The 144,179-nt window shown below is 37.2% G+C and overlaps 7 protein-coding genes, 1 long non-coding RNA gene and 2 pseudogenes across 11 annotated transcripts; 6 read left to right on the top strand and 4 right to left on the bottom strand.

The window, feature by feature from the left end:
- Positions 1–8,087: 8,087 nt before the first annotated feature.
- Positions 8,088–8,897, bottom strand: LOC131520642 (olfactory receptor 56B4-like). Its single transcript, XM_058745042.1, has one exon. It carries the CDS (start codon positions 8,895–8,897, stop codon positions 8,088–8,090), a length of 810 nt encoding a protein of 269 aa, XP_058601025.1.
- A 7,297-nt stretch (positions 8,898–16,194) lies between these two features.
- LOC131520870 (olfactory receptor 52K1-like) lies at positions 16,195–21,426 on the top strand (annotated as a pseudogene).
- An 11,948-nt stretch (positions 21,427–33,374) lies between these two features.
- or55c1 (odorant receptor family 55, subfamily C, member 1) lies at positions 33,375–34,319 on the bottom strand. The gene has a single exon (XM_058745487.1). The coding sequence runs from the start codon at positions 34,317–34,319 to the stop codon at positions 33,375–33,377; it is 945 nt and encodes a 314-aa protein (XP_058601470.1).
- A 1,875-nt stretch (positions 34,320–36,194) lies between these two features.
- Positions 36,195–44,461, bottom strand: or55e1 (odorant receptor, family 55, subfamily E, member 1). The gene is made up of 4 exons (XM_058744792.1): positions 44,334–44,461; positions 38,268–38,390; positions 38,032–38,072; positions 36,195–37,467 (listed from the first exon to the last, which is right to left on the bottom strand). Exons 3-4 carry the CDS (start codon positions 38,066–38,068, stop codon positions 36,488–36,490), a joined length of 1,017 nt encoding a protein of 338 aa, XP_058600775.1. The 5' UTR covers positions 38,069–38,072; positions 38,268–38,390; positions 44,334–44,461; the 3' UTR covers positions 36,195–36,487.
- A 12,629-nt stretch (positions 44,462–57,090) lies between these two features.
- Positions 57,091–58,035, bottom strand: or55d1 (odorant receptor, family 55, subfamily D, member 1). Its single transcript, XM_058745266.1, has one exon. It carries the CDS (start codon positions 58,033–58,035, stop codon positions 57,091–57,093), a length of 945 nt encoding a protein of 314 aa, XP_058601249.1.
- Positions 58,036–61,379: 3,344 nt separating this feature from the next.
- LOC131520795 (uncharacterized) lies at positions 61,380–62,226 on the top strand. The gene is made up of 3 exons (XR_009266138.1): positions 61,380–61,444; positions 61,582–61,673; positions 62,109–62,226. It is a non-coding gene; the product is annotated as an uncharacterized LOC131520795 (long non-coding RNA).
- A 281-nt stretch (positions 62,227–62,507) lies between these two features.
- LOC131520522 (uncharacterized) lies at positions 62,508–76,218 on the top strand. Of its 4 annotated transcripts, none has more exons than XM_058744812.1 (6): positions 62,508–62,549; positions 63,311–63,484; positions 70,636–70,801; positions 71,417–71,710; positions 72,732–72,779; positions 75,303–76,218. In XM_058744812.1, the coding sequence occupies exons 2-6, from the start codon at positions 63,449–63,451 to the stop codon at positions 75,404–75,406; spliced, it is 648 nt and encodes a 215-aa protein (XP_058600795.1). In that variant the 5' UTR covers positions 62,508–62,549; positions 63,311–63,448; the 3' UTR covers positions 75,407–76,218. The 4 variants fall into 4 exon arrangements, with proteins under 4 accessions (XP_058600795.1, XP_058600794.1, XP_058600793.1 ...); XM_058744811.1 differs by lacking the exon at positions 62,508–62,549 and adding an exon at positions 62,606–62,751; XM_058744810.1 differs by lacking the exon at positions 62,508–62,549 and adding an exon at positions 62,606–63,021.
- Positions 76,219–88,921: 12,703 nt separating this feature from the next.
- Positions 88,922–89,872, top strand: LOC131520630 (olfactory receptor 52K2-like). The gene has a single exon (XM_058745011.1). The coding sequence runs from the start codon at positions 88,928–88,930 to the stop codon at positions 89,870–89,872; it is 945 nt and encodes a 314-aa protein (XP_058600994.1). The 5' UTR covers positions 88,922–88,927.
- Positions 89,873–123,335: 33,463 nt separating this feature from the next.
- LOC131520796 (uncharacterized) lies at positions 123,336–125,356 on the top strand. The gene has a single exon (XM_058745267.1). It carries the CDS (start codon positions 123,476–123,478, stop codon positions 125,096–125,098), a length of 1,623 nt encoding a protein of 540 aa, XP_058601250.1. The 5' UTR covers positions 123,336–123,475; the 3' UTR covers positions 125,099–125,356.
- A 725-nt stretch (positions 125,357–126,081) lies between these two features.
- Positions 126,082–128,328, top strand: LOC131520607 (olfactory receptor 52A1-like; annotated as a pseudogene).
- Positions 128,329–144,179: the final 15,851 nt, after the last annotated feature.

Raw genomic sequence — 144,179 nt, 5'->3', positions numbered from 1 at the left:
AGTAATAGGCAGCATGCACAATACAAGGTAGTGGTCAGTAACATCATCACTTTGAGGTACAATATCTATATCAGTCAGATCAATTCCATGCGATATACACTGAACAAAATTATAAATGCAAGACTTTTGTTTTTGCCCCCATTTTTCATGAGCTGAACTCAAAGATCTAAGACTTTTCTATGCACACAAAAGGCCTATTTATCTCAAATATTGTTCACAAATATGTCTAAATCTGTGTTAGTGATCACTTCTCCTTTGCCGAGATAATCCATCCACTTCACAGGTGTGGCATATCAAGATGCTGATTAGACAGCATGATTATTGCACAGGTGTGCCTTAGGCTGGCCACAATAAAAGGCCACTCTAAAATGTGCAGTTTTACTCTATTGGGGGGGTCCGGAAAACCAGACAGTATCTGGTGTGACCACCATTTGCCTCACGCAGTGCAACACATCTCCTTCGCATAGAGTTGATCAGGTTGTTGATTGTGGCCTGTAGAATGTTGGTTCACTCCTCTTCAATGGCTGTGCGAAGTTGCTGGATATTGGCAGGAACTGGAACGCACTGTCGTATACGCCGATCCAGAGCATCACAAACATGCTCAATGGGTGACATGTCCGGTGAGTATGCTGGCCATGCAAGAACTGGGATGTTTTCAGCTTCCAGAAATTGTGTACAGATCCTTGCAACATGGGGCCGTGCATTATCATGTTGCAAAATGAGGTGATGGTCGTGGATGAATGGCACAATAATGGGCCTCAGGATCTCGTCATAATATCTCTGTGCATTCAAAATGCCATCAATAAAATGCACCTGTGTTAGTTGTCCATAACATAAGCCTGCCCATACCATAACCCCACCGCCACCAGGGGCCACTCGATCCACAACATTGACATCAGCAAACCACTCACCCACACGACACCGTCTGCCATCTGCCCTGTACAGTGAAAACCGGGATTCATTCGTGAAGAGAACACCTCTCCAAAATGCCAGACGCCATCGAATGTGAGCATTTGCCCACTCAAGTCGGTTACGATGACGAACTGCAGTCAGGTCGAGACTCTGATGAGGACGACGAGCATGCAGATGAGCTTCCCTGAGACGGTTTCTGACAGTTTGTGCTGAAATTCTTTGGTTATGCAAACCAATTGTTCCGGCAGGTGTCCGGGTGGTTGGTTTCAGACGATCTTGGAGGTGAAGAAGCTGGATGTGGAGGTCCTGGGCTGGTGTGGTTACATGTGGTCTGCGGTTGTGAGGCCGGTTGGATGTACTGCCAAATTCTCTGAAACGCCTTTGGAGACGGCTTATGGTAGAGAAATGAACATTCAATTCACGGGCAACAGCTCTGGTGGACATTCCAGCAGTCAGCATGCCACTTGCATGCTCCCTCAAAACTTGCGACATCTGTGGCATTGTGCTGTGTGATAAAACTGCACATTTTAGAGTGCAGTTTCTATTTGAGAGAAATAGGCCTTTTGTGTACATAGAAAAAGTCTTAGATCTTTGAGTTCAGCTCATGAAAAATGGGAGCAAAAACAAAAGTGTTGCGTTTATAATTTTGTTCAGTATAATTCAATCTAGCGTATGATTAAAATGATGAGTGGGCCCGGTAACGTTTTGCTTGACTCCAAAAGAGTTTATTAGGTCAGTAAACGCAAGTCCTAACGCATAATTTGTATTATTAACATGAATGTTAAAATCTCCGACAATTAGAGCTTTATCAACATCAACCAATAGGTCTGAGAGGAAATCAGCAAATTCTTTTAGGAAGTCTGTATTTGCCCCTGGTGGTCTATACACAGTAGCCAGAGCAAGAGATAGGAGAGATTTCTTTTGCATATCTGACAGTGTAACAAGCAGAAGTATTTCGAATGAGTTAAACCTGTATCCTGTTTTCTGAGTAACATTGAGAATATCACTATATATTGTTGCAACACCGCCACCACAACCAATCTGATGGGGCTCATGCTTATAACAGTAGCTTGGTGGAGTAGACTAATTTAGACAAATATAATCATTTGGTTTGAGCCAGGTTTCAGTCAAGCAGAGTACATCAAAACTATTACCTGTGATCATTTCATTTACAATAACTGCTTTCGGTGCTAGTGATCTAATGTTTAGGAGCTCAAGCTTTAAAAATAGTTTTTGTTAATTTATTTAGCATTTTTCTGGTTTAATCACGATCAGATTTTTTCTAGATCCTGCATTAAATTTATATTTTGACCTCAATATTCGGGGAACAGACACAGTTTTTATAGATTGGAAGTACTTCTATCATTTAAGTGGGTAGGACAAATGCCATCATAGCAGTTATTTGAGAATTGGCTTACAAGTCATATTGGAGCGTAGCGTCCTGGACATGTTGTCTGTTCGGTTCCGACTCTGCTGGGGTGCAGGCCATCAGCATGGAAAAGCGTAGGATGCTCCCAGAAAAGATTCCAATTATTAACAAAGAGCAGTTTCTGTTCTTTACACTGTAACGTCTGTGTAGGATCAGTGATGGCTGATTACACTTTGTTTTAAAAAAACCTTTTAGCCTTTTGACATTTGCATATAAATTACCGACCTGGCCTCACCGTTTACATTTATATGGGTGCTAAATTGCAGATGGTCTTTTTCACTATCAAAAGGATGCTAAACAGGTCGACTCTGGGTGTCCCTATCAAGCTTCAAACACATTCCACAGAGGGGGGAATGACCCCCGTGCCAGGCACCAGACCAGTTGTCTGTCTCCACAATTTCCAATACACGTCACACACACACCTAAAGACATTTCCTTTATTTAGGCCATAATTAAGCAGTTATAAATGTATCTGCTATATGCATGTGCTGTATGTATATTCCCCTATTATATTAACTTAGTTAAAACCCTTTACTTGTATTAGTTAGACGTTAAATGCCTATATTCAAGTGTATGAGTGTATCTCTGCTTTAATATCGTCTGGAGGTTACTTTCTTGGTATCAAAATGATCTTCTCTTTATTTCTCACACAATGATGTACACTATGTGATCGTGAAATGCATCAAACAATTCTTACTATGTTTTGAATTAAAAGCTGCACCAGGGTTCCAGATCAGCAATAAAATGCAAATGGACTATAAACAGAGACAAAGGAAGTTTCTCCCGCTCAAAATGCATGCCTCTGATTGGCCACTCCACCCACAAAATGGGTGCGGCAATGAACTATTAAAAGTCCGAACTCAGACTAATCGATGCTCAAAACTCTTCTTCTTGAGACAAACACACTCCAAAAACTCTCCTTGAGTTTGTTAACTTTCTGGCAGTGTTTACCTTCAAGTAACTTTGTGGACTTGCTGTGGACTTCTTCAATTCACTCCTAAAGAACTCATCAAGAACCTCGTCTACCGCATCAAGACTCTTATTCAGCAACAAACCAATGCAAGTAACCATTTACGACTAATTAGATGCGTGTTTAAGTTTGAACCCCTTTTAAGGTGAATTGTGACTGATGATTCTCATTGGGTTGTGGTTAATTGATGTGAAATACTGCCATTCTTTGCTCTTCTCTCTCTTTGCCTTACTTTCCTTCATTCTGTATATATATGTTTTGCTTAGTTTAGGTGTATGTTAGTTATAGTTTCATTTATTAAATCCCTTATTTTCACAATTGATTGTCTCTGTGTTCCGCTCACAATTCAAAGTCACTGAATGTTGCTCCTCGCTACATGCTAAACTACTGCTAGCACTATAAATAGTAACCCCATCAACTTCGGTCAGAAATCTTGGTGTAATCTTTGATGATCAGCTGACCTTCAAAGACCACATTGCAAAGACTGCTCGATCTTGCAGGTTTGCACTATATAACATCAGAAAGATCAGGCCCTTTCTGACAGAGCATGCTGCACAACTTCTTGTCCAGGCCCTTGTCATTTCTAGGCTGGACTATTGCAATGCTCTTCTGGCTGGACTTCCGTCTAACACAGTCAAACCTCTACAAATGATTCAGAATGCAGCGGCACGACTGATCTTCAACGAGCCCAAAAGAGCCCATGTTACACCTCTCTTTATCTCCCTGCACTGGCTACCAGTCGCGGCTCGCATCAAGTTCAAGACACTGATGCTTGCATATAGAACAACCACTGGCTCAGCACCCGTTTACTTGCACTCTCTATTAACAAACTACATCCCCTCCAGAAATCTGAGATCTGCTAGTGAGCGACGCCTCGTGGTACCATCACAGAGAGGCTCAAAATCACTCTCCAGAACATTCTCGTTCACCATTCCTGGCTGGTGGAATGATCTTCCCACCCATATTCGGAGTGCTGGATCCCTGTCAATCTTCAAGCAACAACTGAAAACTCATCTCTTTCGACAGCACTTGACTTCATCCTAAACTTAAAAAAAAAAAAATTCTCTTTACTTATTCCTTCCTTTGGTAGTTTGTATTTATTTGAACAATGCCTGAGACTTGGTGTTGCAAGCACTTCGTCTGTCTGATTGCCTCTTCAAGATGAATCGCTTTATGTATTCCCCAATTGTAAGTCGCTTTGGATAAAAGCCTCTGCAAAATGACTAAATCTAAATCTAAGTAGGAAGGCTATTGTTCCTTTGCCAGGAAAATAATCTTCCTAGAATTGATAAATAATTATATTGTCTGCTCGGTGGACGGACAGATCAAATAATTGTAATGTCGATTCTGCTACAGTTAATTCTAAGATCTAATCTAAATATTTATTATTAATTATAACCAGTTATAATTAATTATAAATAATTCCCTTTTTAAGCTAATTTGCTACAACACCATGACAACAACCATTCCTTTAAAGCAAAAAGCCTACTGAACCTTTCCTGTCCTCGTCGATACGTGGGAAGCGGTACTGACATGATGATCATCGTCGCGGGCGATGTGCTGTGTACCGTCTCGATCAGGCTCCTGAAGTCCCTCTTCAGTATCTCTGTCTGCCGCAGCTTGGTGTCGTTAACCCCCGCATGCAGCACACCAGCGCCGATGCTCTCGTTGCCCTTCAGGATCGCATGTATCTGCGCAGAAACATCTAGAACATGAGCACCAGGGAAACAGTGAGAAACACCAGGGAAACACTTTACCTTTAGCTAACGTAGCACGGACGTACCGGACCATGGAGTCTCCGATGATCACAGCGTCACGTTCCGTCTCGCGGAGGGGAGTGAAGCGGTTACGGGTGGAGATCTCAAAGACCTGGGGCAGTGGAGGGGGAGAGGTCGTCGCCCAGGGTCTGGCTCACATCTGCTGCTAGTGCACCGAATGCAGCTCGAACGTGTCCTCACCTGCACTCAATGGTAGACACACATCCGCCATTAAAGCAAGTAACAGTGAGTAAAATAATGGATGTGTGTGTGAATAGAGTATTAGCAATGTAAGCGAGATTAGCGGCAACCACGCTGGCGATGCTAACAGGCTATAAGCTAATAGCGGACTCGGAAAATAAAAATAAAACTAGTGATAACAAGGCACTCTGATTGTTTTTGTTGTAGAATACGACAGGAGATATATTCACACATTATAGAAACGAAAATGGTGGTGTATAAAATTGAATTTAAGATAAAAAATAGACGATAAAGAATTAACTTGACGGAGCTCAAATTCAAAACACCAAGAGGAGGCCACAAAACGGTATTTATTGTTTGAATTTCTTAAAAAATGACAACATTTTGTTTCATACCAGAAGTAACCTGTTCTGTTTGTCTATCGGCGCGTTGTCACTTTCCCCTTTGCTCCACAATGCATTTTTTACTGCATGAGAACATGGTATGCAGTGGGAGAGTGACACTGTTTGTTGGACATAGCAACAGTAACTAAGGGGGGCAGGTTTTTGCGAAGAGTCAATTCTGCTTGTCCTTTTTTCAAAGTGTCAGAAGTGTGCCCAGGTGAAAAAAAAGTACACTTCCATATTATATTTAAAGTGCTCTATTTTCCCACACTAGTTTTGTACTTAATATACTAAAAATGAGTCTTTAGTACTTCTTAAGATAAACTTAAATTCAACTAAATGTACTCAGCTGTGATATTTTGATACACCATGAATATGAACTAAAATCCACTTTGAACATACTATCTCTGTATTTAAAAAAAAATTATTTAGTTACCACTTGTAGTACACTTGAGTGTACTAGTGTATGAAAGATGGGTTCAAGTGTACTACAAGTAGTAACTAAATACATTTTTTAAATACAGAGATAGTATGTTAAAAGTGCATTTTAGTTCATATTTATGGTATATCAAAATAGCACAGTTGAGTACACTTAGTTGATCTTAAGTTTATCTTAAGAAGTACTAAATACTTTTTTTTTAGTATATTAAGTGCAAAATTAGAGCAGTTTTCTTTCACCTGGGTGTCAGTACATCAACATATCTTGTTCCCTATATAAGGGAACGGAGTTTACAATAGTAAACAAAATAATTTAACCAAGTAAATTTACAACTATTTTGTAATTTTTAAATGTTAAAGGAACACGCCACTATTTTTGAAAATAGGCTCATTTTCCAACTCCCCAAGAGTTAAACAGTTGAGTTTTACCGTTTTCGAATCAATTCAGCCGATCTCCGGGCCTGGCGGTAGCACTTTTAACGCAGCTTAGCATAGATCATAGCTTAAAAATGACCAAAGAGTTTCAATATTTTTCCTATTTAAAACTTGACTCTTCTGTAGTTACATCATGTACTAAGACTGACGGAAAATGAAAAGTTGCGATTTTCTAGGCTGATATGGCTAGGAACTATACTCTCATTCCGGCATAATAATCAAGGAACTTTGCTGCCGTACCATGGGTGCAGCAGGCACAATGATATTACGCAGCGCCTGAAAATAGTCCCCAGCTAGTCCCCATTTTCCGTCAGTCTTAGTACATGATGTAACTGTCTAAAAAGTCTAAAAAGTTTTTTTAAAGAATAAAATTAGAATAGAGATTTCTAGAGTTAGAGGGTCAACTAAAGATGGAAGAGATGTGTTTTTAGCCAATTCTTGAAGATAAGATTCAGGCTAAGGATTCAGCTGCTCGGATTGAGTTGGACAGGTCATTCCACCAGGAGGGAACAGTTCATTTAAAAGTCTGTGAAAGTTTTTTTTTGTGAGCAATTTTGTGCCTCTTTGGGATGGCACGATAAAGCAGAACGCAAGCTTATAGAGGGCACATAAGTCTAAAGTAATGAATTCAGGTAAAGGGGTGCAGAGCCAGTGGTGGTTTTGTAGGCAAACGTCAATGCCTTGAATATTATTTTTATGTCACCCACTGTAATTCTGATCTCTTTGGTACACACTATGGTAACCACATACTATATAAAAATGATGTGGTTGAATATATGGTTGAATGCCTGATTTAAGAATACTCTTGGTAGAGGGTCAACAAAGTTTGTTTTGCATATGCCATAGAAATTGGTATATTATCAGCTGGCATCTAAATTATGTTGTGTATGTAGGTGAGCACAAATAGTACATTTTCAGGCAACTGGAGGTATTTCTCTGATATAAGTAAAACATGAAACAAATCCATTTACACTGATGCAGCATTAAGGTCTTCCATCTTTTAATAGTGAAAAAATAATAATACTGAAATAATAGTACTTCTAATAGTAATTTAATATTTATAGTGAAATAAATGGTACACACTATTGCATAACTTAAAAAAAATGCAATTAATTTTAAACCCAGTTAATAATTCAATTAATAATTAATAGTTCTGCATACAAAATTATATAATTCTAATGATATAATAATAAATGTGCACAATTATATAATTATTGCAAATTACCATTAATTTTTATATCACACGATTAATATGTCCACATATTTTCAGTCTTATTGACCCGATGACTTTTATTACTCATTTGTTTATCACATACACAACAGCTTACAGTTTAAACTATAATGTTAATAAAACAAAACATCCTTAAATGTTACTGTTTCAGCATATTATATAGTTGATCTTATTTAAACTGGATTTCTTTACAAAGGAAAGACCTTCACTTCACTCTGAGCCTTCAAACTGAGGAAACTGTTGTCTTATTTCCTTTGTTCTCACTCCATAAACAATTGGGTTAAAACAACTTGGGAAAAGTAAGTACATTGTGCTCACAAACACACGACTGTTAGTAGAAAAAAATATTTCTTATTCTGTATGACATGAATGCAATCAGGGCAAAAATCAAATTACTTGTCATGACAATGATGTGAGTAATGCAAGTATTTATGGCCTTCATTTGGGCCTTACCAGATTTAAACACAGAGGCAAAAATCACAACATGGGAACCAGTAATAAGAATACAATCAGCAGTTGGTATCAGGAAAGCAGTCAAAAGTCCTAAGTTATTAACAGTTATATCTCCACATGCTAACTGAACTAATGCCATGTGTTCACAAAAACAGTGATCAATGACATTTGTTACACAGAATGTCAGTTTTCCAGCCAGAGAGACCATGCTGATGTTCAGGAGTGCATTTCTGATTAGTGGGATAACAACAAACTTTAGAAAGTTAGGGATTTCCATGCATTTGTGATAGTAAAGAGGTTTACATATTGCAAAGTAACGATCCAGTGCCATCCACAAAAGTAAAGTAGACTGAAATGCGCCAACATAATGAATGCAAAACATTTGTATCAAACAACCAACTAGGGATATCCCACCCCAGTTGAATAAAAAGCTAACAAGCATGTTAGGTACAAAAAATATAGGTAAGATTAAGTCTACAACAGCCATTAAACCTATTAGTACATACATGGGAGAATGCAGAGACTTTTGACATATGATTAAATATATGAGAATAGAATTTGCAGTGATAGACAATAAAAACATTAGAAAGAAGGGGATAAATAAAAAAGGCCTCCATTCTCCGAGACTGTAGAAACCATTCAGTTTGAAGTCTGTGAATAAAATATTTTGAGCAGTAAGATTCTTCATGCTGATCAATCCAATACAGTAAGCTATACTACAGTACAATGCATTTGACAGTATTAGATAAATAATCCCTTTTTAAATGGCCTCTTTTTTAAACGGTGATTTGAAGCTGCTGTGAAGAGACATACAATAATCTGTGCTCTCCCAATATGTTGATGGATAGAAATCTATACAACTTATTTTACTGTACTTTGTTTTCCTATCATAATGCTTTGTCGTTAGAGTGGAATGAAAACTTTACATGAATCGTGATCTCTAAATACTCCATGTGTTCCCATGAGCGTGTGCACTATTCACAGAGGAACAGAGATCTTCTTCCTGCTGGAGGTCACAATACAGGCCCAAAAAGGATCTTTCTGAATTGATGGTAATGCAAAATTTGCACTCTGATATATTTTTTAGTGCTGTCAAATGATTAATCGTGATTAATTGCATCCAAAATAAACGTTTTTGTTTACATATTGGTGGCTCTTGATGCCTTGACCCCAGCCTCAGTCCATTCCTTGTGAAGTTCACCCAAATTCTTGAATCGATTTTGCTTGACAATCCTCATACGGCTGCGGTTCTCTCGGTTGGTTGTGCATCTTTTTCTTCCACACTTTTTCCTTCCATTCAACTTTCCGTTAACATGCTTGGATACAACACTCTGTGAACAGCCAGCTTCTTTGGCAATGAATGTTTGTGGCTTACCCTCCTTGTGAAGGGTGTTAATGATTGTCTTCTGGACAATGTCAGATCAGCAGTCTTCCCCATGATTGTGTAGCCTAGTGAACCAAACTGAGAGACCATTTTGAAGGCTCAGAGAACCTTTGCAGGTGTTTTGAGTTGATTAGCTGATTGGCATGTCACCATATTCTAATTTGTTGAGATAGTGAATTGGTGGGTTTTTGTTAAATGTGAGCCAAAATCATCACAATTAAAAGAACCAAAGACTTAAACTACTTCAGTCTGTGTGCATTGAATTTATTTCAATAAAAGGAAGTATGACCCTATTAGCCTGGTTCTGTCAACACTGCACTGGCTCCCTATCAAACATCAGATAGATTTTAAAATCTTGTTAACTACTTATAAAGCCCTGAATGGCTTAGCTCCTCAGTATTTGAGCGAGCTCTTATCACACTATAGTCCTCCACGTCCACTGTGTTCTCAAAACTCTGGCCGTTTGATAATACCTAGAATATCAAAATCGACTGTGGGCGGCAGATCCTTTTCCTATTTAGTGCCCAAACTCTGGAACAATCTACCTAACACTGTTCGGGAGGCAGACACACTCTGTCAGTTTAAATCTAGATTAAAGACCCATCTCTTTAGCCTGGCTTACACATAACACACTAATACGCTTCTATTATTCAAATCCGTTAAAGGATTGTTAGGCTGCATTAATTAGATCAACCGGAACCAGGAACACTCCCCATAACACACGATGTATTCGTTACATCGTAAGTAGAATGGCATCTACGCTAATATTTGTCTGTTTCTTTCCTATTCTGCTTCTCAGTCCGTATCTGATCAGATGGTGGATCAGCACCAAGAGATGATGTCTACAGCCCTGATCGTCAGCGGAGACCAGGACACCTAGATGAGCCCCAGAGACATATCCCCAGTGAAGACCTTGATTAAAATACAATAAAACTAAAAATATAACAAAATAACTAAAAAATATAATAAAATACCTAACTACATAATACTATTATTAGAAATTGCAACAAAATAAAAATAGAAATATAAACTTTTGAACTGCGGGTTTCGTCTGGTCAGAGGAGAACTGCCCCCCGACTGAGCCTGGTTTCTCCTAAGGTTTTTTTCTCCATTCTGTCACAGAGGGAGTTTTGGTTCCTTGCCGTTGTCGCCTCTGGCTTGCTCAGTTGGGGACACTTAATTTCTAGCGATTATCACCGATTTGATTGCACAGATACTATTTAAACTAATCTGAGCTAGACAGTGACATCTCTGAATTCAATAATGAAATGCCTTTAATTGAAAATTGAGTGTTTAATCTTATCATTATACATTACTGACACTCTATCCTCCAATTTGATACTGTTAAGTGCTTTGACACAATCTGTATTGTTAAAAGCGCTATATAAATAAAGGTGACTTGACTTGACTTTAATACACGAGTTTCACAATTTGAGTTGAATTACTGAAATAAATTAACTTTTCCACGACATTCTAATTTATTGAGATGCACCTGTATGTGTGTAAATAAAGCTGGCTGAACAAATTCTGGGTTACAGGATTGGTTTCATTGGTTGCCATTTGATATTTATGAAAATTATGAAGAATTTAAACATTTACACAGCAAGAAGAGAAGTGTTCATCTCAACAGGGGATGAGTAAAAGTAGCTAAATCAGTGCCAGAGAAAAAAAAAAGTCTATAATACTGTATAGTATACAGGTCCATAGTGACATTTTTAAAGCTTTATATTGAGTCTTATTTATTAATGCTTACTTATATTACACATTATCTGTATATTTTCTAGGGGTGTCCCCGACTAAGGATTTTCATAGTCGAATCGGAATTTTCGAATCTTGCTGATAGTCGACTGATAGTCGAATCATATGTTTGGGGGCGGGGCAAAATGCATTACCAAGAGTCAAGTCAGACATTCGACAGTCATAAACTGACGTTAATACACAGGGAAAATGTGTAGCCTGGACGCCTCGCAGATACAAACGGAGTGAATAATGTTTTATGCTTTGATTAAAAGATAGTTTAATATTAAACGTCAGCGAAACCCCAAGAATTCACAACATTTTTTACAATAGTGCTCTCATTATAACGTTATGTATACGACAGTTATTAATGTTCTGCATTTCTGTTTTGAGCTGCGGGCGCTGAATAACAAGTAGAATGAAGCATTCAGGTTTTTAATCAATGGGATTTAACTCATTTATCTCATATAGAATATGCTTCATTATTTATACAACATAACGTTAATATAACAACTTATAGGCTATCTGCACAAAACGTCCCGATTCATGAACGTGTCTGCGTGGCTCTGAACTCCTTTTGCAACATGATCTCACAGAATTCCGTGTAATGTTCACGGACTTAATTAACCTCCGAATCTGTGGTGGCATCACGGAATCGCCGAAAATTCCGTGATGGGCTCACAGAAAAAATTCCGTGATGGGCTCACAGAAAAAATTCCGTGATGGGCTCACAGAAGTGATATCAATGTAAGTCAGTGACAGGCATCAGCCGTGCTCCACGCACAGAAACCCTTAGCATCAATATGCCGACGCGATACTGGGGAATTTATCGTCATCATTATTGTTCAGAACCGGGTAGGTTTAGGGTAGGGGTGGGGTCAGGTACTCCAGTGAAAGTATAACTGCATTGGAATCACTCTTTTTACGTGGTCCGATGCAGCGCTGGTGTTGAACCAGTGAATCCTTGCATGGACCACGGATGCCTTCTCTGAACCCATCACGGAATTTTCGGCGATTCCATGATGCCACCACAGATTCGGGGTTAATTAAGTCCGTGAACATTACACGGAATTCTGTGAGATCAGGTTGCCTTTTGTGGACGCGTTCTTCACGCAACAACGTGCAGAAACACAGGAACTGTGTATATGACCGTCATAGTCATTAATATTCTGCATAGTTGTTTGTCCTGCTCGCGCTGAAGAGATAATCAACGTACAATGAAGCACTTTACTGCAGGTAACTCTTATACGAGATAAATAATATACACGATATATATAAACCGGCTGAAATGTTTTGAAATCACTTGTATCCTACCTGATCGAAAAAAATCCAGTCTTTCACTCTGCCTGTGTCAGTTGTTAAAATTTTAAATCCTTTGCCCCAAGATGCTTCTCTGTCGGTCACGGATTATGGAAAGTGAAATCTATAATAGGGGTGGTTGGATTTATTTAAAATATTTATCAAAAGCTGTTTTTCTTTTCAGATTCTTATTTACAGCATTATCATAATAGGCAATATATTAACTTATTGGGAGAAAACCGGTAGTTCGATGTGAAATCAGACATTGAGCACCCCCATATAGCCAAAATGGCATGATCATAACACCCCGCGAATATTCGACTGTGAGATTGGGAGTCGAATCAGGCTCCTCGAATCGAAGCATCGAATCGTCGACTATTCGGGGTCACCCCTAATATTTTCATATAATATATGAGCAATATCACACTAGTAGCCATGTGATATCGCTCTATATCAGCATAGCTGAGAATTCAACCATAGGGAATGCTGACACAGAGCGACATCACTCAGCTAAGAGTGTGATATTGCATTTTTACCACAGCTGAACAGCACAAGTGTGTAAACAAATAAGAAACAACCATGGAGTATCTTTAAATACCATTTAGAATCCAGAACTACTTCCTTCCGCCGTGGATTCATATCTCAGTTTGACAGTTTAACAGCTGAGCCCAAGCCCGTTTCTAAATTGAAAACGTCACTTTAGAACTAACGAAGGAATGTTGAGTTGCTTCGTTAAAAACTTATTGTATTACTGTAATAAAAGCTCACTGTATTATGTAGAATCGAGTATTATGAGAGAGAGATGGACTGAGTAAGTGTGATTACTTGCATCTGATACAGCATTCAGCCTTCAGCTCAATCTCATATTCACAATAAAACATTTGTTTGAATGTCCACTGAGGAAAACGATATCTTTGTCGTACTATCCTTTCATTTGTTAAGGGTGATTTCCGATGACAGCACGGCTTAGTGCATTTGTTGGCTGCATCTTACAAGGTGTCGTTGAAAGTGAACTTACTTGTTTACAACCCTGTTGCAGTCTATCTCAATATAAAAATCTCACTCATAAAAACAGTCTCTTGTCGCCATCTAATGGCGGAATAATGTAACTAATAACCAACACGAACACACACACCATTTCCCATACTAAATTAAATACTACTGTATGCATCATTAAAGTTGCTAGGCAATTTAGTCAAAAGCACAAAGGCAGTGCTCCGATACAGTATTTAAGTATACAGTATATGCCCCCATGCCGCTTTGCTCAAATTATGATCTCAACTTAAGTTTACACTAAACAATCAACAAAAGGTTCGCTCTATGATTGCTATAATAAGCATTTTCAAAAACTGGGTACAATGAGGTGACATTATTTTACTCACCCTTCAACCATCAATCATTAAAAGTAAATTTAAAAGTGTAAAAGCATTAACAAATTACTTTCAACATACCATGAATAACTCCTAAAGATCCTCCTTCTATCCACAGCAATATTACGGACGTGTTACATATCATTATAGTTGTCACAAATCTGGTCTGCACTCCCGTTCATTCACCACTAGAGGTCACCCGCTCACCACATGGACTTTCACACCACACATCACATGGACTGCATTTCCCATCAGCCATCTCACCAATCACACGCACACAGCTGTCACCAATCACTCATTGCACTAATCACACGCACACCTGATCACACAGCATCACACACACTATTTCAACCCTGGACATTCTCTCCCTCGTTGCCGAGTATTGCATGCATTATCGCTGCCCTACAGAGCTCCGTTAGTTTCCCTAGTCTTGTCTTGCCTCGCCTAGCCCTGCCTGGACTATCGCTGACGTTTTGACTACCTCTCCTGTCTCGCCCCTTTGGATACTGTTCGCCGATCATCGACCCACGCTTGTCTTTGTCTACTCTTTGTCTTGTCCATGTTATACCTGTTTGCCATTGTTTGACCCTGCCTGTACGACCACGTCTCTGCCTAATAAAAGCCTGCGAATGGATCCGCACGCCTCTCGTCTCGTCAGCCCCGTAACAGAATACTCGGCCACACAAGGATCCAGCGGCTTTTCAGATGGATACTGGCCAGGTATGGACACTGCGAGACTGTTATTAACCCTCGAGCAGGGAGTGCGATCGCTCGAGGATTATATACAGGAGTACTTGGATTTAGCCTATTTTTCTGATCTGCCGGACTGTGTACTCATAGACTTCTTTTGCGAGGGCATTAACCAGCCGCTCAAATCGCGACTAATTCGCGAGGGTCCCCGTTTGTCTTTGAGTGATTTTATGGACTATGCTTTACTGACTGTGGGTTCATCGTTCACTGTGGGTGTCGCGGAGGAACGCGACACCGCACTCAATTGCATGATCACAACCGCGCAGGAGCACGCTCACAAAATGGCGGTGCCAGCGGAACCCGTTCACAAAATGGCGGCCACAACAACACCCCGTCATGTTCTTGCTGCCAGTAAAGAGCCAAGTCAAGTCACCATTTATCTTCATGAACCCAGTCAAGCTACTGTTGATCGTTATAAGCCAAGTCAAGTCACAGCTGATCTTCACAAGTCAAGCCAAGTCACAGCTGATCTTCACAAGCTATGTCAAGTCACCGTTGATCGTCACGAGTCAAACCAAGTCAAAGCTGATCTTCACAAGCTAAGTCAAGTCACTGTTGATCTTCACAAATCAAGCCAAGTCAAAGCTAATCTTCATGAGTCAAGCCAAGTCAGAGCTGATCTCCAAGAGCCCAGTCAAGTCACACTTGCTGTTAAAGAGCCCAGTCAAGTCACAGTTGCTGTTAAAGAGCCCAGTCAAGTCACAGTTGCTGTTAAAGAGCCCAGTCAAGTCACAGTTGCTGTTAAAGAGCCCAGTCAAGTCACAGTTGGTCGTCATCAACCGAGTCACGTCTCAACTGATCTCCCAGAATCTTTCCCCGTCACAGCTGTCCATCCCGAGTCACAGCACGTCACAGCTGTCCGTCCCGAGTCACAGCAGCACGTCACAGCTGTCCATCCCGAGTCACAGCACGTCACAGCTGTCCGTCCCGAGTCACAGCAGCACGTCACGGCTGCTCATCCCGAGTCACAGCAGCACGTCACGGCTGCTCATCCCGAGTCACAGCAGCACGTCACGGCTGCTCATCCCGAGTCACAGCAGCACGTCACGGCTGCTCATCCTGAGTCACAGCAGCACGTCACGGCTGCTCATCCTGAGTCACAGCAGCACGTCACGGCTGCTCGTCCAGAGTCACAGCACGTCACAGCTGCTCGTCCAGAGTCACAGCGTCACGTCTCCGCTGACCTTCCAGAGTCGGGTCACGTCCGGGCTGACACACTCAGATCACCAAGGTCAGTCTTTCATTATCCCAGTCTGATATCCGGTGTGAGGGATTCACCGCTGGTGTCTGCACGCACAGCTGGTATCCCCAAACCCACTCACTCTAGCCCTCCTGTTCCTGAACTGATTCCCCTGTCTGAAACGCTTCCCCTGATGGGGATCGCATTTTGGTGTGTTTGGGCTGCATACACCACCACAGAACTCCCAGAGGTGGTGGCGTCCACTATGGTGTCTCTAGAGGTGGCGGCTGATGCTGCAGAACCTCCTGAGGTAGTGGCGCTCACTGCTGTGTTCCCTGAAGTGATGGTGCCTGCTGCAGTGTCTCCAGAGGTGGCGGTACATGCTGCAGAACCTCTCGAAGCGGCGGTGCTCACTTCAGCTCCTCGTATGGTGGTGGCGCCCAGCAATGAACTCTCATTCTGTTGTGTTGCGGTCAAAGAGACCATTACTGAACTCTCCCTGTGTCCTGTGTTTACCACTGTAGAACCTCCAGAGGTGGCGGCAACCGCTGCAGAACCTCCAGAGGTGTCAGCGGTATCCGTTAATGAACTCTCGTTCTGTCCTGTCACGGCTATGGAGGCCGTCAATGAACTCTCGTTCTGTCCTGTCACGGCTATGAAGGCCGTCAATGAACTTTCTGTGTTCCCTGCCTCAGTCCTTGTGTCTGTGCATGTTCTGTCTCCTCCTTGTGTCTCCGTTCTCCCCAGGTCCCAGGCTCTGCTGTGTGTTCCTGATCCGTCATGGCGGGCTCCTGCTCTATCTGCTCCTCCGTGGTGGTCTTCGGGTCCGTCTGCTCCGCCCTGGTGGGCTCCTGTCCCGTCGGCTCCGCCCTGGTGGGCTCCTGTCCCGTCGGCTCCGCCCTGGTGGGCTCCTGTCCCGTCGGCTCCGCCCTGGTGGGCTCCTGTCCCGTCCTCTCCGCCCTGGTGGGCTCAAGTCCCGTCCTCTCCGCCCTGGTGGGCTCAAGTCCCGTCCTCTCCGCCCTGGTGGGCTCAAGTCCCGTCCTCTCTGCCCTGGTTTCCTGCTCTGCCAGCTCTACCTCGGTCCCAGATCACTCCGCTGCCACAAGGACCTGGCCCTCCATCCCTCCCCCTGTTCCGCCTCCGCTCCACCTCCCTCCTTATTATAGACTGTGTGGAGCGTCTGGAAGCCGCTCTTTGGGGGGACGTGTTACATATCATTATAGTTGTCACGAATCTGGTCTGCACTCCCGTTCATTCACCACTAGAGGTCACCCGCTCACCACATGGACTTTCACACCACACATCACATGGACTGCATTTCCCATCAGCCATCTCACCAATCACACGCACACAGCTGTCACCAATCACTCATTGCACTAATCACACGCACACCTGATCACACAGCATCACACACACTATTTCAACCCTGGACATTCTCTCCCTCGTTGCCGAGTATTGCATGCATTATCGCTGCCCTACAGAGCTCCGTTAGTTTCCCTAGTCTTGTCTTGCCTCGCCTCGCCTAGCCCTGCCTTTGTTGGATTGTGTTTTCCCCTGCCTGGACTATCGCTGACGTTTTGACTACCTCTCCTGTCTCGCCCCTTTGGATACTGTTCGCCGATCATCGACCCACGCTTGTCTTTGTCTACTCTTTGTCTTGTCCATGTTATACCTGTTTGCCATTGTTTGACCCTGCCTGTACGACCACGTCTCTGCCTAATAAAAGCCTGCGAATGGATCCGCACGCCTCTCGTCTCGTCAGCCCCGTAACAATAGTGATATATGTCTATATTTCGTAATAATTACATTTTACAGCATTCATGTGAGAACAAACCTGGAAAGAGACATGAGGATTTGGGAAGAAAAATGAAACATTCTTAGTGCATTCCAAGGAATTATTAATGGTTTATATTGTAAATTAAATTGGGCAAGCAGACCACAAATGCACAGTATATTTTGTCTTTTTTTTTTTTTTTCATTTACTTATAGTGGAATACAAAGGAAACATGAAAATAATTAGGAGGAAAATATCACATCACATTAATATACCAAACCTAACGTTATTCTCCTGACTTGTGAAATTAGAAAATGAATCAAATTTACAGCCCATTCAGTGAAAATGAAATTTGTTGCTGTCTTTTTGAGTGGAACTTCAAACTTTTTTGAGTGTTGATTGACAGGCAGAGTCTACTGTAAGCCTTTGCAGGTCTTCTGGGGAATAAGCCACAAGCAGTCATCAGCACACTGCATACTCAAGGACTCACAATGTTGAGGCCTGATGCCTTCAGATATTAAAAAGCGTTCTGTCTGAAGTCCAGCTACTGCTTTCAAGCTTGTCATGAAGAATCTATGTGCCACACTGGATAAAGATATTAAAGTACCAGTGCCAACACATCGTTGTCATGTATTGAATTTGTCATATTACTTTTCAAAAGTAATGCCTTGTACACAATCAAAACTCCCTTTTATTAATTCTGTTGTTTATTTTTGGTGAACTATAGACAGATTTTCAATGTTGTTATCTAGATATTGTTTTTAAACCTGTTGTGTTTTTTAAATTTTATGGAATAAATGAAAAGTAAACAAAATCAGCAGCTGAGCAGTCATGCAATGTAAATCTTTGTTTGTTTTGTTTTTGTTTTTTTCAGTATACAGGTATGACATCACTTGTGATAAGTGGTCAGAGTCTAATTAACACAAAAATAAGATAATTGGACCCTTGGTGATGTCAACTCTGCCTCATGGTCCAATCTAATCTTAAGCCTGTTCCCCTTGAGTGATACTTAATGTGTTTACTGGCTACTTAATGTGACTCTTGAGATGGGTCTAGCCAAACAAAGTCCAGTAATGAGTGATGAAGTTACCTAACTACTGTCACAAGGGGGCAAAGCTACACAATGTTTATCACCTTTTTAATTCACACTCCTAATTGTCAGTCAAAACGTATAATTCCAGAAAAGTGATAATTGTACAAATAATTAAAGTAATTATGATTTATGAAAGGAAAAATGAAAGAAGAAAAACTCAAATTTACTGACCATCCATCCAGCATTTCTCCTGCCAGAGATACTGTGATAGGCTCCAGAACCCCTAGAACAAACAGAATAGATGGATGAACAGCTGGAATATCACCATATACACATTTAAACAGTCAAATATTTTTCTGAATTTTGGTCTTTAAAAAGTTGCCTTTCATAACTTTTTCAAGTGTTTAACATTGATAACACCAAAGACAATCAAAGGAACAACTGTGTTTTTTCTTTTTTTTTTCTTTTGGTACACCTGTCGCAAATGCGTAACCTAGGAAAACAAAATAAGCAAATGCATAAATTACCTAAAAGTGTCATGAAGATGATTTTCAGTAACTTCACAAGTTTTTATTTATTTATTTATTTTTGTACAAAATGTGCAAAACAATATATGTAGTCAGTCTAACTACATATTTGCTATCAACATAGAAAAGGCCCACATTGACCTACAACAAACTCTGACCCCTTAGTGACGCTTTTTTCATGCTATTGCTACACAAATACACAATTAAATTAATCTCTTTTTCAAAGTATATGTTGCATATTTGACAAGTAATATGTGCAATCTTGTTATACAATTAAAGGAAAATAGCTCTATTCCTCTATGGGAATAGTTAACCGACTTATGGGAACACAGCATGGTGTATTTAGAGACTTCATAAACTTTCATTTCATTCAAACGTAAGAAAAAAATAATGATTAAACAAATGAAATGAGGAAAGGATACAGATTTCTGTTCAACAATGTAATAGGGAAAGCAGAGGATAATGCATGAACAGTCTAAAAAAGTTAAACATCACATATCTTGTTTACTAGTTATATCTGAAGTTTCTGCTGTTTATATGACAATATATTTATTGAACATCTGACTTGTAAATGTCAGCTTGACTTTTTTTTTTTTCTCTTCACAGCAACACATAACAAAGAGGCCTCACAACTAAGGTAAAGCCTAAGTGTATGCTAATCCTTTAATATTGATAATACATGAAAATTTCATTCACGGGTGAAACCAAATCACATGCACTTGAGTAATTAATAATCAAATGTATCATACTGTAGCATAGCGTACTGTACTATTGGGAATATGTTTTAGCTCTTATCTTAAGGCGTTAAACCTTTTTTTATCAGAACATTGTAAAGGGGTTGATCAGCAGAATATTTCTGCGCAAACTATTTCATTCACAGATGTAAAATTAAATGGTTTCTACAGCCTAGGAGAATGGAGGCCTTTTTTCCTTTATCCTTTTCTTTCTAATGTTTTTATTGTCTCGGTAACACTTTACAATAAGGTTCATTAGTTAACATTAGTTAACAACATTAATAAACATGAACTAAGAATGAACAATACTTCTACAGCATTTATTAATCTTAGTTAATGTTCATTTCAGCATTTACTAATGCATTATTAAAATCACAAGTTCTGTTTGTTAACATTAGTTAATGCACATGAATAAACAATGAACAACTGTATTTTCATTAACTAACATTAACAAAGATTAATAAATAGTGTAATAAATGCATTGTTCATTGTTTGTTCATGTTAGTTAATACATTTACTAATGTTAACAAATGACACCTTATTATAAAGTGTTACCATTGTCTCTTACAGCAAATTCTATTCTTATATTCTTAATTATATCTCAAAAGTCTCTGCATTCTCCTATGTATGTACTAATAGGGTTGATGGCTGTTGTAGACTTGCTCTTGCCTATACTTTTTGTACCTAATATGCTTTTTAACTTTTTATTCAACTGGGTTTAGGATATCCCTAGTTGGTTGTTTGATACAAATGTTTTGCCTTCACTTTGTTGGAGCATTTCAAACTACTTTGCTTTTGTGGATGGCACTGGATCATTACTTTGCCATATGCAGACATCTTTACTATCATAAATACATGGAAATCCCTAACTTTGTAAAGTTTGTTTGTTGTTGTGCCAGTAATAAGAAATGGACATTTTGTGTAACAAAAGTCATTGATCACTGTTTTTGTGAGTACATGGCATTGGTTCAGTTAGCATGTGGAGATATAACTATTAATAACATTGTAGGACTTTCAACTGCTTTCCTGATACCAACTGCTGATTGTATTCTTATTGCTGCTTCATATGTTGTGATTTTTGCCTCTGTGTTTAGATTTGGTATGGCCCAAATGAAGGCTATAAACACGTACATTACTCACTTAATTGTGATGAGGTAGTTCGATTTTTGCTCTGATTGCATTCAAGTCATACAGAATAAGAATCAATTTTTCTACTAACAGTCGTGTGTTTGTGAGCACAATGTACTTATTTTTTTCAAGTTGTTTCAACCCAGTTGTTTATGGAGTGAGAACAAAAGAAAATATAGCTGCAAGCAGCGATGGCGGGCCCAAGCTGTCAGTGCAAATACCACCCCAGTGGCATCAGGAAAACTGTGCCCAGCGGGCACATGCATTTACAGTAACCCTCTGGCAGTCTGGTGTTAAGTGATACAGCAATTAAAAGGTTAATCCAAACCATCAAGACTGTCAAACACACACACACACACACACACACACACACACACACACACACAGAGAACAATATATAAAACTTATGTAACACTTTACAATAAGGTTTCAGTTATTAACATTAAGTATATTAATTAGCATGAACAATAATTATATAGCATTTATTAATGTTAGTTAATATTAAGTTCAAAACTAAAACATTAAAATTTAAAGTTTTATCTGTTAACATAAGTTAATGCACTGTGAATTAACATGAACATTTTTATTAACTAACATCAACAAACATTAATAAATGCTGTAAAATATATTGTCCATTGTTAGTTCATGTTAGTTAATGGATTTACTAATGTTAACAATTATTGTAAAGTTTTATCAAAATCTTTAATGATTTATAAGCATTTTTTTACGATTTACTTTTCCATGAACTAACATGAACAATTTTTACTAACACAAATAAAGTAAAAATATATTGTTCATACTTTGTTAGTTGTGAATTAACCAATGTTAAAAAACTATATTATTTAACTATTAGTTAACATGAACAATAATTATATACCATTTATTAATGATAATTAATATTAAGTCCAAAATGTATTAATATATTATTAAAATTTTAATTTGTATCTTTATCTTTTAAGTGCCAGGGTTTTTTTTGGAAAAATGCTGGATTTTGACATCAAGATTCCAAAAGCTTGTGGCTTGAAAGGGCTTAAAGATAGAGATCTACTGTAAATTAGAAAAATGTTGGGCGTGACCTAAAGTTTACGTGGGGTGTAAATATACTCATCTAATGTGCATATTATGATGTCATCAGGGCCTTCTTGAATTTCATAATATTCAGGAAATTGATGAATGGATATTTGAACTTATTTGCATGTTTGTTTGTTTTTTGTCCATTTATCCTGATTCCAAATGATCAGAAAAGAGGAAACCAACAATAAAACAGGAGAGAGTACTAAATTATTACTATATTACTATATAGTAGTAAAACACATGTGAACAGTAGCCTACTTTTTGATCAGTTCATCAGTAATATTCAGGAAATAATAGATATTTAATGGATGTTTGAACTTATTAGCAGGTTTTTTTTTTTTGTCTTTGTATCCTCATTCCAAATGATCAGGAAAAGAGAAAATCAACAGTAAAACAGGAGAAAGTAGTAAATTATTATTATATTACTGTGCCATAGTAAAATACATGTGCCTATTTTTTGATCAGTTGACCAGCTATCTGCCCAATCATGTATCTAGATGACAGTTTATAGTTCTTGAGAGTATGTACCTCTCATTGCATGGCACAGCGCACAGACCTACCCCACACTGACTACACTTGTACTGCCTGCCGGCGGCCCTTTGAGCGCGCGCGATCAGAACAAACGACACAATCTGGCCGATCATCAGCAACACGGAGCCTCTCCTATGGACACTAATACCACGTCCACCCCTGCCACCCCCATCCCCGTTGGGCAAAGGCTTGAAATGATCACTTGATGGTGCTTCGTGAACACTTTCGCCTTTTTACGGCGGCGCCATCGCGCATGCAAAGATGTACCGAGAGAAGCGCGACCATTAGACGAGCGGTCATCATTTCCAAAAGGCAAATATTCCCCTTCAGAGTCAGAATAGGCGAATAACATTTGCAACACATCCTCACGGTACAACTTTTTATTAGCCATTTGCCGATTTTCTCTCACAAATCTCACAATTTACTCAGACGCTATGAACTAAACTGCTTCCGCATCAAAGACAGGATAGCTCACTTGCTCTGCTATTTCCTCAAACAATTTTGGTCTAGAATCGAAGTACTACATGTCTGCCATCTAGTGGTAGGGAATACAAATGAGATATTACACTATATTAGGGAGAGGTTATTATGTGAGTATAGGAGAGCATAAGTCTAAGTGGACGTCCATGACATGCGGAGTCCCACAAGGCTCAATCCTTGCACCGCTCTGGTTTAGCCTGTATATGCTCCCACTAAGTCAAATAATGAGAAAGAACCAAATTGCCTATCACAGCTATGCTGATGATACGCAGATTTACCTAGCCTTATCTCCAAATGACTACAGCCCCATTGACTCCCTCTGCTAATGCATTGATGAAATAAACTGTTGGATGTCCCAGAACTTTATTCAGTTAAATAAGGAGAAAACTGAAGTCATTGCATTTGGAAACAAAGATGATGTTATCAAGGTGAATGCATACCTTGCCTCTAGGGGTAAATCAACTAAAAACCAAGTCAAAAATCTTGGGGTGTTTCTGGAGACAGACCTTAGTTTTAGTAGTCATGTCAAAGCAGTAACTAAATCAGCATACTATCATCTCAAAAACATTGCAAGAATTAGATGTTTTGTTTCCAGTCAAGACTTGGAGAAACTGGTTCATGCCTTTATCACCAGCAGGGTGGATTATTGTAATGGTCTCCTCACTGGCCTTCCAAAGAAGACCATTAGACAGCTGCAGCTCATCCAGAACGCTGCTGCCAGGATTCTGACTAGAACCAGAAAATTTGAGCATATTACACCAGTCCTCAGGTCCTTACACTGGCTTCCAGTTACATTTAGGATTGATTTTAAAGTACTTTTACTCGTTTATAAGTGGCCTAGGACCTAAATACATTGGAGATATGCTCACTGAATATAAACCTAACAGACCACTCAGATCATTAGGATCGAGTCAGTTAGAAATACCAAGGGTTCACACAAAACAAGGGGAGTCTGCTTTTAGCTATTATGCCGCCCGCAGTTGGAACCAGCTTCCAGAAGATATCAGATGTGCTAAAACATTAGCCACTTTTAAATCCAGACTCAAAACTCATCTGTTTAGCTGTGCATTTGTTGAATGAGCACTGTGCTACGTCCGAACTGATTGCACTATGTATAATCACTTTCTATTCTTAAATGTTTTACATTCTTTTAAAATCAATTTTTAAATCACTTTGTTTTTATTGTTGATTTTTATTATTTTTAATTTCTTATTATTTTTAATGACTATTTCACTTCCTTTTATGTAAAGCACTTTGAATTACCATTGTGTATGAAATGTGCTATATAAATAAACTTGCCTTGCCTTGCCTTGCCTATATTAGGAACTACAGTCTATTTAATGAAGTATGACGTCTTGTTGCAATTTTGCGACTTTGGCGCTTAGAGGGTTAACATTAGTTTATGTACTGTGAATTAATATTAACATGACTATTTTTACTAACTAACATTAAAAAGATTAATAAATGCTGTAAAAATATATTGTTTGTTGTTAGTTCATTGTTAGTTCTGTCACGTTTCTTGTTCCACATGTGTTTCCATGTCCTTATTTGGTTTTTCCTGTTCGCTCCCCATTCAGTTTATTTAGTCCCAGCAGTGTCTGATCTGTTTCCAGGTGTGTCTCGTTTTCCCCTCATTAGGTCTGTCTAGTTATAGAGTGTTCCGCCCCATGTTTCCTGTCTGCTGTTAAATGTCATTTTGGTTTTTGTAATTATTAAAGACTGTTTCGTTGAAGATTATCCTTGTCTCCTCGCTCCTTCATCCCCAGCACACCGTGACAGAACAGCAGTCCATAAAAATAACGAGCGGCTCTCCTTTTCCCCAGTTTTGTTTTCCCGCTTTTTTTTTTCCCTGTTTCTCCCACGGCATGGAAACCGCCGCACGATTCGCCGACCTAGCCTATCGATCTCCTTTTCTACGAGTACGCTGGGGAGTTCTGCAAGCTCGCGGCAGCGGCTACGGTGGATGACGCCGCCCTCAATCGTCTGTTCTGGCTCGGGGCCAATTACCATTGTCCCATGGACCTCCCAGACACTACAAGACTGAGTTGGAGAGAAGAGATCTTCTGGTGTCTGGGAAGCCCATCAGCCGCTCCCCACTCTAGCCTGCCGTCAGTCGCCGCACACTCAAGCCCGCTGCCGCCGTTCGCGGCTCAGTCAAGCCTGCCGTACGCGGGGAAATCAAGCCCATCGCCGTTCGCAGCCAACGCAATTCCGCCACTGCCCGGGGCTCCCTCAAGCTCACCGCCGTCCACGGCTCCCTCAAGCCAGCCCCCGTCCGCGGCTCCCTCAAGCCCGCAATCCACCGCCAACACAAGCCCGCTGCCATCCGCGGCCAACTCAAGCCCGCCGGCGGCAGTCCATGTGCCCCTGGGATTACTGGTGGCATATGAGGGTATGTGTTGGAGCCCAGCTCCAGAGCCCGCTCCTTGACAGCGCCCTCCAGTACCTGCTCCTCCAGGGCCCGTTCCTCCAGTACCCGTTCCTCGCAAGCGCCCTCCAGAGCGCCCACCAGAGCCCGTACTGTTACGGCGCTGGACGTGCCGTCTGGGAGGGGGGGCGATCTATCATGTGTCTTGTTCCCCAGGTGTTTCCATGTTCTTATTTGTTTTTTCCTGTTCTCGTTTGGTCCCCATTCAGTTCATTTAGTCCCAGCTGTGTCTGATCTGTTTCCAGGTGTGTCTCGTTTACCCCTCATTAGGTCTGTCTATTTATAGTGTGTTCCGCCCCATGTTTCCTGTCTGCTGTTAAATGTCATTTTGGTTTTTGTAATTATTAAAGACTGTTTCGTTGAAGATTATCCTTGTCTTCTTGCTCCTTCGTCCCCAGCACACCGTGACCAGTTTATACTATCAATGAAGAATCAACATGCTGTAAAAAAATATATTGTTCATTGTTAGTTTGTGTTAGTTAATACATTAACTAATCTTAACCTAAGAGACTTTATTGTAAATTGTTACCAAAGCCTAAGAGATTTCTTAAGCTGCAACGCAAAAAATAAAAAATAAACAGCTAAATACTGATTGATTTTTTCTAGTGATTAAAGAGATGTTTAAAAGTCTCTCTCTCTCTCTATCCCCCACCTCCTCACCCCCACACACACAGAGGCAGAGTGACATCAGATGTCTGATAGTTTTTTAAATTTTCTGCTATCCATTGTGTGTTGTATATTCATGAAATTAATCATATTTCCTCAGATTTACTTGTTCTCTGTATGTAATTTTTTTTTTTTTTAAAGTGTTTGGAAGCTGCACTTTAAAGATGCAAAAAAATTACTGCTACTGTAATTTTAATAAATCACCATCGCCACACCGTTTAAGATATCCTAAATCCGTTCGCAATTTAACATCTTCAGTATATTGGCATCATGTTGACAAAGTTTGGTGTGAACTACTTGTTTCTTCTTGGAGTATGAATTAATTTACAGCCTGATTTTTCCAAAAATTGACATTCAAACAAAAATAGCCAACTTCCTGTTGGTCGTAGCTAATGAGTGTAAATTAGAAAGTTGTCCGGCTTGATGAGAACAATGTATGTTCCAAGTTTGGTGACTGTAGCTAAAACTAACGCCCCACGTTTTGTCAAAAGGTGGCGCTATAGAGTGCCTAACTATCATTAGCCAGTGTCTAACTATCATTAATACTGATATTTAATTCTAATGATGTTATCTGCCTCAAAATTACCAGAAAAGAATACTGAAGTTGGACATGTTGCCATGGCAACAGTATTTTAGATATCAATATTCCCTTCACAGTTTTACATCGGCCGTGTTTTGACATTATTCTGATGAAGTTTGAAGCAAATCGTGTAAAAATAAGATGCTGAATTCAAAGCATTTTGAAAATGACACTTTCTGCTGCCAGTTGGTGGCGCTATAACAAAATCAGACAATGTATGTGGATGTTATTAGGCATTTCCTGTTTCTCATTTCTCGCCATAACTTCATTGCTTCGCCATGGGCAAACCACGGGAAATCCTGGGAGGAGTATATCAAATTCTAGAGCATGTGCTTTTTACACAGGCCTGAATAGCCAACTTCTTGCTGGGCGGAGCCTATGACATGCAGCGCGAAAATCGTTCGGCTCAATGAGATCTATGTGTGTACTGAGTTCCTGTGCCACGCCTGGGTCCCAGATTCCAACGTGTGTGCCAATTTTCAAGAGTTTTTGAGCACGTTAAGGCCCCCAAAAACCCCCGGATAGTCAAAAAAAAAAAAAAAAATAATAATAATAATCCTTAGGGGATCAATAGGGCCCTAATAAGACAAAAGTTTCTTCAGTTTATAAGTGATGTAAAGGTCTTTCAATTGTACAATATCTAGTAAAAAACAACATGATACAAATTACAATTTTTTTTTTTGCTAAACTAGTAGTTGGATGGAACAATGAGGGTACTTTCATTAAAGGAATAGTTAAAAAAAAATAAATAAAAATACAATTTGCTGAAAATGTACTCCCTAGGCTATCCAAGATCTAGATGAGTTTGATTCTTTATTAGAACAGATTTAGCATTACATTACATGCTCACCAATGGATCCTCTGCAATATATATGTATATATATATATATATATATATATATATATATATATATATATATATATATACATACAGTGGTACGGAAAGTATTCAGACCCCTTAAATTTTTCACTCTTTGTTATATTGCAGCCATTTGCTAAAATCATTTAAGTTCATGGCTGTATTAGATCAAAAGGGTGCTTCTACTAAATACTAAGAAAAGGGTCTGAATACTTAGGACCATGTGATATTTCAGTTTTTCTTTTTTAATACATCTGCAAAAATGTCAACAATTCTGTGTTTTTCTGTCAATATGGGGTGCTAAAAAAAGAAAAGAAAAAAAAAAGTTGTTCAATAAATATAGGCCTACTGTCATTAAAATATGTTAATATAAAAAAATATATTTTAAAATACAGAAATAAAGTCATTTTAATAAGTAAAGATTCTGAAAGTATTGAAGGAGATTCAATAATAATTGAAAATATATTTACAGTAGTAGGCTAACAACAAATTATATTTTATTATATGATAAATATCATGTTTTTAAATATGATGGTTTAATTTTAAACATTGTGATTATCTTTAATATGGACACATACATAACATATATGATATTTATAACAACATAATATATTATATTTACCATCTGAATCTAACCATGTCATGTGAACAAATGGAAAAGTCAGCCATCTATTAATTATCATGTTAATTACTGTGTGCCTTTAGCCCCAACAGCAGGGGCGCTTTTTACCCCAAATACATACTTTTACATATTCTTTCTTTATTTAAAAACTGTTGCTTTAATTATCTTAAGCAAAACTGAAAATCATAAAGAAGGCCTTTGTCTCAAAATATATGCATTATTTTTAGCGATTCTCATTTGCTACTTAAATCTACAACATTTTAAAAAATATAAGATCAAGTAAGCAAAGAATCAACTTTGCACTGCTGCGCACGATCGCGTCAAAGATCAGACAAATAAAATCGTGCATGTTGAAAAGTGAATGTTTTGCTACGCCACGTTTTTGTGCCATCTAGTGGTTTAGATGAAAATAATATCAAAGGTGCCTTTAGGCCCGTTGTACCCTACTGTGCAAAAGTTTTAGGCCACTAGTATTTTCAACAGTTAAAAATGGTTTTAAGTCAGTTATTTCTATCTTTTGCTGTAGTGTGTCAGTAGGAAATATCAGTTTACATTTCCAAACATTCATTTTGTCATTAATTGTAATAATCCAGTGAATGTCTGACAACAGCCAGAGCTCCACACAGATCGGATCTGATCATCATCCAGTCTGTCTGGAATGACATGAAGAAACTGAGACAAACTAAATCCAAAAGAACTGTGGAAACATCTCCAAGACGCTTCAAGAAACCTACCTGCAAACCTACAGTACTGTTAAAAGTTTTAGACACTTGTGAAAAAATGCTGTAAAATGAGGATGCTGTCAAAAATAATGTCATAAATAGATTTTCTTTATCAATTAACTTCTATTAACTAAATTAAATCAACATTTGGTGTGATCATCCTTTAAATTTAAAGCAGCTTTTGCCCTCGGTGCACCTGAGCAGAGTTTCTCATGAGCTTTGCAGGAGGTTTCTTGAAGCATTTTGGAGATGTTGCCACAGTTCTTCTGGATTTAGTCTGTCTCAGTTTATTCTGTTTCTTCATGTCATTCCAATCCAGACAGATTGGATGATGACCAGATCAGATCAAACAAAAATGTCACTGGATTATTACAATTAATTGCAAAATGAATGTTTGGAAATTTAAACTGATATTTCCTACAGACACATTACAGCAAAAGATAGAAATAACTGACTTAAAACCATTTTTTTATTTAGCTGGCTAAAATACTAGTGGCCTACTGGGGGTTTTAAATACCCCATAATTTATGCCATGTTGGTTGGATGAAATTTAGGTAGACAACCAAGAAGTGCCAGTAAGCAGAAAGAAACCTAAATCAGTAACACAATAAATATTTAGTTTGAGCAACCTTTACCAGACCCAGTTCACAGGAAAACTAAGATGGTTTGGCTGATTTCCATAAAATACACTTAAACGTTATTTATTTAAGTCAACTTAAATGTAAAAAATGTAAGTTATGTTGCAAGACTAAGTGTCGTGTAATTAACAGGTGGGGACCAACATGGTGATGCATTCCTGTACATTTTGTGCCTTGGTGATGAGACAGCGACATCCCACATCTTCGCCATTGTTTCGGGCCATGCCATTGAAACGGACTTGTTGCTTGAGGCTGTTTATCTTTTTCAAGTCCTTTTTTTGTGCTTGATGTTAGCTACACTAACATCTTCCTTCCTGGGAATTTGGAAGGCATTCTTCTCCCTCCTAGGTGTGACCGTCAGCCTCTCCTCTGGTTACCACCCGCAGCCGAACGGGCAGACTGAACGCAAGATCCAGGAAGTGGGACGCTTCCTGAGAACCTTCTGCCATGGTCGCCAGAACTCTTGGAACCAGTTCCTAGGCTGGGCCGAGTACGCCCAGAATACCCTACGTCAGAGCTCGACTGGACTCACTCTCTTCCAGTGCGTACTCTGTTTCCAGCCTTCCCTGTTTCCTTGGTCAGGAGAGCCATCCGACGTCCCCGCGATCGACTACTGGTTCCGAGAGAGTCTGGGACGCAGCACACCATCAGCTCCAGCAGGCAGTGCGCAGACAATGGATGGCAGCAGACGTCCGAAGATCCGCCAACCCGGAATATCAACCAGGACAAAAGGTCTGGCTGTCCACAAGGGACATTAAGCTGTGCCTGCCTAGCCGGAAACTCAGTCCCAGATTCGTTGGCCCCTTTACCATTCTGGAACGGATCAAGCCGGTCACATACAAACTACAGTTACCTCCACTCTACAAGATTCACTCCACCTTCCATGTATCATTACTCAAACCCTTCTCTCCTTCTGTTTCCCCAGGGCCTGACCAGACAGAAGAACCCCGTCTCCCTCACATCCTGGACGATGGAGCCATATACCGAGTTAAGGAGATACTGGAATCCTGGCGCCGTGGTGGTAAACTAGAATACCTTGTGGACTGGGAAGGGTACAGTCCTGAGGAACGCTCATGGGTGGCTAGAGATGATATTCTGGATCCAACACTCCTTGAAGAATTCCACTCGACGCACCCCGAGGCCGGGGTAGACCACCACGACGCCGAGGGCGGCCCTCAGGAGCGGGCCGTGGAGAGGGGGGTACTGTCATGGATCAGCCAGGCCCTTCTCTCCACCAATCACAACGATTCACATCACCCGAGTTCTAATCACGCTCACCTGCACCTCATCACCACAGTCATCAACTCCTGCATACAAGCTCTCACTTCAGTCACTCTCATCGTCCGATCTCGTAAACACGACGTGGACTCGACTCCCTAAGACCAGCTCGCTGAGTATATACATTTCTATACGATACTTACCCTTTGTGCCTTACCTCCTGTCTCTGCTCCTTGTGTCCTCCTCTCCTCCTAGATCGTCTGTCTCAGTGATCAGTGTGTTTCAGAAGATTTCCTCGTCTTGTCTTCCCCGCAACTCTGTGGAAGAGAGATTCGTCACTATCTTTCTCACCCCTCATCAGAGCTCACCCTAGAAGTCTAGTACTCACCTCCAGTCATCATATCATTGCTCCATTTCCCTCGTCCTGTTCAATAAACGCCAACGTGCTATCACTCACCTCTGTGTCCGGCCATATGTTACACCGAGAGGTGAGAAATATTTGTTTATTTCATGAATTTACTTTGTACCTGCACTCACAACTAGAAATAAACCAGAGATAATTCTATCAGTGTCAGAAATGAACTTTCCCATTAGGGGCAACTGATTTTTTTTTTTAACCATTTATACAGAATTTCATATTAGGCCTCAATATGCAGAGGTGGGTAGAGTACTCAAAAACTGTACTAAAGTAAAAGTACTTGAAGAAATATTTACTAATAATAGTAAATTATTCAGACTATTACTTTTACTTGAGTAAGAGTAAAAAAGTAATAAAAGAATAAAAAAAACTCAAGTAGTTAGTTAGTTATTTTGGATCATATACTGAATATAGTCTATTTTTATTTAGATGTGTATATAATTTATATATATATATATATATATATATATATACACGTATATAATTTGCATCACTGAATTAAATTATATTAAAAGAGATGACCAAGTGTTAAAATTGTTATAATTGTAATTCTGCATGTAATGTTATATCCTACATATAATATTAACCCAGTTTAAGTCATGCACAGGGTATTACAGTTCGGTGAAAGGACGTATGCATAGCTTGAAGTGCCTGGTGTTTTTATAAGAGCAAAATAAAAAAAAAAATATATATAAAAAATGGGGGAAATAAAATGACTGGTGTGTGTGTACCTATATGTTGGTGATAAATGTGTATCCAGCAGAGATAAATCTAACAAAAACTCCTTTAAGGACACTGAGGGACATCCTCGTTTGTGAGTTGTAAGAGTTGTTGTCACACTGTGTTTCACCCCTAAGTTTTCTGAAACAGAGGCTAAGGAAAGTGATGAGTGGTTAATTTTGCTTTTACTGTCAAGACAGTTTCTATTTTCTCTTCTGTGATGAAGCAGTTATACCACAGTGTCTGAAGTGCACGGCCTCATTCACAGAAAATGATCAACCTTAACATAGGCCTATCATAAGGCATCATGTAGGCATTATAATGTATATAGAGAACTTGTTCAGTTGCTGATACTCATAATACATATCGATAGTAGGCCTATATTCATTTTGTGAGAATAAAGAGATTATGGTAATGTATACAATGAGGGTACTTTCATTGTAAAATTTCATCAATAAGTAGTTGTAGTTATAGATGAGGTTATCAGTGAAGGTAATGAGGTTATAAGTGTTTCTAAAGATGGTTTACATTAGTCTAAATATTAATCACAATGGTCACTGTAATAACATGCTAAGTATATTCACAGAGAAGTGCCTGGTACAGTTACACAAGCTCTGAATAAACATATTCAACCACAAGCAATAGTCTCATCTATAGACATGCATGACAATAATAAATTTTTATTTATTTATTTTTATAATTTGAAAATTTAATGAATACATCTATTGTTTATTCAGTTTAGTGGGAAATTACAATATATAGGATACAATGTATGAACATTTTGATTGTCACAGCAGGTATAGGCAAATGAGGATGAGGTGGATCTCAACACAGTTTAATTTTTATTATAAACAAAAATGAAGATAATTCATGGGGAAACAATGAAGACCACGGGCAAATACATACAAACACAAGACAAAGAACTGAACAAACTGAAGATAATATTTACAGAGGATAACAAGGGGTAAAACAAGAAAAATGTGTGCAACATTAGCAGTGTCCTTTGCAATAAACAAGAAGCAGGAACATAGAAAACAGGAGCAAAACACAGCAAATTCATAAAACAGAACCTAAAAGTCCAGAAAACATAACATAACTGTGACAGTAATAATAATGTTATTTTTTAATCTGTATTAACTACCAGCAGTCTCAATACTAATACAAAGTGAACTATGAGAATAACGAACTCATGGCACATATGGTGAACAAACTAGGGCAGGGAACTTATACAACAGACAATCACCTTATACACAATTCTTGTTATAAATTTCTTTCTTGCATTGTATTTTCCTATCAATATGTGGAAATTTTATTAAATTTGAAACATTTCACAATTTGAGTTCTGATTTCTGTGGTTCTGAGGCCATAAATGATAGGGTTACATATTGCAGGAACGAGGTGATACATTGTGCTAGTTATGATACGGGCATCTCGGGGTATTGTAGCTACTCTATACCCAACAAATGCAGCAGTAACACTGATATAGGCTATTACTATGGTCATTATGTGCGTGGTACATGTGTGAATGGCTTTATGGCGGGATTCACCAGAAGGTGAGCGAAATATAACAACAAAAATGATGACGTAAGAGCAAAAAATCAGAAAACAGTCAGCGGATGTTATACCAAAAGCTACTGTAAGAGCTAAATAGTTTTTAGTAATATCATTACAAGCTAGATTAACAACTGATGTATGCTCACAGAAACTGTGGTAAATCAAATTTGTTCTACAAAAGGTAAGTGGCACAACTAGACCAACCATGGAAATAATGCTGACAGCGTTCCGAATGCTAAGAATTGCAGAGAAAATAAGCGAGTTTGTCAAATTTACAAAATCATTGTAACGCAAAGGATAAATAATAGCAAAATATCGGTCCACAGCCATCCCAAGTAGGATGGTGGACTGAAAACAACCAGAAAAATGCAGGCAAAACATTTGTATTAGACATTCATGCCGCGTAATTGTATTCATTTCCCACAAAAAACCAACCAACATCCTTGGAATGAAGTATATTGGCACAAAAAACCCTAAAGCTGCAATCAAACCAATTAGAATATACATGGGAGCATGTAATTTTCTCTCTTTTGCAATAATGATAATCAAAATGCCATTAGCAAATAATGTATACACTAAGATGATGCAAAAAGGAATGAAGAGTAGCGGTCGGTACCCTTTTAGGTCTGTGAATCCAATCAACTGGAATTCAGTAAAAGAGATGTTTACTGATCGGTCACCCATTCCGCTTTTTAAAAGTGTGCAGTACAGACCTTCAAAAATAAAGTTACAAGAATAAACAGCAGTTATTCCTCAGAATTTGTAAGCTATTTAATCTCATTGTACTGAATGTATTTATTAATCATATTAATCTCATTCTCAAATACATACAAATTTAAACATTTTAAAGACAATCTAAAGCAGAGATCCTCAAATCTGGCCCACGAGATCCACTTTCCTGCAGAGTTTAGATCTAACCCTAATCAAACACACATGAGCATGCTAATCAGTGTCTTCAAGATCATTAGAAAATCACAGGAAAGTGAGTTTGATCAGGGTTGGAGCTAAACTCTGCAACAGATTGGCCCTCCAGGGAAAGATCTGAGGAACCCTGATCTAAAGCATAGCTCAAAAAAACAACAACAAAGAAAATACATGGTTACCTATACAATGTATTAAGCATAAAAAATCGTCAAGAAGAAATCAGCAAAATTATTGTTATTCATATTTAGTTAAAAGCTCTGCTGTCTTCCCTTAAAACAGTATGTCTTATACAGTATCTGTCTGTTCTCTGTTCTGCCTCTCCCCCCCCCATTGAGCAAACTCTTCACTGCTCTTAAATACTCTGTCTTTACCTCCCCCAGCATTGCGCAGGCATTTGGGACTTGTTAAATCGGAACACAGTTAGTCACAACAAATCTTTTCTAAAATTGGAAGTACAGATATATCATCCGACATTCAACATAAGTGCTGCAATAAATAAATACATTCAGTATATGGGGAGCTGATGCCCAATGATGAATAGAGATTAAAATTTTTTATTAATTTATTTGGGAATCATTCTAAAATGTATTAATTAATTGCTTCGTGGCATAATATATAATAAAAGTATGATGTTGGAGTTGGTGTTGATCGTGTGTTGCCCCACAATTCAAAGCATCTCTGGGGTGTTTCTTTGCCTAAAGTTTGCCTAAATTTGACAATTTAATGAACTTCCCACTTTAAGTTTTTTTTTCCAGAGATGCAAACTTGAAAACATGCGCACATGGGAATCTTCATATAAGTTGCCCTCTTGTTTACTTTGTAAGTCAGTTTATATTCATTAACATTTACTGTTTGAGCAACTCGGTCATGAGTGGCTAATTATTTGCTGCTGTGTCAAGTAGATGGTTATTTAATTAGCTCTGGAGCGGTTAGAAGTGTCCCTCTCTTTGCACACTTGATCACTTCGGGAATTTCTGATTATCCCTAAGCTCATTTATTCTGTTGTCACTGCTTAATTTAGAGCTCTTTTATTGGAGTTAACATAATGAGTATAATAAATTTGAGCAAATTATCAACCTGTCCCTTCTCATGTAAGCAAACAGTGACAACGCATAAAATGTCTCATGATAATTTAATTAAGTTTGTTTTATTAGGACTTATAATAAAGTGTAACTTCAACGTTTTTTTTCTTTCTTTCTTTTTTTCTCAGTCAGTCATCCTGGATAAAGCTTTGGATTAATTATCTTGCTAAAGGGCATAATATCAGGGCATCAGTGTAATAACTAAAATATCTAAAATATTAATTTTCTTAATACATTTTGCAAAGGAAATGGATCTAAATGGATCTAAAACCTGTTACTTGCTGAAAAGATGAGAATGTTTTCTTCTACTTTTTGGATTAATCCTATGTACCCAACTGTAATAAAATAGGATTGTTATCTTTATATCTCTTTTACCTGGGTCATCCTATTTTAAGTGTGAACCAACACACCTAAAATAGGGTGTTAGCAGGAAGGATCTAATCTTAAATGTCCAAGCACACTGTTTCAATTTCTTTGAATTTACTTTTATTCATTTTCATAGAAATGTCCATTTCATAGAAAAACAAAAAAATATTACAGTGTATCTATTTAATCCATTTATTACAGTGTTTATGTAAAAACGCACAGTAGTAAACATGGTTAGTAAATCAAGATTGTGTTAACAAAAGATTTCTTGTTTACTAACAAGGTGTTTATCTGAAACTCACAGTTGAACAGACTTAAATTTCTCAGAGGGTGCGGATTAACATGGTTTATTTGGTTATGATCACTGTTTCTAACTACTAATGAAACTACAAACATTTCTGTTTCATTAGCCATGATTAGGTAGACAAAGTGTCAAGTGATTTTACTGCCCAGACACTCAAATCTTTATCGTTGAAACCTTTACAATGGAATAATATTTGTTTTGAACATCCTCAATAAAGCATTCCTTATTTCTTTTGTCCGAACACCATAAATGATTGGATTGACACTAGCAGGAAATACTATATACATCACACCCAGGAAGGTATTAACATCAACTGGGATTGGAATGTTAAGATTTCGTGAGAGAAAGGTAATACTACCTACAAAGTAAAAACACATCATAACCATTAAGTGTGTACCACAGGTATGAAATGCTTTCCAACGATCCTCTCCGGCTGCAGCCCCCAACACGACATGCAAGATTTTTACATAGGAGAAGAAAATAACAGAAATGTCAATTCCCACAAAACAGATAATCACAACCAATCCCATTGCATTATTTTTGCTTATTGAATCACAGGCCAAGCTAACAAGAGCCATGTGGTCACAGTAGCAATGATGGATAACATTAGACTCACAAAAAGACAAAGGTGCAGCCAAAGCGACCAGTGCAAACATTATAGTGCTGCTCCTGATCAGTGTGAAAAGAAGCACTTTCAAAAACATGGACGAGTTCATGATTTCAGTGTAATGTAATGGCTTGCAAATGGCCACAAAGCGATCTAAAGCCATAGCTAAAAGTATGGTCGATTCTACAGAAGAAAAGAAATGAGTAACAAACATTTGTGTCAAACATCCGGTTAAAGATATCTCATTCAAGTCAAAGAGGAAACCGAGAAGCATTGCTGGGATAATGGCAGTGGGTACAATGATGTCGACAACCGCCAAAGCAGACACTAGTATGTACATAGGACTGTGAAGACTTTCGGTATTTCTGATCACAAAAACTAACAAAGAATTCCCCACCACAACCAAAACGTAACTTAGAAAAAATGGCAGGAAAAGCAGACGTCTGTATTTGTAGATCTCTGGAAATCCCATAAATAAGAATTTTGTATGTGAGATGTTTGCTCCTTGGAGTTCCTCAATCATGGCACTCTGAATGTGGTGACAGCAACCTATTTCATAGAGTAAGTACAAAATTATTATTATTTATCAGGTAATTAAATACATATCATGTTTGTGGTGAGCCATATAATTCAGCAACACATCATGAACTCTATATTACATGTTCGTTGTCACACATTTCACTAAATTGTTGACGTGGAAGCTAGACACAATTACTTGAAATTACAGCAAATGTATTATCTATGAAATATCTATCAATTGTCTGGTGCATTTTAAAGTCTTTTCTTGAACCATATACTTGTTGGCACTTAACAACTTTGTACCCAAGCTTTTTCTCATCCTAGCTGCACAGGCATTAACTACAACAATGCATTTACTACCCTTTGTGAATTAGATTTAAAAGACCTGTCAACTAAACAAATAAGTAATTGTGAAAGTTAAAATTTGAAAGTAAAACCCCCCAAAAATGAGAATTCTCAGTTATACTGGTTTATTTTCAATAGACGTATACATTAATTCCTATAATTACATAAAAAAATAAAATAAAATACATGATCCGTTTTCTGATCATTTTGGCCATAATTGCTCAGAATCCACTGCATGGTGAAACGTACCTGCCCGAGTTTCTTGGTTTCTCTGTCGTTTGGTCATTCACCTGTAGAGCAGGGACCCCCATTAAGACCTCAGGCCATTTGAATGGGAGCATATATACACTGAGTTTGATCGCTGCTCCCATAGGAATAAGACAAAAAAACTATACAGCCACTGACATCATATATTTTCTAATGGCCTCACTCCATCCACTTAATCAAGCATGAAGGTATTGTTCCAGGAAGAATGAAGCAATTACCTGATCATTTTTTCTGGGTTAATTAGTGCTGCTGAGGGTGGTCAGTAAGGCAACTTGAACTCTTGCAACATCCTTGACAAACATATTTTAGCTCCATTGCTTCATTGTAGCATCGTCCTACACCTAGAAAAGTATTAAATATCTAAATCAAAATATTGAGAATAAAAAAAGAATATAGCGTATACTTACCAGGGTATTTAATGTATACATTGGCACATTTATATGTGTTATTATTGTATACTATTCATTAATGGAATTAATGAATAGTAAATATAACATCACATTTACATTACACAGTAATGGTAAGAAAAAAAAAGAAAAAAAAAAGAAAATCCTGTTAAATTTACAGCAGTCATGGTTTCTGTGATTGGCACAAATTCACTGTAACAATATGGTGACAATGTTTCAGGTATTACAGGATTACATACTGATGCATGTATATTTTACAATATAAGTAATGATATAATGTTAATATACCAATCTACTTATACAAAGCCACATGATGAATCAGAGTTCATTGTGGCCTGTCCATAAAATATGGCCAAAACTAGTGCATAGATGTTCACAGGGTCAGCCACAAAAAAATAATAAAAATACATCATAGTCAAGTCAAGTCACCTTTATTTATATAGCGCTTTTAACAATACAGATTGTGTCAAAGCACTTAACAGTATCAAATTAGAGGATAGAGTGTCAGTAATGTATAATAAGATTAAACACTCAATTTTAAATTTTCAGTTAAAGGCATTTCATTATTGAATTCAGAGATGTCATTGTCTAGCTCAGTTTAGTTTAAATATTATCTGTGCAGTCGATTTTGATATTCTATGTATTATCAAACGGCCAGAGTTTTGAGAACGCATTGGACGTGGAGGACTATAATGTGATAAGAGCTCGCTCAAGTACTGAGGAGCTAAACCATTCAGGGCTTTATAAGTAATTAACAAGATTTTAAAATCTATCCGATGTTTGATAGAAAGCCAGTGCAGTGTTGACAGAACCGGGCTAATATGGTCATAGTTTGTTGATCAAGCGTGCAGAACAACCACTCAATAAAGCATTACAATAGTCTAACCTTGAGGTCATAAACGCATGAATTAACATTTCTGCATTTGACGTTGAGAGCATTGGTCGCAATTTAGATATGCTTTTGAGTTGAAAAAATGCAGTTTTACAGATGCTAGAAACATGGCTTTCAAATGAAAGATTGCTATCAAACAGTACACCTAGGTTCCTGACTGATGAAGAAGAATTGACTAATGAAGAAGAATTGACAGAGCAGCCGTCAAGTGTTAGATAATGTTCTAAGTTATTACATGTGGTGTTTTTAGGTCCGATAATTAACACCTCTGTTTTTTCAGAATTTAGCAGTAAAAAATTACTCGTCATCCAGTTTTTTATATCGACTATGCATTCCGTTAGTTTCTCAATTTGGTGTGTTTCACCAGGCCGCAAAGAAATATAGAGCTGGGTATCATCAGCATAACAGTGAAAGCTAACACCATGTCTCCTGATAATATCTCCCAAGGGTAACATGTAAAGCGTGAAAAGTAACGGCCCTAGTACTGAGCCTTGAGGTACTCCATACTGCACTTGTGATCGATATGATACCTCTTCATTCACTGCTACGAACTGATGGCGGTCAGATAAGTACGATTTGAACCATGATAAGGCGCTTCCACTAATGCCAACAAAGTTTTCTAGTCTATTCAAAAGAATGTTGTGGTCGATAGTGTCGAACGCAGCGCTAAGATCCAGTAGAACTAATAAAGAGATACAACCACAATCAGATGATAGAAGCAGGTCATTTGTAACTCTAATGAGAGCAGTCTCAGTACTATGATACGATCTAAATCCTGACTGGAATTCCTCACAGATATCATTTTTCTCTAGGAAGGAATATAATTGTGAGGATACTACCTTTCTAGTATCTTTGACAGAAAAGGGAGATTTGAGATCGGTCTGTAATTAACTAGATCTTTGGGGTCAAGTTGTGGTTTTTTAATGAGAGGTTTAATAACAGCCAATTTGAAGGTTTTGGGGACATATCCTAATGACAATGATGAATTAATAATAGCCAAAAGAGGATCTATGACTTCTGGAAGCAGCTCTTTTAGTAGTTTAGATGGAATCGGGTCTAACATACATGTTGTTGGTTTAGATGATTTAACAAGTTTATACAATTCTTCCTCTCCCACAGTAGAGAATAAATGGAATTGTTCCTCAGGGGATCTATAGTGCGCTATCTGATGCGATACTGTAGCTGACGGCTGCAAGGATACAATTTTATCTCTGACAGTATCGATCTTGGAAGTGAAGTAGTTCATAAAGTCATTACTGCTATGCTCTTGGGAAATGCCAACACCTGTTGATGCTTGATTTTTCGTTAATTTAGTTACTGTATTGAATAAATACCGAGGGTTATGTTTGTTTTCTTCTAGAAGAGATGAAAAGTAATCAGATCTAGCAGTTTTTAATGCTTTTCTGTAGGATAGGGTACTTTCCCGCCAAGCTAAACGAAATACCTCTAATTTAGTTTTCCTCCAGCTGCGCTCCATTTTCCGGGCTGCTCTCTTTAGGGCGCGAGTGTGCTCATTATACCACGGTGTTGGACTCTTATCCTTAATCTTCCTTAAGCGTAAAGGAGCAACCGCATCTAAAAAATCATAGTAACACATATGACACTAAATAATATGACACTAGATACAATAAAACTAAAAATATAACAAAATAACTACAAATATAATAAAATACCTAACTACATAATACTATTATTGTTAGAAATTGCAAAAAAAATAAAAAAATAAAATAAATAAATAAACTTTTGATCTGCGGGTTTCGTCTGGCCACCCGACTGAGCCTGGTTTCTTTTTTTTCTCCATTCTGTCACAGAGGGAGTTTTGGTTCCTTGCCGCTGTCACCTCTGGCTTGCTCAGTTGGGGACACTTAATTTTCTAGCGATTATCGCCGATTTGATTGCACAGAAACTATTTAAACTAAACTGAGCTAGAAAATGACATCTCTGAATTCAATAATGAAATGTCTTTAACTGAAAATTGAGTGTTTAATCTTATCATTATATATATTACTGACACTTTATCCTCCAATTTGATACTGTTAAGCGCTTTGACACAATCTGTATTGTTAAAAGCGCTATATAAATAAAGGTGACTTGACTTGACACTAAAATAATGCAATAAACAATTTAATAACATAAAATGTAACATCTGAGACATAGCACAGGACAGACACACGTTGTTCCCATGAGTCACCCGCTCTGAGCACTGTGCCACAGCTCTGACATTAATTTAATTACAGTATGTGGCAAATTTATTCAGGGGATCACTTAAAGGGGGCCATCAGATTGGTTTATGTTCTATTTTACTACTGTGTAAACAAAATATATAGCATTTGTAATTGCGTAAATTAGAAGGGGTTACAGTAAGTGAGCACTAATGGAAAACAGATTTAACCCATAATTGTATTTTCACAAGGAGAGCACTTAAATGGAGTAAAGTGACAGCAAGCAAGGACATGCTTGTAGAGAATATTTTTCTTCTCTAGAGAGTATTTTGTAGGCCATATCAGTAACTCCAGTTACATTTACGCCGGAAGCTTAAAAAATAGCTAGAAAGATAGATAGATAGATATATAAATACATAAATCTGCCATCATGTGTTCATGTAGTAAACAGTAGATGTATGAGGAAAAATACAATGTTTTCTGTATTAGTAGAAACCATAAAAAGTGTTAAATTAATAAGTGTGTTAAAACAACTCACTAGAACAAAAAATGATTCTTACTTAGTATGACAAAAATCAAACTACAAAATCAAAGTGTCCAAGGCCTTCATGTGGGCCTTTTCAGATTTAAATGCAGAGGTAAATATCAGATGAACTGAGTTTATCAGTAAATATAGTATATTCCAAATTCAGTTCTTTTCACAAAGGTAGTTGTGAAATTGTGTAGAAGTGAAAATTCTACCTTTGTCCTTATATGACGAAAGGCAGGCATGTTTACACAACGATGTACTAAAAAAACAGAAAAGTTTTACCTTTGCATTTTTGAAAAGTTTTGTGTACAGACGACTACTTTGTCAAAATGGTCCCTATTCACATGGATCCATTAAACACTCAAAAAAGCTGTATTATGCATGTCAGGCCAGTAGTTGGCGATGTAACTTTGTAAAGAAACTATCCATCTGTCCACGTACGTATAGACTGAACATGTAATATGCAAGCACATGGCATCACAGTTTTCATAAATTTTAATTTTTGTAGTTTACACAGAAACGTTTTCAAAAACTTGCATGCGTTTTCAGACCTCCCAAAATGCTGTGTGATGTAAACAGTCAAAACACAAAATGTTTTCGGTTTTCAGTTGAAAACAGTGTTATGTAAATGTAGGAAGTTCTAATTTCTTTGGTTCCCAACCAAAAACTGCATATTTTGCATATCTCCTTTGACTGACACCCATTTTTGTTATTGGAGTCCCTACTAATGAGCTGATGACCTGAATTAGGTGTGTTTAATTGAGTAGATGTGCAAAATGTGCAGCATTGGGTCTACAGGTTGGGAAACACTGCTCTAATTTATTACTAATTACTGGACTTTTGTTTGACTAGGCCCATCTCAAGGGCCCACTAATTTTTGTTACTATAACAAAGGTCAAAGATACTACTTTTCCAGTAAACACATTAAGTGGCACTCCAAGGGGCACAGGTTTAATGCTGCATTCATGTGCTATCGGAATTATCATAAATACGAGTTTCTTAGTCAGAAATTGGCCATATAAGGCCTCTCTAAGATCTTTCATGTCCAATTTCCGACTAGGAAGCTCGTATTTACAATAATTCCGATAGCACGTGAATGCAGCATAAGATTAGATTGGACCATGAGGCACAGTTGACATCACTAAGGGCTCAATTATCTTAGATATATTGGTAGTAATTAGAATTTGACCAATCAAAAGTAATATCATACCTGTGTTTTAGGTCAGCTGATGATTGTAACCAACATTGTGTTTAAAAATAAAGTTTATAATGACAAAACTTTTGGCCATATTTGTAGTTTGCCTGACAAAGGTCTCTGGACCGAAACGTTGTTTTTTAAAAAAATTAAATAAAGGGAATAACAGCGTGCAGATCTTTTTTCCACTTTTTTGATGATATTTTTTGATCTTGCACCTGACTAAGACATTTTCGGTCGCCGTGATTTTGCCAAGTAAGACATGTTCCTGGATCAACATCTTTTGTTGATCCTGGATCAACATTATTGTCCAAAAATATAGACTTAACCCAATCTCTACCCCTAAACCTAACCCTACCCATAATTTATTCCTAAAATCAGTGAGAAATGATAGCTGATTAACAAGGGTGTCGAAGCACCTAACCCTGGATCATAAGCCTAAAACTTATATTTCCTGAAAAGTTATCCCTCAATTCTGATTGGTTGATTGGAATGACGTTCCAGGATCAACAAAGATGTTGATCCAGGAACATGTTGTACTTGGTGAAATCACGCTCACCGACATTTTCGGATGTGCGTACCTTCACCCTTCTTTTCTCATATTTGTAGTTCACCACAAATAAATGATTGTAATATAATGCACCAAATTAAATGGTGCATTAAAAGACTTATGTAGTTTTGATTTAGTTCTTTTTTTTTAGAACTCTAGTCTTGGCAACAGATTTGCCTCAGTCCTATTGCCTCTTCAATATTCTGGTTAAGCTATCAGCAGCTGGAAGTACAAAGACAACCATTCATGGCATTTGTCCTACAGTGTCCATTTGTTTGTAAGTTGAATTCAGGAACCAACTAGACTAGGACACTTGCAGTAATATCCCATCACCATCCTACTAGACTGAAGCCACCAGTATACCACCTTGGCCTTTGGATACCAATAAAACAATTCTACAAAACATAAATCTTGGTTAAAAGACGCCCGTTATCACGGTCTTGTGACCAAAGATAGCCAATGATACAGCATGATCATTGCACAGTGTGTTTGCTGTTACGATCCACATTTACTGACCAACCAATAAAAATGTGACATAAAACAACTTACCTCAAGCTCTTATCCCTTCCTCTTTTTGCCGCTTCCACTTTTTTCAGCACACATAAAAACTGCAACTGCTAATGGCAAGCTCACACTACATGATTGAAAGACTAGCCGAATCACTGTGTTGCTCACACTACGCAACAAGATTTCTTCTCATCTGTCGTTATCTTTTCATAGCTGTGCACATACTACACAAAATAATGCTAACCAGGTGCACACACTACAAAACATCCCGCCCATCAGTGAAAATACGTTTTCTCATATAAATTCTCGCGAGAAATTACAGTGATTATAGGCCATATCTTCAAGCATGGATGATCAACTGGCCCTTCAGTTGGTCTGTGCAGTTATTTTATCCGAAAGAAAGAAGAAACTACGACAAAAGAGAATATAGAGAATATATAGAAACAATGGCTTGGAAGACGTGGACAACAAGGACTGTCAGTACTGCAGAAAGAGTTGGAGGTAATTAAACAGTACAATGAAACATGGTATTATATACACAGTCTATGCATTTGTTAAATTTATTTCTAGTTAGTTGATTTGATTAATTTGTGGCTTTTCATTTCTGTTCATAAACATGCATGATAAGACTGTTTACACCATCTGCACTGTGATTGGCTGGATTAGTTCCACCTTGTCATTGTGTCGCTCACATTACGAGATCAGTGGCGCTAATATCAAACAGGTTTGAAAATGTCCTAGTATCTGTGATAGCTCGAGACGGGTTCGGATCACATTGCTGACCTGGTCATACTTAACGAGATTCGGTGACCGCAATGAGCACCGATTTGGTCACGATCCAGGGGTTTTGTCGCAGACTGTGGAAATCTGTCCACAACAGCTGTCACAGATCAGTCAGGCCCTTCACTCCACCAATCACAGCGTTCCACCTCTCCAGAGTTCTAATCACGCACACCTGCACCTGATCACAGCCTCATCATCACCCGCTACAAAAGATCCTCACACACTCACTTCACTGTCCGATCTCATTTCTCAATGTGGACTCTGACAACACAGTATCCTGCAATCGAAGACCATATCATTCCAAGAAAGTATACTTACTTTGTTTGACTTACCTCCTGTATTCTTCCTCCTTGTGTTGTCCTCTCCGTGTAGAGTTCCAAGTCTCGAAGTGTGTGTGTCAACCTGGATCCCCTCGTCTCGTCTCGTCTCGTTTTCCAACATCCCTGGGAAAAGAGAAGCTATCACCATCTTGTCACGACTACCCGAATTACTCAACACAAGATTATCCACTCACCTCTCCAGTCTGCTCACTACACCTGTTTAAAATAAAACCCACTTGTTTTTTACCTCTCACCTTTGTGTCCGAGTCTATCCGTAACAACCGCAAAATCCAGCCAAAAATCCTGTAGTGTGAGCCTGGCTTAAAGTGTGATTTAAGTTCTTTTTGTTTACCACTAGCAGATGTTGATGGCCTACGAGTCAACAGGTGTCATCATTGTACAGTTTACACACATGTCGTAGCCAAGTTTATTAGATCCATGTCGCACAGTGTGACATGCAATGATCTTATATGATTGCTAAAATGATGCAGTGTGTCTTGGGCTTTAGATTTAATAAGACTATAGGCATATCCCAGTGCCCACAGTTGCATTTTTTGCACTTGACCACTACTTACACGTAGGCATGGGACGATAACCGGTTTTAAGGTATACCGCGGTTTGGAAAATTCACGATTTCAAAACCACTAAAATTTTCCATTATACCGTTCTGCGGTATGCGCAGTTTTTTTTTTACGTGTTGTCAAAGACGGAAAGTGCAGGACTCCCTCAGTTGTGAGCAGTGAAGAGCGTAACAAGTCACACGACCCCTCCTCCTCCTCCGGATAGCGGTAAGTGAGAGTAACCTGTGTGTAGGATGATGGCCGAATGAGGTGAATCCTCAAGAACTTTTTCCCCCGTCGAAAAAGGCGAAGGTCTGCCGTATGGGAATTTTTCGGGTAACGTAGACCAATCATGTTCCGTACACAACGATGTTCCGTACAGATGATGTTTTGGCGCCGATCGCTAAGTAAATACTTCCAGGTCGTACACAAACGATATATCTGTGTCGTCTTCATTTCTCCCTCTTTCACCCTCAATCAAGACAGAGACCCATTCGCCGGTTGTTTCAGTGTTGAAATAAATACTATTTGGCTTGCTACCGAGGCAGATAACATACCTAATTAACTAGCTAACTTCAGCTAGTTTCCTCCCTCACGTTACTTCACAGAGCGGGGAATATCAGACTAAAGTACTACGTTTCTGCGATTTAGTACAATACATTTAGCTGGTATCACGTCTATAATTTTAAGCCTCCTGCCATTTTTTACATCTGTTCAAAATCACGTCATTTAAAAAAGAAACAAACTGCTGGCTCTCGGGTGTCTATGCCACTGTTTGAGTGTTATTCGAGAGACCGTGTGTGTGACACACTCGCGCTCTCTCCTTATGTGTATGTGCACACATCTTTGTACCTCACCGCTCATAACTTGGACTGAAAGATGAATGTGTAGAAAGTGAGCATGTCTCCAAAAACCTTGTTGAGCTGCAGGTTTAATGACTGCATTTTTAATTTTTTACAGAAATTGTTTTGATTTATGTTTTTGATTATTGAAATGTAGGTTTAGGTTAAGTGACTGCATTTGTAATTTTTTTTTCATTTAGAAGGATTTTTTTTTTTTTTACAGAAAATAATTTATGTTCTTATTATTGTTGAGCTGCAGGTTTAGGCTCACTTAAGTGACTGCACATATTTTAATTAACAAGAATTCAATTATTTATATTAATTATTTAGCCTGAGATGTTTACCATTCCAAAATGTTCTATATGTTTCTTAAAAATAAAATGTATTGTGTTCAGTGGAAAAAAAATTGTTTTTTACACAGACATTTAAAAATAACATATTTTAGAGCTGTAATAGCAATACCGTGATACCGTGAAACCGTGATATTTTTAGCTAAGGTTAAAAATGTAAGGTTACTTACATGTTGTATTTCTGGTATTTGACCAAAGTATTCTTACTGGGCATAAGATTACAAATATTTGTAGAACTTTTGATTACATAGTAGATTTTTACAATTTGTTTTTTACACACATCAAGGTCCCCGGACCCGCCATGGCCTCCTGGCAAAAGTCCTCGGATCCGCCCTGGAGGCCTCCCTTGTCCCGGTCCTACACTGGCCTCCAGGGCCCCCCCCCCAGTAGAACTCTGCGGTGGGGTGACATGTTACATGTTTGTCCCTTCTAGTTTCCTGTTTGCCCTTATTTGGTTTTGTTCCGGTCTTTGTCATTAGTTAATCATCGTTTATTATCCCCACCTGATTTGCATTTATTATCTTGTTTGCTCCTTTGTTCCTTTTCCTTTATAAGTCCTCAGTTTTCTTTAGTCCATGTCTGAGCTAATGTTGTATAATGGAATACGTGTGTTGAAGCCTATTAAAAGGTTTCTGTTTCTCTTCTCCATCGTCGTGCGTTCTTCATCCACAACCACAACCGGTAACAGTCACCTTTCAGTGACAAGTCACTTTTTTTTTGAGATCGAAATAGGTCACCTATGAGTGGCAAAACCTTTTCCTATTTAGAGACAAAACTCTGGAACAATCTATCTAACACTGTTCGAGAGGCAGACACACTCTGTCAGTTTAAATCTAGATTAAAGACCCATCTCTTTAGCCTGGCTTACACATAACACACTAATACGCTTCTAATATTCAAACCCGTTAAAGGATTGTTAGGCTGCATTAATTAGGTCAACCAGAAATGGGAACACTTCCCATAACACACGATGTACTTGTTACATCGTAAGAAGAATGGCATCTACACTAATACTAGTCTGTTTCTTTCTTATTCCGAGATCACCGTTGCCAACCGATCCAGTCCGTATCTAGATCAGATGGTGGATCAGCACCTAGAGACAACCTCTTCAGCCCTGAATGTCAACGGAGATCAGGACACCTAGATGAACCCCAGAGACAGATCCCCAGTGAGGACCTCATCACCTAGACAGCCATCGGGACAAGACCACGGGAACCAAATGAGTCCTTTACAAAATCTGACTTTGCTGCAGTTAGAATTGAACTGCTGTTTCGTCTGGTCAGAGGAGAACTGACCCCCCGACTGAGCCTGGTTTCTCCCAAGATTCTTTTCTTAATTCTGTCACCGATGGAGTTTTGGTTCCTTGCCATTGTCGCCTCTGGCTTGCTTAGTTGGGGACACTTATTTTCCAGCTATATTTTCCAGCGTTATTTTCTATCTACATGATTGCACAGATACTATTTAAACTGAACTGAGCTGGACGATGACATCACTAAATTCAATAATGAAATGCCTTTAACTGAAAATTGACTTTTTTAATCTTATCATTATACATTACTGACACTATTTTCCTATTCTGATATTGGAAAGTTGCTTTGACACAATCTGTATTGTTAAAAGCACTGTATAAATAAAGATGACTAAATAAAGGTGACTTTGTCAGACAGATTCTATTTAAGTGATTTCTTAATTCAACAGGTCTGGCAGTAATCAGGCCTGGGTTTGGCTAGTGAAATTTAACTTGGTTTTCCAATATAATGTGATTAATCACAGCTCTTTCTTGATTTAACAGGAGGGGGCAATTAATTTTTCATGTTGGGCCAGGTAGGTTTGGACAGTTTTTTTTCTTAATAAATGAAATCATCATTTAAAAACTGCATTTTGTATTTACTTGCATTACAACATTATTTGCTGATGATCTGAATCTTTTAAGTGTGACAAATATGCAAAAAAACAACAACAAAAACAAACAAACAAAAACAGGAAGGGAGCAAAAACCTTTTCACAGCACTGTATATGGCCAACAACTGCAAATTATGCTTCCTTCTACCTTAAGTTCTTTTCTAATTCATACATGTTATCTGTTTTTTAGAGTTAAATGTCCCTTTCTAAATGCTGTTTTTCACATTCCATTGGAGGCATGTGATCTGTGCCCAGTGCAGCAATTCAGAGTCCTACTGCATAAACAACATTCAAAATAATCACCATAGAAACGTATTTTTAACATGAGTGCAACAAAATACACATTTGTTTGAAATATGTGAGCTGTTTGTTAACCACACCATGTGATATGAAGTTTATGTACAGTTAAATATGTTTTCTACCCCTAATTAATGAGCTAATGTCCCCTAATCCCCCCCCCCCCTTTTAATTCCTTTTATTTTATCAAAAAATCCCCTTCTATTAATGTAACAGAGTCAGTGTATGAACATCCACTTTTATTTGATTCATTACAAAGCTAAGACCCTTAAATTTTTTATGAACTTTAGAAATGTTTGCCTTATTTCTTTTGTTCTCACTCCATAAATAATTGGGTTGAAACAACTCGGAAAAAGCTGCTCAGAGTGATACGGGTAAGGTTAGGGACAGGTTTGGTGGTACGGGTAGGTTTAAGGGTGAAGGTGTAAGGGATGGGTCAACAGTGTAATTATAAATGTAATTACAGAAATGAATTACAGATGTAATTACATATAGGTATGTTTAAAAATGTAAGTACAATGTAAAAACATTGTGCATTAAAAACAATAAGTGCATTGTACCAAATGATTAATTTAAATGTAAGTACGTAGTAGTTAAGGCCACTTAATATAAAGTGGGACCGTAAAACTGGCCCATAGCATCTTAAAATTATGTCTCATAGTCGACATAAAAAACTGGATGACGAGTAACTTCTCACTGCTAAATTCTGAAAAAACAGAGGTGTTAATTATCGGACCTAAAAACCCCACGTGTAATAACCTAGAACACTATCTAACACTTGATGGCTGCTCTGTCAATTCTTCTTCATCAGTCAGGAACCTAGGTGTGCTGTTTGATAGCAATCTTTCATTTGAAAGCCATGTTTCTTGCATCTGTAAAACTGCGTTTTTCCATCTCAAAAACATATCTAAATTGCGACCTATGCTCTTAACGTCAAATGCAGAAATGCTAATTCATGCGTTTATGACCTCAAGGTTATAACCAGCTTGGGAGGAGCGCAAGTGACGCTTATAAAGTAAAAAAGGGCAAACAGATAGTGAGGGGCCAGGCCATGCTATGCTTTATATGTAAGCATGAGGATTTTAAAATCATCACAGAACTTGACTGAAAGACAATGCAAAGGCCTCAAAATGGGGGCGATGTGCTCTTTTGTCCTAGCTTCTGAATGGTTAACATGTAATTTGTTACGTGTGGTATTAGGGGCCACAGTGAAAAGTGCACTGAAGTAGTCTAAGCAAAAAAACAACAACAGCAAAAAAACAAAACAAAACAAAAAAATAAAAGTATTAATAAGTTTACGATACAATTAATAAGAGCACAATATTGTTATTTTAATTGTCATTATTTATAATTATAATTATTAATTATTATTAGTTTTTTTGACAGTTCTACAGCTATTATTAATTTTTATTATTTATTTATTTTATTAAATTGCTTAAATTAGGACTTCATTATTATGTAATTATTTGTCCCATTTGTGTCTAAATAATAATTATTTTTAAATTATTACTTTTTAAAATGCCAAATTATATATGACATATATGATTATTTACTATGTATATATTTATGATTAACATAGCCTAAATGATAAATTAATAAATATTAACTAACATTAATTATAATCTATTAATTAATCTGTCTAATCATGTCTAAAAATATAATAATTATGTCTACCAAGCTCTGATAATGTATGGAATATTATATTAACAGACTATCCAAATTTTAATAAAACAATAGTCCTATACCTTAAGAAGCAGAGATGTGACTCTTTAAATGTATGGTTCACCCAAAAATGAAAATTCTGTCATAATTTACCCAGGTTTTTATAAACCTGCATAAAGTCCTTTCTTCTGTTGAACACAAAAGAAGATACTTTGAAGAATGTGGGCAACTACACAGCTGCTGATCCTCAGTAACTTCTAGTATAGGCCTAGAGAAAAATACTATCAGTCATTGGGGACCAGAAACTTTGGTTTGGTTACCCACATTCTTTAAAGTATCTTCTTTTATGTTCAACAGAAGAAATACATTTATGCAGGTTTAGAACAACCAGGGTAAATTATGGCAGAATTTTCATTTTTGGGTGAACTATCCTTTTAAGTCAGACAGTCCACCGTGAGCAACTGAAATGCTTCTCTGCAAACTGCGCGTTCATCTCAAACAAAGACACCAAAATGCAATCACGCACAAATGAGCTTCTCAGATACCTCGTATGAAATTGATTTCATTATAACTGCTATTAGTATTATAAACAGTGCAAAATACTTATTTGTTTATTCAAATATGTGTTGGCCTTTGTAAAATACGGGACAAATCGCGTCCCGTATTGATTTGATACGGGACGCCTCATTTTACCTTTAAATACGGGACAATTCCGTATTTTAATGGACGGGTGGCAACCCTATGCACGGAGCTCACTTCTAACGAGCTGGTTATCTGAACAGAGTGTGTTAACTAAGCGAGAAATATGCAGAGCGGGGGGCATGAGGACTGGAATTGGGAACCGCTGGGCTACATCATGTGTCATTCACCGGTGAGAAAACTTTACAGCACAGTTAGTAAAAGTACTACAATACCAGGAAGGAAGATCGGGTTGTTGATGTTTGCCTGCCATTCTTGCTCTGTCTACACAGCGTACGTGAACGCATTGATGACGTATCCTGTCTGCGCGAACAGGGTGCGCAGAGGTATGCAAATAGATACGTTGACAGGCAGGTAGGAAAGCTAATTAAAACGCTTGGACCGAACGTTTTGATTGGATGAACATTTCTTGGTCCTACGCCTTCCACAGAATATATAAATACAGATAAATACATTTAGACCACTTAACTTAATGATTGCTATCAAGATGTGAAGAGACTTTCAACCAGAATAACAAAAATTGTTCTGAAGACAATCATCTATCTTTAATTATTCACAGAGAAGTGAAATGCACCGACTCTCACGAGAAATGAAGCAAACTGATGCTCTCCATGTTATGTGGGATTGGCTGTTTGCTGCACGTGTCACACTTTCAGGTGCACGTACTCCAGTGGCCTGTAGTACGAAGCGAGATGAACAAACTCAGAGTTGCAGAGTAAGTTTTGAGTTGACAAAACCCAATAAAGCCAACCTGGTTTAGTTCAGGTTCACCGGGCTCACAAAGCTCAATATAAAAGTTTTCTGTCAACTCAGAGTTTGAACCAGAGTTTATAATTAACTGTGACACGTGCAGCAAACAACCAATCACAAAACGTGGAGAGCATCAGCAAAGCATCAGTTTGATTCACTTCTCGCGAGAGTCAGCAATTCACCTTTCTGCTGAGTATTATCTCTGAAGAGATAATCACCGTACAATGAATCGCTTTACTGCAGCGTAATTCAACCAAATGCGTCTTAGTTTGTTCATCTTGCTTTGTGTTACAGGCCACTGAACTGAGTTCGTTCAATCAACTCTGAGTAGGCTGACTCTGAGTTTAGCACGTGTTCCACAACTATGAAAAGCTATGACTACAACCCGAATTCCGTAAATGTTGGGACGTTTTTTAAATTTGAATAAAATGTAAACTAAAAGACTTTCAAAACACATGAGCCAATATAACATAGATAACATAACAAATGTTTAAACTGATAAATTTAAAAATTTTATGTGCAAAATGAGCTCATTTCAAATTTGATGCCTGCTACAGGTCTCAAAACAGTTGGGACGGGGGCATGTTTACCATGGTGTAGCATCTCCTCTTCTTTTCAAAACAGTTTGAAGACATCTGGGCTTTGAGGTTATGAGTTTCTGGAGTTTTGGTGTTGGAATTTGGTCCCATTCTTGCCTGAAATAGGTTTCCAGCTTCTGAAGAGTCTTTGATGTATTTTTTGTTTAATGATGTGCCAAATGTTCTCTATAGGTGAAAGATCTGGACTGCAGGCAGGCCAATTCAGCACCCAGACTCTTCTACTACGAAGCCATGCTGTTGTAATAGCTGCAGTATGTGGTTTTGCATTGTACTGCTGAAATACACGTAGTTTGGAGGGGAGCATATGTTGCTCTAAAACCTTTATATACCTTTCAGCATTCATAGTGCCTTCCAAAACATGCAAGCTGCTGTACCGTATGCACTTATGCACCCCCATACCATCAGAGATGCTGGCTTTTGAACTGAACGCTGAGGACACGCAGGAAGTTCTCCCTCCTCTTTAGCCTGGTGGACATGGCGTCCATGATTTCCAACAAGAATGTCAAATTTGGACTCGTCTGACCATAGAACACTTTTCCACTTTGAAACAGTCCATTTTAAATGAGCCTTGGCCCACAGGACACGATGGCGCTTCTGGACCATGTTCACATATGGCTTCCTTTTTGCATGATAGATCTTTATTTGGGATCTGCAGATAGCACGGCGGATTGTGTTTACCGACAGTGGTTTCTGGAAGTATTCCTGGGCCCATTTAGTAATGTCAATGACAGAATCATGCCGATGAGTGATGCAGTGTTGTCTGAGGGCCCAAAGATCACGGGCATCCAACAAAGGTCTTCGGCCTTGTCCCTTATGCACAGAGATTTCTCCAGTTTCTCTGAATCTTTTGATAATGTTATGCACTGTAGATGATGAAATTTGCAAAGCCATTGAAATTTGACGTTGAGGAACATTGTTTTTAAAGTATTCCACAATCTTTTTACGCATTCTTTCACAGATTGGAGAGCCTCTGCCTCTCTAAGACATCCCTTTTATGTTACAGACCTGGGGCTTCATTTATAAAACTCTCCGTAGATTTCATCCTAAAAGTGTACATACGCAAAAAAGCTAGATTTTGCATGCGCACAAAACCATGCGTACACCAGAACCTGCGCAAAAATCCCTTTATAAATCCCAGTCAGGGGAAGATTGTGCATACGTGCATCTCCACCCCGTCTCCCCCCCGAAATCACCATATATGGAGTACGCCTAGTTTTACTATGCATAACCTCATCTCCATGTCATTTCCATGCATATTCCCATCCACGTGACACCATGTGTAACACTGTCAAAGGTACAAGAGATTAAGGAAATATGAGATACGGACTATAAATGCCATTAGTGCCATACATTGATTTTTACTGCTAAAAATCATCAAATATCATTGTTATGTTTTAGAATAAATATATCAAAATATTTATAAAAACAAAACAGTTTAAACTAGTTATCAGATAAATATGTTAGAATAGAGTTGATCTCGTTCTTCATTGATCTCAATGGACCATTCGAGCACCGAATCCAGCAGTGTCCGCAATAATATCGAAGTAAGTTCGCGTCATTGATCATTGTTCTCGCTAAAAAAAATATTTTAATCATCACATGAGATCTGCAGTTTAGTGTAAAGATGAATTATTGTGCACCTATAGCACTCCTTGCTGTCATTAAAAGAGGAAAAGTGATCAAGCGCATCCATTACAAATATGTCTAAATTCATATGATTTTGGTTTAACATTTGCATAATGAATTTATGTAATTTCAGTGCTTATCTCCATTAACGAGGGTGGAATATTTAATGTAAATGTGTATATCGACATGAAAACAGAGCTTAAACTCATTGTTTTTACTTCATTAATTTTCTCACTCCAGGAAAAAGAGTTCGTACGCATGGGTCAGAGTTTGCGTGGATTTGTGCAAATTTTCCTGTCAAGTTTGTTTTTATAAATCCCAACTTTTGCATAGGAAGTGGCGTACGCCTCTTTCGGGGCTGGTTTTATGCGTACGCAACGGTTATAAATGAGGCCCCTGATGTCAATTAACTTAATTAGTTGCTAGATGTTCTCCCAGCTGAATCTTTTCAAAATGTCTTGCTTTTTCAGCCCTTTGTCGCCCCCGTGCCAACTTTTTTGAGACCTGTAGCAGGCATCAAATTTGAAATGAGCTCATTTAGTGGATAAAAATTCTCCATTTAAACATTTGTTATGTTATCTATGTTCTATTGTAAATAAATTGTTGGCTCATGTGATTTGACAGTCTTTTAGTTTTCATTTTATTCAAATTTTAAAAAATGTCCCAACATTTCCAGAATTCAGGTTGAATTAGTTATTGAACTAATATTAATTTTGATGGTATTCCACAGGCAAAAAAATTAAAAAAGCAGCTAAAAATTAAGTATAACAATTCAATCAGGTAATGCTTTAAGCATAAAACATAGGTGTAGACTACATGAATTTAAAAACATCTGATGTATTAAATAAATATCATTCAGTGTCTATTGCAATGTGTAGCAGCTTTTCCCACAGACTATTTTTCTAATGCTCTTTTCACATAATTAAATGTTCTCTAATCCAAACTACTGAATTTCTGAATTAGAGTAATGAAATTAACATTTGACTTCTACTCAGCCAACAGCAAGAAGGCTCGCAAAATAATGAAGAACAGATGAAGTGGATGGCCACAATACCAAGTATTGGAAGAATATTAAAATCCAACAGGAAAAAGAATAACTGTTGCTTTTGTATTTGTAGAAAATAAAGATGACCAAATAAATTTAACAGCTGTAATAGTGGTAATGGCATATATATCGAACTACCCTTCCATCTGGCATCCTTCCATTCCATACAGTAATCAGCTTCATTTTTGATGGGTTTGTGCTCAGGAAACTACACAATAATTCTCATCAAGAGCGTGAGAGTGAGGAACACTTTCCTACAGTGGCCTTACTAATGTGCTCTGCATCCCTGATGTTATATAGAAAAAGTAATTTGAATTTTTAGTTTCACTTTATTTTGATGGTCCCTTTAACACATTCTGTTGACTATAAGTAACATTGCACCTACATTTCTACCAACTCTCATTAGATTGTTAGTAGTGTATTAGTTGACTGGTAGGGTTGGAATAAGTTGACATGTAGTTGCAAAGTTACTTACAGTCAGTAGAGTGTCTGTTGAGAGACCATCACAATAAAGAGTTAGTAGATATGAAGCAGACAGTCTACTAATACTCTTATGAGAGTTTGTTGACATGTAGTTGCAACATTACTTAGTGTCAACAGAATGTTCAAAAGGGACCATCAAAATAAAGTCTTACCGAATTTTGGCCAGTGGGGTAAGGAAAATAATATTGTTTCTATTTGTTTTAGTATTATTTTTCTTGTTTTAAGTAATTTAGATTTAAAAAAATTATAAAAATACCCACCAAGAAAAGCTAAGAATAGGGAACACACAACAACATGGGCAGAATATACTAACTCTGCCTCAGAATAATGTAAGAAATAAAGCAGGTTCAGAGAGAGAATGCATGTCACAAAAAAGACAAACAAAACATTGACAAACAGCCTTCCCTTTTTAAGATAACATTTTATTTAGTATTTAGAAGTAAATGGATTTTATAGATTTTCCTAGAATTTGACACTTAACAATGAAACATGCATTTACATGGTATTTACATTTTTTTTTTTTCACAACAAATGTTTTTATATATAGCTGGAAAAAAACAAAAAAAAACAACAACTGACGTCTGTATGGAAATTAGTCATTTGAAAGGATCATTGTCAGTTAAACTAAACACTGCTGAAAGCAAAATAAAAATCAGTGATAAACTTCATTTTCAACATCCAGATAACATTTTAAATTGGTGTGTAGTCGTGTATCCGTGCTGGTTTAGTTTTCCCAATCAAAGTAAAAAAGAAAACATTTAAATCCAACAAATTACAAAAGTACATGTTATACACACAGTACTAATAACAAACTTTTCCTTTCATGTATAATGAATTGTAATGGAGGATAAAGAGGCAACTAAGTACAATGAAAGAGATAGTTAATATGAATCAACCTTATTAGAAGATAAATATTTAACAATTTTAACTCTGATTTCCTTTGTTCGTATTCCATAGATGACTGGGTTAAAGCAGTTTGGAAGAAGAAGGTATGACAAGGTACCTAATACACGAAAATCTCTAGGTATAGTAGGAACCCTGTAGCCAACAAATACAACCACAACACTGAGAAATGCCAACACCATGACCATTAAATGTGTGCTACATGTATAGATGGCTTTTTGGCGTGACTCACTAGAAGGAGAGCGGAATATAATCACAAAAATGACAATGTAAGAGCAGATTATAAATACACAGTCACTTGTTATTAAGCTGAAAGCGATTGTTCCAGCCATGTAGTTCTTACTCACATCACCACAGGCTAAATTAACAACAGATGTATGCTCACAAACACAATGATAAATCATGTTTGATTTACAGAAATAAAGCGGCCCAATCAGGCCGACCATTGCAACAACACAAAACAAGTTACGGAAAAAAAGGGACAAACAGAATATTAATGATGTTTTAAAGTTTACATAGTCATGGTACTGTAAGGGGAAAACAATGGCAAAAAATCTGTCAACTGCCATTCCAACTAAAATAGTTGACTGAAAACAACCCGCCATATGCAGACAAAACATTTGAACAAGACATTCATCTTTGTAAATAATGTTTTTGCCAAACAGAAAACTTATTAACATTCTTGGAACAAGAAATATTGGCTGTATAAACCCAAGAGCTGCAATAAACCCAATCAGAATGTACATGGGTGCATGCAACTTGCTTTCTTTTACAATCACCAGTATTATAATTGAGTTTGCAAACAATGTGAAAGCAAAAATGACGAAAAAAGGAATAAAAAGATATCGTCGATAGTCTTTTAGATCTGTGAATCCAATCAAGTAGAATTCCTGATAAGAGAAGTTGAATGTTCTGTCATCCATTCCTTTGATCAAAGTTCGCTATAAAGACATAAAATGTTTACAGTTAATGCAAACAAAACATTTACAGAAGCAATAAACAACATAAGCTAAAGATAAGGGGGAAAAAAGAAAGAAATATACTTACATTTAAGCATTAATGATGTTCTTTAATGTGACTTGTATTTCATGCTCAGACCTGCATCAACTCTAGCTAAATCTAAATCTAAATCTAACTAAAGCTAAAGCCTAAATTCTATAACAGAATGTGAAATAAATTTCCAAATCTTATGTTTATATCTGGCTCCGTTTTGACTGTTTCCCCTCTTCTGATTTAGGACATGCAGGCTCTTAAATATTCCTCACTCCCCTCCCCTGATACAGTGCTAGGACAGTGACTTGTCATCATCATTATTAGTATGTTATGTTGTTGTTGTATATTTGGGTATGGCGTGAGGCAGCATTCACTTTTGGAATGATAAAGTGGGTCTTGCGATCTTAACAGGCCTTATTATTTCAGTTCAGAGGGTGTTAATAAGTAAGTTAAAAAATGTTTATTTATTTATTTATTCATTCATTCATTTTGAGTCTAATTTCCATTCTTCTGAATGACACACACACACACACACACATATATGATGAGCTAACCACAAAATAAATAAAAAGCAATGGGTCTTTCTATTGTGTTCCCTTCATTGAATAAAACCATTAAAAAAACCCCATTAAAATCATAAAAATTAATTACCTGAAACAAACATGAAATAAATCAGGAATAAAATTATTTATTATAAAATTATTTATTAAAATCATTATTTTTATTTCAGTTAGCTGCAAAGGCAACATACATGTTTAAACTAATAAAACAATGAATAAAAATGACAAAATGTCTAAAATTTCAAATTAAAATTAATTTAAACAGAAAATATAATAATAAAATTCAATATATATATCTGTATAATATGCATCTTTATTTGACCCTCTAACTCTAGCACTCTATTCTAATTCTATTTTATCTGTGTTTTCTTTTTTTATATAAAAAACAAAACACATGACCCTCTAACACTTGCACTTAATTTGTGTTCTAAATGCTTATTTTCTTAAAAAAAAAAAAAAAAAAAACCCAGAAAAAAAGAGGCCTCTAAAACTAGCTTTCTCAATTTTTTTAATTCTATCTATTCTTTTTTTTATTCTATCTATTTGTTTTATTTTGATTTATTACATAAAAAAACAACAACTTGCTACGTGTACTGCGTTAGGCTATATGAGACTTGTCATAGCACTTGCATATTATTGCTGTTTTGTTGATTTTGATTGCTTCTATTGTCCTCATTTGTAAGTCGCTTTCAATAAAAACGTTTGCTAAAAGACTAAATGTAAATGTATATTGAATATTGCTAGTTTCTTAAATGTCCATGAATTATTTATCCAAAAGATCATTTGTAGGCTAGATAAATGAAATAATTATTTAATTATACAGGGTGGGTCCACACTTTCAAGATAATGCATAAATATGTGATCTTTTATGACAAAAAATTCAAACATATAAAAATACATATTGATGAATTAATATGAGAATGTTTCAAAGAAAAAAAAATGTAGTTGCTGTTGTTTATCACACTGACATTATACATTTAAATATTTATTTGGTTATGCTTTATTTTCATAGTGCACTTTTGACATTCTACTAAGTAAGTAACTTTGCAGCTATATATAAACTAACTCTCATTAGAGTAATTGTAGACTTAGGTTAGGGTTAGTAGAAAAAGTTGACATACTTGCAAAGTTACTTAAAGTCAGTTGAATATCTGTTAGGGGACCATCAAAATAAAGTGTTTGCAGACATTAAGCAGACATTCTACTTATACTCTAATGACTGCTAGTTTACATGTAGTTGCAAAGTTACTTAAAAGTCTAAAGCGGACTATCTAAAGAAAGTTTTACTTTATACTATATTCGATTATTATATTATACATTAATTGCATGTGTAACAGCCTATATTTACCTATTTATATATTCTATTAAATACACACTGTGTATTAGTCTATACTTTCTATATAGTTTAAATTACCTATTATTTATATAAAAATGTTTATTTTTTTTAAACACTAATTGGTGTATGCAAAATAATGTTATTCATGTTTTTTTTTTTTTTTTTTAATGAAATTCATTTGTTTATTACTTCAAATGGTCAAATGGAGGCCTGCAGATATATATATTTTTTTCCGTCAGCACCTGGGACCAGAGCAAGAACAGTACATTTTCATCCGTAGATTGAAGTGCTAATGATCAAAACAATGAGAGTACTTACTGTACTGTGTAGCATGTACTGTTTTGATCATTCCTGTTAATTATTAAACATAAAATTCTCATTAAACATGAAGACATGAACACACATGGGACCATCTATTATGTAATGGTTCCATGCCTCTCATGTTAAATGCATTTATGGTATTTACTGGAATCAGTTTCTTTTCATTATCACTTAGTGTCTCAGCAACTCTTGTCATAAGTGACTAATTATGGCCAGATGTATCCAGTAACTGGTGATTTAATTAGCATCAGGCTAATTAAAAGTGGCCTTCTCTTCGGATACTTTCTTAACTTCAAGGATCCCAGATGCTCCCAGGGCTTTACTGTTTTCACTGTTTGAACAGTCCCCAGGGAAACTTGGATTAAGTACCTTGAGAACACAACTGTGATGACACAGAATTATGATTTTTGTGACTCCGGTTCCTGGTTCAACCAAATTTAGGACTGAATCAGCTATTTTTTTGCTCACAATGGCGTACTGTAAAAATCAAAATATATCAAAATGTTGTTGATGTAGGTGTTTCAGAGACTGTCCTCCAAAAAAACGACCCCATAGGTCGTATGTGCAAGCAGCTTATTACGACCATATGTTACGTTTTAAAGTGAAGCGTTCTGTGTGTTGCTTGGCATCCATTTTTTTGAAACCACATCTGTTTCTGAGGAACTACATTGTTTGGTGGAAGAATACTGTTTTTATATCTATATCATTACACTTATTTGCTTTGTTTTATTTTGTGAAACCTTACTGTGTATATGGAATTAACTGTTTTATAAAAGTAATAAGCCCCGTGAAGCCGTGGTGTACAGTGAATTTACAACAGCTAATGGGGTTTGTAACAACGCCTCTTAGCTGTTATAAAGTCACTGTAAACCACAGCTTCACGGGGCTTATTGCTTTAATTTATATATGTATATATAATTATATAAAACACTTTTATGTACTTATAAAACTCATTTCACATTTTCAAAATTTACTCATTTCACAAAATCTAATTTAGAATACACAGTCTAAGAAATAAGATTATATTGAAAAATGTCTTCATCTGATGTTTTGGAACAGGTAAGGTGGGGCGGTAGAAGTCAGGATGATGCAGGAAATACTGTTGGTGAAGAGGTGGAACAGGTCAATAGCTTCCTGTCAAGGGCAGCTCTTAATACAAAATACATGACCAAGTCAGGTTGGTTAAAAGGGAAAACTGTGTTTGACACACAATACTAGATTGTACAATTGATTTGTTATTATCTGTTTTATTTTTAAAGGCAGAGCAGATATGATAACTGTGCTTGCCATGGGATGGAACCATAGGAAGGTGGAGAGTCTTCATAAGACACTAGCGAAAAGATTTGTCAAAGTAAGAAGGCTACACTGCATGTTTACCCTCCGGGGTCTGATGTGCTTTCTTGGCTCTGGAGGTGTTTTGACATGCATTTGTCTTGTTATGGTCTTGTAGTTCACTTACAGTCAGTCACATTCAACGTTACATCAGTTCAGTCCTGATGTAACGTCTCCGTTCTCTCCTTCAGGAAATGAGGGTTACATACATAACCAAGACGTTTTGTATACTGACACGTCGATTAATTACAAGTAATAATCAAACTGAAAATTTTTCTATAGTAGATAAATGTTCCAAAAATATGTAAGAAGACAAAAGGGAATCTCGACTGCATAATTTATGGTAGTGGTGGACTGCATTCACACTTTCCCCTGGATTTTTTTTTTTCGGAGGCAGTTGTGGCCTAATTTTGCGGTGATACTATGTTTTCTCAATTTTTTCGTTTTTAAATAGACTACACAGAGAGCAGAAATGGAAGCAGCCAATCTTGAGTGTCTCAAGCTGGAGTTCAGCGTCTCTGTGGAAGATGTGGATCGGTGGGTGAAAGATGTTAAGCACTGGGCTGCCACTGGTATGCAGTGTTGGGCACCTTACTTTAAAAAAGTAATTAGTTATAGTTACTAGTTACTTCTCACATATAGTAACTGAGTTAGTAACTGAGTTACATCATTATAAAAGTAACTAATTACCAGGGAAAGTAACTATTGCGTTACTTAAAAAAAAAGAACCCCCATAAATAATACTGATAAGATAACAAAACTACTACAAATTCTACTACTAATAACAATATAAAACGCACCAATGATTAATGAGCTGCTGGGTTCATGAATATTAATCACGTTGTCTGCGTTCGCTCGAATTGATTTGCTGAAATCAAAACAGGGACGATTATAGGTGAGCGCCAGCCAATGAGATTGTCGCTTGCGCATTAGCTCCGCCTACTACCGGAGAAACCGGCAGTTCTCAAAAGCTGAAGAATTCCAAAGGAACTCCGTTATTTTGACAGGAAAATACAACAAAGAATATCGTTTACATGTAGCGCGTCACTTCTGCGTGTTATGAAAGACTATCTTGCTCTGTATCTTTCTTTGAGCGTGTGAGACAAAGCAACGGCGAGTCGTGCGCCTTCACACTAGAGTTTACGATATGTCAGATACAGCTACACTGCGCATCCATTCTGATAAACTGAAAAATAAAATGATAAATAATATTATAAATTATAGTAACGCCACATTTTATTGTCAGTAACGGTAACGGCGTTGTAACGGGGGAAACAGTAATTCGTTTGATTATGTGTTACTGAAAAAATAAGGCCGTTAGTAAAGCCGTTTATTTATAACGCCATAAGTTATTCCCATCACTGCTGGTATGTGATATAGTCGCTTGTCTATCAATTGGTACTTTATTTTCCATACATTTGGCTAAACTTTAGCAGTGATACTGTGTTTTTTTGTAATGGTCAACTTTGCTTATTTCTGTTTTTCAAGAGAAACCCAGTACTCAGAGTAGCCAGGAAGAGCTCCAGAGAGAACTTGATGAAATTATTTATTCCATCAGAAGAAAGAAGCATGATCTATATCGACAAAATGGCATTTGCTATTATGTCACTCAACTTGCATTTTTTTTGTTCTAATGAAATTTTCTGAACCTTACAGACAGCAGCCAAACAAGGCAACGCAAAAGAAGTTGACTTGGTGAGCTGAAAAATACACTCAGAAAGAAGATTGTGCAGTACAACGCCATTCCTGGCACTGAAGAGAAAATTGACCCAGAAGCAGCATGCAGTCTCTGTGATGATGGCATTCTGCCTTGGGAAGCACAAGGAGATGGTAAGTAATGTGTTGTATATTTATGCTTTTATTAATTCACAAAATTATGTTGATTGTTAATATAAGTAATAACAGTCAGCATTTTAAGACTGGGTGGTGAAAAAGGTGCAACCTACAGTAAAGAATGACATGTTATATACTGCTGTCATCTGTAATGTTACCATATGAAGTCATAGTAAAAATCTGATTGTTATTGTTATTTCTGTAACCAGGGGCGGACTTAACCAATAAGCGAAGTAAGCAGCCGCTTAGGGCCCCGGGGAATCAGGGAGCCCCATCTGATATTGGCGAAACATATTTGCAGCGTTGAGCAATGTAGCCGTTCACAGACATATCCGCTGATTTCTTAAACGCAGTGACCAGAAGTGTTTAAGTTAGAATCCACTCACCGATCAAAATGCCGGGGTTTTGTTTTTGTTTTTGTCAAGTGCTAAGTTCTGCAAGGTCGGAAATAATCTCATTATAACAAATAAGAGATTCATTGTGCAGTGTAGAGCTTATTAACGGAACGTCATGAGATCGCAATGAATTGAAGTGAGGTAGGGGAAACTGGTGGAGTCTTTATGAATGGGGCATTCTGAAACAAATTTTAAAAATGGTTATAATTTGTAACAGACATAAGTAAAAGAAAAAAGTTCTACAGACATCTTCTACCCATTGCCATGAGGTTCATGGATGAAGATCATTTTTAAAAGGAAACTGAGAATTGAAAGTCAACTGAACAGGACCATTCATTAATGTTACAGTAATATGGAATGTAAAAAGTGACATTTTTTGAGACGTGGGGATTCCCACAACACGCCACACTTTGTGTTTTTGTCTTTTTTGTTAAAGTTCTAGTTTTTCTTGTTAGGAGCCTTTTTACAATGCTCACATGCCCATGATAACATGGTCACTGTTTACTTTGATTATTTTTCCTCAAGATACATCTTAGATTCATGTTTTTGAAACACTTGTCGGACAGTTGATTTCATGTCATGTTTCATGGTTTGTATGAACATAAGGAATGATCATAGCAACACAAAAATTCTTTACATATACATATATGTAAAGCATAAATACACATGTACATTAAACTTAGAAAAGCTAAAAGTACCACAGCCATTTGTACATTCAATGTGTCTGACTGCTAGAGTCATTAGCTTCCAGTTAATTTAGCTATACAAAAACAGTCTGTTGTATTGCTTTATTGTGCAAATCTTTAACTGTTATCACATTATTTTAATTTCATTATGATAATCAAATACACTGGTTCATCACACATGTAGATTCAACATTTACTTCACTTTGTTATTCTTCTAGCTATTTACCTTTAGACATTAATAAACTGGAAGGCTCACACATTCAAAGGAAACTAAATGTACGTGTCTTTATATATATATATATATATATATATATATATATATATATATATAATTTTTTATTTTATTTTTTTCACAAAAACGACTATGCTTGGGTTGTATATACTCATAACATTAAATAACTTGCTAACCAAAAATAAATAAATAAATAAAAAAAAATAAAAGATGCATATTACAATATGTGCCTTTGTAGAATTCTAACCTAGACCTTTTTTAAAAAAACAATGAGAAAGGCCCTGTTCCTTCAGGTGACTAAAACTGTTTCACACCGCAAAAACTAAGAACAGTTTTGATTCATATATCAAAACAAATCAACAAATCCATAAATACCTCTAGGTTCTGCTTTCCTCTTTATTTGTCTTTTTTTTTTTTCCTGAGGAAGATACTGAGTCTGGACTGCCTAGCTCAGTGGGCACAGGAGTGAGTCTAGAAGCGGCAGAAAAAGTAGAGGCTGGTGGCAGAGGAGAAGCCAGGGAAGAAGATATAGGACTGGGTTGAGAGAACTTGAAAACAGGCTGAGTCAGGGGGGAGACTTGAGGAGCAACGGATAACGACATAGGTGATGACAAGGAGGTTGTGAAAGAAATAGGAGAAGTTAAGGAGGAAGATGCAGGAGTAAGTAAAAGAGTTTCAGACTCAGCAGGGAGCAGAGGTGTTGACTCTGATGCCGGGTCTGCTGTGTTGTCTATTGGTGGAGTCTCTTTCTGTGTGCCGTTTGTTGCTGGAGTCTCTCCCATGCTGCTTGCTGCTTTATCTGCAATAGCCACTGTTAAAAAAAGAAACATGAGAATAATAATAATAATTATTCAACAATAATTCAGCAAAAATAAATAAATAAATAAAGTTTATTATTGTTTAAGTTTTCCTATGGGTTGTACTTTACGTAATATCAATTTGATATGTTCAAAATAATACATGGCAGGCCTCAAGTTTTCTTATGTAATTTGAACTACATAAAAAGTAGGCTTCAAGGTCAAAAGTTTTGGAACCACAGCACTAGGACTGAGGATCACACACGAACAAACTTTCAAATGAAAAGAAAATACATATTCACCTTTTTGTAAGGAGACATGATAGATGAAGACAATGTGTGTTCTAAAATGATAGTCCTATTGAATGAGACATTTTCAAATAAGAAATCAAGAATAAACATCATGCTGTTCACGTTAAAGCAAAAAATGAAATTTGCTTAGCAAAAGTATGTACTGTTGATAAAACATTACTGCTGTTTTTTCAAATTATTTCTCAAATAAATCAAGGATGCACTCATAAGCAATGAAATATTTGAAAATATAGCACACGCATTTGTGTTTATTACCATTCAGAAGACTTTCATACAACCTCGTTATCATGACAAATGCATCCTGAACATCTTCTGTGTCCATCTTCCATGGACAGAAGCACTCAGCAGAAAAACCATTTGAGGTTCTCCTGGCAAGGAAAAGGACTGGATACCTTTATAAAAGTTCCCATTTGTGGAGCTGGAATAAAATTGAGACTATAAATTTAAATAAATAAAATTGAGAAAAAAAAGAAACGCACACACGCTTAACAGCTATTTGAATTCAATGAGCGATCAGAGATAAATAAAAATGTTATATTAGGGCTGTGATATCAAATAACAACACACACATACACATATATGTATACTTAGATATAGATATCTAAGTGTATACAGTATGTACGCACACACACACACACACACACACACACACACACACATATATATATATATACAGTGAGGAAAATAAGTATTTGAACACCCTGCTATTTTGCAAGTTCTCCCACTTAGAAATCATGGAGGGGTCTGAAATTGTCATCGTAGGTGCATGTCCACTGTGAGAGACATAATCTAAAAAAAATCCAGAAATCACAATGTATGATTTTTAACTATTTATTTGTATGATACAGCTGCAAATAAGTATTTGAACACCTGTCTATCAGCTAGAATTCTGACCCTCAAAGACCTGTTAGTCTGCCTTTAAAATGTCCACCTCCACCCCATTTATTATCCTAAATTAGATGCACCTGTTTGAGGTCGTTAGCTGCATAAAGACACCTGTCCACCCCATACAATCAGTAAGAATCCAACTACTAACATGGCCAAGACCAAAGAGCTGTCCAAAGACACTAGAGACAAAATTGTACACCTCCACAAGGCTGGAAAGGGCTACGGGAAATTGCCAAGCAGCTTGGTGAAAAAGGTCCACTGTTGGAGCAATCATTAGAAAATGGAAGAAGCTAAACATGACTGTCAATCTCCCTCGAACTGGGGCTCCATGCAAGATCTCACCTCGTGGGGTCTCAATGATCCTAAGAAAGATGAGAAATCAGCCCAGAACTACACGGGAGGAGCTGGTCAATGACCTGAAAAGAGCTGGGACCACCGTTTCCAAGGTTACTGTTGGTAATACACTAAGACGTCATGGTTTGAAATCACGCATGGCATGGAAGGTTCCCCTGCTTAAACCAGCACATGTCCAGGCCCGACTTAAGTTTGCCAATGACCATTTGGATGATCCAGAGGAGTCATGGGAGAAAGTCATGTGGTCAGATGAGACCAAAATAGAACTTTTTGGTCATAATTCCACTAAACGTGTTTGGAGGAAGAAGAATGATGAGTACCATCCCAAGAACACCATCCCTACTGAAGCATGGGGGTGGTAGCATCATGCTTTGGGGGTGTTTTTCTGCACATGGGACAGGGCGACTGCACTGTATTAAGGAGAGGATGACCGGGGCCATGTATTGCGAGATTTTGGGGAACAACCTCCTTCCCTCAGTTAGAGCATTGAAGATGGGTCGAGGCTGGGTCTTCCAACATGACAATGACCCGAAGCACACAGCCAGGATAACCAAGGAGTGGCTCTGTAACTAGAACCAGGAAGTATGACCATATTAGCCCGGTTCTGTCAACACTGCACTGGCTCCCTATCAAACATTGGATAGATTTTAAAATCTTGTTAATTACTTATAAAGCCCCGATGACAATTTAAGACCCCTCCATGATTTCTAAGTGGGAGAACTTGCAAAATAGCAGGGTGTTCAAATACTTATTTTCCTCACTGTATATATATATATATATATATATTTTTTTTTTTTTATTTATTTATTTATTTTTTTTTTTTGAGGTAAGTTGGAGCTAAACTCTGCAGGACAATGGCCCTTCAGGATCGAGTTTGGACACCCCTGTTCTATATGATTTTTTATTTTACTTTCTAATGTTAAGCACAAACTTCTAATTTGTGTTCTTTATCAGACCTGAGCACAGTCAGTGGAAAAATACACAGATGTAATGCTTCAGTCAGTGTACACGCTGAAGAAAGAATTGTTGAAATGTATAAATTAGTGCTGTCAAATGATTAATCACGATTAATCGCATAAAAAATAAAAGTTTTTGTTTACATTATATGTATGTGAACTGTGTATATTTTTTATGTATATATAAATACACACACATACAGTATATATATTAAACATATATATATACATTTATACGTTTATATTCTTATTTTACATTATACATAAATATATTTAATGTATAAACTTCTTAAATATATACATGCATGTGTGTGTATTTATATATACATAATAAATATACACAGTATACACACATATATTATGTAAACAAAAACTTTTTTGGATGCGATTAATCGTTTGAAAGCACTCGTATAAATATAGAAATGCATATATCAAAGTAAAAAACAGGGACTTTTTACTTAATATTTTATGATTAACGTCTGAAAGTGTCCTTACTAGAACCAGGAAGTATGACCATATTAGCCCGGTTCTGTCAACACTGCACTGGCTCCCTATCAAACATTGGATAGATTTTAAAATCTTGTTAATTACTTATAAAGCCCTGAATGGTTTAGCTCCTCAGTACTTGAGCGAGCTCTTATCACATTATAGTCCTCCACGTCCGCTGCGTTCTCAAAACTCTGGCCATTTGATTATACCTAGAATATCAAAATCGACTGCGGGCAACAGATCCTTTTCCTATTTAGCACCCAAACTCTGAAACTGTCATGAGCTGGGTTTGCTTCTCTGTCTCTCTCTCTCACACACACTTACACATAAATACATACATACTTACACAATACAGGAAATTTGTATGCAGTTTTAAAAACAGAAAAAAAAAAAAAAAAAAACAGCTTCTATAAACTAAAGTGGCAATTATTTAGTGACCTCCCCTTACACTTGAGCAATAGCAGGACCCTGGCTCTCTTAAACCTAAATGGAATAGAAAAGGACTGGAATAGCCAGGAAAACTTTCAAAGGTTTTCCAATTAATATTGTTCCTGTTATTTATATACACAGTTATCCTGCTAATCCTGAGGAGCTGCTAAACAATTTTTCTTTGTTGCTTTTAACAATAACAGTAAATATCTATTCCATATTAATATATCCCATTGTATTTCTTAAAAACAATTACTTTATTTGAAATAAGAGTTATTACAAACATTTTATTTAAAATGTTAATGTGTATTATTACTATAAGTGATCATGCCAGTGCAAGGTCAGAAAGGCATTATTATTATTATTATTATTATTATTTTATATCTTTTATATCAACACAAATTTAAAAGTACAGTTTAACTATCAGCTTTGAAGGCAGATGAAAATTGGATTTTGCAAGAATGTCATTTAATGTACTGTTTTTATTTCAGTGGTAAAACCCTTAAATAATCACATCTTAGCCTTAACAGATCACAGTCCTAAATTATCTACCACAACAAACACACAGCAAATATAAGTGATAGTTGGGAATTCTGAATTCATAAAAAACAGAGGTATGCATTATGACAGAATCACAGGTGCAATATGTGACCCTGGACCACAAAACCAGTCATAAGTGATTTATACATCATCTGAAAGCTGAATAAATGATCTTTCCATTGATGCATGGTTTGTTAGGATCTGACAATATTTGGCCGAGATACAACTATTTGAAAATCTGGAATCTGAGGGTGCAAAAAATCTAAATACTGAGAAAATTGTTACCTTTAAAGCACCTTTAAAGTTGTCCAAATTAAGTCCTTAGCAATGTATATTACTGATCAAAAATTAAGTTTTGATATATTTACGGTAGGAAATTCACTAAATATCTTCATGGAACATGATCTTTATTAATATCCTAATGATTTTTGGCATAAAAGAAAAATTTATCATTTTGACCCATACAGTGTATTGTTGGCTATTGCTACAAATATACCCCAGCGACTTAAGACTGGTTTTGTGATCCAGGTTCACATATAATAATCAAACTTTCTTATCAAGGGGATGACAAATGGACTGCATTCATTCTACTACATTCATAATGTAGTATTTAAAGCTCTTGTCAGCTGTAAATGAATGTGTGAAGCATTCACCCATTTGGCCATATAATCACAAAGGTTCTTATTTTGAATAAATCTGTAGATTGTCACTGTCCAATTGTGCAGTGGTTACACAATCTTGCCAATGTAGGTGCTTAACCTGAGCTACTAATGTTGCAGAAAGTTCTATGATACCCTCATGGTTTCAGATTTATCTTTTTGCCTTTTTTTCTACTGTATATAGAAGAGTTGTTTTTTGCTTCTACTGTATGAGCCTTTCTTGGTTGCACGTACTTGGTTATAATACAAAAGCTAAACTCACCATAAAGTAAAAAATTCTGAATCGCTTTGACCTGTATGCATTCATCAATAATGTTATATATTCTCAATAACTAATATGCATAGTTTTTTTTTTTTTTGCTGTTGTTTTTCTATTACTTTAAACAGCAAATACACAATGTTGTCATTGCAGCTTGAGAAACTCCATGCCATTGGATACAAGCCAGTTTTGCTTCTTGGCAAGGAGACCAAAAAGAAAGAAAACAAGTGTGAAATATTAACCCCTCGCTGCACACTCTCCACCTATGCCCAGGACTACCTTCAGAAGATAGGTTCATTTTATGAATACCTCTGTGAAGGTAAGATGCATGCACTATATTTTTAAAGTCACAGTTCACAACTTGTGTTGAGTATGCAAAATATTTTTTATCAATGTTTAGGCCTAAATCTTAAAGGGATGTCCCCCCTCTAAAACATAAATTCAGTCATCAACTCCTAACCTCCTTCACAGTAGAAACTTGGGAGAGGTTTCCATTTTTATGTAACCAACACAGAGTTTGTTAGCACAATACTGGGTCTTTTCATACAATTAAAGTTTTTAAACATTAATTTATCCTTAGACACAGCTCTCCCTCAAACCATTTTGCAAGATTTGGAAATCTAGCCTGCAACTTGTAAGACAACTGTATTTATCTGTCATTGATGACTGAAATTTAGTTTTAGAGTGAACCATCCCTTAAACAATTGTCTTATTCACTCCCCAAAAGAGAGCAAGCTTTTGGGAATGATGGGAAGAGCACAACACATGTATGTCAAATTCCAGATGACCACATTTGCAGTTTGGCACCCACAAACCCACAAAATTGGACTGTATGATTCAAACAGATTAACACTTCAAACATAGAGGTTAACCATGAGTTTGAACTGCACCTGTTTTAATTAAGCAAAACATAACACTTGTTTAACTTGCACAGGTTGGAACCAGGATTCCAGTGGCAATGATGATCAGCTGATTACTCTGCACCTCACACCCTGTGACTCATTGGAGAACACAAGCAGCCGGGAGGAGGTGAGGACCACACAGGTGGAAGAGACAAGGAACATGCTGGTGGAGCAGGTGGAGCAGGCGACCATTATGGAGGGGCAGGCAGAGCAGATGAGCGTCAAGGAGGGGCAGACGGAGCAGGTGACTATTATGGAGGGGCAGGCGGAGCGGGCGACCATTATGGAGGGGCAGGCGGAGCAGATGAGCACTATGGAAGGACAAGGTAATTAGGACAGATTTAAAAAGTTACAGTTTAAATTTGTAAAGGCTTGAAGTATTTGAACCATGGGTTACCTTAACATTACTCGACTTTTAGTGTTTTTTCCGCGTAGAGCCTTATGCAGGTAAGGGCTGCATGATATATCTTTTCAGCATCGACACTGCAATGTGCGCATGTGAAATAGTCACACTGCAGGACGCATAATGCAAAGTAGGGGAAAATAACTCAAACATGTCATGGGTGTTGGAATGAATTTTGTGAGTCTATCATAAATCGAAAAAAAAAAAAATACTACTAATCGAATGCTGCAAGTACTATTCCTAGGTTTTTTTTTTCGTACACTTATATGTCAGGGGCATTGTTGTTACGCTGTTAAAGCTTGGATAGGCAATGTTAGAGAAACCAGCCAGAGTAGCTAGATTTTGAAAGTATCCAACTGAAAAAAATCCTACCTCTCCTATCAGGGCTCTCACCAAAGTAACTCCCCCAAAACACATGAACGCACTCTGTCTGACTACTGCTGGTGCACTAGCCATATCAAAGCATACGTCGGTCCCTCGGCAGTGTGTGAAACTTGTATGGACTCACTTGTATTCTACAGGCACACACTCCCGATGGTAGCTGCCAATGTTAATATGATGGAAAAGGCCACTGCTTATTACAGACCTTCGATGAGGCTACATTTCAGAGTTAAGAATATTAGGATAATTTTAATACTTATATCTGGCTATGCCACACCACCATTTACCCACCCCTTGCGTTCCCTTAACAAGTCAGCAAAGGATCTTGTTAAACAAATTGTGATTATCACAAATAGAATGGGCATAAGCAAAAAAAAACAAAACGTGGTGTTAATGAATCAACCTTAATTCAGTCGCAATAAAAATGCATGTTCTTTTCACCTATTAGTATATGTATTGCTGCACTTGTGTGATGTTGTGATCTTGATGTATTTTAAATATGTTTAAGCTTTATTTGGTATACAAGTAATTTTCTTTCTCCAAACCCACTGCTGTCTTCACAGGGTCAGCCATGGGCACAGTTGATCTCACTAACAAAAAGAAAAAGTCAGGTATGTAAATGATTGTAAGGTAATTATTGGTGGTTCTGGTGACTATGTATTACTATAGCTCATTAGTCAAGCAGATTCTCTTAAGGAATTTAATTAATTAAATTGAATTTAAAGGAGACCTATTATGTTCATTTCCAGTTCTATATTTTTATTCTGATACTCCACTAGAGTAATTTGGCATGATCCACAGTTACGAAAAATCCTTGTTTATCTTAAACTTGTTTGTCAGAAACAAGCCTTTTTAGATGGAGCCTTCTAGAAGCCTACTATGGTTACTATTCTAATCAGGGTTTCCGCGGGTCCTTAAAAAGTCTTAAAATGTCTTAAATTTACTTTATCAAATTTAAGGTCATAAAAAGTCTTAAATTGTACAAGAAAGTCTTAATTATGATTTCAAGAGGTCTTAAATTTGGGTACAGACCAGAATCACGATGCAGCTTAATGTGACAATTAAACTTCAAAAAGCTATAAATAAATATGAGCGCAGCATGTTTCAAAGTCCGGTGCTGCTTTGTGTTCTGCTGTTACCGCGGAAACCGTTCGAAAGCGCCTCCTGCTGGCAGAGAATGAATGCGCATGTTCAATAAGGCTGTTATTGTGAGTAGTGTATTCATGCAATACCAGAGGCTGTAGTTTCAGAACCGGATTTCTAGGACCCTATATATATACAGTATATATATATTTTTTAAAATTATTTTATTTATTTATTTTTTGTATGTATGTATTATGTCAGGTCTTCCAGCCAGTTCTATCAAACCTTTACAATTAATCCAGAACATGCAGCAAGATTAATTTTTAATGAGCCAAAAATAATGTAAGAAAGAATGAAGAACATCACACCTCTGTTTATCAATTTGCACTGGCTACCAATAGCTACGACCACTGGCTCTGCACCCCTTTACCTAAATTAATTACTTCAGACTTATGTGCCTCTAGAAGCTTACGTTCTGCAAGTGAACGTCGCTTTATTGTACCATCCCAAAGAGGCACAAAATCACTTTCACAGACTTTTACATTAACTGTTCCTTCCTGGTGGAATGACCTGCCCAACTCAATCCCAGCAGCTGAGTACTTAGCCATCTTCAAGAATCGGCTAAAAACACATCTCTTCCATCTTTATTTGACCCTCTAACTCTAGCACTCTCTATTCTAATTCTATTCTTTAAAAAAAAAAAAAAAAAAAACCTTGCTATGTGTACTGCATTAAGCTAACTGAGACTTGTTATAGCACTTGCATACCATTGCTCTTTTGTTGATTTTGATTGCTTCCATTGTCCTCATTTATAAGTCGCTTTGGATAAAAGCATCTGCTAAATGACCAAATATTAGTGGCTCATACTATTTTATAGCACTTGCTATTCAATTCTGTATATTATTATTTTTTAAGGAATTATGTAGTTGTTTAATTGTATACACTTAATTATTGTCCTAACCAACTCCTAACCCTAAACATACCCGTTGGTAACCCTCTTGAAATATTTAACCTAATTTATTTCAATATATTCTATATATTCTGGTTTTAAATTCAGTTTTCTTGGAAAGAAAGACTTGTGTCTTCACAGGCGCTTCACGTCTGATGTATGACAAACTTAAAGTGCAGTAAATGGTAAAACACTTGCGGTACAAATTGGTGTGATTATTAGTACTTCAATAAATGTAAAATAATTTGAATACAAATACTAATTTACAACATCCAGCATCACAATGAACTGTTTTGCACAGCTAAAAAGGCTAAATGGAGATTGCTGACTCCCCCTCAAATGGTTCAGGCTAGCTCTTACATTAAAAATAAGATGGAAAGATAAAAAATGAATAGTTTCCATGGATCTAGTTTTTGCATCTGTTTGTTTGTTTAATGTTTGAATCAGGTCTCCTCTGTTGGAGTAGATAGCGCTGTCCCAAAAAATAGGGTCCTAGAACTGCAGCCTCTGGTATTGCAGGAACATTAGGTTTTTTGTTCAGACCAATGTGAAAATCGACCCATGTTTTTACCTTGCGAACACGCAGAGCTGTAAATGTGAACTGGTGGGTCAATAAGAAGATAATTCATTATAAAAATCTAAACAGTAAAATGTGTTTGTATGTTATTTAATTAATATAATAATTTATTGCTAATACTTGTTTAAATTAATGTAATTAATATTTTTGACTCATCCATTTTCTTAAAAAATGGTTTAAAGGCTGAAATGTGAAGTGTATCATTTTATAAAACGTTTTGTTTTCCTGAACACTTGTATCTGAACTGTAAATCATGCTTTTTACAGTCATTTTACAGTTTAATAGTTTACCATAGACATTGCCCTACCCTGCTCATATGGTATTAATTTTATTTGTGCAGGTCTTAAAAAGGTCTTAGAAAATGTCTTAAATTTGAGCTTAAAAATCCTGCAGAAACCCTGTCTAATGAGCCTGCATGTAATGTAAAGTGTGGAGCCAAATATAACCAGCGTGTTTGCACACATATTTACTATAAGAGAGAGGATGGCCTTTTCTCATATTTTGTTCATATTTTCTCATATCTAGACACACCTGGGACACATACAGGCGTGGACAAAAATATTGACACCCCTGCATTTCTGTCAGTTAATAAATGCACTACTTCTCCCAGAAACTTGTTGCAGTTATAAATTGTTTGCATTGGAACAACACACACAAAAAAAAAAAACAGGAAAAAATCCAAATCTGAGACATTCTACACAAATCTCCAAAAATTGACAAAATTGACGCCCTCAACTTAATATTTGGTAGCACATCCTTTGGAAACAATAACTGAAATCAATTGCTTCTTGTAACCATCAGTGGGTTTCTTACAGCTCTCTCCTGGACCACTCTCCTTTTGCCAACTGCTCTTTCAGATTTTAAGGGTTTCTACTCGAGATCTCTAGACAGGTGCTCTATGGGATTTTGATCTGGACTCATTTCTGGCCACTTAAACCTTCCAGTGCTTTGTCTTAAACCATTTTTTGGTGCTTTTTGAAACATGCTTTGAGTCATTGTCCCGCTTTAAGGCCCATGACCTCTGACTGAGACCCATACGCCCTACATTGCGCTCCAGAATTCTTTGGTAGTTTTCAGATTTCATAATGCCATGCACACAGTTACAGACATCCAGTGCCTGAGGCAGCAAAGCAACCCCAAAATATCAGTGAGCCTCCACCATGTTTGACTGAGGGACAGTGTTCTGTTCTTTTGAAGGCCTCGTTTCATTTTCTGAAGACATGCAGTACAATGATGTGCTTTACCAAAAAACTCTGTTTTAGTCTTATTTGTCCACAGGACATTCTCTCAGAAGGACTTTGACTTCCTCAGGTACGTTTTGGCAAACTCCAATCTTGATTTTTGTTTCTGTGTCAGCAGTGGGGTCCTTCTGGGTCTCCTACCATAGCGGCCCTTTTCATTCAGATAGCGATGGATAGTGCAAGCTGACACTGTTGTATCCTGTGAGATCGAGACCCGAAACACCTGTTTACCTTTTCAGGGAATACAGCAGACCAACATGAGTGGGGAACAGGTGAGTTTCTGTCTTACTATATCTATAATTAACCATTTAGCCTACGTGTTTTCACAAAGCATCCCCATTACAATGTTAGTGAGTGAAATTCACAATAAGTGCTGTAAAGTTGTTAACATGATTGATTATTTCAAAAATCAGTAGTGACATGGCTAAAGATTTAACTAGGCAGTCTTTCTCTATAAAAACTGTTCCATTCTCTGTACCTCTCATCCTCTTTTGGATCACGGGATATAGAATATATAGGCTACATATGTTGATACAATTGTTCAACATTCAAAAAAATGCATGGGGTATAACAATAAATTGTCACAATATATTGTAATACTAAAATGCAGATGCATTTTGTATCGCGACAACTGTGTACCAAAAATGAATGTTATTTTACGTTAGGTCAAGTAAGATTTATTGTCATTCTGCTTTGTTGAGACATAGCCTCCAGTGGAGAGAAATGTTGTAGGCTACCTCTGCAGTAAAAATTTAAACAAGTATAAAACTACACATAGACAACTTACTGAAAGGAGTAGGCTAAACTAATTACAAATAGGCTACTATAATCAAACTAGTTTAAGTTCAGATGAGCTTTATTGTGATTCAGCTATATAAATCTACTGAAATAATATATAAACATCAATATCCCTTTCGAAAATTAACCATGGTTTTACTAAATAAATACCATGGTGTTTGCAGAAAAGCTGCCATAACAGAAATGGTAACCTGCAAAAAAAAAAAAAAAAAACATGGTTACCACACTTTTACTATAGTAAAACCAACTTTAATTTTCATAAGGGATATCATAGTTTTTTATCATATTTATGTTTATATATAGCATACAGTAGTTTATATGCACACCTTGTACAACATTTAAAACTAAAAGTGACCTGTAAAGAGAGATTTCATATTTCAACCAATATTTTACTCTGAATACTAGCAGATTTTAGTCTTACAATAGCCTGTTTGGAAAAGTCCAACTCAAAATATGTAGCTTTTTATATATAGCCGAGCAATATTTTAACTCATGAAGTTAAGAATAAAAGGCTACTGTCAGGAATTATATTAGTGGCTTTTCTTCAAACGTTCGTCATCTGAGTCACTCCGAGAAGAGTCCTCGCTGTCCAGAGTGTGTCTTGACACAGAATAAGAAAGTAGGCTAAATTCTATGATGAAGCTTGACATTTTGATGGCATTTTTCAGGGGCATCTACATGTTTATCTGGCTGATCTCAGATCATTAACATGTGAACAGAGTGCTCAGTGTGAGGCGGATCACATTACAGGAGAAACTGTACCTCTCCTTACTTTCATACAGATTGTATAGGCCTAATCAGAGAATATTTGTTTTCAATTTGAATTGGTTTGTTTAAAAGTAGACATTTCAAGCTTTCTATACATATATGTATCATGTATGTGAGGCACATATTCACTGAAATTCAGGTTGTTTTATTAATGTGCCAGTGAAGAAAATTCCCAGAGATGGACTAGAACGCACCCTGTTTGTTTTCTTTATTTGAGAAAAACACATTGTTCTGTTGTTATTAAGACTATACACCAATAAAAGTAGAACCTTTGCAGTTTAAAACTATGCAATACTCGTATCTGTATTTTTAGTTATTTTCGTGGTCTTCGACCCCAAAGATTATTTTCTAATCCTTCCATTGTTAAAATTATTCTGAAATACTGGTAAACCACTGTTTATTAAAACACTGAATTTAGTATTATATCAGCGTGAACTTGATCCTTCTCCCCAATTCACAGGACAAGAGTGACACCAGAAGAGAAATATTCATCATTTTGCTTAGCTACAAAATTACATAATTATTTGACACAAATGATTGCACAGTGTTATAACATTTAAAAAGTTTTAGATATTGCACTAAATAATGTGATTTGTTTTACATTTTTTTTGTAAATAATTTTCTCATGGGTGATATTACTATATCTGATACTAAATTAAATTGTCTAAGCTTTCATTTTTGGTACACAATATTGTCGCTATCCATAATACATTTGCATTTTAAAATTACTATATATTGTGACAATATATTGCTATACCCCTGCATTGTTTTGAAAGTTAAACAATTGTATCAACATATGTAGCCTATATATTCTATATCCTGCGATCCAACAGAGGATAAGAGGTACAGAGAATGGATCAGTTTTTATAGAGAAAGACTGCCTAGTTAAATGTTTAGCCATGTCACTACTGATTTTTGAACTAATCAATCATGTTAACAACTTTACAGCACTTATTGTGAATTTCAAAATTCAAATTGTGAATACTAAATTCAGTGTTTTAATAAACAGTGGTTTACCAGTATTTCAGAATAATTTTAACAATGGAAGGATTAGAAAATAATCTTTGGGGTCGAAGACCACGAAAATAACTAAAAATACAGATACGAGTATTGCATAGTTTTAAACTGCAAAGGTTCTACTTTTATTGGTGTATAGTCTTAATAACAACAGAACAATGTGTTTTTCTCAAATAAAGAAAACAAACAGGGTGCGTTCTCGTCCATCTCTGGGAATTTTCTTCACTGGCACATTAATAAAACAACCTGAATTTCAGTGAATATGTGCCTCACATACATGATACATATATGTATAGAAAGCTTGAAATGTCTACTTTTAAACAAACCAATTCAAATTGAAAACAAATATTCTCTGATTAGGCCTATACAATCTGTATGAAAGTAAGGAGAGGTACAGTTTCTCCTGTAATGTGATCCCGCCTCACACTGAGCACTCTGTTCACATGTTAATGATCTGAGATCAGCCAGATAAACATGTAGATGCCCCTGAAAAATGCCATCAAAATGTCAAGCTTCATCATAGAATTTAGCCTACTTTCTTATTCTGTGTCAAGACACACTCTGGACAGCGAGGACTCTTCTCGGAGTGACTCAGATGATGAACGTTTGAAGAAAAGCCACTAATATAATTCCTGACAGTAGCCTTTTATTCTTAACTTCATGAGTTAAAATATTGCTCGGCTATATATAAAAAGCTACATATTTTGAGTTGGACTTTTCCAAACAGGCTATTGTAAGACTAAAATCTGCTAGTATTCAGAGTAAAATATTGGTTGAAATATGAAATCTCTTTACAGGTCACTTTTAGTTTTAAATGTTGTACAAGGTGTGCATATAAACTACTGTATGCTATATATAAACATAAATATGATAAAAAACTATGATATCCCTTATGAAAATTAAAGTTGGTTTTACTATAGTAAAAGTGTGGTAACCATGTTTTTTTTTTTTTTTTTTTGCAGGTTACCATTTCTGTTATGGCAGCTTTTCTGCAAACACCATGGTATTTATTTAGTAAAACCATGGTTAATTTTCGAAAGGGATATTGATGTTTATATATTATTTCGGTAGATTTATATAGCTGAATCACAATAAAGCTCATCTGAACTTAAACTAGTTTGATTATAGTAGCCTATTTGTAATTAGTTTAGCCTACTCCTTTCAGTAAGTTGTCTATGTGTAGTTTTATACTTGTTTAAATTTTTACTGCAGAGGTAGCCTACAACATTTCTCTCCACTGGAGGCTATGTCTCAACAAAGCAGAATGACAATAAATCTTACTTGACCTAACGTAAAAATAACATTCATTTTTGGTACACAGTTGTCGCGATACAAAATGCATCTGCATTTTAGTATTACAATATATTGTGACAATTTATTGTTATACCCCATGCATTTTTTTGAATGTTGAACAATTGTATCAACATATGTAGCCTATATATTCTATATCCTGCGATCCAACAGAGGATAAGAGGTACAGAGAATGGATCAGTTTTTATAGAGAAAGACTGCCTAGTTAAATGTTTAGCCATGTCACTACTGATTTTTGAACTAATCAATCATGTTAACAACTTTACAGCACTTATTGTGAATTTCACTCACTAACATTGTAGTGGGGACGCCAGAAAACACGTAGGCTAAATGGTTAATTATAGATATAGTAAGACAGAAACTCACCTGTTCCCCACTCATGTTGGTCTGCTGTATTCCCCACTCATGTTGGTCTGCTGTATTCCCTGAAAAGGTAAACAGGTGTTTCGGGTCTCGAGAGACTAGCGTAAATTGACCAACAGCTCCATCTGTTGTTTTTGGATTGCATTTGTGAGAAAATCTGTTTGCACACATTTGAGAAAATCCGTCTGCACACATGTGAGAAAATCCGCCTGCATCTGCCGCATTTGTGAGAAAATCAAGTCACATTTCATCATAAAAAGGCAAATGAGTCTCACAGTTGTAACACACAATACATATTTGTCCATACATCTGCATTTTCTCTCAAATAATTTTGTATTTGCAAATCAGTTTGCGTTTGTTTGAAAGACGAGTTTTCTTTGCAAAGCAGATTGTGTTTATTTGCAAAACACTGGATTTGTTTGATGAATATTGGCACAAAATTCACTCCATACACGTCAGCATGACATCAGAGCAAGGCAGACGTGACTCGGACACTTTTCTAACCGGCATGCATCTCACGGTGATCACCGGTGAACGGCTCTGTGCAGATTTTGCTCATCTCAAACAAGCCTATTCCTTTCAAGTCACAAGCAAGTCTCAAGTCAAATCCCAAGTCCTCAAAGAGTTAAAGTTAATGAGATAATTAAGTGACTAATTAAATGATGATTGTGCATTAGTGATGAACACCTGCTGTTATTGAGAATTACAGATGTGGACATCAGCGTTTGCTTTAGTTGGGCTTTTGACCCTTGACTTCCGGCCTTAGATATCTCTTTGTAGCAATGCATGTGGTGTTGTAAAGTATAGAGGTCAGTGCTATGCAGTAAGCAGGTGTTAACTGTTTCACTATAAAACCTGACAAGTCACTGTAATTCAAACCGATGGGGAGTAAGCCGATTACCTTAAAAACTCGTCAAGTTAGGTTAATTCAAACCATTTGAAGAAACTGATTGCCTTCAACCATTTAAATTTTTAAAACTAACAGTTATGAGTACTCTGAACTTATTTCTGTTGAGTTCACTAAAAGAAGATATATATCCCCGATAAGTCACGGTAACTCAAACCGTTTGAGTAAACCAATTGCCTTAAAAACCCAAGTTAGGTTAACTCAATCCGTTTGAGGAAACGTATTGCCTTAAACAATTTAAGTGTTTTAAACTAACAATTATGAGTTCTATTAACTTATTTCAGTTGAGTTCACTAAAATAAGATATACATTGCAGTTAAGTAATTAAGTGATTAATTGAGTGCTGATTGAGCATTAGTGATGAACACCTGCTGTTAACAAACAGAATCACTGACAGAAAGAGAAATACAAGAACAACAACTAACTTTAGTCACAGCCTTAGATGAAATCAACTGAAATAAAATACATTAAATCTCAAGATCTGATTAAACAACCCCACAAATAACATCACCAGCTCCACTTATTAATAACCAGACTGATTTTATTTCTGCTAGACATCTACAGAATATCTTATTGAGAATTAACTAAGGTTTAGATGTTGATTTATTGTTTCATTTGAAGTAACCATGTTAGAGATCAGTGTCTGCTTTAGTTGGGCTCTTGACCCTTGACATATGTATTAATTTCTTTCTTTTTTTTTCCCTCTGGCGGTTGTAACCATGTGTTTCTCGAGCATGTTTGTTACAGCTCAAAAGCCTAGAGAAAATGATTAGTAGTTGGTTGTTATAAGCTTATAATAACTATCATCTATTAGTGAAATGATCTCATTGAGAGTGAACATAGACTCATTGTGTGTGTTTAGTCTCTGGTTAAATGCATGTTGTATTGGTTATAGTAAAAGTGATTTTAAGAGCCGTTCTGTGACAGTAATATAAAGGACTTTCCAAACAGTTTGACCACAAAAATCTATCAAAATTAATCTATCGCAGCAACTAGACACACTGTAACGGGGCTGACGAGACGTGAGACGTGCGGATCCATGTGCAAGCTTTTATTTAAAGGCATGGTCATAAATACAGGCAGGGTCGAAACAATGGCAAACAGGTATGGCAGGGACAAGACAAAGAGTAATCCTAGGACAAGCGTGGGTCGACGATCGGCGAACAGTATCTAATGGGGCAAGGCAGAAAGAATAATCCAGGTACACGAGTTAGAATCCAAGAGAGGTGCAAACAGAGTCCAAACGGCAAGGCAAGGGTTAATCCAGGGAACACAGGCTAGAAACAAACACAGGAAAACAGGCAAGGCAAAGGCTAAGTCAATAAACTGGGCTCCGTAGACTAGCTATCGCTGGGAGAATGATAAACGCATACAATACTCGGCAGTGAGGGAAAGAAAGTCCAGGGTTTATATAAGGCATGTAATCAGTGTGTGACAGAGCAGGAGCCCACCAGGGCGGAGCAGAATACCACCAGAGCCAGATAGCAGAACACCACGGTGGCGCGGACAGAACAGGCGGAGCAGAAGAACACCAGAACCAGACAGCAGACCACCACGGCGGAGCAGATGGAACAGGTGGAGCAGGAGACCACCAGAGCGGAGCAGACGGACCTGAAGACCACCACGGCGGAGCAGATAGAGCAGGAGCACACCACGACGGATCAGGAATCCACAGCAGAGACGGGGACCTAGGGAAAACTGAGACACAAGGAGGAGAAAGAACATGCACAGACACAAGGACTGAGGTAGGGAACATGGGAAGTCTATGAATCTCTTCCCTGGTGGCAACTGAGCGGGGCAAGCAGTCCATAACTAAAAACATTGGTGGGAAGGGGACAGACAAACTGTTCAAAAGCGGCCTCCGTGGCCATGACAGGACAGGACGAGAGTTCAGAGACAGCCCTTCTGGCTGCGACAGGACAGGCAGAGAATTCACAGGCGGCCTCCATAGCCGTGACAGGGCAGGACGAGAGTTCATTGACGGCCTCCATAGTCGTGACAGGGCAGGACGAGAGTTCAGGGACAGCCCTTTTGGCTGCGACAGGACAGGCAGAAGAGTTCAGGGGCAGCCCTTCTGGCTGCGACAGGACGAGGATATGCAGATGGCCTCCATAGCCGTGACCGTACAGGACGAGAGTTCATTGACGGATACTGCTGACACCTCTGGAGGTTCTACAGTGGTAAATTCAGGACACAGGGAGAGTTCAGTAATGGTTTCTTCGACCGCAACACAACAGGCTGAGAGTACATTACTGGGCGCCACCACCATACGAGGAGCTGAAGTGAGCACCGCCGCTTCGGGAGGTTCTGCAGCATGTACCGCCACCTCTGGAGAAACTGCAGCGGGCACCATCACTTCGGGGAACACAGCAGCGAGTGCCACTACGTCAGGAGGTTCTGCAGCGTCAGCCGCCACCTCTAGAGACATCATAGTGGACGCTGCCACCTCTGGGAGTTCTGTGGTGGTGTATGCAGCCCAAACACACCAAAATGCGATCCCCATGATGGGAAGCACTTCAGACAGGGGAATCAGTTCAGGAACAGGAGGACTAGAGTGAGTGGGTTTGGGGATACCAGCTGCGCGTGCAGACACCAGCGGTGAATACCTCACACTGGATACCAGACTGGGATAATGGAAGACTGACCTTGATGATCTCGGTGTGTCAGCCCGGACGTGACCCGACTCTAGAAGGTCAGCGGAGACATGACCCGACTCTGGAAGGTCAGCGGAGACGTGCTGCTGTGACTCTGGACGAACATCTGTGACGTGCTGCTGTGACTCTGGACAAGCAGCTGTGACGTGCTGCTGTGACTCTGGACGAGCAGTTGTGACGTGCTGCTGTGACCCTGGACGAGCAGCTGTGACATGCTGCTGTGACTTGGCTTGACTCTTTAACATCTACTGTGAATTGACTTGATTCATGTAGATTGACTGTGACTTGACCCAACTCATGACGATCTACAGTAGCTTGACTGGATTCAGGAAGATCAACGGTGACTTGACTGGGTTCACGAAGATCAATGGTGACTTGACTTGGCTCTTTAAGATTGACTGCGACTTGACTTGGCTCTTTAAGGTTGACTGTGACTTGACTTGATTCGTGATGATCAACATTAGCTTGGCTTGACTCGTGAAGATCAGCTGTGACTTGGCTTGACTCGTGAAGATCAGCTGCGACATGAAGATCAGCTGTGACTTGGCTTGACTCGTGAAGATCGGCTGTGACTTGGATTGACTCGTGAAGATCAGCTGTGACTTGGATTGACTCGTGAAGATCAGCTGTGACTGCCATTTTGCGATCGGGCTCCGCTGTTGCCACCATTTTGTGCTCGTGCTCTAGTGTAGCTGCCATTATATGAGTGAGTGCAGTGTCGCATTCCTCTGCGATACCCACAGTAAACACTGAACCAACAGTCAATAAAGCATAGTCCAAAAATCAACTCAGTGATGAACGCGGACCCTCGCGTCTGAGCTGAGATCGCAGAGGCTGATTAATGCCATCACACAAAATCTCAATCAGGATTATGTCCGGTAGATCTGAATAATGAGCGAATGCTAAAAACTCTCTAACATGGTTCTCCAATGACCGTGGGCCTTGTTTAAGGACAAACAATAGTCTAGTTGTGTCCATACCTGACCAATGTCCGTCTGAGAAGTTGCTGGATCCTTGTGACGCCGAGTATTCTGTAACGGGGCTGACGAGACGTGAGACGTGCGGATCCATGTGCAAGCTTTTATTTAAAGGCATGGTCATAAATACAGGCAGGGTCGAAACAATGGCAAACAGGCATGGCAGGGACAAGACAAAGAGTAATCCTAGGACAAGCGTGGGTCGACGATCGGCAAACAGTATTCAATGGGGAAGGCAGAGAGAATAATCCAGGTACACGAGCTAGAATCCAAGAGAGGTGCAAACAGAGTCCAAACGGCAAGGCAAGGGTTAATCCAGGGAACACGGGCTAGAAACAAACACGGGAAAACAGGCAAGGCAAAGACTAAGACTAAGTCAATAAAATGGGCTCCGTAGACTAGCTATCGCTGGGAGAGTGATAAACGCATACAATACTTAGCAGTGAGGGAAAGAAAGTCCAGAGTTTATATAAGGCATGTAATCAGTGTGTGCGTGTGATTAGTGCAATAAGCCGTGTGTGCAATCAATGATGGGAAATGGAATCCAGTGTGAAGCATGGTGTGAAAGTCAATGTGGTGAGCGAGTGATCTCTGGTGGTGAATGAACAGAAGTGCAGGGACAGGATTTGTGACACACACACAGACATCAAGAATCAGCTTACGAACCTCAACAATGGTGACCATTAAAAAAAATACAAATTAATTCTGCAGTGCATGCTGGGTACCAGCATAGTACAAAACTCATCCATGGCTTCCAGCATGCATTGCTGCATGATTTTTTAATTTTTTTTTTATCACAAAACTAGTCTTAAGTCGCTGGGGTATATTTGTAGCAATAGCCAAAAATACATTGTATGGGTCAAAATTATATATTTTTTTCTTTTATGCCAAAAATCATTAGGATATTAAGTAAAGATCATGTTCCATGAAGATATTTTGTACATTTCTTACCGTAAATGTATAAAAACTTTTTGATTTTGATTTTTGATTAGTAATATGCATATGCACAAATGTGCAAATAGTGTAATGTAAATAAAATTGTTGTGACTGTTTATATTGAAAAAATCACACTCCAACATATATGCAATAATGGCAATATTATTACCCAATATATAATTTAATCTTGACGATCAAATTCCTAATGCCTTTCGCGTCTGCATATTGACAGCAAAGGTTTCTTAAAGCAATGGAGGACCCTGCAAGTCAAAAAATTGAAGGGCTACCCTGTGCGTCAAAAAGTGATTCCAAGTGGTCCTGACCAAGCAACAATATGTGACGAGTTGGGAGTGAGAATGTGTTGTTTTGAAAATCTAAAAATGCACAAAGTTCTCAGTAAGTGGTAGGGTTGGTGTAAGGTGATAGAAAATACAGTTTGTACAGTATAAAACCATTAAGCCTAAGAAGAGTCCCCGCAAACCACCAATACCAATGTGTGTGTGTGTGTATAAATACCATACATGTCACTGAGCAGCTTTAAGCAGTCTTTGTAAATAAACATACTGTAAATGCTATGTCAGATGCAGTTTTTGTTCCACCTTTTGGCTTTTGTTGATGTTGAAAGAAAATTGACTGGTAACTAGGGGTGTCCCCCAATAGTCGACGATTCAATGCTTCGATTCGAGGAGCCTGATTCGACTCCCAATCTCACAGTCAAATATTCGCGGGGTGTTATGATCATGCCATTTTTGCTATATGGGGGTGATCAAATGTCTGATTTCACATCGAACTACCGGTTTTCTCCCAATAAGTTAATATGCAGCCTATTATGATAATGCTGTAAATAAGAATCTTAAAAGAAAGAAGCTTTAAATAAATATTAATGTGCGTGAATAAATCCAACTTCCCCTATAGATTAAAGTTTCGCTTTCTAATCCGTCACCGACAGAGGAGCATTTTGGCGGCAGGGATTTAAATCTTTAACAAGACTCAAATTGACACAGGCAGAGTGGAAGGCATAATTTTCTTTTCGATCAGGCAGGGTACAACAAGTAATTTCAAAACGTTTCAGTCGGTTTATTTATATCGTGTATGTATTATTTATCTCATATAAGATGCATTTGGTTGAGTTACGCTACAGTAAAGCGCTTCATTGTAGTAGCCTACCCTACTATACATAGGCTACGGTAATTATCTCTTCACTGCGTGGTGCGAGCAGGACCACAATGCAGAATATTAATAACTATGACTGGCACTGTCATATACATAGCATTATAATGAGAACACTATTATAATAAAACACTGTGATTTTTTTAGTGTTTAGTTGTGTTTCTGCATGTTATTGCGTGAAGAACGCGTCCACAAAAAGAGTTCATTCAGAGCCATGCAGACGCGTTCATGTGCATTCGGGGCATTTTGTGCAGATAGCCTATAAGTCGTAATATTAACGTTATGTTATATAAATAACGGAGCGTATTCTATGTGAGATAAATGAGTTAAATCCCATTGATTAAAAACCGGCTATCATATGCTTCAGTCTACTGGTCCTCTTCAGCGTGCGCAGCTCAAAACTGAAATGCAGAACTCACATAACATTATAATGAGCGCACTATTGTAAAAAAAAAAAAATGTTGTGAATTTTTAAGGGTTTCGCTGACGTTTAATGATAACTATCTTTTAATCAAAACATAAAACATTATTTTCCCCCGTTTGCGAGGCGTTTGTTACACATTTTCCCTGTGTATTTATGACTGTCGAAAGTCTGACTTGACTCTTGGTAATGTATTTTGCCCTGCCCCCAAATATATGATTCGATTATCAGTCGACTATCGGCATGATTCGAAAATTCCGATTCGACTATGAAAATCCTTAGTCGGGGACACCCCTACTGCTAACAGTCTATTGTAATTGTTTGAAGTCATGTATTTGAGATATAGGCATAAACAACAGGGCTGTTGGCTGCTGCTATCGATGATTCTCAGTACAAAGACTTTGTCAGTCTAGAAATAGCTGAGATGGCCTGAGAGCTTGGTGACCTGACTTGACCAGGGTGACCCAGCATGGCTCCTTAAAGTTTGTATATTGGGCAACTGTTTGTTTCTCTGTGTCTATGCTTGCCAGAGTGTGATATCGCAGCACATACTGACAGGATTTATGAAACGGGGAAACACAGTCAAGCAGAAAACAAATAATCCCAGTGCTGTAAGATTAAGTATCAGAACTCTTGAAATCTTTCTAATATTTAATAAAATCAGTACGTACCAGCATATTTTTGGTAAATTACACAAATGTCCATAAACTGGGTCATGATGCAAGTTTAGTCACAATGTCATAAACAAGGTCCTGTTGTGCCCTTAGATTTTCCATATGTGAAAAACAATTGTTGCTCTTATTATTTCATTATTTCAACCATGAACATTAAGACTCTCATGCAAATGGTTTGTGATGATTTGCAATTGGCATGACATCACTTGTAATAATCTGTGGTGAAACAAAGCCCAATTAACTTGTATAAGATAATTGGCCCCCTGGTGATGTTAAAAGTCTCTCTTGGTCAACTCAGACCTTAAGCCTGTATCCCTTGAGTGCTATTTGGTGTGATTTTAGCAAGATGAAAGTAAGTTTGACCCTGACTATATACAGTAGCAACAGAAACACAAAGGGCCCTTGAGATTAATCTAGCCAAGTAAACAGTCCAGTAATCAGGAACGAGTTAGAGCTACTGAGATTTTTTTTTTCCTTTTTTTTTTCTCAAATATGGAAACTGATTTCTGTTATTCTCTACAGAGTTCACAGGCCCACTCATGATTAGGCCTGCAAATACTCTGACTACCATGAGACAAGCTAGTGAGATAAAAACATGACGTATTATTAGAGGTAGTTGATAGACAAATATTTTCATATAGCCAAATAACAGTATATTTAGAGCTTGTCATAAATTTTAATGAGTGTAATGAAAGCTTCAAAGACAACACAGTTCTTATCTGACTGATAGTAAATTTGTTTTGTATTGTCATTTTATTGCAACGGAAACATTGATTTTATATTTGTCGCCATGGTGTAAATATGTATTTTATTTCAGGGTATACGTATATTGTTAAGAGGGAAACTTGATCAACTATAAATTCTCAGTTTTAGCAACACAACTTGTTGAAACAGAACAGGGCTTTTATTCAGCATGAATGATCTTTCTGCACAAAATATTTCATTCACAGAGTTTAAGCTGATTGGTTTCTACAGTCTAGGAAAATGCAGGCCCTTTTTATTTATTCCTTTCTTTCTGATGTTTTTATTGGCTATCACAGCAAATTCTATTCTCATATATTTAATCAAATCTCAAAAGTCTCTTCATTCTCCTATGTATGTATTAATAGGTATTATGACAGTTTTAGACTTGATCTTGCCAATATTTTTTGTACCTAACATGCTTCTTGGCTTTTTATTCAATTGGAGTAGTATATCTCTAACAGGTTGTTTGATACAAATGTTTGGCATTCATTTTGTTGGAGCATTTCAATCTACTTTGCTTTTGTGGATGGCACTGGATCGTTACTTTGCAATATGCAAGCCACTTAATTATCATAAATACATGGAAATTGCTAACTTTTCAAAAATTGTTTTTGTGCCATTAATCAGAAATGGATTTCTGATGATCACTATGGTCTCTTTAGCAGGAAAACTGTCATTTTGTAGAAATATAATCGATCACTGTTTATGTGAGCACATGGCATTGGTTCAGTTAGCCTGTGGAGATATATCTGTTAATAACATTGTAGGACTTCTGTCTGCTTTCATAATCCCAACTACTGATTTTATTATCATTACAATTTCATATATTGTGATTTTTACCTCTGTGTTTAGATCTGGTAAGGCTCATTTAAAGGCCATAAATACCTGCATTACCCACATTATTGTTATGACACTTGGTTTGACTTCTGCCTTGATTGCATTTATGTCCTACAGAATAAGGAATAATGTTTCTTCTAGCAACCGTGTATTTATGAGCATAATATACATTCTGTTTCCGAGTTGTTTTAACCCAATAATCTATGGGTGGAGAACAAAAGAAATAAAACAAACTTTTCACAAATTTATAAAGAAGAGAAAGGTTTTACCTGTTTAAAATAAGTAAATGGCTATTATAAATGAATGGATGTTACAAAGTGAAAATGTGAGATGACTACAATAAGATATTGTAATATATGTAAAGCACAATCCATTGTCATGTGATGTGTATTCTGTTCAGCTGTATTCTGAGAACTCTTACTGTTGATTGTATTTAGTTTAATTTTATCCGTTTTCGCAGTTGCCATGTTGATTAATTTATGGCTGCATCCCAAAGCTTAGGCAGATGCTTTGTTGCCTCGCTGCCCTAAAAGGCAATGACTTTACAGGCAGCGTTTGTGTACGAAGGTACTTCATGAAACAGACAGGCTTCTGAGGTAACATAACAGTATAATAATGCACTGGTTCCCAACCTTGTTGCTGGAGCCCTCCCAATTCTGCACAATTTCTCCTTTGTCTGGCACACCCATTTCAGGCCTTGGAGTCTCTACTATTGAGTTGATGACCTAAATTAGGTGCTTTGGTGATAACTAAACAAATAAGTAATTACTGCAATACTTTTCACTAGAAATGAAACTTTAAGTTGAAAAAATGGTCAAAATCATACATAACATAAAACACAAACTGACTGTCATCCGCAACTTTCAGACACCATTTTATTCTTCAGCTCTACTGTTACAGAACTACACACACAGAACTGTGGGCTATCATAGGCAGCAAAGGAGACATCTATGCTACTTTCAAAAATCGATCAGATAGACAGAATTTGATGCGATTGTTGGATTTGGACATGCCTTGTCGACCTCTGTATACTGCTTTTGGAGGAAGCATTTTTCAACTTTTAGACATTTTAACTTTTTAGACTTTTAACCTACAGTATGTTTATATCTATTCCCTTTGTAACTAATTGTGCTCACAGGTTTTTAATTTATTTTTTCATTTTCTCTGTGTATTTAGTTTCTGTCAAGTTGCAAGTTGCTAAATGCAAGTGTTCACTTACTGTCTCCCTCCTAGACTATGAATGATTACTCCATGTTTTCAATAAAAAAACAAAAACATATATATACACACACACACACACACACACATATATATATATATATATATATATATATATATATATATATATGAAAAGAATTATTGTATTACTAGAAAAATACGTAAAAGTAAGTCTTATTATTATTCAATTATGTTTGTCTATAATTGTGAGTTAAAATAAGATCAGACAACATTTTGTAAAGGTGGAGGGGCCCAAAATTTAAATAAAATTAAATAAAATTAAATAACTGACACAAATTTAACTTCTGTGGTTCTTCATCATCTGTGTACTGACACATTCACCTCGGACTCCCATAAGCCCTGTACCTGGAACAGATTACAATCCACCTGTCTCCCATTACAAACACTGTGAAAAAAATGTTGTTAAAAAATGGCCATATTCTGACAGTACACTCTAAAAAATGCTGGGTTAAATATAACCCAACGCTGGGTTAAAAAGGTACAAACCCAGCGGTTAGGTTGTTTTGACCCAGCGGTTGGGTTATTTTGACCCAGCAGTTGGCAGAATTGGAAAGTCCGGGGGTCAGAAAGTAAAAGTCCTGCCATATGTTTATTCCAACTCAGCAGCTGATTTCACCAGAGGAAGAACCAAGTCTCAAGTCAAGTCCTCAAAGAGTTAAAGTTAATGAGATAATTAAGTGACTAATTAAATGATGATTGTGCATTAGTGCTGAACACCTGCTGTTATTGAGAATTACAGAGGATCAGATGTTGATGTTTTATTGGTTAAAATGATGGCACCATCATGGAGATCAGTGTTTGCTTTAGTTGGGCTCTTGACCCTTGACTTCCGGTTTTAGATATCTCTCTGTAATAATGCATGTGGTGTTGTAAAGCTTAGCGCAATGCAGTAAGCAGATGTTAATTGTTTTTATACACTGTTAGACATTTCAAAGGGTTTTTACATTAAGGCAAGGCAAGTTTATTTATATAGCACATTTCATACACAGTGGTAATTCAAAATGCTTTACATAAAAGGAAGTGAAGTAGTCATTAAAAATAATAATAAGGAATTAAAAATAATAATAATCACAACAATAAAAACAAAGTGATTTAAAAAATTGATTTAAAAAGAATTTAAAACATTTAAGAATAGAAAATGATTATACATAGTGCAATCAGTTCGGACGTAGCAAAGTGCTCATTCAACAAATGCACAGCTAAACAGATGAGTTTTGAGTCTGGATTTAAATGTGGCTAATGTTCTTGCACATCTGATCTCTTCTGGAAGCTGGTTCCAACTGCGGGCGGCATAATAGCTAAAAGCAGACTCCCTTTGTTTTGTGTAAACCCTTGGTATTTCTAACTGACTTGATCCTAATGATCTGAGTGGTCTGTTAGGTTTATATTCAGTGAGCATATCTCCAATGTATTTAGGTCCTAGGCCATTTATAGATTTATAAACAAGTAAAAGTACTTTAAAATCAATCCTAAATGTAACTGGAAGCCAGTGTAAGGACCTGAGGACTGGTGTGATATGCTCAAATTTTCTGGTTCTAGTCAGAATCCTGGCAGCAGTGTTCTGGATGAGTTACAGCTGTCTAATAGTCTTCTTTGGAAGGCCGGTGAGGAGACCATTACAATAATCCACCCTGCTGGTGATAAAGGCATGAACAAGTTTATCCAAGTCTTGACTGGAAACAAAACATCTAATTCTTGCAATGTTTTTGAGATGATAGTATGCTGACTTAGTTACTGCTTTGACATGACTACTAAAACTAAGGTCTGTCTCCAGAATCACCCCAAGATTTTTGACTTGGTTTTTAGTTGATTGACCCCTAGAGGCAAGGTATGCATTCACCTTGAGAACTTCATATTTGTTTCCAAATACAATGACTTCAGTTTTCTCCTTGTTTAACTGAAGAAAGTTCTGGCTCATCCAACAGTTTATTTCATCAATGCATTGGCAGAGGGAGTCATCGGGGCTATAGTCATTTGGAGATAAGGCTAGGTAAATCTGGGTATCATCAGCATAGCTGTGATAGGCAATTTGGTTCTTTCTCATTATTTGACTTAGTGGGAGCATATACAGGCTAAACAAGAGTGGTGCAAGAATTGAGCCTTGTGGGACTCCGCATGTCATGGACGTCCACTTAGACTTATGCTCTCCTATACTCACATAATAACCTCTCCCTTCTAAGTATGTCCTGAACCATTTGAGTACCATCCCAGAAAGCCCAACCCAGTTTTCCAGTCACTCTAGAAGTATGTTATGATCAACAGTGTCAAACGCAGCACTAAGATCTAGTAGTACCAGCACTGATATTTTGCCAGAATCAGAATTGAAGCGAATATCATTTATTATCTTAATAAGCGTGGTCTCTGTGCTATGATGTGCTCGGAAACCAGACTGAAAATTGTCCAGGTATCCATTTGAGTTTAAGTAGTTGTTCAGCTGGTTAAAAACTACCTTTTCAATAATCTTACCTATGAAAGGAAGATTTTATATTGGTCTATAGTTGTTCAACATTGTGTTATCAAGATTGCGCTTTTTCAGAAGGGGCTTAACGACAGCAGTTTTCAGGGAGTTTGGAAAAGTCCCAGAAAGAAGTGAGGCGTTCACCACTTCTAAGAGATCTGCTTCTAAACAGTTAAGCACACTTTTGAAAAAAAGATGTGAGAAGTGTGTCAAGATAGCATGTTGACGATGTAAGGTGCTGTACTATTTCTTTCAAAATGTTGCTATCAATTGCTTCACAAACAGACATAGTCACTTCTTTTTGAAATTGCGGTCGAATCTGTGTGACCTCTGCAAAACTAGATATGCCAATCTCCTTTCTGATATTATTGATCTTCTCAGAAAAGAAGGAAGCAAACTCATTGCATTTACTGTCAGAGAGCATTTCACTGGGAATTTGACTTGGGGGGTTTGTCAGTCTCTCAACAGTAGCAAAAAGAGTGTGAGAGTTGTTTAAGTGACTGTTTATAAGGTTTAAGAAGAAGGTCTGTCTAGCTGTGGCTAGTTCCACATTGAAAGCATGAAGGCTGTCTTTATAGATGCTGTAGTGAATTTCAAGTTTTGTCTTCTGCCACATCCGCTCAGCTTTTCTGCATTGTCTTTTGATACTCTGAACTGCTGTTGATTTTCTCCATGGTGATTTTTGTCTGCCATTCTTCTTGCAGACCCTTGCCGGAGCAATATCATCAATAACATTCTTAACTTTTGAGTTAAAATAATCCAGGAGAAGATCAACAGAGTCTGCAGAAATGCTTGGTGTTAAAGACATAGCCTTCATAAATAGCGCACTAGTGTTCTCGTTAATGCATCTCTTTCTGACAGAGACAGATCTAGATTCAGTGGTAACAGAGATCAATATATCAAAGAAAATACAGAAGTGATCAGATAGTGCTACATCCTTAATAACAATGGATGAAATGTTTAGACCTCTACTGATGAGTCCACGATTGTGTGTGGGTCCATGCACATGCTGGATTAGGTCAAAAGTGTTTAAAACAGTTATAATTTCTTTTGCAGTTTTGATTTCTGCATTATCTATGTGAATATTAAAATCCCCTGCAATAGTAAAACAGTCATACTCTGAGGAAATCATTGATAACAGTTCTGTGAACTCTTCAACAAAGGCTGGAGAGTATTTTGGAGGCCTGTAAATAATGATAAACAGAATGCATGGAGCACCTTTCAGCACAATACCTAGGTATTCAAAAGACAAATACTGACCAAATGACACTTGCTTGCATTGATAAACATATTTAAATAGAGCAGCTACACCTCCACCTCTCCTAACATTCCTGCAGACACTTGTAAAATTAAAGTTAGGAGGGGCTGTTTCATTGAGGCAGCTGTCTTCAAGCCATGTTTCATTTAGAAACATAAAATCCAGGTTGTTTGTGGTTATTAAATCATTGATCAGAAATGATTTATTTTTTAGTGAGCGAATGTTTAAAAATGCTAACTTGATGGAATTACATTTTGTCTCTACAGCAATCTTAGATTGACGCATTAAAGGCCGCAGATTAGATGGGTCAGCCGTACGGCTTGAGAAGGCCTTAGACTTTCTATCACGTGATAAAACAGAAATATAGAAGGCTACAGGCACACTGGGTTCCCGCTTGTTCTGTGAGCATTTGTGAATGTTGCTGCTAATATAGCGGGGACCCGACACATATCACTGAGAGCTGTTATCAGTTGTTTTTGGTTCACCTACAGCCGATGGAGGAGGGTTTGGGCCCTGGCGTTGTGGCAGCGGTCGGAGAGCTCTCACAGGAGGAGGGAGAGCTGGGCCTGCAGTCTTTGGTGGTTGTGGGGCCCGCCGTTTTTTTAGTTGATATCTGGGGGCTTGCAGCGAAAGAGTGGGAGAGTTTGGTCCCAGCATATACCAGTTCCTCCATTTTCTGTGAGAAGCTTAGAAGCGGAGATTCTGCAGAGAGGGATTGTGTGTCTGGTGAGATGGGCTCTGGCTCTGGTGTTTCCGGTGGCTGTGAAATGTTGTCCTGGCTTCCCTGGCTGTTTTCCAGATAGTTGTCCTTGGGTGCTGTTGTAGTACGTCACAGTCTGTTTGTGATGAGCTCTGTGGGCAGTGCTCAGCCAAGATAGTTTCCATGAGGAAAGTTTGTTTTGGCTGCGTGGTGTTATCAGTGTCCTTGTGGGATGTGTCAACCACAAGATGACTCTGAGGCTGACATGAAGTCCTGTGGTCACTCATACTCTGTCCAGGTGTGTGTGTGCCATTGAGGCTGAGTGGATTGGCACACACCACTGAAGGATGACGGAGGGAGAAATAGATATTGTACTTTAGGTATTTTGCACCAAGTTTGTTTGGGTGGAAGCCGTCCAGTTTAAACAGTTGTCTATGGCACCAGAAAATATTGAAGTTGTCGATGAAGTTGACTCCTTTTGTACTGCAGGTTCTTTGTAGCCATGTATTCAGCCCAAGCAGCCGTGAAAACATGTTAGTTCCTCTTGCTGGGAGTGGTCCACTGATGAACGACTGAACTTCAAATCTTTGAATATCGTTCTTCCCCACATGGAGGATGATTCGATTTGCAGTATTGTGCTTCATCAGAATGTACCGAAGTTCCTTGTTCACATCAGAGACAGTTGCTTGAGGAAAGCAGCATGTAGTTGTAGTCCTGCTACTGATGTTTCTGATAATAGAGTCGCCCACTATCAGAGTCCTGGGCTCGGCTGCACTCTGAGCTGAGTGCCGCTGTCTGCTCGACCTTGAGCGCCTGTTAGTAGCGATGTTAGCTGCTGGCTGATTCGATCCATGTTTTGTCACATTTGGGGATTCCTCACCCACATTCATTAATGCCTCAAATCTGTTCTCAAGATGTATAGGGGGCTGTAGAATGCCAGTGTTTACAAGTCTTGCCATAGCCGTATCTGGGGTAGAGGATGCTACCGCACCAATACGAGATACTCGTGACAATCTGATGTCTCGAGTGCCTTTGGGTCTCGCTCCCTGTTTGTGCCATCGATTAGTCTGTCGATCAGCTTGTTCCTCTACACTTTGTATAAACTGTTGAGATTCACTAGATTCACAGGACTCACCGGCTGTATGCTGAGGGGGTCCGTGATAATGATCTGCTGTGTGTTCCACCTGTTTTGGAGGTCCAGCAAGTAACTTTGTTTCAAGAACCGCAATCCTTTGTAGAAGTCTGTGGCAGTTCATGCAGCAAGTGGATTCCACAAGGGGCATTTTCTTTCCCGTCTGTTTGAATGTAGACAGCTGTGTTTTCCCGTCTCCGGAATGTAAACTGCTGGCAGTGGGAGGCAAAGAGTCTTCTTTTTCTAAAAACTGTGTTGTTTGAGGACTGTGCTGATATGCTGAAGTTAAAAACTTAGAGAAATCTGAGAAAAGTACATAAATAGGGAGCGAAGCACAGAGCAATAAGCAGGAGCGTCCGAACAGTAGCGAAGCCGGAAGCGGAGTCAGTAGATTTACAGTTGAAAACTGTGCTGTTTTACAGTAAGTTACTATAAATAAAATCCAATTCATCAGTATACTACTGCAATTCATTCATGTTAATATAGATTTCATTAGTTTTTATGATTTTTATATATAATTCATTTTATTTTTACTCTATATACATACTACTGGCATTCAATTAAAACAGACACAACAATTACAAAATATCAAATTCTTTATTTAAAACATTGCACGTATAACACTTAAAAATACAGACTTTCAATGCTGGAACAGTGCATCTTCACCATTTTTCCTGTCTTAGGACGTTTTGCAGTGCATTATGTTGTGTCCTCTGGATTCATCCTTACAAAGAATCTTTAGGCAACAGAAACATCATTGGGAAAAAAAGACAAGCAGCCAAAGAATGCATAGCTATCTGCAAAACCCAGGTGCTGCTCCAAAACGTGGCCACCATCTTTGCTCACCATCCACTTTGTTAGTGACAGAAATGTCTTCTCTTAAAAACAAGAAGTAGAAATAGCACACTTTTAAAAGACAAACCTCATACAGAACACACAAATCTCTCAAAACCATTGATGTTCTCTTACCATGAATTATCAGTCTAAGGGTGGCTAGCGTGTTCATGTCTTTCTTGATGCTTCATTGCAGTTGCCTTTAAAACACAAATACAAAAAAATGCAGTAAATCTTAAATTCCATTAAAAACTATAACAAACTCATTCTAAAACTAGAAAGGCAGCTAGCCATAAAACTAGTTTAACCTAGCTAATATACGATTTTATTTTCTCAATAGGCTACTGGCCAACATTAACTAGCCTACTAACACCTGAACTAAATTTCACATTATATATATTATAAGATAAGCGTTGCTTGTTAAAAATAATTTTAATTCGGTAACTTAATTCAATAAGATGACAAAAGTCGTTTGAAACGACAGCGCAGTTTACCATGGTAAAGTTCTGTAACCGCCATGTTGACGAGTAACTGTTACTATGGGTAAAACTGGAGTGCAAAAATCTAACACAAACACACAGACAAACGTACATATATTTTTACCTTGCTTGCTGGTCTTATTCTCTCGTAAGGTGCATTGACGCACAGCGTAGATGTTCTCCGGAGCTCTTCCACTGTCGTGGGTTCATCCCCGGGCAAAATCCGCTGTGCTGTCCCGCTGCTTCTGTGTCTTCCTCGGATGCGAGTGGTGCAGTGCAACTCGACAACAGAAAACAATATAGAACCCATTACATATATTATCTACAGTGAATGCGGACAGTAAACTGATACCCCGGTTTAATGCAGATGTACTCCAAGTGCTCGTGCTGTTTCTGACACGAAGTACAAATGGATTTTTCCAATTATTACAAGTGATGTAACAAATCCAGTGTAGTCAGTCCTAAGCTGTTGCGGCGTTGTAGACACGGTCCAGGGCAAACTGTGTCAATCCAAATATAAGAAATGAGGAAAATAAAACAACCTCAATAGAATGGCGCCAAAGAGACCGTTACAGCAAATACAGTAGTATACAGTAGTGATGGTGAAATTAAGCTTCATGAAGCATTAAGCTTGGTTTACAAAAGGGTTAATTTCTGGAGGCTTCATTTGCTCACAATACCTATGGAGCGAATTTTGTGCCAATATTCATCAAACAAATCCAGTGTTTTGCAAATAAACACAATCTGCTTTGCAAAGAAAACTCGTCTTTCAAACAAACGCAAACTGATTTGCAAATACAAAATTATTTGAGAGAAAATGCAGATGTATGGACAAATATGTATTGTGTGTTACAACTGTGAGACTCATTTGCCTTTTTATGATGAAATGTGACTTGATTTTCTCACAAATGCGGCAGATGCAGGCGGATTTTCTCACATGTGTGCAGACGGATTTTCTCAAATGTGTGCAAACAGATTTTCTCACAAGTGCAATCCAAAAACAACAGATGGAGCTGTTGGTCAATTTATGCTAGTCTCTCGAGACCCGAAACACCTGTTTACCTTTTCAGGGAATACAGCAGACCAACATGAGTGGGGAACAGGTGAGTTTCTGTCTTACTATATCTATAATTAACCATTTAGCCTACGTGTTTTCACAAAGCATCCCCACTACAATGTTAGTGAGTGAAATTCACAATAAGTGCTGTAAAGTTGTTAACATGATTGATTAGTTCAAAAATCAGTAGTGACATGGCTAAACATTTAGGCAGTCTTTCTCTATAAAAACTGATCCATTCTCTGTACCTCTTATCCTCTGTTGGATCGCAGGATATAGAATATATAGGCTACATATGTTGATACAATTGTTTAACTTTCAAAACAATGCAGGGGTATAGCAATATATTGTCACAATATATAGTAATTTTAAAATGCAAATGTATTATGGATAGCGACAATATTGTGTACCAAAAATGAAAGCTTAGACAATTTAATTTAGTATCAGATATAGTAATATCATCCAAGAGGTCATTAACTATTTACAAAAAAAATGTAAAACAAATCACATTATTTAGTGCAATATCTAAAACATTTTAAATGTTATAACACTGTGCAATCATTTGTGTCAAATAATTATGTAATTTTGTAGCTAAGCAAAATGACGAATATTTCTCTTCTGGTGTCACTCTTGTCCTGTGAATTGGGGAGAAGGATCAAGTTCACGCTGATATAATACTAAATTCAGTGTTTTAATAAACAGTGGTTTACCAGTATTTCAGAATAATTTTAACAATGGAATGATTAGAAAATAATCTTTGGGGTCGAAGACCACGAAAATAACTAAAAATACAGATACGAGTATTGCATAGTTTTAAACTGCAAAGGTTCTACTTTTATTGGTGTATAGTCTTAATAACAACAGAACAATGTGCTTTTCTCAAATAAAGAAAACAAACAGGGTGCGTTCTCGTCCATCTCTGGGAATTTTCTTCACTGGCACATTAATAAAACAACCTGAATTTCAGTGAATATGTGCCTCACATACATGATACATATATGTATAGAAAGCTTGACATGTCTACTTTTAAACAAACCAATTCAAATTGAAAACAAATATTCTCTGATTAGGCCTATACAATCTTTATGAAAGTAAGGAGAGGTACAGTTTCTCCTGTAATGTGATCCCGCCTCACACTGAGCACTCTGTTCACATGTTAATGATCTGAGATCAGCCAGATAAACATGTAGATGCCCCTGAAAATGCCATCAAAATGTCAAGCTTCATCATAGAATTTAGCCTACTTTCTTTTTCTGTGTCAAGACACACTCTGGACAGCGAGGACTCTTCTCGGAGTGACTCAGATGACGAACGTTTGAAGAAAAGCCACTAATATAATTCCTGACAGTAGCCTTTTATTCTTAACTTCATGAGTTAAAATGTTGCTCGGCTATATATAAAAAGCTACATATTTTGAGTTGGACTTTTCCAAACAGGCTATTGTAAGACTAAAATCTGCTAGTATTCAGAGTAAAATATTGGTTGAAATATGAAATCTCTCTTTACAGGTCACTTTTAGTTTTAAATGTTGTACAAGGTGTGCATATAAACTACTGTATGCTATATATAAACATAAATATGATAATAAACTATGATATCCCTTATGAAAATGAAAGTTGGTTTTACTATAGTAAAAGTGTGGTAACCATGTTTTTTTTTTTTTTTTTGCAGGTTACCATTTCTGTAATGGCAGCTTTTCTGCAAACACCATGGTATTTATTTAGTAAAACCATGGTTAATTTTCGAAAGGGATATTGATGTTTAGATATTATTTTGGTACATTTATATAGCTGAATCACAATAAAGCTCATCTGAACTTAAACTAGTTTGATTATAGTAGCCTATTTGTAATTAGTTTAGCCTACTCCTTTCAGTAAGTTGTCTATGTGTAGTTTTATACTTGTTTAAACTTTTACTGCAGAGGTAGCCTACAACATTTCTCTCCACTGGAGGCTATGTCTCAACAAAGCAGAATGACAATAAATCTTACTTGACCTAACGTAAAAATAACATTCATTTTTGGTACACAGTTGTCGCGATACAAAATACATCTACATTTTAGTATTACAATATATTGTGACAATTTATTGTTATACCCCATGCATTTTTTTGAATGTTGAACAATTGTATCAACATATGTAGCCTATACATTCTATATCCCGCGATCCAAAAGAGGATGAGAGGTACAGAGAATGGAACAGTTTTTATAGAGAAAGACTGCCAAGTTAAATGTTTAGCCATGTCACTACTGATTTTTGAACTAATCAATCATGTTAACAACTTTACAGCACTTATTGTGAATTTCACTCACTAACATTGTAATGGGGATGCTTTGTGAAAACACGTAGGCTAAATGGTTAATTATAGATATAGTAAGACAGAAACTCACCTGTTCCCCACTCATGTTGGTCTGCTGTATTCCCTGAAAAGGTAAACAGGTGTTTCGGGTCTCGAGAGACTAGCGTAAATTGACCAACAGCGCCATCTGTTGTTTTTGGATTGCATTTGTGAGAAAATCTGTTTGCACACATTTGAGAAAATCTGCCTGCATGCATTTGTGAGAAAATCAAGTCACATTTCGTCATAAAAAGGCGAATGAGTCTCACAGTTGTAACACACAATACATATTTGTCCATACCTCTGCATTTTCTCTCAAATAGAGTTTTGTATTTGCAAATCAGTTTGCGTTTGTTTGAAAGTCAAGTTTTTCTGTGCAAAGCAGATTGTGTTTATTTGCAAAACACTGGATTTGTTTGATGAATATTGGCACAAAATTCGCTCCATACCTCAACCCTACGACACTTCGCCCTCTCAACTGCTCAACCCCTGCTCACTCGTTAAGATGACTTTTGAGACTTTGGAGGCGGGGATCAAATGTCAGATGTCTCCGCTCATGTGATTGGTCATTTTAAACCATGTTTTCGCCTATACCGCTTAAGTCATGACCTTTGGAATAGTTTTTTATTTTTATTTTTTAAACTCAATAATTAAAACAAAAATAATACCAACACCAATACGTATTTGCATTAGAATATTAAAAAAACAGGTATGAAACATAAGAAATAGTCTGAATTAAATAAAGCAAATAAATACATTTATTTTTAAACTAATTATTTAAAAATAATTTTGTAATTTATTACATTTGCAATAAATTGTTAGCCAGCTTTAGAGCATTAAGAATGGGTGTCTCAACTGTACCATGATACTTTTTCAACTGTACACCATATGGGTACAGTTGAGACAAAAATGCACCTCTCATTCAAATGCTGCAGCAAGGGAGTTACCATGGAAACAGGGCACAACACTCCAACTGACAGCTGCAACACTGCGTCTCTCGCTGCTGTTTTAACTGTTTTCAGGTGAGTTTAGTCCCTAAAATCACACAAATACCACATACAACTGTTCCTAACACTTTTCTTACTTGTAATTGACAGATTTCTGTTGAATATTTACTTCATAAAGACGGTTTAGTGTCTTCTAAAAAGTCCGTTAGCATCTCAACTGTTTTCCGACTAGGTATGCTAACTCTGTATAGCTCTGATTAAACAAAGTTTTGACTTTTCATTACATGTTTATGTGTAGATGGGAGATTTTAATATCTTTGTAAAGGTTTTGTCAATGGGTTATTGGAATTAGACTAATTTATTTAGCCTAAAATATGCGCTATAACTTTACTGTTAATCAGTGACGTCACTTAAGGGAGTGTGAATTAACCCCAGATAGCAACATATTGTCGGCCCAGATATGGCCCACATCTGGCACATGTGGTATGATGATCTGGCCCACATGTAGCGTGGAATGATGGCACTTGCACTGTAAAAAGTGATCCATATATTTACTCAATAAAATTGAGTGATACACTATATTTACTCAATAAAATTGTGTCAACAGATTACAAGCAATATAGAGTCTGGGAATGCGTCGTCACAGCGGCAATGCATTCTGGGAATTTAGGTCACGGGAGCTACAGCGGAGACTGGCTGGTAGTGAATGTAGACTTTTTATATTATTTAATGTATATATAATTCTACTTAAGATCGCGTTGCAGTGGTTAAGGCTTACTGTATCATCAATTGTCATATCCCTTTGCACTGCCGGTGTGAAAAATGTGTTTTCTCCGCGTTATAATGCCGAAAAAGCCGAGGTTTTACCTGCAGACATTGACAATAAAGGCTACGGCCATTGATCATTCCAATGTGATCTAATGAATCATATAAACATTAAACATGTCTACATTCACTACGGAACTCGGATGAAAATTAAACAGAAACTCGTATGGTAAACATCTAAAATAAAATGTGGCTTTATAATTCATCTCTGTAGATTTAATATATTATAGATACAGTGATTTGCATTAAACTGTAAGCCCTCACACCACTAATAGAAGGAAATCATATATGGAAATGTTATTTGCGGCAGCTCGTTAATACCCGGCCACTTTTTGTACGGATTAAGTTTCCTTCATTTATTTGATCGCTTGCATCGTTGTTCGGCATCCTAAGTTAGCAGAAATCTTCAACTTGTTTCAGTCAAGTCAATGTATTTATTTGCATAGCATCCACAATACACATCGTTTCAAAGCAGCTTCAAGTTCTGTTACCTCTATAATGGCTTAACTCTTAACACTGAGCAGTTTTACCGGGCAATATGATGATATAACAACGATCCACTGTTTGCAAATCTCATGAGATCTAGCTGTAGTGTATTCTCCCCTTACAAAATTAGCCATGGTTTTGCTGCTCTAACCATAGTTTATCCGTGGTATTTAATAAGATTGTGGTTATAGGAATGGTAATACATACACCAAAAGCACGGTCGCTACACGTTTACTATAGTAAAACCATGGTTAATTGCCGTAAGTGTTTTAGCAGTTAGCATATATCAGTACCACTGTAAGGAGACTGAATAGTAATGAATATTTGCAGCCTCTCAAACAACAGAGCGATTTTTTTTTTTATTTAAAGAGATTTACATATTATTCCGTTTTATTCTAAGTATATGTAAGATGTTTTTCAAAAAATATGAATGTAAAACGGTCGGCTTTTTCTGTGGTGATTTGCATTTGTTTACGCTGTGTGCTCCTGAGCGTGACCTAAAACATGGCGGAATCCGACGCGGCGTGACGTAGTTTGCCAAGCTCTATTATTAATTAAATTCAACACATAAACATTAATTAGAATTAATCAAATGAGATGATTACAAATTAACCATTCAAAATGGGTAAAATAGCACAAAAAAATTAAGTAAAATTTAACTCTCTGGGGTCGACGGTCTTGCCAGTGAGACAAGCTCATTTTTTTTCTTATCAGTGCAAAAGACACTAAAAATACTCTGTTGATTTTGGTCACACAAATAAGTGTTATACATCAATCAACTATAATTCCTGACTACAATGTTTGAAATCGTGTAAAACATTTTGAATATGATAGGCAATTCATTGTATTTAAATTTCTTACGGCGCGATGATGTTTTCATGCTCTATATAAAACAATAAAAGTAATATGAGTGTACACTGTAACATGATGAATGCTACGAGTCTAAGTATGTTTAGTACATGTTTATTATTAATAGCCTACTCTGTTCAGAAATAGATTTTAATAATGTGCTAAACAATAATAATTAGTTTCTCAGATTTCTTTCTCTTTTTTTATGATAGTACAAAACATGTGTGAGTCTATGGCTACAAAACCTATATATATAACATGCTCACAAATGTTTTTTTTTTTTTTTTTTGGTTGTTTGTATTTTATTGAATCAGATACAGCACCAGATGTATCCTGATATCTCTTCAAACTGTTTTCCTCTGAGAGCGCTGTACCAACATCAGATGTTCAACTACACTGATATTCTATGTTAAAACAAGCACCTTTTCTACTGATTATGTTTTTTTCTTCTTGAATCCATGGAAAGAAGTAGAAACACTTAAATAACACACGTAAATATCAGGTATGATTTACTTGTTTCACTTGTTGAACAGAATCTGTTGCAGGAATGACTCAAAGTCTGTTCACATCTCTGTGGTTAGATCAGTGTGCACAATAATGTGTCTTTGAACTTCATTATGTATGTTTTGATTATACTATGTTGTAAATAAAATACAAATAATTTAAAAAACCCTTTTTTTTCAATCTCCTCACATTCTCTCTTACCTGCCTCAAAGTCACAGTCACACTGATGGGCCATCAGGGGCCATTAGGGGAGGGCCCTTTGTCTCTCAGGTGAGATTCACTTAATATTCAAGGCCATTGCCACTCCCTCGCATATAGACCCTCGATGACAAAACATGTCTTGAAAAATTTAAATCAATATATTGTTTTCTGTGAATGAGTAAGCAGAATGATTTTCACATAATTTTGAAGTAAATATTCTAGCCTACAAGACTGATTACTCAAAAGTCTTATTCAGAACTATTTAGTGTGGGTTTTAAGGCCTTATTTCAGCTACATTTTATTTCCCAAAACTTACTAACCACGCATAATATTTTTTTTCTAAAAAATGCAAACATGTACATCCATCTTGGTCACATATTATTGTATTGAATACAATTTTTTTGTATTGAATACAAAAAAATTACATGTTGGTCAATAGTATGTTTTAAGTAGCTGAAATAAGCAACCAAATATTGGTTTCATTGGACAAAAAACACTATGCTAATGATACTATGTTATGCATGTCAGGCCAGTAGTTGGCGATCAAGAAACACTGTGCAAAAACGTAATATGCATGCACATGACGTCACCTTTTTCACAAATTCATGTTTTTGTTGTTTACACGGAGATGATACAGGCATCTTGTTCAAAAGCTTGTGTTTCCAGGCCCCCAAAACTGAATTGTTGAAGACACCTGATGTTAACACAGAATCACTGAAGGAGAAAATCATGTTTTAGCATTGGGTCACCATAACAGTGGTCAATGTTTGCTTTAGTTGGGCTCTTGACCCTCGACTCTTTAACATTAGATATTGTTTGGCTGCTGTAACTGAGTTAGACAACAGTTAAGACAAGCCAAGAGAAAAGGTGATCAGGTGGTGTTGGTTATGTTTTGACATGAGTCTCTGAGTTGGGTTTATTGTATCAATTTCTGCCATCCTGTGACTGTACAGTGTAATATCTGTTATTTTCAGCATAAACAAATTTTTAAAAGTTCTCCTGATCAAATAATAAAAAAGCTTTCATCTAGGCACGCAGACATCAAGTATCAGTGTGAGAACCTCAACAATGGTGACCATCAAATGTTGCAGTGCATTCTGGGTGCCACCAATCAAAACTCATCAATAGCTCCCATCATGCATTGCATATTTTTAATAGTTTTGTTTTGTGACGTTCAGAGTTGATCTGTTTATCTGAATATGCTGTTTATCACCGTTGTTGAGATTCATACTCTGATTCTTGATGTACGAGTGTGCCAAAAAAGAACAATTTTTTTTCTTTTTGGATCATAATTTTTAAGAAACCCTTTGGATTATAATGAAAATTTCAGATATTATACTGTAGAATTACAGGACTGCTGTAATCAAAGTAAATCTAATTCAGAGATTAAGCTCTAAAAGAGTTCAGAGACTCGGGTCAAATAATGATGACAATACATAATCAACACCACCAGACCATCCTTTTCACTTGGCTTGTCTAACTGTTGTTTAACTCTGTAACAGCAGCCAAACAAAATCTAATGTTAAAGAATCAAGGGTAAAGAGCCTAACTAAAGCAAACATTGACCACCGTAATGGTAACCTACAAATTCAGATTTTCTCCTTCAGTGATTCTGTTTGTTAACATCAGGTGTCTTCAATAACTGTTTTGGGGGCCTGGAAACACAAGCCTTTGAACACAATGCCTGTATCATCTCCATGTGAACAACAAAAACTTGAATTTGTGAAAAAGGTGATGTCATGTGCATGCGTATTACATTTTTGCGCAGTGTTTCTTCATCGCCAACTACTGGCCTGGGGTGTATTCCAGAAAGCAGGTTATGTGACATACCCGGGTATGTTTGAGGATAAGAGAGCGGATAACCTGAGCTTTCGGTTCCAAAATCGGAGGTTACTTTCAGGGTATGTAAGTAACCACAGTAACTTGCTCTCTGAAGATAACCTGGGGTGTATTCCAGAAAGCAGATTATGTGACATACCCGGGTATGTTTGAGGATAAGTGAGCGGATAACCTCAGCTTTCGGTTCCAAAATCGGCGGTTACTTTCAGGGTATGTAAGTAACCATAGCAACTTGCTCTCTGAAGATAACCTGCTCCGGAGCAGGTTATGTTCCAGGGTTAGTTCACTTCAGCGCTATCAGAGCATGACATTTAGCACACAATATTATATATTATTACAATACAGTTATGTATATAGCCTACTATATATATATATATATATATATATATATGTATATATATGTATATAGTAGGGTTGCACGATACACCGGTACTACGATAGTATCGCGATACTAAAGCTTAAAAATACCCGCGGTGCCATTGCATTTTTTAAACGGTAGTATCGTCCATACGGTACCATAAGATATGTTGTACATATTTGAACATGCATGCCAGCAGAAACATTACAAGTTGATTGCCAAATGTCTTTCTGCTGTGCTCCGTGTATAACATTACGCGTTATATGGTGCTGAGTGTTTCCCAATGCTTCAGTTCAGTTTGCAATGAGAAGTTGCACTTGCACGTCGTTGTTCATGCTGCAGTTTATCAGAAGAAAGGGTCTGACCATCTTATGTCATTTTAAAAAACAGCAGCTCAAGCATCACTTATTCAACATCATAATATCTTACAAGAAAGTATTCTCACAGTGTAATTAATTTGACCACTTCTAGAACAGGTGTAATAGTTCGTTTCTGGAAGCATCTTTGCGATCACGAATGCAAATCCATTCATCAGCATAGCGGCTTTGCACTTGGTTCTTATCAATCATTATGTATATTTTGTTTATTCATTTATAATGTTATGTTTTAATGTACATGCTGCTAACTCGGAAATTTCAAGATACGCGAGCAAAAAAATGCTCCTGACAGTTCGGCAATATGACACGAGCAAGAGTGCTGTTTTTGTTTCGTTTGTGTTCGAATCCAAATCCGCGTTGTCTTGGCAGAATCACTGATTCACTGAGCCGTTCATAAAAACAGTCATTTGATTCGCTCCTGAAGGATTCAGCCGTTTTGAAAGGATCGTTTGAATGACTCAGTGATTCAATCACGAACTTCTGCCACCTGCTGGCCGTTTTTAAGTTTCCCATCTAAAAGTAGGCATATTACATTATTTTCCAACATATTTCTATATTCAGAATTTAGTATTTAAAACACTAATCTCATAACATTATTTATGCAATTATGTATAAATGCCACATCTAAATGTCACTTCATGCAGCTTCTGTGCAGTGCTAAGATGAGTTTTGTTTAGATCATTTCATGGATAACAATAGCCGGTCATTCATTCACATTAAGTATTCAGAGAATAATATTGTCTGTTTTCACTTACATCTATTTATTTATTAAATTTTGATTCATTTTGTAGAATTGAATTTTAAATTAACACAATACTGCATGGTATCGTGATACTACTTGGTATCGTGATACTTCAGCTGGCATAGTATCGTAAGACATTTTTATGGTATCGTGACAACCCTAGTATATAGCCTACTATATATATATATATATATATATATATATATGTATATAGCCTACTATATGCTATTTTAATGATAAAGCGCTAATATAAGTAATAAATAAGGTTTGCCTATATATTGCTCTAATATGGTTATTATATTTGATTGGCATATATAACAGTTATCTGTATAAATTATAAAACACTATTATGGCAAGGTAATGTTTAATTTATTATATTAGCCTATATATATATATATATATATATATATATATATATATATGTATATATTACATTTTATATTATCATCTCATACATGGATCGGCATTTTCTATAATGTATTTCTATAATAAAAATACATATCTGATATGACTTAATATATAATTAGCATCAAACAATATAATTCTTATTCTCAAGTATTAAAGATTAAACGGGAAAAAAATTAAAATGATTGCAAAACCATCAATTAGGTGGCGATATGCACTAAGCATAAGGCCAACATGACCTTTGAACAGAAGAAGAAGAAAGAAGCAGTATGGCGCGCTTATTCTTAGCGTCCGTTTCCGTAGTGACTCATCGATTCGTCCCTCTGTTGAGAATGTCTCGAGTCTTAACCAGGAACATACTCTGAGTTGAATGAACTTACTCCCGGACGCGTTTTTGGAACCACATACCTCGAGTAAGCAATGTTTGGGGTTAATCAACCGAAAGTTCAGGGTTTATCTGACAGTAAGTTAACCATGCTTTCTGGAATACACCCCTGCTCCGGAGCAGGTTATGTTCCAGGGTTAGTTCACTTCAGCGCTATCAGCACACATGTGATCTACTGACGAGCCTTCAGTGGGCGTGACAGATAGCGCACAACATTATATAATATTAGATTATGTAATATAGCCTATTATATATATATATATATATATATACTGTATATATATATTTATTTATGATATGTTAATAATTAAGCGCAAATGCAAGTAATAAAGAAGGTAATGTTATTCTAATATAGTCTATATTATATTTATTTTATTGGCATATATAACAGTTATCTGTATAAATTATAAAATACTTTGACAAGGTAATGTTTAATTTATTATATTATATATATTACATTTTATATTATCATCTCACACATGGATCGGCATTTTCTATAATGTATTTCTATTATAAAAACACATATCTGATATGACTTGATATATAATTTGCATCAAACAAACAATATAATTCATATTCAATCTTAAGGATTAAAGATTAAACGGGGAAAAAAATTTGAAATGATTGCACAACCATCAATTAGGTGGCGGTATGCACTAAGCATGTAAATGACCATTGAACAAAAGAAGAAGAAAGAAACAGCATGGCACGCTTTTTCTTAGCGTCCGTTTCCATAGTGACTCGTCGATTCGTCGCTCTGTTGAGAATGTCTTGAGTCTTAACCAGGAACATACTCTGAGTTGAATGAACTTACACGCACGCGTTTTTGGAACCACATACCTCGAGTAAGCAAGGTATGGGGTTAATCAACCCAATGTTCAGGGTTTAGCTGAAGGTAAGTTAACCGTGCTTTCTGGAATACACCCCTGGCATGCATACTATTCATTAGCATACAGGGTTTTTTTTTTTTTTTTTGGACCAGTTAAATCAATATTTAAATCACTTTTTTTTTTGTGCTATTTTACTCATTTTGAATGGTTAATTTGTAATCATCTCATTTGATTAATTCTAATAAATTTATATTTGTTGAATTTAATTAAGAATATTGCTTGTAATCTGTTGACAATTTTATTGAGTAAATATAGTGTATCACTCAATTTTACTGAGTAAATATAGTGGATCACTTTTTACAGTGTGGGTGGACCGCTACTGTTTGCCAGATCTGGGCCAAAAGCAGGCCATAGCAATGCCGCATGTCAGCCAAGAGCAAAGAAATAAACCACACTGGACCTTTCTGAGCCACAAAATCATAATATATTATTTATAGAGTCCTCTCAGCCTGTCTAAGCTTGTTAACAAGCAAAATCACTGAAGGAAAGAAAAGAACTGAAAAAAGAGACAAATAAAAAGATAAAGATAAAAGATATTAAATCTCTGAAGATCTCAGCAGAGGAGGATTAAACATCTCTACAAACGGCATTATAATCTTCACTTATTACTAACCAGACTGATTTTATTTCTGTTAGAGGTCTACAGATGTTCTTATTGAGAATTAACAGGGGTTTAAAGCTAATGTTTGTTTCATTTGAAGTTACCATAATGGTGATTGGTGTTTCCATTTAATTGGGCTCTTAACTCTTATTGCAATTTGCTTGTCTTTACTGGTTGTTATCACGGTGTGTTTATCAAACACATTTGCAGTAGTAAATATAGGCAAAATAAGAGCAGATGATGATAGTCAGCTATTGATGGTTTGCTAGTATCGTTTGACTCTAGTGGTTGTGTTGTGCCAATAATACATTTGCTGTATAAAACTATAGCATAAGATCAATAGCATTGCAAAACCAGTTAAAGAGTGATTTATTTATTTTTTTTTAACAGGCACAAAGAGTTAAATTCTAATAACACACGAACTCATCATACATCAACACATGAACCTCAACAGTGGAGACAATAGAAAGTGTAATGTTGCAGTGCATGTTGGGTACCATAGTACAAAACTCCCAGCATGCATCACAGCATGAATAAATTATGCAGCTGAATTATCATTCATTGATAATTATTATTTTCTTTAATTCTAACTTTGGTTAATGTATTTAGTTTGTATTTTTTGCTGTTTTTTGTTGTGTCTTTTAGTAGCTTTTTGTGATGTCCAGAATTGATCCGATTAGCTGAATGTTTTGTCACCACTGTTGAGATTCATATGTTGATTGCTCATATCTGTGTGTGTCAGTGTTACTCACTTTTTTTGTGCTTATTTTTTTTTTTTATATTTTCAAACTGAAGTTGCAGCTCAAGTTGCAGTAATACAGGGTTTGCATGAAACTTGAGAACATTAGGTTGCACAGATTCAAACATCAATATATGATAATTGTGAAACCATCAACCGCAAACTTTCACGTACTACAAATGTGTCAAATACACTACTACAGCAGACAAAGAAAACCAATTATCGATAATAAGAGTTAAGAGCCCAACTATTGGAAACACCAGTCACTATTATGATGAATAAACTTGAATAAACCTCTGTTAATTCTCAATAAGAACTTCTGTAGACCTCTAACAGAAATAAAGTAAATCTGGTTAGTAATAAGTGAAGCTGGTGATGCTGTTTGTGGAGTTCTTTAATCCTCCTCTGCTGAGATCTTCAGAGATTTAATGTCTTTTATCTTCAGCTGAATTAATCTAAGGCTGTGGCTTAAGTCAGTTGTAGTTCTTGAGTTTCTGTTTGTCTCTTTTTTTCTGTTCTCTTCTTTCCTTCAGTGATTTTGCTTGTTAACAAGCTTAGACAAGCCGAGATGACTCTATAAAATTATATATTATGATTTTGTGGCTCAGATAAGGTCGAGTGTGGTTTATTTCTTTGCTCTTGGCAGACATGTGGCATTGCTATGGCCTGCTTTTGGCCCAGATCTGTCAAACAGGAGCGGTCCGCCCAAGTGCCATCATTCCACGCTACATGTGGGACAGATCATCATACCACATGTGCCAGATGTGGGCCAGATCTGGGCCGACAATATGTTGCTATCTGGGACTGAATCTAGTTAAAACGTGATTTGATATTTAATGGCAAACAATTATTGATAAAAAATATTCTCTGGTTTCAGGAGTAACACTTCTGCAACAGATTAGAAGCTCCAAGATAACTATATTTCTGAAGGAAGCTGACGACAGAGATGTGGGAAACAGGTAAGCTGAGAAAGCTCATTAAATCACTTCATATGCATTTTTTTCATTACATATTTGCATATATCACGATGCATCTGTTACACTTCTTTATTAAAGTTATTTTAAGAAGGTTTTGACATCCAAACATGAGTGAGTGATGTTAAAATGTATTTTATTTCTGTGATCAAAGCTGGATTTTCAGCCTCATTACTCTTCAGTTTTACATGATTATTCAGAAATCATTCTAATATGCTGATTTGCTGCTGAGAAAATATTTCTGATTTGTATTTTGTTTTGTGTTTTGTGTGTGTGTGTGTTTTGATTGTTTGTTTTTGTTTTAGGATTCCTTGATGAACAAAGTTTAAAATGAACATTGTTTATTTGAAACAAAAATATTTACTCTCACTCCTCATCAATTTAATGCATCCTTGCTGAATAAAAATATGAATTTCTTAAAAAACCTCACTGACTGCAAACTTTTGAACAGTATTGTACACTACAATTTAATGGTCTGGAATCTATTTAACAATGAATCGTGGAAAAAAATCAGTTTACACTAAAATGTTTATCAGCACATCTGTTTTTCATATTGATGATAATCAGAAATGTTTCTTGAGCAGCAAATCAACATATCAGATTTATTTTTTGAAGGATCATGTGAAACCGAAGACTGGAGTAATGATGTTGAAAATTCAGCTTTGATCACAGCAATAAATTACAAGTTTAACATATCCAATTAAAAAACAGTTCTCTTGAATTGTAATTAGAGATCGACTGATATATCAATTTACCAATATTTTCCCGATATGTAAGCATTTTACCATAATCGGATATCGGTTTTGTAATATCGGATTCACCGATAAAGAGAATTGCACGCAGGATCGCCATTGCAGCGCGTCTGATGGGAGACGAGACAACAACAGCGTGCACAGGTAGGCTACTTGATTTGCTGTAGTTAGTAAACTTTATTTAACATTACAGCCATAAATGCACAAATTACATGTTTTACATAGATGCCTGATATGTAGCAAGGATATTATAGTTTTGAATTTTTAAATTAGTTTTTATTTTAATATCGTTTTCAAATTTCCTATAATTTCAGTTTAGTTTTAATTAGTTTCATTAATGGTTTTGTTAGTTTTAGTTTAGTTTTTATTTTGTGAACACATTTCTATTTAGTTTTTATATATTTTAGTTTCAGTTTTAGTTTTAGTAATTATAGTTTAAAAGAGTTGAACACTTCCAGAGTAGACCAAACAAAACATTTAATTTGAGCAAAGTTGAATGTTTGCAGTTTACAGTTAACTATTGTGTAAACCTCTTAATAATGACAATAAAATAATTCTTTACAATTCAACAAAACCAAAAATATGCAGCTTATATGTAGGCCTACACAATTTATTAATTCATATTCATGTTCATATTCATTCATATTAAAGATGTAATCTTGTTTAATATGCCAATAGTTTACAAACAACAAGCTAATAAAGGTTTTCAGAGTTACTAGACAGCATCAGGCAGTTGAGTTTGTATGAGGGTTGGAGCTAAATTCTGCAGGACAATGGCCCTCCAGTGCTGGATTTGAGGAAACATGCCCTGCGTCCCAATGTGCATACTATCCACCCTATCTGCCCTAAATAGTATTAAAAATGACTAATATCACATAGAGTTTAGCATGGACAGTGTGCACATTGGGACACAGGCTTGTTCTTTGCAGTCGTCATTGAAGCTCTGTAAACTTTATTTTTGTCCATCTGTGTTTTCAATGCATTCATTTGTTGGATTTTTTGCACATATGAGCCACTGGTGCACACTGTATGTCCAGTCTCCCTCAATGAACGTGCACAATAAGAAGAAACAATCTAAAATGCTTTGAAACCTCATACTACTCAAAAATAAATGCGATATGGTGATTTAAATGTTTGCACTTTACTTTGACGAGCCGCTCCAGCGCGCACGCGCTTCAGATGAGCAACGCAATCAATCCAGGTTCTAAAGCCCCTTTTACACAACACGGCCAGCGGTGAAAACAGCGCAGCTATCGCTTTCTTTCATTTTGGATGCGTTTTATACAGTCAAGGCAGTGCACGTATCATGGACTCTAGGCGGACGTTACCATAGTAATCGCAAAGCGTGACAAAATGTCTATTCACTAAAGTCAGCTCATTCAAAACTTTTAATTCTGTGTCTATTAACTCACTCTCATGGTGTTCTCGCTCGTCAAGCACGCTTTTAAACGTTCGTGTGCTGTAAGGTGTGCATTATTATTATTTCCCATTTCATATTTTATAGTTAGGCTATTTCCCATTTCATAGCCCGGCCGCTTCTTGTTTTTAAATGCATTTTCTGTGAATAGCCGCTTAGGACGCAGCTCACGTGCACTGTAAAACCCAACAAGTTAGGGTAACTCAAACCATTTGAGTAAACCAATTCCCCTTGGCTTAAACCATGTAAGTTTTAAAACTTAAGTAATAAAGTAATTAAGTGATTAATTAAGTGCTGATTGTGCATTAGTGATGAACACCTGCTGTTAACAAACAGAATCACTGAAGAAAAGAGAAACGCAAGAACTACTACAACTGACTTCAGCCATAGCCTTAGATGAAATCAACTGAAATAAAATACATTAATACATTAAAAATACAATACATCTCTCAAGATCTCTAACAGAAATAAAGTCAATCTGGTTAGTAATAAGTGAAGCTGGTGATGCTGTTTGTGGAGTTGTTTAATCACCCTCTTCTGAAATCTTGAGAGATTTCATGTTTTATTTCAGTTGATTTCATCTTGGCTTTAGCTGTAAGTTTTGTTTCTCTGCTCTTGTTTCTCGTTCCTTCAATGATTCTACTTGTTAACTGCAGGTGTTCATCAATAAAGCTCAATCCTAATTTAATTAGTCTCTTAATTCTCTCATTAATTCATCACTGCTTCAGTGTTACTTCAACACTCTGTAGTGTGGACACATAGAAGTGCTCTTTAAAACTTAATTTTTTTTTTTTGCTGTGGGATTAAAGGGGTTAAATTTGTGAGATGACAAAACATACTGTGAAACGTAATTTTAACAGAAATATACCATAAATTTAATTTACGGAAGCAAACTGTAAAAAACAGTAGATTACTGGCAACCACAGCTGCCGGTATTTCACCGTAAAATCAAGACAAAAAAACAGCAAATTACTGTAAAACCTAACAGTCAACATCCTGTTGTGTTTTGTGGGTCACCATTGTGCTGGAGAGTAGAGCCTGTGTTTAAGTCAAGGATGGACAGCGAGACACTTGTGTTATGCTGCATGTTGCTTTATTTAAAAGCAGTGAGAATCTTTTTGCTAGTTTTAGTCGCGCACGTATGTGTGCTGCTGTTATTTGCAAGAGGTTTTAGTTGAATTGATGACTTTGCATAAATCAGTAAGATTTTCTTCATGGACTTAAACAAAATTGTTCTCAATACTCTTATACTCACATTACATAAACATTATAAATATTAGTTTATAAACAAATGGCAGTTGGATAATTTAAGCGTAGTCGGTTTCTGCAAATAAAATGAGATAACCGAAAGGTTTGAGAATTAACATTGTATCGGTTAATGAGATACGTTTTTTCACTGCAAATTTAAACAGTTCTGTAAATCCTAAAATGTTGCTACCGTATTTTTCACTGTAAAATTCTGGCAACCACAGCTGCCGGTATTTTTCAGATCTTTTTTTACATTGTAGAATAAAATCGGATTGTGATAATAATGTCACAAAACTCTGGACTATTGATAGTACCCAGAATATCAAACTCCAGTAAAGGAGGCAGAGCTTTTTCATGTTTTACTCTTAAACTCTCGAGTAGCCTTCTGATAATGTTTGGGGCTCAGACACACTCTCTCTGTTTAAATCTAGATTAAAAATACATCTTTTTAGTCAAGCATTCACATAACACATCTCATAACCTTGTACTCTAGTAATAAATGCACGATCATCTTTTGCCTGAAATAATATGAACAGCATCTATGCTAATCCTTTTCCTTTTGTTGTCCTGATTCTATCTCTCAGGTTGCCCATCCCAATGTTACTACAGTTTGGATCCAGCCTCACTGGTGACTTCAGATTATGCCAACACTCATGAAGACTCCAGATGATGGCAACTGAACATACAAACCTGACAAATATTATGTATTGTAATCATTGCCTTAAAGCATACGTTGAGTGGTTGTCTACCCACTTTGCATTGCTACTATGATGGTAATATATGTGAATTGTTCCAGAGTTTGGGTGCTAAATAGGAAAAGGATCTGCCGCCCACAGTCAATTTTGATATTCTAGGTATTATCAAACGGCCAGAGTTTTGAGAACGCAGCGGACGTGGAGGACTATAATGTGATAATAGCTCGCTCAAGTACTGAGGAGCTAAGCCATTCAGGGCTTTATAAGTAATTAACAAGATTTTAAAATCTATCCGATGTTTGATAGGGAGCCAGTGCAGTGTTGACAGAACCGGGCTAATATGGTCATACTTCCTGGTTCTAGTAAGGACTCTAGCTGCTGCATTTTGGACCAACTGTAGTTTGTTGATCAAGTGTGCAGAACAACCACCGAATAAAGCATTACAATAGTCTAACCTTGAGGTCATAAACGCATGAATTAGTATTTCTGCATTTGACGTTGAGAGCATAGGTCGCAATTTAGATATGTTTTTGAGATGGAAAAACGCAGTTTTACAGATGCTATAAACATGGCTTTCAAATGAAAGATTGCTATCAAACAGCACACCTTGGTTCCTTACTGATGAAGAAGAATTGACAGAGCAGCCGTCAAGTGTTAGATAGTGTTCTAGGTTATTACATGTGGGGTTTTTAGGTCCGATAATTAACACCTCTGTTTTTTCAGAATTTAGCAGTAAGAAATTACTCGTCATCCAGTTTTTTATATCGACTATGCATTCCGTTAGTTTCTCAGTTTGGTGTGTTTCACCGGTCCGCGAAGAAATATAGAGCTGAGTATCATCAGCATAACAGTGAAAGCTGACACCATGTCTCCTGATAATATCTCCCAAGGGTAACATGTAAAGCGTGAAAAGTAACGGCCCTAGTACTGAGCCTTGAGGTACTCCATACTGCACTTGTGTTTGATATGATACCTTCATATGATACCTTCAGGTCAGTGGGGATTTCTTTAAGACTGCAAGGGAAGCTCGGCTTCCCCTATAATGTCAAAAAATTTATGGTAAAATATGCACTATTGTGTTAACATTTTATTGACTAAAAATGCGTTAGAACACGTTCATCTCGAAGACAAGTTCGTTCAGAATCAGCTACATAAAGCAGGTCGGCTGATTCGATTTCCTTCTCATACATTCCCATAGCGTCACAGTGCATTTCCCTGTTGAAGCCTAGCGTCCATTGACTTCAATGGGGCTGCTTTGAACAGTTTTTTCAGTGCTTCGAAACTAGACGGTCATTGGATAAATGCTGCGACTATGTCCCGACCACGGACGCTCAGCGTCTCTGGGGGTGAATGGAGGAGTGGGCTGGCCAGGAATCCGGGCTTCTGCGTGATGATTGGAGGGTCTGTCAAAAGACTGCATCTCCTTTTGATTGACATCGATTTTGTACTATAAAAAGTCGCTGACGCTGAAGCTATTCGAGCTCAGTCCCATAGCGGATTTTGCAGGTGTAGTCGAAAGACAAACTGCTGCAACCTATTTCTTGGTAGTTGCTTGGCGAAATTGCTAGCCAATTTTCATCATACATTTCACACAATTATACACTAGGGTTGCACGATACACCGGTACTACAGTAGTATCGAGATATTAAAGCTTAAAAATACCCGCGGTGCCATTGCATTTTTTAAACGGTAGTATCGTCCATACGGTACCATAAGATATGTTGTATACACGGCAAGAACACTGTTTAAAACGTTCATTTGAACATGCATGCCAGCTGAAACATTACAAGTTGATTGCCAAATGTCTTTCTGCTGTGCTCTGTGTATAGGCTATGTACGCGTTATATGGTATTGAGTGTTTCCCCGATGTTTCAGTTCAGTTTGCAATGAGGAGTTGCACTTGCACATCGTTGTTCATGCTGCAGTTTATCAGAAGAAAGAGTTTGATTCAGACCATCTGATGTCATTTTAAAAAACATCAGTTCAAGCATCACTTATTCAACATCATAATGTCTTACAAGAAAGTATTCTCGCAGTTTTATTCATTTGATCACTTCTAGAACAGGTGTAGTTCGTTTCTGGAAGCGTCTTTGCGATCACGAATGCAAATCCATTCATCAGCATAGCGGCTTTGCACTTGGTTCTTATCAATCATTACATATATATATTTTTTATTCATTTATAATGTTATGTTTTAATATACCGTACATGCTGCTAACTTGGAAATTTCAAGATATGCGAGCAAAAATTGCTCCTGACACTTACGCAATACAACACGAGCAAGAGTGCTGTTTTTGTTTCGTTTCTGTGTTCGAATCCAAATCCGCGTTGGCTTGGGCGACTCACTGATTCACTAAGCCTGTGCTGTTGCATATATCCTTTGTGGATTTGACCCGCCACCTACTGGACATTTAAAGTACTACTCGTGATATGTTTAGTTTCACTTTCTCTCAGTGAAGATTGTTTAGGACAATGCGCACGCAATGTACTTTGAGTGGTTGATTTCTTCGTTTGAACCTTGGATATATATGTCCGTAAGTGCCATATTTGTGTTAAAACATACTAATGTCCATAAGGAGGTGTTCATTTGTTGAAAGTATTGATTGAAACTGCATTTATTGTGGGAGAACGAATTGCTTTAATAATTAATGCTACATGCTTAGGTTTCTCGTTGTTTGACACAAAATGCATGTATTTATAGTATATACAAAGCTAAAATAATGTTGTGAAGAAACTAGGTACATTGTATTGTGTGACTGTATCATAGATATAAATATAATGCTTACACACAATTTTCTTCTTTGTTTGTAGTTTTACAGCTAAAATAACCAGTAAAGTCACCAAGGTCACAAGACTGCTTTCTGGAGTTTTCTTTGTTCGCTATCTGTTAACCCTTTGCTTAAGTAACGCATTGGTGAGAACAGAATAGTAAAAGGACATTGACACAACGGGTGAAGACAACAGAATTATACTGCCATTGTTACATTGCATCGTACAGCTCATCAGAAGCTAGTGAAATATGGAGTCACACAGTGCAGAGAAGGATGTGTCCCAAGCCTTTGAAATTAGATCACAAGTTCCTAGCTCAAAGTCATCTCGAAGATCAAGTAGGTCATCGGCCAGTGTGGCAGCGACTCGGGCAAGAGCTAAAGCAGAAGCGGCGAGAGCTAAAGCATCTTATGCGGAAAAAGAGGCAGCTATGATGAAGAAAAAAGCAGAGGTGGAAGCAGATCTATTTGTGCTACAATCTCAAAAAGAAGCAACTGCAGCATCTGCTGAAGCAGCAATTTATGAGGCAGCAGCCGACATTGAGGAGGAAATATAGACGAATTGGTTAGTGAGACACACTCAGTGCGAACCCAGCGTACCAAGGAGTATGTTCAGAAGCATGCAATTGAACAACATCAGCAGCAGTTTGTTGATATTCCGATTCCACAGTTGTCCTTTAGAAGTGCTGAACCCCTTCAACATGAAGCTACGGGAACTTCTCATCGTGAATATCCATCATATGGAATGGAGGAGTTAAAAATTAAACAGGAGACAGAGGATAACCAGAAAAATGAAGTTCATGGATGTCGCTCTGCTTTCCAAGAATCTCCTACTCCCATGGTTAGTTTGCCATACACGTCTGATTTAGCTAACTACATGGTGAGAAAAGAGATGGTAAGTTCTGGTCTCATGAAGTTCGATGATTGTCCTGAGAACTACTGGGCCTGGAAATCCTCTTTTCAAGATGTGACAAAGGACCTTGGATTAACAGCCAGAGAAGAGCTTGATCTTCTCACTAAATGGCTCGGCCCAGAGTCATCCAGGCAAGCCAAACGCATTAGATCTGTTCATGCACACTATCCAATAGCAGGTGTTCATATGCTCTGGCAGCGTTTGGGAGAGTGTTATGGGAGCCCAGAAGTAATTGAGAATGCACTGTTAAGAAAACTGGAAGAGTTTCCAAGAATTTCTAACAGAGATGGTCAGAGACTCAGGGAGCTAGGAGACATGCTTTTGGAATTGGAATCGGCAAAGACAGGTGGACATTTACCTGGGCTGGCAATTCTTGACACAGCCAGGGGAGTCAATCCCATCATTGAAAAACTTCCCTTTAACCTGCAAGAAAGATGGATCACTCATGGAGCCAAGTATAAAGAGGATCATCGTGTCTCTTTCCCACCATTTGGCTTCTTTGTGCAATTTGTTTGTGACCAAGCAAGAATAAGAAATGATCCCAGTTTTTCTTTGTCTATGCAGAGTCATCTTAAACAGGAGAAATTTTCACGGCTCAGTAACAAAATACCTGTGTCAGTGAGGAAAACTGAGGTGCTAGCCACTGTTTCAAATTCCAAAGCCAAGCAACTCCCTGAACAGAAGGTTCTGGATCCGAGTAAGCAATGTCCAATTCACAACAAGCCGCATCCATTGTCGAAATGTCGTGGATTTAGAGTAAAGCCCCTGGATGAAAGAAAAACATACCTCAAAGATCTATCTATCTGCTTCAGGTGTTGTGGTTCCCGTAAACACATAGCAAAAGAGTGTGAGGCAGCTGTTAAATGTCGAGAGTGTAACAGTGAGCGCCATGTCTCTGCAATGCACCCAGGGCCTGCTCCATGGGCGGAGGGAACTCCAGTAACAGAGCAAGAGCATGGCGGGGAGTCCGAAGGGGACATATCATCTGAAGTTACCTCCAAATGTACAGAAATTTGTGGTAAAGCTCCTAGTCCTAAATCGTGCTCGAAAATCTGTTTGGTTGACGTTTTTCCATCTGGTTGTCCTGAACAAGCTGAGAGAATATATGTAGTTCTGGATGATCAAAGTATCCGGTCCTTAGCAAAGTCTGCCTTTTTCAAGCTGTTTGGTATCAAAGGAGATTCGTACCCCTATACCTTACGCACATGTGCAGGAACAGCAAAGGCAATGGGAAGAAGAGCGGACAATTTCATTGTTAGGTCACTTGATGGGGAAGCCCAGGTGTCACTTCCAACACTTTTAGAATGTAATATGTTGCCTGAAGATCGAGACGAAATTCCAACACCTGAAATAGCAAAGTATTTCTCTCATCTCAAGCCGGTGGCTGACAAGTTACCACCCTTTGACGCAAGCGCTCCTATTCTTCTCCTTTTAGGGAGGGACATTCTAAGTGTCCATAAGGTTCGAGAACAGTATAATGGACCTGGTAACATGCCATATGCTCAGCGTCTGGATTTAGGCTGGGTCATCGTGGGAGAAGTGTGTATGGGAGGAGTACACAAGTCTGAGACAGCAAATGTGTTCAGGACAAACATACTGCAAAATGGACGCACTTCCTTTTTCCCATCCTGTTCTAAAGGAATTCAGGTCAAAGAACAGTTTGGCACTCCCATTCGTCAATACCAGTCCACTCTACCTGGCTATCCAGTCACAAGCTCTTGTACAGATCACCTAGGAAACAATGTGTTTCAAAGGACTCCCAGTGATGATAAGCTTTCGCTGTCTGTTGAAGATGGCATCTTCCTTGATATTATGTACAGAGAAATGTACATGGATGAGTCGAACCACTGGGTAGCTCCCTTGCCGTTCCGTTTACCTCACAACCCATTGCCGAACAACCGAGACCAAGCAATTAAGCGTCTTAATGTTCTGCAACGCACCTTACAAAGGAAACCTGAGATGGCCAAACACTTTGTGGAGTTTATGCAAAACATGTTCATCAATAAACTTGCAGAGCTAGCTCCACCATTGCAGCCTGATGAAGAGTGCTGGTATTTACCAATATTTGGTGTATACCATCCCATGAAACCTGGGAAGATTAGGGTCGTCTTCGATTCTAGTGCTCACTGTGAAGGAATCTCTTTGAACGACACTCTTCTTTGTGGACCAGATCTAAACAACAAGCTACTTGGGGTCCTGATGCGTTTCCGTAAGGAACAAGTTGCAGTCACGGCTGACGTAGAACAAATGTTCTACTGCTTCAAGGTCCGAGAAGATCACCAAAACTTCCTGAGGTTCTTGTGGTTCAAGGATAACGATCTCTCCAAAGAAATCACGGAGTACAGAATGACAGTACATGTTTTTGGGAACAGCCCATCTCCAGCTGTGGCAATCTTCGGGTTGAGACGGGCAGCGGATTTTGGAGAAGAGGAGTATGGTAGAGAAACCAAACAGTTTGTACATAGAAATTTTTACGTGGACGACGGCCTGATCTCTGTTTCCAGTGCAGCCGAAGCCATCAGTCTCCTGAAAAACACCAAGAACATGTTGGCGGAATCGAACATTAGGCTTCACAAGATTTCTTCAAATAACCATCAAGTCATGGAAGCATTCCCTGTATCTGATAGGGCAAGTGACCTGAAGGATCTGGATTTAAGTGTCGATCCTCTACCTCTCCAACGAAGCTTAGGGGTGAGCTGGAGTTTAGAGACTGATTGTTTCACGTTCCAAGTATCTCCAGACATTAGACCATTCACTCGACGGGGCATACTTTCAACAGTTAACAGTCTCTACGATCCTTTGGGATTTGTTGCTCCTGTTACCATGCAGGGCAAGGCCTTAGTAAGAGAGCTGTCTTCAGGCCAGTTTGACTGGGACACACCACTCCCAGCAGATAAGGAGGCCCAATGGAAGGCATGGACAGATTCTTTAACCAATCTCAGAGAAGTCCAGATTCACAGACCCTATATACCAGTCTCTATGTCCTGCGCTTCCAGGAAAGAGGTGATAATTTTTTCTGATGCTTCCACGGTGGCCATAGCAGCGGTTGCCTTTCTCAGAGTTGTCACTATGGATGGTCAGTGCCATGTTGGGTTTATCATGGCTAAATCAAAGTTGGCACCATACCCGGCTCACACAGTGCCACGACTAGAGCTGTGTGCAGCAGTTCTAGCTGTTGAGCTAGCAGAACTGATTACAGAAGAGTTGGATCTGGAACTGACTGCAGTAAAATTCTACACTGACAGTAAAATTGTGTTAGGGTACATCCGCAATACGTCCAGACGATTCTATGTGTAGGTTGCAAACCGAGTGGCACAAATCAGAAATTCCACAAAACCAGAACAGTGGTATCATGTTGGTTCGGACCTGAACCCAGCAGACCTCGGTACTAGATTCATTCCAGCAACCATCCTTCCTCACACTAATTGGTTCTCTGGGCCAGAATTCCTACGACTGCCTTTTCTTGAAGAAATGGCTAAGGGTGAATCGTTTGAGCTTGTGGAGCCAGAGAAGGATCAGGAGATCCGCCCACAAGTGGCAACATTGGTCACTAATGTGACAGAACAGTCTCTAGGATCACACCGATTTGAGCGTTTCTCAGAGTGGAGAACTCTTGTAAGAAGCATAGCAAGGCTTGTCCATGTTGCAAAATCACTTTCTGAAAAGAGACATACAGGGGATTGCAAAGGCTGGCACTGGTGCCAAAAAAGTCTCCAGTCTGAGCTCACACAAGCAAAAACTATTATTATACGGTGTGTGCAGCTAGAACACTATAAAGATGAACTCAAATGCTTGAGTAAGGGAGAAGAAATCTCACAACAAAGCTCTCTGAAGAAACTAGCTCCCTTTGTAGATGAAGAAGGACTGATTCGAGTTGGAGGTCGCTTGCAGTCGGCAGAATTGTCAGAACCGGAGAAACACCCGTTAATAATCCCAGCAAGACAACATGTAGCCACATTATTGATCAGATACTACCACAATCGGGTGGCACACCAAGGACGACATCTGACCGCTGGAGCACTACGATCGGCAGGTCTCTGGATAATAAAGGGAACAAAGCTAATTAACAGTGTGATTCATCAGTGTGTTACTTGCAGAAAGTTGAGAGGAAGGTTCGAGGAACAAAGAATGTCAGACCTACCCATGGAGAGAGTGACTATAGATCCACCATTCACACATGTGGGCCTAGATGTGTTTGGGCCATGGAGCATAACGTCACGCCGTACAAGAGGGGGAAGTGCTGACAGCAAAAGATGGGTTGTCATCTTCTCCTGCTTAAGTACAAGGGCTGTCCATCTGGAGGTCATCGAGTCCATGTCAACTTCCAGCTTCATTAATGCCCTCAGACGGTTCTTGGCGGTTCGCGGACCGGTTAAACACTTTAGATCCGACAGGGGAACAAATTTCATTGGCGCCTGTCGAGAACTGAACATCAATACTGAGGATCCAGAGCTCAAGGGGTACTTGCAGGAGCAAGGTTGTACTTGGTCATTTAACGCTCCCCACTCCTCTCATATGGGAGGAGCATGGGAAAGGATGATCAACACTGCACGACGCATTCTTGAGGCACTGTTGCTAAAAACCAGCCTTTCTCGTCTTACTCATGAAGTCTTGACTACTCTCATGTCTGAAGTCATGGCAATAATGAATGCTAGACCTTTACTTCCTATTTCTTCTGATCCTGACACATTGGAAGTTCTGTCTCCTTCAATGCTTCTCACACAAAAGGCTAGTGCCGTACCGGCACCTCTTGGAGACTTTGACATGAAGGACCTCTACAAGAAAGAATGGAGACAGGTTCAATGTCTGGCTGATGCTTTCTGGAAGGCATGGAGGAGAGACTATCTTGCTACATTGCAAGTACGGAGAAAGTGGACGGAGGAAAAACGTAACCTTCAAGAAGGAGATGTCGTCTTGCTTAAGGACTCTAATGTGAAACGCAATGAGTGGCCTGTTGGGCTTATAGTGAAAACCATACCCAGCAGCGATAATAGAGTGAGGAAGGTAGAAGTAAAGATAATTATAGAAGGATCTGAGAAGGTGTATCTGAGACCCATCTCAGAGGTGGTACTTCTCCTGCCTGGGAAGTCATAGAAGGTTCAATAGTGGTATAAAGTTATTATACCAGGCGGGGAGTGTGCTGTTGCATATATCCTTTGTGGATTTGACCCGCCACCTACTGGACATTTAAAGTACTACTCGTGATATGTTTAGTTTCACTTTCTCTCAGTGAAGATTGTTTAGGACAATGCGCACGCAATGCACTTTGAGTGGTTGATTTCTTCGTTTGAACCTTGGATATATATGTCCGTAAGTGCCATATTTGTGTTAAAACATACTAATGTCCATAAGGAGGTGTTCATTTGTTGAAAGTATTGATTGAAACTGCATTTATTGTGGGAGAACGAATTGCTTTAATAATTAATGCTACATGCTAACGGTTCTAGGGAACGTTAGGTTTCTCGTTGTTTGACACAAAATGCATGTATTTATAGTATATACAAAGCTAAAATAATGTTGTGAAGAAACTAGGTACATTGTATTGTTTGACTGTATCATAGATATAAATATAATGCTTACACACAATTTTCTTCTTTGTTTGTAGTTTTACAGCTAAAATAACCAGTAAAGTCACCAAGGTCACAAGACTGCTTTCTGGAGTTTTCTTTGTTCGCTATCTGTTAACCCTTTGCTTAAGTAACGCATTGGTGAGAACAGAATAAAGCCATTCATAAAAACAGTCATTTTATTCACTCCTGAAGGATTCAGCCGTTTTGAAAGAATTGTTTGAATGACTCAGTGATTCAATCACAAACTTCTGCCACCTGCTGGCCGTTTTTAAGTTTCCCATCTAAAAGTAGGCATATTACATTATTTTCCAACATATTTCTATATTCAGAATTTAGTATTTAAAACATTAATCTCATAACATTATTAATACAGTCTAAATGTATAAATGACACTAAATGTCACTTCATGCAGCTTCTGTGCAGTGCTAAGATGAGTTTTGTTTAGATCATTTCATGGATAACAATAGCCAGTCATTCATTCACATTAATTAAGTATTCAGAGAATAATATTGTCTGTTTTCACTTACATCAATTTATTTATTAAATTTTGATTCATTTTGTAGAATTGAATTATAAATTAACACAATACTGCACGGTATCGTGATAATACAGCTGGTATAGTATCGTTCACTAATCGCAAGACATTTTTTATGGTATCGTGACAACCCTATTATACACCACATTCCTTGTTTCAGTTTAACCTAATTCCCACATTTCCTCCATCGAGTTTAATATTTTTTTTGTTTAGATTGTTTGTTTGTTCATTCATTCATTCATTCATACAGTAGGCTAGGCTAGCGTCACTGGAAAAGACGACTAGTTGGTACGACATTGTCACAGAGCATTTTCTTGAAAAGGAACGTAGGGCAGAATTTACGTATAAATAAATGGACAATTTTTATGATGTAGGCCGAAACTGAGCTTCCCCTCTTTGAAAGACCAGCAGCCACCACTGCTTCAGTTGGTGGAGACCATACTTCAGTCCAGAGCTCTCTCCATGAGGAAATTATATGACCTGAAGCTCTGCACCAGGTTCTCAGGTGCTGCTTTCATAGTGTTTTTTTCATGATTTCACATTAGACAGGCACTTGTCAGTACAGTAAAGTGGGTATAATCATTCGCATAGCAGCGTTATTCTCAGACGTAGCATCTCGTTCCCTTCTCAGGGAATCAAGGTTACAGTCTCAACCCGAGATGTTCTTCATGAGTCATATATTAACTCAGGATTATCTGTATGTTAATTAAGCATAAATTAATGCGTATTAGTACAGCCATATTGTAATGTGGTAACCAATGATATGTGGAACCTAACATGGTTTGCTGAGAGATGAGCTCTATTACTCTATGGGAGTAGCACACAGACTCATGGGAACATAACATGTATTTAGAGCTTATGATATGTGTCACGCTTTCATTCCACTCTAACAAGTAAAGCATATAACACATCTTATCTGAAAAATTCTAAAAAGGAATCTGTTTAATATCATAATTTATGCTGCCATATATTGAGTAATTTATTCATTGTACTTCTGACTTTTTTTTTTTTTTTTATTATTTACATCACAGTATTAAATAAAGTATTTAATTTGAAGTAAGCTTTTATTATTATTATTAAAAGTAATAGTGATTAAGTGAATGATTTAGCTTCACACATATTTGTTGGCAGACTATAATTTATATGACTGTAGTTAAACTTGATTCAAAATTTCATCAACTTAATGTGTTTGAAAAGGACATTCTGTGTGTTAAAGGATTTTCCAGAATGAATGTACTTCCTGCACAAAATATCTCATTCAAAGACTTCGAATTAATTGGTTTCTACAGTCTAGGAGAATGGAGGGCTTTTTTATTTCTGCCTTTCTTTCTGATGTTTTTATTGGCTATCATAGCGAATTCTGTTCTCATATATTTAATCAAATCTCAAAAGTCTCTGCATTCTCCTATGTATGTACTAATAGGTGTTATGGCTGTGTTGGACTTGATAATGCCCATGTTTTTTGTACCTAACATGCTTCTTAGTCTCTTATTCAATTTGAGTGGGATATCCCTAACAGGTTGTTTGATACAAATGTTTGGTCTTCATTTTATTGGAACATTCCAATCTACTTTGCTTTTCTGGATGGCACTGGATCGTTACTTTGCGATATGCAGACCCCTTTATTATCATAAATGCATGGAAATCCCTAACTTTCTCAAATTTGTTGTTGTGCCAGTAATCAGAAATGGACTTCTGATTGTCATCATGGTCTCTCTGGCTGGAAGATTGTCATTTTGTGCAACGAATGTTATTGATCACTCTTTTTGTGAGCACATGGCATTGGTTCAGTTAGCATGTGGTGACATATCAATTAATAACATTGTAGGACTTTTGGCTGCTTTCCTTATAACAACAACTGATTTTATTCTCATTACCATTTCTTATGTTGTGATTTTTTCCTCTGTGTTTAGATCTGGTAAGGCTCATTTAAAGGCCATCAATACCTGCATTACACACATAATTATTATGACACTTACTTTGATTTCTGCTTTGATTGCATTTTTGTCATACAGAATAAGGAATAACATTTCTTCTAGTAACCGTATATTTATAAGCATTTTATACTTACTTTTTCCAAGTTGTCTACACCCACTAATCTATGGATGGAGAACAAAAGAAATACGGCATACATTTCTGAAGTTTATAAACAATGCAAAGGTCTTTCCTATTAAAAAAATGAATGTTTTTTACAAATGAATGGAAATTACATGATAACACTTCAAACACATAAGCTTAATACAAGGAGCTATTGTCTTGATGGAAGCTCGATGATACTTTGTAGATAAATGCATAATAAATATAAATAATGTATAAAAACAGTTAAATCACCTAACAGAAATGGTAACCTATACACAAATGCAAATAAGTGTAATCTGTACATTGACATCAGCTAGTAAACTACAGTATATCATCTACAGTATATCATCAACAAACAGAAGGCATGCTTTGTATCTGTGATACACATAAGTGTATGGTCACATTTTGTGGTACAGTAAGCATTTTAATTTGAATTTAATGGAATAGCATGTAGAAACATATCCTGTTGCCTGAATTGTGTCTTGAATATGTCCGCTTTGTAAACAATTCAAAATCAAACTGCATTTGATACATGTGTTATGAGGGTAACACTTTACAATAAGGTTCATTAGTTAACAACATTATTAAACATGAAATAAGAATGAACGATACTTCTACAGCATTTATAAATCTTAGTTAATGTTAATTCCAACAATGTTAATTTTACTAACACATTATTAAAATCATAAGTTGTGTTTGTTAACATTAGTTAATGCACTGTGAACTAACATGAATAAACAATGAACAACTCTATTTTTTATTAACTAACCTTAACAAAGATGAATAAATAGTGTAATAAATGCATTGTTCATTGCTTGTTCATGTTAGTTAATACATTAAGTAATGTTAACAAATGACACCTTATTGTAAAGTGTTACGGCGGTTATTTTTTCAACACTGAAGCTCTCAGCATTGTAAGACTTTCTGACTGTTGTAACAATTCAGTAGTCCCAGTGGAATTAATAAATTTTGATATTTAGAATAAATGTGTCAATGCTAATATTATGTAAACCACTGGGAGACCACAGAAAATTGTAATTTACTGTATTGTATTAATATAAAGGCAGTTAATATAAAGATATGTCATATAAAGCATTTTTATTTTTATTTATTTATTTATTTTCATAAAAATAATTTGAATAGCAAATTCATGTGCAGTTATATGTGCATATGAGCTATGTGCAGTTCTGTACTACTAGGTATTTTGGTCACACTGTCCTTAGGCTTAGTTATAATGCAAAGTTAATCACCATGAGGGAATAATCACTATGCCATAAGCAACTTTGAGTTTACTATTTCCTGTTGTACCCTTATTTTATATATTTTATATATTTTGCCATATCGTCACTGTCGGGCGGAAACCTCCTATGTCCAAATTTTGTCAGTTTCATATTTTTTTCACAAATCGATGCTATCGGTCAGTCCCCACGTGGGTCTGTTATTTTAACAAATTATTAACCAATCTAAAGTGTTGAAAATAGCTTGAGAGCAAATCTCTTAACTCCATTGGACACTTCAACTGTCTGAGAAGTCTCGTAACTCCACTTCTTCTTCACTACGCAGGAGCCTCGGGAGAAAAAAGGGCTGTTTAATGGCGCCAATTAAACATATCTTTGGATAACTCTGTCTGTTTTTTAGACAATAACGAGTGAAAATAGTTAGGTTAGATACATTTGAGTAGGCCTATTTTGTTAAAAATCGATAGCTGTAATGCTTCGGTGCAGAAGGAAGCCCATGAGCCACGAAGGTAAATTTGCGAGCAGATTAGGTTAATTTCCGCCTATTAGACAGTTTAGTCAGCTCATCGTTTTTTTGTATTGCATCACTCATAGCTCTAACGTTTAAAATAGAGGATGTATGTAACCACAATCATTAGCTTTGATTAGCTCTTAAAGCCTTGTCTCTTGTCAAAAGGCTCAACGCGACCACAGACTTTGATGAACACTGCTGGCAGCAGCGACGTCTGTGTCCATACCATTCTTATCAATGACAGCGTAATCTCGTATCTCCCTGCTCCCAAGTCATAAATCTTGTATCACCGAATAAACATGATTTCGGGGAAATGTTGTGTTAATGTTGGTACACAACAGTATATGGTAGCCATATAAGGTATAATACCAACTTTAAGGATACAATGTTTAATAACTAAAAATTATGCAGTTTTTTTAATTTCCTGAAAAATAATGGTTTTGGAGATGCAAGGATTACGCCCGACAGCGACGATATGTAAAGCACATGCCCATCTAACAAGCAATGTTAATTTCAGACATTTCATATAACAAACAGTGTTAATTAATGATGTGATTTACCCTATACATATATCACTTGTAATCATTTGTAGTCACAATAAGTCAAAATAACTAATTGGGCCCTTTGGTTATTGGGCCCAACAGTTTCTCAATCCACTCCATTTTTATTTCTGCACTGCTCGAGTGCTATTTGGCATGTTAGAAGGTCTGACCCTTGTTATAACAGATAAAGAAATAGCAGTTATGAACACTTGGGAGGCTTTGTTTACTTTATGAGGCTAATCTACACTCTAAAAAATGCTGGGTTAAATATAACCAAGCGCTGGGTTAAAAAGGGACGAACCCAGTGGTTGGGTTGTTTTGACCCAGAGGTTGGGTTATTTTGACCCAGCAGTTGGCAGAGGTGGAAAGTCCGGGGGTCAGAAGGTAAAAGTCCTGCCATATGTTTATTCCACCCATGAACTCAGATTCATTTCACCAGAGGAGGAACCAAGTCATTAGGCTTGTTTGAGATGCGCCTCGCCTCGCCTTGCCTTGCCTGAAATGTAGGCGAATGTAGGCGGCTGCTGTGAGGGGAGGAGTGAAATAAGGGCACTTAAGACGGACAGTTCTGCCATCTCGAAGTGGAAAAGATACCTACGAGATCAAAGGCAGATATCGCGTTATTCTCACTCATATGCTGTGCTGCTGATAAACATGATATAATTTCAGTTCTGTTGCGTTTATATGAATATAAATATGATGAACAAGACACTCAAAGTGCTTGCTATTTAATTCCATATGAAAGGCGTATTTATCCTCCATTTCAACATGTATTTTAGATTTTTATAGAAAATATGACAACAATCACATATCTCACACAGAGATCGCACTGTCACGGTGTTTGGGAATATTCATGCACAATTTAAATACATAAATAAAACATTTTAGAAGAGAACAGCATCACGGTTGTCTGAACCAATGAGAATTAAGCTGCGTCGTCAGTCAGTCATTTCCCATCATGCTTTTGATCAGCGCAGTCAGACACAATCCGACACAGCTGTTTCGCCATCACGAGAGTTTTTTGGCACACGTCTATGGAGCGAATTTTGTGCCAATATTCATCAAACAAATCCAGTGTTTTGCAAATAAACACAATCTGCTTTGCACAGAAAAACTTGACTTTCAAACAAACGCAAACTGATTTGCAAATACAAAACTCTATTTGAGAGAAAATGCAGAGGTATGGACAAATATTTTACATTACATTTACATTTAGTCATTTTGCAGACGCTTTTATCCAAAGCGACTTACAATTTGGGGAACACATGAAGCGATTCATCTTGAAGAGGCAATTCGACAAAGGAAGTGCTTGTAACACCAAGTCTCAGGCATTGTTTAAATAAGTACAAGCTAGCAAGGGAAGGAATAAGTAAGGAGAAAGATTTTTTTTTTTTTTTTTTTTTATGTGTAGGTTGAAGTCAAGTAGTGTCGAAAGAGATGAGTTTTCAGCTGTTGCTTGAAGATTGACAGGGATCCAGTACTCCGAATATGGGTGGGAAGATCATTCCACCAGCCAGGAATGGTGAACGAGAATGTTCTGGAGAGTGATTTTGAGCCTCTTTGTGATGGTACCACGAGGCATCGCTCACTAGCAGATCTCAGATTTCTGGAGGATGTAGATTCTTAATAGTGAGTGCATGTAGGCGGGTGCTGAGCCTGTGGTTGTTCTATGAGCAAGCATCAGTGTCTTGAACTTGATGCGAACTGCGATTGGTAGCCAATGCAATGAGATAAAGAGAGGTGTAACATGGGCTCTTTTGGGTTCCTTGAAGACCAGTCGTGCCGCATTCTGAATCATTTGTAGAGGTTTGACTGTGTTTGATGGAAGTCCAGCCAGAAGAGCATTGCAGTAGTCCAGCCTAGAAATGACAAGGGCCTGGACAAGAAGTTGTGCAGCATGCTCCGTCAGAAAGGGCCTGATCTTTCTGATGTTGTGTAGTGCAAACCTGCAAGATCGAGCAGTCTTTGCAATGTGGTCTTTGAAGGTCAGCTGGTCATCAAAGATTACACCAAGATTTCTGACCGAAGTTGATGGGGTAATTGTTGATGAACCTAACTGGATCGTGATGTCATGCTGTAGAGTTGGAGCGTCAGGAAAGACAAGAAGCTCAGTCTTTGCCAGGTTGAGCTGGAGGTGATGTTCTTTCATCCATGCCAAGATGTCTGCCAGGCAACCTGAGATCCTTGCAGCTACCGTTGGATCATCTGGTTGAAAAGAGAGATAGAGCTGTGTGTCATCAGCATAGCAGTGGTAGGAGAATCCATGTGCCTGTATGATGGGACCCAGTGATGTAGTGTATGTGGAGAAGAGGAGGGGTCCAAGAACCGATCCCTGAGGAACCCCAGTGACCAGTGTATGTGCTTTGGATACCTCCCCTCCCCAGGCCACCCTGAAAGACCTACCAGTGAGATAGGATTCAAACCAGTGAAGTGGAATTCCAGCGATGCCCAGTGATGAGAGAGTGGAGAGGAGTATCTGGTGATTGACAGTGTCAAACGCGGCAGATAGATCCAGCAGAATGAGGACTGATGATTTGGAATGGGCTTTTGCAATTTGCAGGGCTTCAGTGACCGACAGAAGCGCAGTCTCAGTTGAATGGCCACTCCTGAAACCTGACTGTTTAGCGTCCAGTTTGTTGTTCTGTGAAAGAAACAATGAGACCTGGTTGAAGACAACACGTTCAAGTGTTTTCGCTATGAATGGAAGGAGAGAGACAGGTCTATAGTTTTCTATAAGAGAAGTGTTTAATGTAGGTTTTTTGAGCAGTGGGGTTACCCGAGCCTGCTTGAACGCAGTGGGGAAGATGCCTGTGAGGAGGGATGTGTTGATGATGTGTGTGAGTGTCGGTAAGAGTGTGGGAGAGATTGCTTGCAGAAGGTGCGAGGGGATTGGGTCAAGAGGACATGTTGTAGGATGGTTGGAGAGGAGAAGTTTGGATACTTCAGCCTCCGTCAGGGGACAGAAGGAGAAAATGGGAGGTTTAGCAGTGGAAGTGGTTGGTTGGGGTCCTGTGTGCGTGGAGGTGAGAACTGATCACTGATCGATCTAGTTTTGTCTGTAAAAAAAGTAGCAAAGTCATCAGCTGTAATAGAAGTGGTGGGAGGTGGTGGAGGGGGACAGAGGAGAGAATTAAATGTTCTGAAGAGATTACGCATGTCTGGAGCGCTGTTAATCTTGTTGTGGAAATGTGAGGATTTGGCAGTGTGGACATCAGCAGAGAAAGATGAGAGCAGAGACTGATACCTACTCAGGTCCGACGGGTTGTTTGATTTGTGCCATTTTCTCTCTGCCGCTCTGAGTTTAGTCCGATGTTCACGAAGAACATCAGATAACCAGATATGTATTGTGTGTTACAACTGTGAGACTCATTCGCCTTTTTATGATGAAATGTGACTTGATTTTCTCACAAATGCATGCAGGCAGATTTTCTCAAATGTGTGCAAACAGATTTTCTCACAAATGCAATCCAAAAACAACAGATGGCGCTGTTGGTCAATTTACGCTAGTCTCTCGAGACCCGAAACACCTGTTTACCTTTTCAGGGAATACAGCGGAACAGGTGAGTTTCTGTCTTACTATATCTATAATTAACCATTTAGCCTACGTGTTTTCACAAAGCATCCCCATTACAATGTTAGTGAGTGAAATTCACAATAAGTGCTGTAAAGTTGTTAACATGATTGATTAGTTCAAAAATCAGTAGTGACATGGCTAAAGATTTAACTAGGCAGTCTTTCTCTATAAAAACTGTTCCATTCTCTGTACCTCTCATCCTCTTTTGGATCGCGGGATATAGAATATATAGGCTACATACAGTATGTTGATACAATTGTTCAACATTCAAAAAAATGCATGGGGTATAACAATAAATTGTCACAATATATTGTAATACTAAAATGCAGATGTATTTTGTATCGCGACAACTGTGTACCAAAAATGAATGTTATTTTTACGTTAGGTCAAGTAAGATTTATTGTCATTCTGCTTTGTTGAGACATAGCCTCCAGTGGAGAGAAATGTTGTAGGCTACCTCTGCAGTAAAAATTTAAACAAGTATAAAACTACACATAGACAACTTACTGAAAGGAGTAGGCTAAACTAATTACAAATAGGCTACTATAATCAAACTAGTTTAAGTTCAGATGAGCTTTATTGTGATTCAGCTATATAAATGTACCAAAATAATATCTAAACATCAATATCCCTTTCGAAAATTAACCATGGTTTTACTAAATAAATACCATGGGGTTTGCAGAAAAGCTGCCATTACAGAAATGGTAACCTGCAAAAAACAAAAAAAAAACAAAACCATGGTTACCACACTTTTACTATAGTAAAACCAACTTTCATTTTCATAAGGGATATCATAGTTTATTATCATATTTATGTTTATATATAGCATACAGTAGTTTATATGCACACCTTGTACAACATTTAAAACTAAAAGTGAACTGTAAAGAGAGATTTCATATTTCAACCAATATTTTACTCTGAATACTAGCAGATTTTAGTCTTACAATAGCCTGTTTGGAAAAGTCCAACTCAAAATATGTAGCTTTTTATATATAGCCGAGCAACATTTTAACTCATGAAGTTAAGAATAAAAGGCTACTGTCAGGAATTATATTAGTGGCTTTTCTTCAAACGTTCGTCATCTGAGTCACTCCGAGAAGAGTCCTCGCTGTCCAGAGTGTGTCTTGACACAGAAAAAGAAAGTAGGCTAAATTCTATGATGAAGCTTGACATTTTGATGGCATTTTTCAGGGGCATCTACATGTTTATCTGGCTGATCTCAGATCATTAACATGTGAACAGAGTGCTCAGTGTGAGGCGGGATCACATTACAGGAGAAACTGTACCTCTCCTTACTTTCATACAGATTGTATAGGCCTAATCAGAGAATATTTGTTTTCAATTTGAATTGGTTTGTTTAAAAGTAGACATGTCAAGCTTTCTATACATATATGTATCATGTATGTGAGGCACATATTCACTGAAATTCAGGTTGTTTTATTAATGTGCCAGTGAAGAAAATTCCCAGAGATGGACGAGAATGCACCCTGTTTGTTTTCTTTATTTGAGAAAAGCACATTGTTCTGTTGTTATTAAGACTATACACCAATAAAAGTAGAACCTTTGCAGTTTAAAACTATGCAATACTCGTATCTGTATTTTTAGTTATTTTCGTGGTCTTCGACCCCAAAGATTATTTTCTAATCATTCCATTGTTAAAATTATTCTGAAATACTGGTAAACCACTGTTTATTAAAACACTGAATTTAGTATTATATCAGCGTGAACTTGATCCTTCTCCCCAATTCACAGGACAAGAGTGACACCAGAAGAGAAATATTCGTCATTTTGCTTAGCTACAAAATTACATAATTATTTGACACAAATGATTGCACAGTGTTATAACATTTAAAAAGTTTTAGATATTGCACTAAATAATGTGATCTGTTTTACATTTTTTTTGGAAATAATTAATGACCTCTTGGGTGATATTACTATATCTGATACTAAATTAAATTGTCTAAGCTTTCATTTTTGGTACACAATATTGTCGCTATCCATAATACATTTGCATTTTAAAATTACTATATATTGTGACAATATATTGCTATACCCCTGCATTGTTTTGAAAGTTAAACAATTGTATCAACATATGTAGCCTATATATTCTATATCCTGCGATCCAACAGAGGATAAGAGGTACAGAGAATGGATCAGTTTTTATAGAGAAAGACTGCCTAGTTAAATGTTTAGCCATGTCACTACTGATTTTTGAACTAATCAATCATGTTAACAACTTTACAGCACTTATTGTGAATTTCACTCACTAACATTGTAGTGGGGATGCTTTGTGAAAACAGGTAGGCTAAATGGTTAATTATAGATATAGTAAGACAGAAACTCACCTGTTCCCCACTCATGTTGGTCTGCTGTATTCCCTGAAAAGGTAAACAGGTGTTTCGGGTCTCGAGAGACTAGCGTAAATTGACCAACAGCTCCATCTGTTGTTTTTGGATTGCATTTGTGAGAAAATCCGTCTGCACACATGTGAGAAAATCCGCCTGCATCTGCCGCATTTGTGAGAAAATCAAGTCACATTTCATCATAAAAAGGCAAATGAGTCTCACAGTTGTAACACACAATACATATTTGTCCATACATCTGCATTTTCTCTCAAATAATTTTGTATTTGCAAATCAGTTTGCGTTTGTTTGAAAGACGAGTTTTCTTTGCAAAGCAGATTGTGTTTATTTGCAAAACACTGGATTTGTTTGATGAATATTGGCACAAAATTCGCTCCATATGGTTCGTTAGAGAAATTTGTGTTTCACAGATGTACTTGGTGATTTTAATCCCGTCCGAATCTGCCACGTCTGTTTTTTTCTCACACAACTTCTGTAATAATTCCAGAGAAAATTACCTACTGTTCTTCAGCAAACTCAGTAATCCTCTGAGAAAACAAATCCTGTCCGAATGCGATGTCTGTGATTGCCTGTGACATTTTTTTTCACAACGCGTTTCCTTGTGTGTTTTGGCCAACATGAATTACCTTACCGCGCTCATTTTGATATACTTGCCTCCCGGCAAAGAAATAAAAAAACCCCAAAACAATAATAAAATCAAGAGCCAGATCACATAAACCATTCAGACTATTGTAATATCAGTGTCAGGTAAAATTACTCGCGTTCATTTCTGCACTCAATTACATGTTTTAATTACATGCACCTTTATGAAAATTAAACACAGGTTTACTACAAATAAATAACTAAAGTAAAACTAAAGCAACCGCACATTAACATGGTTTTGCTATACTAGCCATTTAGCTTCACCATGGTATTTGTATTTGTATTATACTAATGGTAATCGAATGACTATACGCAATGCACACATACAGAGCGCGTGATCTCTGAAACGCCCAGATGTATAAAACAGCCCCTCCCACCTCTGTAATAAACACGGAGATGTTAGTCCCATGCGAATTGGTACATGAAAATCGCAGACATCAGGTGATAAGAATCGAAACACAAACGTAGTTTAGAAAACTAGGCCTGTCCAAAAAGAGCTTTATACAAAATCAGCACAGTTTTAAGTAGGGATGCACCGATACCACTTTTTCCAGTACTCGCCTGAGTAAAATACCAAAAATACTTTTGGTACATGTCGATACCGAGTACCGCTACCGATATTTTCATTGCATTTGTCAATTTTTTAAATATTGAGTACAGAAACCAAAAGAGTATGTATAATGTTAGTTGGTTAACTTAATTTATCAAATAGATACAGTCAAACCAAAATTTATTCAGACACCTTCAACATTTCTCACATTATCACAGTTTATTCGCTATAGTTTACGGTAGTAAAATATGACAAGAACTCAGAGTTAAACGGTGTCAGAACAAATTCAGCTAGATAATATCAGATAACTTTGATAGAAAGGTATGTGATGGATTAAAATCAACCAACATTATTCAGACAGCTGTTAGTATGACAACATTTACACAACTATAAATACTTTGTCAGGCAACCCTTACAGCCTGTAGTCTCCTGGGCATGCTGTCAACCAGGTTCACGCAAACCTGAACTTCAGTTTTTTTCCCAGACTCGGTCTGAATAATTTTTGGTTCCAAATTTGTATCAATTTTATTGGTAGTCCATTGTATGAAGAATTTTTGGATATAATATGTCACAGTTTACTTTATTTTGCTATCCTCACTTACATAAATGAACTATAGTGTCCTGCACCCACTAGTAAAAAATATCAAAAATTATATTTGGTCTCTGAATAATTTTTGGTTTGACTGTATATCCTTCGGTTATTTTCACTCTTAATTATGCACATTAAAATGTATTTTACAAGTTTTTGTTACTTTCACTGTTCATTTTTTTTTTGCTCTATGGTACATCATCTTTAATTCAATTGCATTAGAGCTGCTAAAATCAGGCGTTTTGCTGTAATAATGCAGGGAACCACTCGGTATAAATCTCATAACTGTGATATTTTCAGAAATAGAAGTCGCGTTTTTCTTTGCTTTTCTTTCTAATGCAGAAACACTCATGAAGCAAGCAAAACATGCACAACGCGCGCACGTGTTTGTACTGGTGCAGAATGAGAAGGACAGTACAGCCTAGAGCATTTCACACAGGCTGCTAGTTTCACTTTCACCAGAAAGTCGTGTATGCTTAAGGTTGAAAATAAATGATTTATTTTATAGTGAATGCCCCTATAAATTGTCTTATATTTATGATTCAGTTTTAATCCAAGTGATGCATGCTATGTGAGTGAACATCAACAAAGATCACAGAAGTGCGCGCGCGCTCGCTCTATCTCTCCCTCCCTCCCGTTAAGTAACTTGTGATTGTTTTGCTTACTTGTTTTTGACATATCCGACCGAACTACAAACGTTCCAGTGATGTCTGTGAGAATATTCACTTGACAAGCTCGCGCACCTGCGCCGGCGCCCGCTCAATCCACTCAGCGCTTTGCTTTTCAGTTCGCGCACATCAGCTATAAAGGCATTAATACTGAATGTTTAACATTATTCATTGCATACATCTGCTTCGTAAACATACTTAATCTCTAATAACTCCATTCTGCTGCATGTTGTCCTATTTCTTTGTCTGAATATGGCACTTATCACATGCTGTGATGTATCGGAGCATTTTAACGAGTACGAGTAGGAGCTCAGTATCGGTATTAGTACATCCCTAATTTTTAGTCAAGGGTCAAGAGCCCAACTAAAGCAAACACTGACCTCGATAATGGTAATTCAAACAAAACTAAAACATCAACATCTAAAGTCAATCTGGTTAGTAACGTGTGACGCTGGTAATACTGTTTATGGAGTTGTTTAATCATCCTCTGCTGAGATCTTGAGAGATGTAATGTCTTCTTTTATGTTATGTTGATTTCATCTAAGGCTGTGACTGAAGTCAGTTGTAGTTCTGCTTGTCTTGTCTCGTCTCTTTTTTCTGTTCTTCTTTCTCTTTCTTTCAATGGTTCAGTTTGTTAACAGCAGGTGTTCTTCATTAATATTCAATCATCACTCAATTACTAAACTAATTATCTCATTAACTTTAACACTGCTTCAGTGTTACTCTTTTAACACTCTGAGTGTGGATTATATATACACTGGGAGTGTTGATTTAACACTGGAAGTTTTACTGTGTGACAGGCTGGAGTTACTGCAATCTCTACAAACACAATAATTTACTATGAGGATGATACATTTAAATAAAAATAACTGCCAAAAACACACTAACGCACACCCGCTCCCACTGAATAGCAACAGAGCGCGGCACACGACTCCCTCTCGTGACGTAATATGAGGTGATGTTGAAAAAAAAGCACTTTTTCTTCTAAATTTGTGCCCTCACGTCTTGTAAAACATTTTCAAATCCTGCATTAACAGTTCATATGGTATTTTCATACAAGGTTATATTTTCATTAAAAAAAAAAAAAAAAAAAAATTTACCTGCAATATGCACTTTAAAGGGATAGTTTACCCCAAAATGGCTATATAGCTGGTTTATCAGGCTGGTTTTAGAGGGGTTTTGACCACATTTTTAGCTGGTTTTAGCTGGTCTTAGCTGGTGCTGGCTGGTCATGGCTGGTTTTAGCTGGTCAGGCTGGCTGGTCTTAGCTGGTTTTATCTGGTCATGGCTGGTGCTGGCTGGTCTTAGCTGGTTTTAGCTGGTCAGGCTGGCTGGTCTTGGCTGGTTTTAGCTGGTCAGGCTGGCTGGTCTTAGCTGGTTTTAGCTGGTCAGGCTGGTCTTAGCTCATTTAAGCTGGGAGACCACCCAGATAGCAAACTGACGTAGAATTGATGTTTCTCGTGGCATTGAAACAACATTGATTTTCTGCTTGTTTTAAAAATCTCACATACTTAATAATAGATACATTAGTAATAATGTATTAAACACACATCACATTTAGTCATAATTTCTTTACTTATACAAAATATAGTTACAAATACATGTTTAGAGCATACATACCTTCTGTATACAAAGCTTCTATATAAAACTAATATAGAAAATGCATTTACATTCAAATACACACAAAGAGGTATAAAACGTAAATTATAGGCTAATATAAATATTAAAAGAATTTACTTAAGAATAAATCTATGATGTTATTTTGTACACAGTAAAACCTCCAGTGTTAAATCAACACTCCCAGTGTATATATAATCCACACTCAGAGTGTTAAAAAAGTAACACAGAAGCAGTGTTAAAGTTAATGAGATAATTAGTTTAGTAATTGAGTGATGATTGAACATTAATGAAGAACACCTGCTGTTAACAAACTGAATCACTGAAAGAAAGAGAAAAAAACAGAAAAAAAGAGACGAGACGAGCAGAAATACAAGAACTACAACTGACTTCAGCCACAGCCTTCGATGAGATCAACACAAGATAAAAGAAGACATTAAATCTCTCAAGATCTCAGCAGAGGATGATTAAACAACTCCATAAACAGCATTACCAGCTTCACACGTTACTAACCAGATTGACTTTAGATGTTGATGTTTTAGTTTTGTTTGAATTACCATTATCGAGGTCAGTGTTTGCTTTAGTTGGGCTCTTGGCCCTTGACTTAAAACATTATAATATTTTTGGCTGCCATAATTGTGTGTTTGTTTAGACCTGTTAGTTATGGCAAAAAATAAAAAAAGCCAAGAGAAAATGAGATCAGGGCTGGTTACGTTTCGACAAAGTTGTAATCAGCGCATAGTGGCTTAAGTAACTGATGTAATTTGGAGTATAGTCACTTGTAGATTTATTAGTTAACTTTGTTATTGAGGTTATGATATACGTAGTCTAACATCTGACAGTTTTAATATTAATCTGAAAGACTTTTGAAACTTATTCTGCACTGAAAGTTTTGCTTTTCTTCATCAAACAGACTTCAAGAATCAGCATATGAATCTCAACAATGGTGACAATCAACATAAAGCTCCATGTTGCAGTGCATTCTTGGAGCACCAATCAAAACTCATCCATGGCTCCCAGCATGCAATGCGACATGAATAAATTATGCAGCTGTCTTAGTATTTTCTTTTATTCTTACTATTTCCTTTTGTTTTGCTATTTTGTGACTTTTAGCAGCGTGTTTTGTGATGTTCACAGAGGATCTTTTTATCTGAATTTGTTGATTGTCACCATTGTTGAGATTCTTACGCTGAGTCTTGATGTCTGTATGATAATGCAGTCTTAAGCTTCAAGTGCCGATTTACTTTTGAAAGTCTTTCAGATTAATCTTAAAACTGATGGCTCAAGCTTTATATTATATGTGAACAAAGCCAAAAATTTTAATCAATCGATGCCGATGCTATGAATGAAATCAGTTATGGAAATCACTAAATGCTGGTGACCTCTTTATGAAAGTCCAACCATCAACACCCGAATGCCATAACTAACATGTCTAAACAAACATGCAGTTATGGCAGCCAAAGTAATTGTATTGTTTTAAGTCACGGGTCAAGAGCCCAACTAAAGCAAACACTGACCTCGATAATGGTAATTCAAACGAAACTAAAACATCAACATCTAAAGTCAATCTGGTTAGTAACGTGTGAAGCTGGTGATGCTCTTTATGGAGTTGTTTAATCATCCTCTGCTGAGATCTTGAGAGATTTAATGTCTTATTTTATCTTGTGTTGATTTCATCGAAGGCTGTGGCTGAATTCAGTTGTAGTTCTTGTTTTTCTGCTCGTCTCGTCTCTTTTTTTCTTTGTTAACAGCAGGTGTTCTTCATTAATGCTCAATAATCACTCAATTACTACACTAATTATCTCATTAGCTTTAACACTGCTTCAGTGTTACTTTTTTAACACTCTGAGTGTGGATTATATATACACTGGGAGTGTTGATTTAACACTGGAGGTTTTACTGTGTAGGTGTATGTGATTTTCTTCTTTCAGACGAATCCAATCGGAGTTATATTAAAAATTGTCCTGGCCCCTCCAAGCCTTTCAATGGGAGTAAGCTGGTGTTTGTTGTGAGCAGTTCAGAAGACGTGAAATAAAGTGCGCGCATCTGAAATAAAACGTGCCTCACATGGCTCCGGGGAGTGAATAAAGGCCTCCTATAGCGAATACATGCGTTTTTGTAAGGTAAATATCCATATTTCAAACATAATAAACACTTTTTCCTCACTTCCGCTGACTGTAGTATGCGGAAGCAGTTCCGGCGTTGTCCTAATTGTGAATGGATTATACAGTGAGTGCATAATAGTCAATAGCCAGTCAATATTCTGATCATATATATTTTTTTTTCCAAGCACATTTTACCAATTTCAAACCACAAATACACGCACAGGTGCGTTTGAAAGTAGTCAATTTCAGCAGGTACCTAAATTGAGTCAATACTACTTTCACTACTCACATTTTCAAAAACTCTTTGAATCTACACGAATGACGCAAATGATCTATTTTAGATTCAAAACGACAATTTTCACTTAAAGGTGATAAGTTTGCATCCCTGAATATACAGTTTATGTCCCTTTGTTATATTTGCATACATTACGTCTATTGTATTATTTTAGCAAAACTGAACACCTGTGACAGTAGAATTTGTAAAGAATATTTCACTTATTCTTAAGTCATCAAGAAAATGTTTTAGGAGTTGCAATCTTGTATTTTGTTTCTTTCTCTCTCACAAACACAACAAAACAGTTACACCTTCTCAAATTCTATATAAATCCTATTCTACAAATCACAAATTAAGAACTTCAAAGTCTCAGTTATACCAGAGTTATGCAGGGATATATTAATTTTTTTTTCCAGAATATTCTGTAATATTAAATTTGTCATATTATTGAATTCTTTTTTCCTGAAATGTGTGTTTATTAGAACTAAACATTTTTGCAGACTTTATTAGAATTTAACTGTGGTATTTGTGGATAAGATCACGGATAGGTAAAAATCATCATCACCATGGTCAAAAAAAACTATGAAGTTTATAAAGAAACATCCATAAAAGTGAATTATATCCCTCTAATTTTGCCTAGAATATAGTAGCACTCATAAATAGTAGCACTCATAAAAAATATTTAACCAAATTTCTTGCCAAGACCATATTTCAACAGTGCAAAGTAATTTCAGGGTGGTATTGTGTCGATTGATTAATAATGACACGATCATGCCAGAATTCTGTGTCAAATAAAATGGGTCAAGGGCCACATGCTGTGTTTATCACTGGATAGAGTGCAAGTATGCATGTGGGATCTCACATACTGATATGTCATGTGAGATCTCATATATCAGTTCTCATTCTTACAGTTGTGGTCAGAATTATTGGCACCCTTAATAAATAAGATCAAAGCCGCATGTAAAAAATTAAAATATGTATTGTTTATACTTTAAAAAAATAAATCAATAAAATAATAATAATCACAAAAATCTAACCTTTCAATAAGTAAAAAAAAAAAAAATGAAACAGGCATGTGATCAGCTAGAGACAAAACAGCAGGAAAATATGACCACGCCCCAAGCCACGCCCCCAGCACTTATTAAAAAAATATATATTTTAATTTTAGCACATTAAAAGATATATCTTATATTGTAGTAATACATACTAATGTCCTGTAAAAATAAAAAGCAGCATTTAATAATTATGATAATGATATAATATAATAATAAAATATTAATAGAATTGTTATTATTAAAGTACCTGCCAAAAGTTTGGA

The sequence above is a fragment of the Onychostoma macrolepis genome, chromosome 15 (genome assembly GCF_012432095.1).
Source record: "Onychostoma macrolepis isolate SWU-2019 chromosome 15, ASM1243209v1, whole genome shotgun sequence".
Taxonomy (NCBI): Eukaryota; Metazoa; Chordata; class Actinopteri; order Cypriniformes; family Cyprinidae; genus Onychostoma; species Onychostoma macrolepis.
Note: the sequence above shows the minus strand (reverse complement) of the source record. Positions and strands in the feature narration are given on the sequence as shown.

What these genes read in the sequence shown, in the direction of transcription:
- LOC131520642 (XM_058745042.1), bottom strand. Translation starts at nt 8,897, where the DNA reads ATGAAGAATCTTACTGCTCAAAATATTTTATTCACAGACTTCAAACTG.
- or55c1 (XM_058745487.1), bottom strand. Translation starts at nt 34,319, where the DNA reads ATGGGTGACCGATCAGTAAACATCTCTTTTACTGAATTCCAGTTGATT.
- or55e1 (XM_058744792.1), bottom strand. Translation starts at nt 38,068, where the DNA reads ATGACCAAACGACAGAGAAACCAAGAAACTCGGGCAG. An exon ending in AAACCAAGAAACTCGGGCAG is followed by an intron (nt 37,468 to 38,031) that starts GTACGTTTCACC and finishes TCTATGAAATAG; the next exon opens with GTTGCTGTCACCACATTCAG.
- or55d1 (XM_058745266.1), bottom strand. Translation starts at nt 58,035, where the DNA reads ATGGATGACAGAACATTCAACTTCTCTTATCAGGAATTCTACTTGATT.
- LOC131520522 (XM_058744812.1), top strand. Translation starts at nt 63,449, where the DNA reads ATGATGGCATTCTGCCTTGGGAAGCACAAGGAGATG. An exon ending in TTATGAATACCTCTGTGAAG is followed by an intron (nt 70,802 to 71,416) that starts GTAAGATGCATG and finishes TAACTTGCACAG; the next exon opens with GTTGGAACCAGGATTCCAGT. An exon ending in GAGCACTATGGAAGGACAAG is followed by an intron (nt 71,711 to 72,731) that starts GTAATTAGGACA and finishes CTGTCTTCACAG; the next exon opens with GGTCAGCCATGGGCACAGTT.
- LOC131520630 (XM_058745011.1), top strand. Translation starts at nt 88,928, where the DNA reads ATGAATGATCTTTCTGCACAAAATATTTCATTCACAGAGTTTAAGCTG.
- LOC131520796 (XM_058745267.1), top strand. Translation starts at nt 123,476, where the DNA reads ATGGCTAAGGGTGAATCGTTTGAGCTTGTGGAGCCAGAGAAGGATCAG.